Source organism: Pteropus medius, unplaced genomic scaffold (genome assembly GCF_902729225.1).
Source record: "Pteropus medius unplaced genomic scaffold, Ma_sr-lr_union100, whole genome shotgun sequence".
In the NCBI taxonomy this organism is placed as follows: domain Eukaryota; kingdom Metazoa; phylum Chordata; class Mammalia; order Chiroptera; family Pteropodidae; genus Pteropus; species Pteropus medius.
Genome location: NW_024352786.1, coordinates 7,137,343 through 7,241,914, shown reverse-complemented (window position 1 = coordinate 7,241,914; position 104,572 = coordinate 7,137,343). Strand labels below are relative to the sequence as shown.

Below are 104,572 nucleotides of genomic sequence, written 5' to 3'. Positions count from 1 at the left end.
GACTTTTTTAAAGCTATAGTTTTATATGCCATTATCAATATTTAATCCTTATCAATATTTATCATTGAAATACTTGACCAGGTAATTTGAAACATAATAAATTCATGGATTTTCTTAGCAGCATTGGCTTTCCCAAGAGGACAAACTCAGAATATCTGTGAAATATTTATATAGTCATAAATCATATGCAGAAATCAGTAGAAGTTGTTTTTATATGTTTCAATTTTTTAAAACTTGTTGTCTTGGAATAATTTTAGATTTACAAAAAGTTGCATAGAAAATATAGAGACTACCTGTATGCTCCTTACACCTAATGTTAATTAGCATTTTTACATAACCATGAAACATTTGTTAGGAAACCAACATTAGTAATTACTATTAATTAAACTCTGGACTTTATTTAGATTGCACTAGTTTTTCCACAATCATTTTCCTTTCTGATGCCAATCTAAGATACCACATTGCATTTAGTCATCATGTCTAATAAACCCATGGTCTTTGACAGTTCCTTACTCTGTTTATTTGTTCATTACCTTGACAGTTTTAAGGTGTATAGGTCAGCGTTTTGTAGAATGCCCCTCAATTTGGGTTTATCTGATGTTTTCCTCATGATTGGACTGGGGTTATGGAGTTTTAGGAAGAAAATCACAGAGGCGAAGGGTTCTTCTCATCGAATCATACAAGTAGTTGAATACTATCAAGTGGGTGTTAATTCTGAATACTTGCTTAAGGTAGTGTCTATTAGGTTTCTCCACTGTAAAGTTACTATTTTCCCTTTTCATACTTCTATTCAGAAGTTAGTCACCAACTCCAGTCTATGGAAAGTGGAGAGTGGGCAAGATTATGTTTCACCTCCTGGAAGGGGGTGTATCTATATGTACTACTTGGAATTGCTCTGTAAGAAAGATCTGCCCTATATTTAAGTATCCCTTACACACTTAGAAAGATTCCCCCGCATTTGTTTATTCAATTATGTATATCAGTGTGAACTCATGTATATTTCTTTTCTAATGTTTATTTTGTTGTTCAAATCATTCCAGCTTGGTTCTTGGGAGTTATGCCAGGTTGGCTCCTGTGTCTCTTTGACGTGCCCCATCCTTTTGATTTTTGAGCACTTCCATAATTTCTGGCAAGAAGTAGGAAAGTTGCTCTAGGCTCATCTTCTATATTCCTAGCCCCAGCCCTAAAATCAGCCTCTTCTCCAAGGAGTCCTAGTTTCAAATGGAACTTAGAAACCAAGATCTGGGTACTAGATGTGCTTGTTGCTATTGGGGTATCACTGCTTCTAGACCTTCTCAGGAAACAGAAATGTGCGTGTGAATATGTACATTTCTAGAATTATCTCTGTAAGCTGAACATGAGTTCATACTGATGTTTTCACTTGAATCCTGTACCACAGAACATATATTTAGATTTCAAGGATGGTATTTTCCCTATCCACAGAATAAATTCATTAAAAAAAAAAACGAAAAACAACCAACCCCTAAAACTAGTTAGAAATGATACTGATATTTTAAAATAATAAAACTATATTGCTTTCAAATAATGCCTGTCTCTATAAAATGTTTTGACATACTTCCTCCGGGGACAGATATGGCAGAAGAGACTGAAAATTAGGCAAAAGGATAGGAAGTTGTGATGGTCAGATAACTCATTCAAACTGGATAAAATCCGAGTGTAAATGCTGAAAGCTTGAATCTCATACAATGGATAAAATTAATGAAGCACCTGTGACATGCTAAGCAATTGGACTTGGTAATGGGGAAACCGAAAGAAGGCCAATCCTGCTTTCAGTGAGAGTAAGGTGATAATAAAATAATTTATTGAGCTCTTTCCAAGCCAGGCACTGTTCTGAGAACATGTAAATCAATCTTCACAACAACCATATGAGGAGGATACTGATATTCCAAGTCTTTAACTGCACATTAGTTACTAAGATGGTGATTTCTGGAAATATGCCTGCAATGAAATGAACAGTAAATACGCAGGGTGAGTAAAATTCTTCTCCTTTGATTTCATATTCTGTTTAATGACCAGGCAAGATTTTTGAACCACAAGCACATGTAGGAAAAGTTATCGAGTTAGATTTATTTTCCTCTCCCAAATAATAGGTAACATTTATAGAAAATGGCCACCCTATATTTAAGTATCCCTTACACACTTAGGAATGATGCCTTAACATTTTTTTCCCAGTCTGAAGTTGGTTACTTTTTAAATGACAAGTCCCAGAGGAGTTACAAAAGATAATGCCACTTTTTCATCCAATCTGAAAGAATTGTTAATTGAAGCAAATTTACACTATAGCCAACCACCCAGTTAAATGCAACATTGAGCTCCCCATTGCCCTGATGAGCACATAGTGGGCAGCATTTTATGAGCGATAATCTTGCAGATGAAAAAGGCTACATACTAAACCTAACAAGCTCAGGGGAAGCCTGCATGGCAGGCCTTACAAACTCAGAGACGAAAAATAACCCTATAGGATGGTCTGAACATAAAAATTCCTAACGAAAAGCGGGTCATGGCGAATAGTCACATCCTTAGCTTGTAGCTTCCTTGACAAAGGTCAGTCTTTAAGTGAGCCAGTTTATTGTCTTTTTGCATCTAAGATAACATAGCCTTGGAATGCCAGAGTAATCTCCTTTTCCGGACCCCTGAGAGCACACCCACTGCACCAGAGCACAAGACCACAGAATCCCTCGTTATCTCGTTCCCTGAATACCATCTCTGTGCCGTAAATGTTAACTATCCTGTACCACCAATGTAAGTGAAGAATGTGTCGCTCTGTTTTACTATTCATCCAATCTGAGATTTCCCCACTTTGCTTTCTCAGGCCTCCCAAATCTACCACTAATGAATTTCATGTCAGCATTACCTCCTCTAATTCTAATGTAAAAATGAGCTGTAAAACCGCCATTCTTCAGAGCATTTTCTCAATCCTTTTGAGATTTTGCTTCTGGCAATTGTCAGTTTGGTTCGAACTCTTATAAGACTTTTACTTAGGCTGGATGCTCTTTAATCAACATTCTAAGCCACAAAGTATGGGCTTCCACTTTCTGCATGATTCCTTCCCCAAATTAGCATTCATAAAAATTCTGACAGAGACTTAACTTGGACACAATCGGGAGGGTCTGTGGAAAGAGCAAGAGCTTATGAGAGGAGTTGTATACTCTATCATCTGAGAACCCTATAGGAAGAACTCCTTATACCAGAGCTCTATGGTTGTAGCAGCCCCTCTCAACTTCCGCTTCCCTTCGAGGAGTTCCTTCGGTATCTTGGTCCAACCTAGTGTATGCATGTGGCTCACCATGTCTGCAGGTGCCAGATTGCAATCCTTTCTTATTCCCAAATAAAATCTTTTAGTGACAGAATACCTAGTTCTGTTTTCCAGATGACAGCTTGTTAATAAAAAGTCAAAGCGAGAGGCAAAAAGTGTTCGAGATCACAGAATCAATCAGGAACACAGATTAAAGCAGAAACCCAAATTTTGTCCCAATTTCACAGTGGATTTTTATGAGAAAAGGAAGGGAAACAATGATATATGAATAGAAGAAAGGACCTTTTATTGGTCTTAACAAGTTAAGTTACTCTTTAGCTACACGGGAGTACCTCATTTTATTGCACTTCGGTTTCTTGCTCTTCACAGATTTGCACTTTCATTAGCATCCAGGCAAGACCCTCCACTAGCAAAAAAGATTAGGACTAGCTGAAGGCTCAAATAATGGTTAGTATTTTTTAGCAATAAAGTATTTTTTAATTAAGGTGCGTACATTGTTTTTCAGTGTCAATGCTGTTGACATTACACTACAGTATAATGGAAACATAATTTATTTGCACTAGGACACTACAAAATTCCTGTTATCCGCCTTATTCTAATACTTGATACTCAAGGGGTGTGCAACTGTATCTCTGAAGTATGGCAGCATATGACTGGTTACCGCTTTTAAAGAATGTCTATAACGTCAGTCCTCATGGTCAGGATACCTGCTTTCCTGTTAGCTTTACAAAGTCATTTGTAAGAGAGTGTCGCTTGGTCCACTCCAAAGGTTAATTTGCCCAGTTCAAACACTGCAAAGGTCCAAGGAGCAAGTCATGCAAGCAGCTCTGGAATAGCTGCTCTAGTTCTGTTTTACAACGACTCCACTTAAGTCAATTTCTCACAGGTTCTACCTATGAAAGCCAGAGTTGAAAATCCTGCAGTTGCCTCTAGACTTGAAAATCCTGCAGTTGCCTCTAGTTTACTTTGGCCCAAATCCCTCATACAAACAAAACTTTTAAAATAAATTATTACAAGTCCTACAAAGTAACTCGCACTAGGCAAATGACTACACGTGTAACAGAATGACACATACAACACCCCGAACCTTTGAGCCAGACGAGAAGATGAAACGTTTGGGGCGGGAATGAGCGAGCCTCAGCTCACCGCAGGTGAACTTATGTCGCCCGGGCTTCCTACCTGGGGCCGCCCTTGTCGAGGTGGCAGCTGGCCTTTCCCGAGGGCTGGACCATCTCGCCAGGCGACGTCGCTCCGCCCTCCCGGGCGCTCCGGGACCCTCAAGCTCTTGGGGCAGAAAGGAGTCTTCCCGGGGCGGAGAAAGGGGCGGGCGCTGCGGCCCCGGCTCCAGGAAGCGGAGGCGCCCGGGGCGTCGGGGTTGCGCTCGGCGGCGATGAGCTCGGCGCTGGGGCTCCGCGGGTCTGGCCCTGCAGGTAGGGGGGAACCGAGGGCGCGGGCTCCACCGCCTTGCTGGGCGGCCCCAGAAATTTGCAGGTCCTGGAGGGAAGCGCTTAAGCGCGGTGGGGGCAGCGTAGCTTTTGGTACCGGGAAACAATGCGGGGACCTAGCTGACGTCTGCTTGCGATCCCGGCTCTGGGCGGGCCCCGCCGCCGCCTTTGTCCTCTGCAGGTGATCTCTTCCCTAGTGTTGGGCCACTTTAATGTTCACTGGCTGCCCCTGCCGGCCTTGTTCCCCCCCCCCACACACACACACACAACTGTCCCCGCCCCCGCGCGCCTAGTCATGAAAAGTTGAGTTTTGCAAGTTGGATCTGGTTTTGTTTCCTCACTTTTAAGTAAAAAGTTAAGGAAGTAGTTGCATGCCATAATAATGGGAACATGACCGGCCGGCCCCTGGTGTGCCTGGACTTCACCTGGATACAAAGCCAGGCCGCTGCGGGTATGCAGCCCAGCATCGCTCTCCCGTATCCAGGATACCTACAACTGTGGGTTCGAGTTAAAGCCACAGCAACTTTTCTCTACAAAATAATCAGCTGATGAACGTGTGCTTTTAGAACATTCTTCCCTGTCACTTATTTCATTATATTACCGACAAGATTGAGAAATTCCGAGCCTGGCCATAAGTTTTTGTTTGTTTGTTTGAAGGTTAAAGTGCTAGCAGTCCCGGCAGAGTTGCCTTTATTTCAGAGCTTTTTATTCTTTGCTGCACAAACAAGTCTTGCCCCAGAGGCAAGTTGTAGGAGTCACTCGGTCGTTCAGGGCAGTGCAGGGCCCTCTGGCTATTTCCATTTTGGAACTAGTGGTGGGGGTTGGGAAGCCGGGCAGGGATCCTGGATGCCGGACCACTGGGCAGGGCACCTCACCCCCTCCCCCCATTCTTTTGATTACCTTCCTTTTTCTACCTGCTCACTTTCTTTTCTTTCTCCACCCCACCCCTTTTCCAGCATGTTCTAGGCAGACGTGGGTTACTCACTATAGGATTGTTAAACAGACTGTTGATAGGAAGTATGGGTAAATTTGCTTAGACACTGCAGTGAATAAAGACCATGACAGTAGAAGCTAGCGAAGCTTGAAGAAATGAACACTTAGTTTAGAAAGGTAGCTGTTCTCTCTCTGGTAGGAGAGAGTTTAGCATGTCGACAGTAAAGAGACTGGATTCCACAGATAGACCTGACTTTGAATCTCAGCTCCACTGCGCTGAACTTGGACAAGCCTGGTGCACTTACACTGGCCTGAGGGCTATGGAGCTGAGTGAGAGAAAGTATCTAAAGTGCCAGGCCATTAACAAACAGGAGCAGGTAGAATTATTTGGAGATATAGCAAATTAAGATGAGAAAAAAGGAGCGATTTGTTCTGTAAAAATGAAACGACTTTAAGGAGCAAAGAGGTTAAGAGTCGGGTTTAATGATGGACCCATTTTCGATAAATATATTGCAAATGAATAGGAATTTATAAATCTGTAATATACGGTATCTCCTTCATTAAAGTTTATTTTCTCTATGTCAACAAAGCCATTCACCCTCTTGGCCAGTCTGTACTCATGCAGTATAGTGATATTTGCTCAAGCGCACCCTTCCTTCTACTTGGTACATACAGCTTAGAGTGACCATCAGAGTCACGATGTATTATTTTCTTTGGAACTCGGGTAAAATTGCTCCGGGACAGTACTGGAATTTAGGACTCCCTACCTCACCCTCACCCCCAGGATGGGTTTTGTCAGTGAGGAGAGGAGAGGTTGGAACAATCAAGTGTCAGGGAGACACTCTCTAAGGAGAGGCGGGAACACTACCCTCTTGCTAGGAGGTGACCTGTAGGAAGGGTCCATACCTTAAGGTCCATTGTGCTTCCTCAAAGACTCAACCAAGAGGTGCGTCTTGCCATACTGTTAGTTTTTGCTTATTCATTACTTCTTCTCTCCCCTTGAGGCTGTTAAGTTTGTCGGGTAAAAACAGATTCATGGGTACATGGGCCCTTATTGTATAAGATGCTAGATTCATCATGCTGTCCAATACAGAAGCCACTGGCCACAAGTGGTTCTTTGAATTTAAATTAACTAAAATTAAATTTAAAAGTTCCTAACCTGCATTGGCACCTTTCAGGTGCTCAAGAGCCACATGTGGCCAGTGGCTACCACATGGGACAGCGCAGGTATAGAACAATTCCATCACCACAGAAAGTCTGAATGCGCAGCTCTGTTTGAGGGAGTAGAGAGGGATTCAGTGAAAGGTTGTCCAGAGGGTGGGGAAGTCTGATCGGGTTGGGAGGAGAGGGTCCCCATTATGGGGTTATAAGTGCAAATGTGTCTTTCAGGAGATCCAAAATCTAAGCCTTTGCCCTACTCCTCCTCTTCCTCCACCCAAACTTTGACCTCTTCCTGGTCCTGTGGTCATCCACTATTAACCACACCCTGTGTTTCAGTTCTCCTGTCTGACTTTGTTCCTTCTTTGTTTCAGAGACTATTCGCAAAAAAACATTTTCTATAAAACAAAGCGATTTCATATCTCATTTGAGTTCCTTAATCACAAAACTATTACTCTAGGCATATTTTGCAATGAATGTGTTTGTGTAATATGTCTTCATTTCTTTTTATAATATTCATTGCTATTTTGCAGATAAGAGTTGGGGGTGAGAAAGCATTGAGCTATGAATTTGTAGTTCACTTGTTTATTATTAAAGTTTCCCCTCCCTTTTCCCTTACCTTTCTTTTCATATTTAAACTTTTAAACTAACCAAAACAGAAGAGTCTTAAAATATGAGAGTCAAAAGCACATGGGAGTTACTGCTGTTTCACTATCAGTCAAAAAGTAAATTAACAAAAATCAACTTTTTTTTTAATAGGTGAGGAACAAAACATGACAGAAACAGATGCCTTCTATAAGAGGTAAAAATTTGCTTTTTTCTAATAAAGGCCTCCTCCTGTGGTGGTCATGATCAGACTACAGAAATCAAAGCAAGGACCCTGGGAGCTGGAAAGTAGAACTGAGTATGTCAGGTTTTAGCATTTGGAGAGCTAATTTGTAGATATGCAGGTTAGTTTCTGCCTCTGGTTGTAAAAGGACCTAGAATGGTTTTCGGAACCTGGGCCAGGCCACTGCCCTTGGTTGCTGGATCCTGAAAACCTGGGGGACAGACACCCATGCAGATTGATTTCGGGTGGGCACTGATGATGGCTGCTGTTTACTAATTGGTATGGAAATACTTCAGGACTTTCCTTACTACTGTGACTATGAGGCTTTCCCAGTGCACACCAGTGGCATGTCAGTCTGGCAGAAGAGGAAACAGCAGACCTCTGCCTACACTACGCATTGACCTTTGGCTTGAGGGAGCTCATTATTTAATATGACTTAAAGTGATTGTTTTTTAAACTTCTCATTAGCAGTGAAATGTTTGATCCGGCAGAAAAGTACAAAATGGATCACAGGAGGAGAGGAATTGCTTTAATCTTCAATCACGAGAGGTTCTTTTGGCACTTAACACTGCCAGAAAGACGGGGCACCAGCGCAGACAGAGACAACCTTAAGCGCAGGTAGTAGTTTTATCTACATGTCAAGGTGATGAGATATTTAAGTGATAACTACTAATTAAAACTTGTCTGCACTGATGAAATAATAGCAAGAGTATGTGAGGATGAGCATCAGTTGGGCACAACCTCCCTTAAGAAGTTGCCTAAGTTTTCTTCCTATCCATGTTCTATTAAATGGCAACAGTCTTTGCATTGTTACCAAAAAGAAAAGAAAAGAAAAAGTTGACCATTGAACAACTTAGAGTTTAGGGGTACTAATCCCCACACAGTCAAAACTCCACATGTAACCTTTGATGCCCAAAAAACTTAAATTGTCCCCCAGTGTCCACTGGGGATTGGTTCCAGGACCGCACCCCCACCCCAGATACCAAAATTCATGGATGCTCAAGTCCCTTGTATAAGATGGCATAGATCAGTACACACAGTTGGCCCTCTGCTTCCGTGGACTTCCAACCACTGATTGAAAATAGTACAGGTATTATTGAAAAAAATCCACATATAAGTGGATCGTCACAGTTCAAACCCACATTGTTCAGGAGTCACCTGTATTTGCATAATAGACAATATTCTAACTTGAATCAGTCATCATTACAAGTAAATCCTTTCCTACCATAGGTGATCAGGGAAAACTATCATTGTCATATTTGTTTTTTCTTTCTTCCTAAAATCAATTTATATGTCATAAAATGTGTATAGATTCCTCAAATAAGTAGGGTATGTGACAACTTTGAATAGCTCATAAGCTAATGTCCAATTTAATCTATCACCAGATTTTCAGATCTAGGATTTGAAGTGAAATGCTTTAACGATCTTAAAGCAGAAGAACTACTGCTCAAAATTCATGAGGGTAAGTAGTTTTCAGATTCATCTGCCTCTGATGGGATCGAGTACTTTAATTATCCTATCTGTAAAGACAGGTCCAAATAAAATTAACTGTGTTGTAAAAAGTCTTATCAATTAATTTGGCATGGTTTATAGATTTTCGTTATGCCTCTCTGCTTATATGTTACCCACTAGATTTAGACCCCTTTGCAAAGTATTATGTCTCCAAAGTTTATATTTAGCATACCACTAGTTACAATCTATTGCTCTAGAAATTAATGAAATGACCTTTTTACTTGGCAATGAAATATCTAAAATGCAAACACTACAGATGCTGGGCAGTCATTTTTTTAATTGACTCCTGTTCCCAAGATTTTTACTGGCTTTGAGATTCTGTTGACTTATATACATTATCTCTCTTAATGTCCATATTACTGTGCAGCAGATATTTTAACAACTTATGTTTATCATACTCATCACTGCATGCCAGTCATGGATTTTCAAGTCATTTGCCAACAGACTATTATAATGTTTATATAATATAAACTTCAGAGTTTTGTTGTTGTTGTTATAATCGACATATAACATTATTGTCAGCTGGACATGATTCGATATTTTTGTACATTGCAAAATAATGACCACAATAAGTCTAGTTACCTTCACCATACCTAGTTATAACATTTTTTTTCTTGTGATGAGGACTTTTTCTAAAAAAATCCTAGGAAAGGATTTACTCTTTTAGCAACTTTCAAATATACAATACATTATTATTGACTGTAGCCACCGTGCTGTACATTAGATCTCCTGACTTATTTATTTTATAATGAAGTTTGTGCCTTTTGACCCCCTTCACCTAATTTTGCCCATCCTTCCCTCCCCTCAGGCAACCACCAATCTATGTCTATGAGCTTGGTTTTTTGTTTGGTTGGTTTTTTTAGATTCCACATATAAGTGAGACCATATTGTATTTGTCTTTCTCTGACTTATTTCACTTAGGATAATGCCCTCAAGTTTCATCCGTGTTGTCGCAAATGGCAAGATTTCATTCGTTTTTATAGCTGAATAATATTCCATTGTGTGTGTGTGTGTGTGTGTGTGTGTGTGTGTGTGACACAATTTCTTTTATTCATCCATCAATGGACACTTAGGTTGTTTACATTATCTAGGCTGTTGTAAATACTACTGCCTGAACATGGGGGTGCATATATCTTTTTGAGTTTGTTTACATATCTAGGCTGTTGTAAATAATACTGCCTGAACATGGGGGTGCATATATCTTTTTGAGTTTGTTTTTGTTTTCTTCAGATAAATACCCAGACATGGATTTGCTGGATTATATAGTAGTTTTTGTTTTCGTTTTTACTTTTTTTTGAGGAACCTCCACACCAGAGCTCTTCTTTAAACTGTAAATCATTTTAATTTTAACTGGCTGCTTACCAGGTTTTCTACTTTGTTTGCTCAAAAGCTTCATAGGACATCAATCTCGTCTTAATACTCTTTTGGAACCTCTCAGTGCTGTAGACATACTGAAGGCGCTGCACTCATTGGAGTGCAGCGGCACATAGGGAGTTGTTAAGTAGTAGTTTCTGGGTCTCTCAGTCTGCCAGGAAGCTCTCTGCTGTATTCAGAAAACTTTATTGCTAAAATGACTTGGATCTTAAAGTGGGTCCCCCATTGTAATCCCTTTACGTTTTACATGTCATCGTTCTGTGTTGTAGAGAAACTAATTGAAATCTGTTCAAATTCTATTACTTTGACCTTTAATAACTTTGATTTTTAAAAATCTGATACAGAATGGTATAAATTGTTTGGTTAAAAACTAATGTATGTTGTGTTTCATTACATTTTACATTTACTATAAAAATAACAAATTTTCTCCCTCAATCATATGTATGTGACTTTATTCTTGTATTAGTAAATTGAATTTTTACATGTAAATAAGCATCTCGTTTTCATTTCTATATGAACTTTTGGGGGACTTTACAGCATCGAATTCTAGCCACGTAGATGCCGATTGCTTTTTATGTGTTTTCCTGAGTCATGGTGAAGACAATCACATTTATGCATATGATGCCAAAATTGAAATTCAGACATTGACTGGCTTGTTTAAAGGAGACAAGTGTCAGAGCCTGGTTGGAAAACCCAAGATATTTATCATTCAGGTAAGACCGATGATGTTATAATCTCAATTATAAAGCCCAGAGTGTATACATGTAAATATAAAGAACTAAAGGCGATTTCAGAAGTAACTTTCTCCAGTAACTAGAAAGGTCCTTTTCGAATTCTAGCTACTCAGAGTTGCAATTTGAATTATTAGTAGTAATTCTTTCTTAACATAAAGAATAAAAAAATAAAGATTCTTGGTATCTTTACTACTTGGATTGATATTTGAAATGACTCAGAATAACCAGTGTGTTACCCGATGGCCCAGCCCAGTGTCAAGGTAGAGCCACCAGAGAAAGTATGTGCTTTCTGGAGAATGCAGTGCAAAGCAGCCTACTCAGACTGGGTCGGGTTCTCCTGGAGCTGGAGAGCATGCGAGCCAGTGGGAAGGATGCAGCCATAGAGGTCTAGTCCTAGCTTGCTTCATCCTTCCACATTCTCTTTTAAACCAAGATGCTGTTTCCCCTGTGCCATATTGGCATTAGGGATAAAAATATTTGGAGGCCTAAATAATGTCATCTGGTATGTTAATAAGGATTTTGAACAAAAAAGAGAATTCCAGATATTCCAGTGCTGTGGTCTGTGTTTCCACGAACGGCATGGAGGACATGACCACATTCTACCTCCCGCCATAGAGCCTTAAGGGGAGGGAGTGTGGGGTCTATCAGAAGTTAAGGGTGATTTCCTGGTTTCTTGTTTGGATAACTGCATTGGCCTAGCTGTAGGACGTGCAGTGGGGGTACAGCTCTAGGACCTAAGAGAGGCAGCCTCAGTGGGAGAAATAAACGTAGGAGTAATGAGATGAATGGTAATGAGAGCCATGGGGCAGATGGGTTTACTCACGTCAAGTATAGACTGAAAACTGAGTGTTACACAGAACTGAGGGACATGTGTGAAGACTGAGCATGAGATGCTGAGGAGGGTGGCCCAGAGAAGGAGAAAAATGACAGATGATTGCTTCATGGGAAAGGGAAGAGAGAATTGAAATAACTAATGAGCCACAAAGGAATAAAATACTTGGTCAAGTTATTTTATTTCTCTGTGTCTCAGATTCTTCATCTATGAGTTGGGGATAGCACAGCACTGCCTCATTGGGTGGTTGCAAGGACAAAATGACTTGGCCTCACAAATGAAAAACATTTAGAACAGTGCCTCGCACATGGCAAGCCCTCAGTTTAGGGCTGCCTCTTATTCTTACCACAGTTGATTTGGCAACCGATGACATGAAGTTCCAGGTGTCCTACATTATATTAAGAAGACAGTGAAAAATAAGGTCTGAAAACAAGCTCGACAATTCTACGTAAGATTAAAATCTCCCTGTAAAAATAGGATATTAGGGGCCTTCTAGTTATCTAACTTTGAAAGCACTCATGACTTTTTTTGTTCCTTTTAAAGCTTATTAATTCTTTAACCATTTCTTAACTGAAGGATGCATTTATAATGGTAAAACCTAATCTGTTAGGTCACTGAATAAATTTACTAGGATAGCCGGAATAAAGTCCACAGACTGGGTGGCTTAAACAACAGAAATTTATTTTCTTACAGTTCTGAAGAAATCTGGGGTCAAGGTGTTAATAGGGTTGATTTCTACTCAAACTTCTCTTTGGGTTGTAGATGCCTGTTTTACCCCTCTATCTCCTCATGGTCTTTCCTCTGTCTGAGTCGTGATCTCTTATAAAGACACCAGTCATAGTGGATTAAGGCTCACCCATATGACCTTATTGTATCCTAATTATTTCTTTAAAGACCATATGTCCAAATACAGTCGAATTTGAGGCAGTGGGGGTTAGAACTTCAACATATAAATTTTGGGAGGATGGGGACAGAATTGAGCCCCTAATAGACGTTTAAGAGTATAAATTAATGTTAGCTTTTGTGTGTCAGAATTAGTGGATAAGAATTTGAGACCTCACTTTCAAGTGGGAGCAAAAGGAAGAAGGCACATTAATAGCTGTCTTCTCAGGTCAGGTGGTGTCATTTTGACCCTAAACAGTTTCGGGCAGCAAGCAGGCAAGCAAAACCCAATCTGGAAACATATCTGATTAAATGGAAACACTTAGGCAAATACTGTAGCTTTTAAAAGGGGTGACTCTTGGTGCTGTGGTGTGGTTAATCCAGAAGGAGTTTTTAAGCCGCAGCAGTTTTCTCTATATTATGTACCTTTCAATCAGCATAATTTAGAGTATAGTTGAAGATACCAATTTTTCAAAAACATTAACTAAAAGAAAATGTAAGTAAGGAAAAAACTGTCAGCTTCAGTCTGCTCTAAACCTAAATGTTTTGTTTTTGAAGTGCCTATAAAGTGACTTCTGTTGATGTTGACATGAAGGGGTACTGAATTATATTTCCTCTGTAAACATTAAGCATTGGGAAGAAAAGAGTAAGTAAGTGAAGGGAGTGGTGTTTCTCTTTGTCTCGTAGGCATGTCGGGGAAACCAGCATGATGTGCCAGTCAGACCTTTTGATGCAGTGGATCATCATACAGACCAGCTGGGTGCCAATGTCACCCAAGTAGATGCAGCCTCAGTTTACACACTGCCTGCTGGAGCAGATTTCCTCATGTGTTACTCTGTTGCAGAAGGTGAGTGCTTAATACAAACATAGAATTGCCTTTCTTGGCTAATTTCCATTCCACCTTGGCTTGAGTTGGATCAAGTCTTTCTACTGGGATACGGTGATTTGGTCCTGAAGTTCACAGGCTTAGGATGGATTTCTTTGATCACATAGTACAGTGATACATGAAAGTATAAAATGCCTTATAGAAAAATCATCCCTGAGAACTAAAGTCTAAAGCTACAAGTCTAATCATATCGAATATTAGCACCTGCTATCAATTACTGATGGTATCATTGTGTTCATATTCATGAGCTTTGTTGAAAAATATTTGATAATGATTATTCTTTATCAGTAAATGATTTTGTTTTTTTAAGGTTTTCCCGTTTTAAAAAAATTAATTTATTTTTATGGTGACATTGGTTAACGAAATCTGACAAATGTTCTTTTTAATATCTTGTCTTTAAAAATCGCCTGGTGACTCTTGGGAACTTTTTGGTAATGAAGGAAATTACGCAGAATTAACCCTATTTTTATAGAACTATATAGAATTAATCCCTTTTCCCACATGAGAATAGTCAACAGAGAAAAAAAATTTTAAACTGTATCATGGACACATCTTAGTCTTCTCCAAGAATTTTTGAGAATTTATACTTCTGTAATGGTGATTTTTAGTCACAGTTACTGAAACCCAGAAACTTTCAGTGCCCTTTTTCTCCCTGTCTTTTTTAGGTTATTATTCTCATCGGGAAACTGTGAATGGCTCATGGTACATTCAAGATTTGTGTGAGATGCTGGGAACATTTGGCTCCTCCTTAGAGTTCACAGAACTCCTCACCCTGGTGAACAGGAAGGTTTCTCGACGCCGTGTAGACTTCTGCAAAGACCCAAGTGCAATTGGAAAGAAGCAGGTCCCTTGCTTTGCCTCCATGCTAACGAAAAAGCTGTATTTCGTTCCAAAATCTAATTGAAAGGGCTGTTTTATATAGTTGTATTCAAAATAGATTCCCCTTTCTTATATAAATAACACTAGGTTGAAGCTTAATAGTAGAGCAATTTGAAATGTTTTAAGGTTTAACTTTTTAAAAAGAAAATAGTTCATTTTGGACACAGTGAGAGGGTTTGCTCTATGTAGAAACAAAATCCTCAGGGAATTACTATAAAAATCCACAAGCATTTATAATACTTGATTTTTATAAGTTGCAAATATCTGGGTGACTTAACTTGTATTTTGTTTATTTTTTAATAAAGGGTTATAATGTTTTTAAAGGTTTTTGAAACCCAAGATTTAGTTGTTTTCCTTTAATTTTGAAATTCATGTTTTGCAAATTTTGCTAATTCAAATTTTCCTGTGTGTAATTTATACACAAATGTTTTTATTTATGTACACGAATTAATATACACGAATTGTTTTAGTTGGTCATGCAAATTAATCTACATATGAATTATCACTTTTTGTATAAGACTTCAAAAAAATCAGCCTTTAAGAACTATTATATGGCATTCTGAGGAAGAAATATAAAATTGTTAATTCTTAGTCAGTATAGCCTGAACACTTGCAAAATTTGATTCTGTCAATATCTTCCATGTTAAGTTACCGTACATCATCATTCTCACTCACAGACCATGATGTTGATAGGATAGATATTACCTTTAAGGTTCGATTCTTAATGATATATAAATTTGAATAATATTGTTTTGTTAATAACCTGCCAGAGGCTAAAGATGGTTAAATGTTTAGGCTTTTGGTAACTGAAACTTGTGAGTTGCTACTTCAAAAGCTATAGTTTACATATATTGTTTCAGTTGCAGTTCAAAAAGTATGCTAACTATGTGCTGTAGTTAGTGAGACATTTGTACCTTTTCTTGTGGTCATGACAGGGGCTTCACTGGCAGTTGAATGTTTTACTTTAAGTCCTTACCACAGGCGTCGCCATCACTGCCTCTGCTTCCAAGAGCTAATGATGACAAAAACACTCCTTAGCGTTTTTGATGAACTGATGAACACTGGCTTGGCCTTCTAGGTAAAGATTATACAATTCTGGTTACTTAAGAGAAATCAGCTGGTGTTAATAAAAAGCTCTAAGACTTTTTTTCCTCAAATGTGATCGGTCAAAGGGTTTATTTGAATAAAATCCTCTTGTTCAGATGCAGTGACATTGGTACCTACATATCTGGGCACCAAATTGCCATCAAATCTGAGGCTGTGGAAACAATGGGGACACAATTGAGTCCTGTACGAAACAGTTGTCTTAGAATAAGACAGTCCTTTTGTAATAAAAGTAACGTGTAATGTGCTCGGATTCCTTTAATTTTCTTTCCAATCCCTCCGGACTTACAACTTGGAATGTGAGTAGAAAGATCATATACTGTTTATGTTTTTAAATAACTGACCTATAAAGTTTTAACATAAATGACATGTGTCATATAGAGAAACTACATTTTAAATATTAAAAAGGTCAGAGTATCTATTATCATAGCTATATCATCCTCTCAGTACTCAGAAATCAGTCACCAATGTGACTTACACACAGCTCTTTCTTTGAAGAAAAAGAATTATACTTCTTATTTTACTTAGTAAAGTGGGAAGAAAGAAATCAAAGGAAGCTATCTTTACTAAGAATTAATTCATTTGTCACATGACTAGTTTTCTGAAGCCCTAAAAACATAAGTATTCTTTGATAACTGTCTTTCATTTCACATTCTTGTTCAGGGGTCAGCAAAATTTTTCCATAAAGAGCCAGAGAATAATTATGTTAGGCTTTGCAAGCCTGACTATTGCAACTAGTCGACTCTGCTGCTACAGTGGACAAACAGCCACAGGCAATACATAAATGAGCATTGTTATGTTTCGATAAAACTGTTTACAAAAATAGGTACAGGTATTAGTTTGCCAATTCTGTCCTAGTTCACCCCATCTTCCTGGATTTTCCTTTAGACTGTTTGCAAGAATTCAGAAGCTATCCTGTCCACTTTCCTAGTCTAGATTCTTTCCCCAGCTCTATGCCTGAAAATACCATGGACCTTTTCCCAGTCTTTCTTGGGTACCTAGTATGGGCCAGGCATTCTTGGCACTGGGATGGATATATCAGTGAACAAAGCAAACAATCCCTGTTCTGAAATTTACATTTGGGTGACATTTGTAGAGTATCTGCCTTAGGTTAGTACTTTATTTATCTCACTTTATTCTCATTATTTATCTCATTATATTCTCATTAAGGTCAATGGTATTGTTAGGTAGTTAGGCAGCCATGAGCATAAGGGAGCAAAGGCCCAGCTCTGTGACCACAGAAACGACAACACTGATGGCCCAACCCAAAAGGCTACCCCTAAGGCCTCCCAGGGAAAACACCTCGCTTTAAAAATAATACCCCTATATCCTGGAGTACAAGGAAATTAATGACCATACCATAACAACCAATCTAGGCCAGCCACAAAAGCTTGTGTGGGAGGGAGTACTCCGACCTTTTCACCTCAGCTTCCTCATATCATCATCATAATGTCATATATATGCCCAGAAGTTCATGAATCTAATTACAACAGACAATTCTGGGAAGGTAATGCACATTTGACAACAGGTTATTTAACAGCCAACTGTCAATCAAAATGACCTCTCACATCAATCAGCTAGCACCACCCTTGTAACCACCCATCATGGCCTAGCTATAAGACAGACCTCTCTACCTCTAGAGGGCTACAGCCCTCTCTAGTGTAGCCTGTTTCTCTCTTGAAACATACTTCAATAAATCTTACTTTTCTTAAACTTCACTGATTTGTAATTTTTACTGTGTCAGTACAAAGGACCAAAGCCCCCCAGTACCATTGGGGCAACGACGGTTAGATTGCCCCCAACTTTTAGATTGCTCCCAATCTAACAGTATTATAATTGTTTTGATGACGGGTCAAGGTTAAATGCCCAGCATCTCCAGCTAGTAAGTGGAAGAACCTGCCTGACACCAAAGCCCACACACTTTCTATCCCACACTGGATTTATTCTAATGTTTTTCTATGTTAAACCCAGAATCCCACTTCCATTACCTGACTTCATCCTCCCAGTTCCACTTTGTTTCAAGAAATCTACTTTACACTGTATGTCCTCTGCTTTGGTTAGAGAAATATCCCACCCATACACCCAAGACCCGCTTTGGGACTCCTCTCACCATGTTACATTTTACCTCCTCTCTAAATTCCACCCGAAAGGCAAGGCCTACCTTTTAGAACTGGGAATAGAGTTTCTTAAAGGCAGAAGGCATCCTAGGGCTTACTACTATATCGTGCTTTATATTTGGTCTTCATCCTCACAGCCCCCAGAACCTTTGGAATTTCTTAAGTACAGAGAGTGATAAAAGGTGTCTTTTGTTATGTTAATGAGATGACTTTTGGACCAATTGTGGGGGCTGGTTGCCAGGAGAACCAACTGTGTGATTAGAGATTTGAAACTCAGTCTCATCCCTTTCAGCACTCCCAAGGGGAGAGGGGCTGGAGGTTAAGTTCAACCACCAATGGCCAATGACTTAAGTCAATCATGGCTTTGTAATGGAGCCTCCATAGAAACCCAGGAGGACCGCTAGTTCGCTTTTTGAGAGAGGTTCCACGTTGGAGAGCCAAAACTTCCATGGGCCACCACGCTGGGCCTCAGACTTCACGAGGGCAGAGCTCCTTTGCTGGCACCTCGTCCTATGTATCTCTTCATCTGGCTCTTGATTCCTTTGTAATACATCAGTAATTCAGTGAATAATTGGGTTTTCCCGAGTTCTGAGAACTGCTCTAGCAAGTTAATCTAATCTGGGGAATGGTTCACAGGAAACTGATTTATAGCTAGTTGGTCAGAAACACAGGTGACAACCTGGGCTTGTACCTGATATCCAAAGTGGAAAGCAGTCTTGTGGGACTCAGCCCTTTCTTTACCTGTGGAATCGCATTCTATCTCCAGGTAGATAGTGTCAGAATTGAGTTGAATTTTCAGACACTCTGCATACTTCTGAGAATTGCTTTTTGATGTGGGGAAGTTATAGCCACACACACACACACACACACACACACACACACACACACACTGAAATTGAGTCTGAAAACCCTTTTCACTTGTCATAATACTTAGCCTGGTGATATTCATTATAAAAACATATTAGTACATATTCTTAGCTTAGTTATAAAACACCAATATATTGCTATTTCAGAATCTCCGTGTTTCAGAGACACTGATACAAATAGCAAGTGATCATTGTGTGTTGCTCTGGTTAAGGTGTAGGAAGTCTGAATCTGATTTGACTGCAAGATATACCCTGAAAATCATTGGAATATTTTTATTTTTTTGTTTTAAGCAAATCTTTGATATCTAGGTGTTATCATTACCCTTGTCAAACACAGAAACAGTAGAATCTTAGATAATATATTAAATACCATTAGTTGTAAATTTACAAAAATTTATGACTTACTATGTGTAGATGCTTAAATCTTCTAACTATGTCCACTCAGGCAGATTAACTTCTCTAAGCCTTATTATTAAATTGGGATTAAAATATAGCTACCTCAGAGGATTATAGGACTACAGATAACATATATGTAAAGTGCGTAGAACAGTATTTGACAACATACGATAAATAATATCTATCTCCATAAAGATTAGTTAAGATGAAACATCGCATGACATTTTATAATAATTTTGGCTATATTTAATGATAAAATCTTCCAATTACTATGTATTTAAAAAGAAATTAGACTTATTGTGGTTATTAGACTTATTGTGGTAATCAATTCATAAGATATAGTCATATGATATTGAATGACTATGTTGTACACCTGAAACTAATATACTATTGTATGTCGACAATAAAAAAATCTTTTAAAATAAATTAATGACAAGATGATTCTAAATGAAGTCTAACAAGAGTGAATGCCAAGCACACTGACCATTTCACCTCTGCTCAGGGAATGAGCATAGGACGGGCTGACGAGGATTCTTAGCATTAAGTGCCAACTGTAGCAGAAGCCACTCTGATTTTGATGGATGCATCCAAGCTTCTTCCAACATTAAACCTCAACAAGTCGTGAAACTCCACAAACCAAAAATCTTAAGAACTTCCCAGAATATCTGTGTTTTGCAAGCATATTTTTTTATTAACAAAAGAGATTGAAACAGTCAAATTCAAATGAACTATGAGACTCAAAAAGTTCCAGTTTCTAATTTGCAAAATCAATACCTAATGGAAAAATTCAATGACATTTAAAAATGTAAGATTAATTCTCTTCATTGAGTTCTTCTATGTGCGCTGGCAAATAGAGAGAGCGGCGTACCTGGCTCAGGGATTCTTTAGCCTGTCAACGAGAGAAAGAAAAGTCCCTGAGCAGAGAGCACTGGGAACATACCAGTATGGCTGCCAGAGAGGACATATTTCCTTAGGTCGATATGTACACTAAACTACTAGTGATAAATGCCGATGATATTTTATTTATATGGATCCTTTGTTAAAAGTGAGTTTAAGGTTTCTAATACATCCTTATATTTCTTGTTATGTTAATTTTCCCCTTTGGTAAGGGTTTTCCCAGTTGGTATTTAAAAAAAAAAAAACAACACATCTCTGTGACCTGTCAGCTTCCCTTTTTTCCTTGACTTTATTATCTTAAGAAAATACTACATCGAGTGCTACTTTAAGTCTTAAAGCCCAGGCTATAAACTTGTTGGAAGAACATTCCTTAGCCTTCTCGAATTGGATCATTCAAATGAAAGAGTATCCACTAAATTTTTTTTAAAAAGCATCATTATATTTTTTCTAAGTAGTGACTACAGAAAATTTAAAAAAAAAAAAATTAAGGCTCTTTAACTCTAATTTTTGAGTTACAAATTAAATTTAGCAGTATTTTCTCTTCAAGTTTGAGGAATGGGTAGTTTAGAAGGTACAGATAACAAAAGATATAATAATTCCTGGCTACTAGGTGAGCATGCATTGAGCAAGAGAAGATATTTTTACCAAAACTTTTTAATAAAATTACTAAGAAAAATTAAAAATCTAATTAGTTACGTGTTGAAAAGTCATCACCGGAACAATCTAGTGAGTCCACTGGGAGGCCAAAGGTAAAAGCTGCCTAAGAAATGGATTGTGAAAAAGTGCTTCACACCATAGGCTCCAGACAAACTTGTGGGTTCATACCCTGGTTTCCCACTTTCTAACATTGTATACGTAGACAAGTAGACAAGTTACATTAAACACCTCCATTTTCTCATTTGAAAGATGGAGAAGATTAAAGAAAGACTACCATATCGATTTTTCTATTTTTAAGGAAAAGAAACTTGCAAATTAACCTTCCTAAAATACTAATTTCTTTTATGTCTTTAATAGTTACAAATCAGAAAATGAGCTTGATATTGAATTATTTTCTTTAAAAACATGTACTTGCTTAGAAATAGATTTCTATTGAAAACTATTATTTTACTATCTCAAAGTCATTTAAGACAGTTTGGAATGCACAGTTAAAGCTATCTGCGTGTTGAATACAGAAGACAATAAACCTATAGGATATGGAATTAGTATCAGACAAGTCAACTCTTTCACTGAACAAAACCACAAACATGGAAGATTTAACCTGTGAGGATAAGTCACCAATTGTATTTCCCTGAACTAAGTTCTGGCTCCAAAAAAGACCACCTGTAAGATGCTGCGTTTGCGATAACGTACCTTAGCAAGATCTTCTTTTAATTTGTTGTATTGCACCACATCGAAATGCTGTTGCTTTGATTTCTTATGAAAGTAGTGAAGAAATTGCCTAGTCTTAATAGCTGAGTAAGTATAATCCTAAAAAAGGGGGAAAAAAAGAACATGTTTTAAATGAACATAATGCCTCCACAAGAACGAGCCTTAGCAACACCAAAGCAAGGGAAAGCAGACAAGTGAAATATTTGCAGTGGCCGTCAGAGCAAGCATAAGGCAACACAAGCAAAACATTTTGTCTCAGTTGAGATCAGCTGCTCATTTCAAAAGCAAGTGAGCTAGGAAAAGAAATCACACATACTGGCACAGAAGGGAGAAAAGAGGAAATGGAGATTTTTGACAAAATAATGTATGAGATAAAGCTAAAGTTACTGGGTGTTTTACAATACAAATTCAATTTATTTATAAATGAGGGCCCAAAAAACACAAACTTGATGTGTTTATCTCAGTGCCTCTAATTTGTGAACTGTACTATTTGTCTCTCTATAGAAGTTATGAATAGTTTCTGTGCTGTACACAAATCTCCATCCTTATGAAAAACAACAATAAAACTTATCAGCTTATAAAAACCCAGATAGCAGTAGTTCAGTAAATAAAAAGGCTTTATTGCTCATTATTTGACTTGGATAAGGAATTATTTGCAGAAGACATTCTAACTAATCATTTTCCTAACAAACTACTCACCTGTCGAGTGACTATGAAGTATGCAAAAAAGACCATGGAGTTTGCAAATGTGATGAAGTATGTCACTGGTTCCATGATATCCCAGGAGTACACCCACCACGTGAACCAAGCCAGTGCCCCACCCTGAATGGACAGCAAGGCTAAGCCAGCCCACAGGAGTCCATTGGTTTGGGCTTCTGAGCGGGCTTCGATTCTGGCTTTCATCTGAGAAAAAAAAATGACAGTTCAGTTTACAAGAAGAAAAGAAACAAGAGTAATGCACATCTGCATTAGTTTAAAGAGGTCTGATTTATAGGAAAAAAAACCGGAATGTATAAAACATGTACATTAATGAGTGATCACCTATTTCCAAATCAGTTCATTAGTAAATGGTTTTTTTTAAGTTGTAGAAAAATTTTTTGTGGAAAGAAATTTTTAAATAGTATGAAAGGGTATACAATGAAGCACTCAGAAATCATCCTCTGAAATCCACCTAAAATTACATGCCTAGTTTCTTCAACTCAGCAATTTCACTTCAGGGAACTCATCCTATAGGTACTCTTGCCACATGATCCATGATAGATTCATTTTTAACAGCAAAAAAACCCAAATTATCCACATATCCCTCAAGCTGCTAAGCAGCTATAATGTAGAAGCTCTCCGTGTACCAATATGGAAAACTTTCCAGGATACAGGCAGACCACAGAGATGTTGCAGATTCAGTTCTAGACCACTGCAATAAAGCGAATATTGTAATAAAGAGTCACACAAATTGTTTGGTTTCCCAGTGCATATAAAAGTTGTTTACACTATGCTGTAGTATATCAAGTGCATCGTATAGCTTTATGTCTAAAAAAAACGATGTACATATCTTAATTAAAAAATACTTTATTTATTGCCAAAAAATGCTAACAATCCTCTAAGCCTTCAGCAAGTCATAAGCTTTTTGCTGGTGGAGGGTCTTACCTTCAAATTTGCAAAAGATGCAATATCTGCGAAGTACAATAAAGCGAAGAGAAATAAAATGAGGTGCACCTGTATACTGTTAGTGAAAAAAGGCGAGAATAATGTGTAATAGACTGTGCTCTTTTCTAATAAAGAGAAGAAAATAATGTTTGTATTTGTACATAAAGAAAATCTGAAATGGTTCACAGGTGTGGGGATATGGTACTAGGAGGATTGTGGGAGGAAAATTTTCCATTGGCCACCTTTTTAGTTTCTTAAATCTTATACAAGTAAAAACATCATCAACTTTTTAAAAAGTAAAGAAAAAAATGTAGGTACCCAACTCAACAAATAATATAAAAAAGTCCCTCTCTCTGTCATCCCCTAGGTATCCTAGGAAGCAATCAATATTAAAAATTTCTTTTATCTCCAGAAACTTTCTATTCATATACAAAGATACACATACATGCACTCATATTTAAAAATCACAAGTGGGATCACAAATTTAAAATATGTAGTTTTTTCCCTTAAATTAGAACAAAGAGACTCCTGCCCCACCCCACCCCCAAAAGTTACTTTTTTCTCTACCATTGATTAACTTCAGATGTTAGGAAGGTTTCTCTAACTTTCTAGCTGTAGTTCTATTAAGCAGAGCTGGGGCCATAGGCCTATTCACTAAAAAGGAAACTGGTAGTACTGCACTTGGTACACCCCAGCTCGTGTTATACTCATTTAGAGACATTACAGCCCGTCCATGGAAATGAAGCAGAGCACAGAGGTTCAGATGGTAGCTGCAGAGTCAGACCACCAGAGTTCAAGTTTTGGCTCTACCACATGTTATCTATGTTTCTTTACTGTCTCAGTTTCCCCATCTGAAGAAAGGGAAAGATAACAGTACCAAACTCACAGCTTATTGTAAGGATTAAAGAAAATAAGCATATGCAGAGCATTCAGAAAAATGCTCACATGGAGAGCGCTCAATAAATATAGGGTGTTATTTTCAAACAGACTCAACGGTTATTTTCAAACCTCTTCAAGGGGCTGCAGCTGTCCCTTCAGGTGGTCGATTTTCTCCAGTAACTGGTGCTCCCTCTTTTTCTGAAACTCTTCTAAATGCAAGGCTGTAAACAGTCTATGAACCAAGGATTTCATGTTTTCCGTCTCAGTAGTGTGCTCACTATTCAGTTTTTCTGACAAAAGACACAAGGGAAACATAAGGAGTCATTACATTTTTTTTCTCTAGAGTCTGTAAGTCCAGGGAACCAAATCTGAGTCCCCGGGGCTGGCCACTGTGGCTGATCCCCTGAGCCCTCTCAATTCCTAGGGCGGCATTTTGTATTGGCCTTTCTTCCGGTCTCAGGTTATTCCATTAGTCCCCCTCATACACAAACAATCTGGAATGATGAATTATGAGACAGTAGGTTTAAAACTCATTATGTTTTTGTTTGTCTTTTTTCTTTATAATATGACTTTTACTGTTTCTTTAAAAATCTTCATACAGGAAGTATAAGGGGGATAACTATCTGTCAGAATGCAGGTGAATACCTCACCTTAGTTTGTAACATATTAATTTATGGGCTCAATTTTCTACCTGAATGCAATCCAATATCCTTCCTGATGTCCGCCAACCATCATTTAGACAGAAAATGAACAAGGAAACAGCGGCCTTAAAAGATACATTAAATCAGATTGACTTAATTGATATTTTTAGAACATTTCACCCCAAAGCAGCAAAATATATATTCTTTTCAAGCGCACATGAAACATTTTCTAGAATAGATTACATGTTAGGCCACAAGACAAGTCTCAATACTGAAATCATATCAAACATCTTCCCTGACTGTAATGGTATGCAACTAGAAGTCAATTACAAGAAGAAAACTGAAAAACACCCAAACACATGGAGGCTCAATAACATGCTACTAAACAATGAATAGGTTAACAACAAGGTCAAGAAAGAAATCAAAAGATACCTTAAGACAAATGAAAATGAAAACACAACAACCGCAAAACCTATGGGACATAGCCAAAGCAGTTCTAAGAGGGAAATTCATAGCAATACAGGCCTACCTTAAGAAACGAGGAAAATCTCAAATAAACAATCTAATCTTACACCTAAAGGAATGCGAAAAAGAAGACAATCAAAGCCCAAAGTGAGTAGAAGGGAGAAAAAATCTGAAAAGAAATAAACAAAATAGTTTTTTAAAAAAACACAAAGATCAATGAAACCAAGAGCTGGTTCTTTAAAAAAATCAACAAAATTGATAAACCTTTCACCAGATTCATTAAGAAAAACAGAGAGAGGGCCCAAATAACTAAAATCAAAAGTGAAACAAAAAAAGTGACAATTGACACTACAGAAATACAAAGAGTTATAAAAAATACTACAAACAATTACATGCCAATAAATTGGACAACCTGGAAGAAATGGATAAATTCTAATAAACATATAATCCTCCAAGACAATAAGAAAATCTGAACAGGTCAATAACTACTGATCAAATTGAATCAGTAATCAAAAAACTACCAGTAAAGAAAATACTGAACCAGGTAAATTTTACTAAACATTCAAGAAGAATTAACACCTATCCTTCTCAAACTATTCCAAAAAATTGAAGAGGAGGGAAGGCTATCAAGCTCATTTATCCTGATATCAAAACCATACAAAGACACTACAAAAATAAAATGAAATTATAAGGCCAATATCCCCAATGAACGTAAATGCAAAAATCCTCAACAAAATATTAACAACTTGAATTCAGCAATACATTAAAAAAATCATACATCATGATCGAGTGGGATTTATTCCTGGGATACAAGGCTGGTTAAATATCCACAAATCAATTAACATGATACATCACACAAACGAAATGAAAGATAAAAATCATAAGACCATATCAACAGATGTAGAAAAAGCATTTAACAAAATTCATCTTCATGATAAAAACCCTAAGCAAAGTGGCGATAGAGGGAATGTATCTCAACATAATAAAGGCCATATATGACCAACCCAGAGCTAATATCATACTCAATGGGGAAAAGCTAAAAGTGTTTACCTTAAGATCAGGAACAAGACAAGGATGACCATTTTCACCACTTGTATTCAACATAGTATTGGAATTACTAGCCACAGCAATCAAGCAAGAAAAAGTAATAAAAGGCATCCAAATTGGAAAGGAAGAAGTAAAATTGTCATTACTTGCAGATGACATGATACAGTATGGAGAGAATCCTAAGGACTCCATCAAAAAACTAAATAATAAATTTAGTATAAGAGGAGGATATAAAATTAATATTCAGAAATAGGTTGCATTTATATACACCAATAACCAACTATCAGAAAGAAAAATTAAGAAAACAATTCTATTTGCAATTTCATCAAAAACAATAAAATACCTAGGAATACATTTAACAAAGGTAAAAGACCTATACTCAGAAAATCATTTAAGTCATTGAAGAAAGAAATTGAAGAAGACACAAATAAATGGAAGCATATACCATGCTAATTGATAGAATTAGCATCGTTAAAATGTCCATACTACCCAACACGATCTACAGATTCAATGCAATCTCTATCAAAATACCTATGGCATTTTTCAGAGACCTAGAAAAAATAATCTTAAAATTTGTATGGAACCACAAGACCCTGAATAGTCAAAACAATCTTGACAAAGAACAAAGTTGGAGGTATTCCACTACCTGACATGAAACTATACTAAAAGGCTATAGTAATCAAAACAGCATGATAGTGGCATAAAAACAGATATATAGATCAATAGAATAGAATAGAGAACCCAAAATAAACCCATGACTATATGGTCAATTAACCTATCACAAAGGAGGCAAGATACAATGGGGTAAAGAGACAATTACAATGGGGTAAAGATATTCTATTCAATACATGGTGTTGGGGAACCTGTACAGATACATGAAACTATACCACTAGCAAAAGAATAAAACCAGACCACTTTCTTACTCCACATACAAGAATAAACTCAAAATTAAGTAAAGATTTTAACATAATACCTGAAACCATAAAACTCCTAGAAGAAAATAAACACAATAAACTCTTTGACATTTCTCTTAGTAATATTTTTTTGGATATGACTCCTTGGGCAAGGGAAACAAAAGAAAAAATAAACAAATGAAACTACATTAAACTAAAAAGTTTTTACATAGCAAAGGAAACCATGAACAAAATGAAATGACAACCCAAATGGAAGAAGATATTCAGGAATGATATATTCAGTAAGGGGTTAATATCCCTAACACCAAGAAACAAACAATCTGGTTAAAAAACAAGCAAAGGACCTGAATAGACATTTCTCCAAAGAGGACATACAGTTGCCCAATAGACATATAAAAAGATGCTCAACACCACTAATCATCAGAGAAATGCAAATTAAAACCACAATTAAAATCACCTTATACTTGTCATGATGGCTATCATAAACAAATCAACAAACAGTAAATGTTAGCAAGAATATAGAGAAAAGAGAATCCTTGTGCACTGTTGGTGGGACTGCAAATTGGTGCAGCCACTATAAAAAAAAAAAACAGTATGGAGGTTCCTCAAAAAATAGAACTACCATATGATACAGCAATTCCAATTCTGGGTATTTTTCTGAAGAAATCCAAAACACTAATTCAAAAAGATATATGCATCCGTATTTTCACTGCAGCATTATTTACAATAGCCAAGATACGGTAGCAACCTAAGTGTCCATTGATAGACAACTAGATAAAGAAGTGGTACATATATACAATGGAATATTACTCAGCCATAAATACAAATGAAATCTTACCATTTGTGACAACATGGATGGACCTGGAGGGTATTATGCTAAGTGAAATAAGTCAGAGAGAGAAAGACAAATACCATATGATTTCACTCATGTGTGGAATCTTAAAACCAAACAAAAAAGAAACAAACTCATAGATAGAGAGGACAAACTGATGGTTGCCAGATGGGAGAGGGGTTGTGGGGAATGGGTGAAAAAGGTGAAGAGACTAAGAAGTACAAATCGGTAGTTACAAAATAGTCACAGAGATGTAAAATACATAGGGAATATAGTCAATAATATTGTAATAACTATGTATGGTGTTAGGTGGGTACTAGACTCACAGGGGCATCACTTTGTAAGTTATATAAATATCTAACTACTATGCTATACACCTGAAACTAATATAATGTCGAATGTCAAGTATAATTTTAAAAAATTTTAAATATTATGTTTACAAAAAAAGGGAAGACATTGTGTTTGTTTTCAGATGACATGATTATCCATATAGAAAATCTGAAAGAATCAACAACAACACCACCAAAAATCCCTCTTGGAACTAATAAGCAATTATAACAAAGTTGCGGGATACAAGATTAATATATAAAAATCAATCTCTTACATACTAGCAATAAACAAGTGGAATTTGAAATTAAAAACACATCACTATTTACATTTTCACCTAAAAACTGAAATACTTAGGTATAAATCTAACAAAATATATACAATCTGTATATGAGGAAAACTACACAAGTCTGAATAAGATATCAAAGAACTAAATATATGAAGAGATATTCCATGTTCATGGATAGAAAGACTCAATATTGTCAAGGTATCAGTTCTTCCCAAATTTATCTATAGATTCAACACAATTCCAATCAAAATTTCATGCAAGTTATTTTGTGCGTATCAACAAAGTGATTCCAGGATTTATATGAACAATCAAAAGATCCATAGCCAACTCAGTATTAAAGAAGAAAGTAAAAGGATTGACACTACCCAACCTTAGGGCTTCTTAAAAGCTACGGTAGTGAAGACAGTATGGTATTGGCAAAAATACTGTTGAATAGATCAAGGGAACAGAATAGAGAACCTAGAAATAGACCCACATAAATATAGTTAACTTATCTTTGATAAAGGAGCAAAGGTAATCAATGGAGCAAAGACAGTCTTTTCAACAAATGGTGCTGGAAGAACTGGACATTCATATGCAAAATAACAAATCTATATTCAGACTTTACACCCTTCAAAAAAATTAACTCAAAGTGAAATATAAAATACAATAAAACTCCTAGAAGATAACATGGGAGAAAACCTAGATGACATTTAGATAAAATAAAAGGTACAGTCCTTGGACTTCATTAAAATTAAAAACATCATAAAAAATAAATTTATTTTAAAAAATTTCATAATAAAAACGCATAAATAAAAAAAAAAATTAAAAACCTGCATTCCGAAAGACAATGCCAAGGGAATGAGAAGACAAGCCACACATTAGGAGAAAGTTTTGCAAAAGAGATCTGATAATGAATTGTTATCCAAAACATACAAAGAAATCATACAAACAACAATAAGAAAATGAACATCCTGCTTAAAAATGGGCCAAAGACTTGAACAGACACTTCACCAAAGAAGATATACATGGTAAGTAAGCATTTGAAATCATGTCAATAGACAATTCAAAATTAAAACGATAATGAGATATGACTACACTAGCTATTAGGATGGACATAATCCAAAACACTGATGAGAATGTGGAGCAATAGTAACTATCATTCACTGCTTCTGTGAATGCAAAATGGCACAGCCACTTTGGAAGAAAGGTGGCCAGTTTCTTACAAAACTAAACATACTCTTACCTTACGATCCAGCAATCATGCTCCTTGGTATTTACCCAAACGAACTGAAAACTATGTCCACCCAAAAACTTGCACACAGATATTTATAACCACTTTATTCATAATTGTAAAAACTTGGAAACATCCAAGAAGCCCCTCAGTTGGTGAATGAATAAAAAAACTGTGATGCATCCAGACAATAGAATATTATTCAGCACTAAAAAGAAATGTGCTATCAAGCCATGAAAAGACTTGGAGAAAACTTAAATGCATACTACTAAGTTAAGGAGGCCAATCTGAAAAGGCTGCATATTGTATGGTTCCAACTGTAAAAGGTTCTGGAAAGGCAAAACTATGGAGACAGAAAAAGATCAGTGGTTGCCATGGGTTGGGGGAGGGGGAGAAATGAATAGGCAGAATACTGAGGATTTTTGGTCAGTGAAATGATTCTGTATGATGCTACAGGATGGACAAATGTCATTACACATTTGTCAAAACCTATAAAATGTGCAACACCAAGAGGGAGCCCTAATGTCAACAACGGACTTCAAGTGATGATGATGTGTCAGCGTAGGTGCATAGATTAACAAAGGGACCACCCTGGGGCTTGACAGTGGGGGAAGCGGTGGGGAGGGGAGCAAAGAGTATATAGGAACTCTGTACTATCTGTTCAATCTTGCTATGAACCTAGAATTACTCTAAAAAATAAAGTCTAATTAAAAAAGAGTTAAGAACTGTACAACAATACACACTTGTGTTCATGATTTCCAGGCCCACTTCTTAACCCAATAATGTCAGATTAAGCATTCAAGTTCCTAAAGTGAAGTATTAAAAGTTTAAAAAGAATATACAAAACTAAAAGCCCTCCTAGGCAACTTCTAATGATCATTTATTTACACCCCTGCTAGAAAAGCTTAATGCCCCATAGCTAAAGGGAAACACAAAGAGAATTGCATAGCTGTGTTTCTTACCTTTCTTGGGACACCGTACATCATATGTTACTTTATTAATGACAACTTTAAAATCATTCATTAGCAAAATTTCCATCAAGGTTGAACCTGCAATCTCACTGCCATCTGAAAGAAAGTAATGCAAAAATATGTCCTTTTTTTAGAACAGTAAGAACCATTTTCCAACATATAGAGAACCACTAACCCAGGTCATTACAATATGGTAGTGGACATCTGCCATTTGGGGGGCTCCCCATACCCAATGCTGTTCCCACTGGGAGGTGTCCTCCCTTGTTCTACTATCCATTCCAATGGACCAAGCAGAGCAGGCAGGTGCTTCCTCTCCCTCCCTCTGTCAGCTGGACTGGGATCCAGACTGATGTCCCTGGTAAGACGACCGCATCTTCAGACAGTCATGCAAAGATTCAGGGCAGGTGGGAACTCTTCACAGCAAGGCCAGAGCAGCTGAGGGGGCACTTGTGGGGTGGGGGTGTCACAGCAGAGCTCATGAGGCTGTTCCGGGGCCAACTGGGTCTCTGAGGTGTCCTCCCCCGGTTCCTGCCCTCTTCTGAGCCTGGCTTTCCATCAGTCACAATCTCAAGAGTCTGCTAACACACCCCTTGCCGGAGTCCGTTTCTGTTGCTTACAGCCAAGCCTACTGGTATGTAGAGGCACACAGGTAGGAACATTTTCAAAAGCCTGCCTTGCTCTTGTTTTTAATTTTTAGAGGTGTTTGATTTGTTAGTTGAAACTTGGTGGCCAAACAGCACTACAAACTACCACACACACAGGACCCCTTGCTTTTCTAGCTTGGGAAACATGAAAAGAGGCAAAGCTGAGAAAGGTGGAGGTGGCAGGGAAAGTAACAGACATAATTAAACCTAAGGAGTAAATGTGCATTTCCGTGGTTTATTTTAGGAAGTGGGGGTGGGGTGAGAAGTAGGAGAGATTCTAACAGCAATTAAAATTTCATAAAAACACTTCAGAAAAAAACCTCTCTTGGAAAATTTTAACCTCAGCGCGCTTTGCACAGCTTCTCATATAGCCTAGTTTGTGTTATTACACTTTTGAACTAAAGTTAATGTAGCCCAGGTGTTAAGAAAGCAAACTCACCGAACGAGATGCAAACAACTGGCTCTGGGTATGAGTTTCTCTATCATTACTCCTTCAGAATGGTCCCCTTATAACTACATGTTATGAAGTCCAGGATGAGAATGTTCTCCTGGCCTGCCATTTGCTTGGCTATATTCAACCAGAGCTATTTCAGCTATATTAATATGTGCGATGGCAGAAATACTGCTGGTAAAATCAGGAAGCCCCTGGTTGCCTGCCTCCTGTCTGGCTCTTTGTAGTTCTTTTGTTCCAGAGGCAGTCAGTCAAGTCTGCACCTGAGTCTGTTTCTAGAATTTGGCTGTTTGGGTTCCTGTTCATCAGTTGGGGTGAAATCATTTTCCCTGGAACTGCCAAATAATTCAACCCACACTATGGGCAAAACTGTGACAAGCTTAGAATACGCCTTTCATGCCCAAATTAAATGCAGGCAAATTCCACCCACAGAGCCTCATTTTAAAAAGATCAGCAACACACTAATCATTTTATCTGACTTAGCAAGTGTCATTTAAAAATTTACCTTTAAATGACTTCAAACCAGGTCCTTAAAATATTACTATAAAAACAACTACATATGATTTCTCAGTTGAAGTACTACATTATCCTTCATACTAATGGAAGAACAGCAAAAGATTGACGTGAAACACTTTGGAGAAGAGCTAATGATATCGTGTTGAATTTTTCACCTATCCTTGGGCAAGTATTCATTTAAATCCCAATAAAGTGTTTTCACTTGGTCTAAAAGCTCTCTTTCTCTAACATTTCAAGTGTTTTTATTTGTTTGTTTATGTTTCGAAGTCACTCAATTTTTAGAAATAAGCAGGGTACACATCCATCATTGCTTTAACCTCTCTTATTTCATTCATTTAACAAGTATGTATTGAGTACACACTACTTACCAGGCAAATACTGTGCTTAAGGTTTGCATCCACCTGCTCCTAGAAGCTTAGGATGGCAGGCCCTGGGGAAGGCCCACGGGTGTTCAGTGCTCCTGTGACTCGGGGGAATGTGTCTAGTTCATTAGAACTAGATGGAGTATTAGGCCATTGTGGCCACAGGACTAAAACCCTATTCCCTGACTGGTTTTATCAGGAAGAAAGCTCCCCTTCCAGTTAAATATAAAGCCCTCACAATAACCTACGAGGCTTTCCCCAATCTGCCACTTACCTCTACTTCCACCCAGCTCCCTTTTTTGCAGCCAGAGAGTTGGCTCCCACCTCAGGGCCTCTGCCTGGAGAGGTCTTCTGCCCTCTACAGAGCTCTCTCACCTCTTCCAGGTCATCACTCAAATGTGACCTTAGGGAGCAAGCACCTCCCCCCACAACTCACACATTCTCCCCACCTCATTCTGCTTTATTTTTCTCCGTAACACTTATTATCTAATATTTTATATATTTTATTTCTTTACCTTGTTTCTTTCTCCTTCTAAAATGTACGCTCCATAAGAGCTTGAGTTTTTATCTCTGCTGTTCTTTGCTCTACCCCTAGCAACTAGAACAGTACCTGGCATATGTTAGGCATTCAATAAATATTTGTTGAGTAAATAAATTCTTTAATCTCCATTTTTCCAACTTCCATATCTACCCTTTATTAGTTCTGAACTTGAATAGAGAAGAACGTCTATTTCCTTTTCAAAATTGCAACAGTATTCAACTTTTAAATAAGTATTTTAATCATCTAATAGTACCATAAAATAATAATGCAAATTTATTCATTTACCTATCCATTGTAGGCTCTGTAGGTTGAGCTTGGGTAAACAATCATTTATTCTATTTTAGGAACAGTAGGTCTAAGACCATTTCAGATGACAAGGACATAAAAGCTATATTTTAAATTTATAATGTCTAAATGATTAACCACATGTGCTCGTATTAATAAATATACACATATTCTTCCTGAGGAGAACTAATTCTGTCAAAAAACATACTAGACTGTAATTGCCTCATAACAAAGATAAATGCACTGTTTGTGTATTTTAATTACTCACTGGCTATTTTAATCATTGAAACTGCATTTCATTTTATTATTCAAATTTTGCTGAAAATTACAAATTAATGCCTGTGTCATTAAGATTTTTTCATAGAAAAGTTTTCAGGCTAAGTTTATGAAATAAAACTGCAACTTAATGGACTAATAAAATTTATTCCATTAATATTTATTCACTAGTTAATATTTTTATATTACTGATTATAAAAATGAAGTACTCAGTAAAGACAAACCATTTATTATATAAAGCATTAAAGAATCAACTTCTTTCCAAAAAAGTAAATAACTAAAGATTCAGAAAAAGAAAAAGACAGAGCCGAACAAAATATACATATATACCTGCTGTGAAGATGGCTGCTGTTTTGACACCTTTATCTTCATTTTGTAGGTCCTGAAGGAATGAACCAACTGTTGATGACATTGGTTTGACTACAAACTGACAGCGCTCTTTTCTGGATGGCAAAGTAAGTGTTATCAAAGGAAGGCCATGTCGGTAACTAATAGTTATTTCTGTTAAGAAAAAGAATATAATGTAGAAATGGATAAATTTTACTTTATAAAAATAACTTTAAAATACAAAAATTCTAAAAGAAGTGCTTAAACGTGAAATTCATAAATCTGTAATCATTTGCATGGCTCTTACAGTGCCTTCGCCATACTACGGTTTACTTATTTCCTTATCATTCTATGCTGTTTTGTTATAGCATGTACCACACTTTATTATAATTATCTTAGACTCTTCTTAGGTCAAGAGTTAAGCTCTTGAGGGCAAAAACTGCTTCTAATTCATCTATAATTCCTCTGACTGCTGGGTAGGAGATTGCCAAAAGACATCAGAGATATTATAGGAACAGAAAGGGAGGAATTGAACAGAGCCAGGTATAGGGTGGCATGGGGTGGGAGAAACACAAGAAAAGTCTGTTTTGCTCAAAACTCATATTTCTCACCTTGTTAGGAAGAATGGAAATAAATTAGCATAGGAACCAAACAAAGAAGTGCTAAGAAAGCTTACCATCAGGTGGCACCACTGTACTATAAAGATGTGATTGACAGTATTTCAGATTTCCACACAGCTTCACACACAAAACCTGCAAGAAAGATTATTTTTTCTTTCAGAAAAAGGGATAAAGTTAAAATAAGTATCTTTACCTGAAGATTCCTTTTAACCTTATATAGCAACAAGCACAATGAAAAATTCAGGTTCCCGTAGGCATCCAGGTAAGCCCTCAGAGAAGCTCACTAAATCTTTCCGGCTGCTGAGGTGACACCAGGACAGTGTTCTCAAGCTGAGGTGTGAGAACTCCTGAAAATCCTAGAGGTCCGTGAGAATTTTTAAATTGGGTCCTTCCTTTTAGGTGATCATCTAAAATAAATGGATATAGTATATTCTGGATATTTGCCTCTCAAAGTACGGGCCCTGAACTGGAAGCATCAGCATGCCCTAGGAGTTGATTAGAAATGCAGAATCACAGACCAAGCCCGGAAGGACTGAGCTTGAATATGTATTTTAACAAGATCCCCAGGTGATCCTCACGCATGTTAGACTTTGATAAACACTGCTCTATTAGACTGTGTTGACCAGTATGGTAGTCACTGGCCACAGGTGGCCATTTAAATTTAAATTTAAATTAATTAAAATTAAATAACACTAAAAATTCAGTTTCTCAGAGTCACCTTTGACACATTTCAAAAGCTCCACAGCTCCCTGTGCTGAGTGCTACTATATTAGACGGCACAGGAAGAGAACATTTCCATCACTGCAGAAAGTTCTGCTAGATGGTTTCTGGTTTCTCTAGGGCATTTTGCTTGTGTTTTTCTACTTTTCATGAAAAGGTCTGTTTTAGTCTTCCTTTTCTACCACTTTAGAAACCGCAGATTGAGCGGTTTAAGTGTTTAACACGCAAACAGACTTCATTATAACTTTTCTAACAAAGTCTCAAGGTTTTCATTATCTTCGCCCTTGCCCTGTGCCCGACAAGGGTATTCACATGGTCTAGGGATCCACTGCTAGGTCCAGAACATCTGAACGGTTGCCTGTCTACGGAGCATGTTTTCAGAGTTTGCACTGGTGTCTGTAACTACAGTTGTACTGGCTGCTTAATACCAAAGGCCAAATGACATCATGGTGCAGTCGGTGTGTGAACAGAGACAGAACTGGGGTGGCAGAAGGAAAGGGCGCTGAAGAGCCGGTTCGCAGGCATCTGCGAACTTGTGCCGGAGGAATTAGTACCAGAGTCACACCACGGTAGCTGTTTCATACTGATCCAGCTTTTTAAATGCATCACTTTGCAGTAATTTATTAACAAAAAACTTGCCAGTAATTATGCAATGAAGAATTCTTTTATATATTGCATTTTTTAAGTTTTCATTTATGTGAGGGTACATTATTAAATTTAAGTAATAAATAGTTAAAAATGCTTTCACTGCTAGAAAAAATAAAATGACATAGACTCGATGTTTCATTATGCTCAAAATCGAAACAATCTCATTAATAAGTAAAACATTCAAATGCGTATTTCTGGTGTTAAGCATAACCTAGGTAATTAGTTTCCAAAAAACATCACCTGTCACATTAACTTCAGACTGTCATTTGAATTTTATTTTAAAAATATAATTCACTACTAAGATGAGAAAAAACCTATTTCTTAAAATAGATACAACTCTCAATAAATAAATATATGTCATAGAGTTCTCCAAGTTTGATAATGGATATTACGATATTGTCTATTACTTTTTGTAAAGTTACATATAACTGAAAAAAAATGGATCCATTTGAAAATTAATTCTCTACCAATATATGTCTTTTACAATATTTAATGATATAAATGATTCTCCATGTGTACAGGCTAAATAGAAAAATGTAGGAGGTAAAAGTTAAAGTCCCTCCTTTTACTTCTCTACAATTCCACAACTTTCCCCAGAGGTAATCACTGTTGGTGACAAAGACCCTCTCCTTGACCAAACTTTGGTCAGGCTCCTATAAGCCTCAGTAAGCCCCATCCTTGGGCATGTTCTCCAACAGACCAGTTTTAGCAAGAATCTTGTCAAGTTGGTTTAGCCAGAATCCCCCCCTGACACAGAGAAGAGGCATGAGAACTACACAAATTGACTAAATATTAAACCAAGTTGTATTCAGAGCCTGCAATGTGCTGCCAGACCACGGGGAATCTACAGAACAAAGGAAGATTCCTGCTGAGATTGCTAACAAACTGTTTACCCATCCCTTAACGTAGCATACCCATATCATGAAAGGAAAACAGGAAAACAAAATCTTGAAGCTGTACCCTACACAATACAAACCCAACCTTTCGTTCCCCATGGCCAGACCACAGGGAACTTGCAGAACAAAGGCTGACATGTGTTTAATGCTGCATACCCATACCATAAAAAAACAAAACAAAACAGGAACTTTAAGCTGTCATTCATAGAAACTACAAACCACATATAAAGTGGAGTCTCATTCTCTGGCTCTGAGAGATCATGTCTATGTGTTACTGCTTCTCTAATAAACTTTACTTCTGTCTCTAACTCTGGCTTGTGCTTGAATTCTTTCCTGCATGAAGTCAAGGACCCTCTCTCTTGGGAATAGGGCTTGAGTCCCCACTCAGGGAGATTCATCCCATCCTGCATCACCACCATCGGTACCTGATCAAATTCTTCATCCTCTACCATACTCCAGGTATCATTTGATCACCCTCGTCTGCCTTCAGCAAGAATCCTGTTAGCAAAGAATTCCCCTACCCTCTTAGTCATTTTCCATCCACCAAATACTCCCACTGTTTCTCAGATATAAATCCCCACTTTTTCTTGTTGCATTTGGAGTTGAGCCCAATCTCTCTCACCCACTGCAAAACTGCACTATTGTGGTCCCCTGAATAAAGTCTACCCTCCTCTTCTTCAACAAATGTCATCAATAACTTTTCCTTTAACAATGGTTTGGTGTGTCTCCTTCCAGACTTTCTCTAAATATTACTATCTTTATATATGAGTTAAATTCTATGCTAGAGTCTGTAGAAAGCTAAAGACAGTTGATGCATCAGGCTCCTCAATACTGACAATAATAATAATAACTCCTCATCATAAAGTACTTATCATTTAATGGGAACTTTCTGCTCTACTACAGAGGAATCACTTTAAGAGGCATCCACTAGACATGAGGAAATGCAGAGAGAAGGCAGAGTGGCCAGATAAAACTCTCAGGGCTTTCTCAAGTGTTTGCATGACTAACAATCGCCTGGGGGGCTTCCTTAAAACGCAGACTCATGGACTCCACCCCTCAGAGATTTTGGACCTACTAAATCTGAGGTAGGGGTGTGAGAATTTGCATTTTTAATAAGCCCCAAGGTTATATGAAATTGCAGATAAAGGGTAGCTGGGCTCTTGTGAACCCTCCTTGGCTTTCACAGCACTTAAATGTCTGCATATGATCATTTTTAATTCCAGATTTTAGTGCTGAGTCAAGGGTTACTGCCTCAAATGATACTCAGTATCAGGTCAAAAAGATGACTAAGGCTTCTTTCATCACGTATCTTTCCTAAATACAATTTTAATCACTCTGCACCCTTGCATAAAATCCCTTAGCCTTCATCAGCTTATATGAAGTAGAAAGAATAAAGAGCCTACACTTGAAAAGAAGGGGATTCTAAATTCAATTCAGCCACTTAGTAGCTCAGAGATTGAAAATAAGTCATAGGACAGACCACTCTCTGCTTCCGTTTTCTCAAGAATTAGGTGGCAATAACATTTATGTTGTAAGGTAACATAAAGCTTAAACAGAACAAAGTGCTAAACTCAAGCGCACTTCTGTAGCTTTATCACTTACTGTTCCCTGAAGCAGGAACTTGAGCCCCAGGCAAATGAGATTGGTGCCATTAAAGTGATTTCTTTATCCACTTCTGCCTAACAAATCCTGTCATCCCCTCAAGGTCCGGCTCAAAAGCCATTTCCTCTTCCTGTGGGTCATGATGGTCTACTGGAAAGAGCACAGGCTTTGCTTTCAGAACCAAGATGGACTCCCAGCTATACCGGCTACTGTGATCTCTGACGGGCAGATGGTTCAGGAAGAAATGAGTTGTGAGAAAAAGAAGGGAACAAGTTTGGTGTGTAGGGGGAGGGCGGGGGTAGGAAGGAACCGGGGCTCTAGTTAGAAGACTACAGAAGAGGAAATATCAATATGGGAGAGATCTGTTTGAGCTTCAGAGTAAAAGGGAGATGGCCATTGGGAGAAAGATGTATAACAACCACACACTGGGGTCTGTTAACAAGATCAGGCTGCTTCCAGAGCTATGTCACAATTCAGATTAAATATCTTTATTATTATTAATAAAACAAAGATGCAATTTCCATTCAAGATTAAGAGAACCCTGAGCTCCATGTTCAAAAACAACATATGTACTTCCATGTACCAAAAACAAAAGAGAAAGCGGCACGGTGGCATGAGAGGACCCCAAGGTCTCCCCTTGAGGTTGCACCAAGTCGGAAAGCTATAATTCAATATAGGATTCCCTACTCGACACAAAAAATAGGTCTGAGACATCACGCAGAGACATCTGAAGGTGTAACTGCACACAGATTTCACTTCCTTAAGATAACCTTTTCTCTGATTCAAGCTGGCTTTGCCTAATTTACTGGCACTGTGACCGGTCTTTTCTGCTGGTATCCTTCCACGTTTGTATGTCTACTCCCTTAATCATTAAGCCTTAGGACATATGGATCTGGCCAGTGTCAAATCTTTTAAGAATAAAGCAGCAGGTCTATGGATCATGAGAACAATAAGTTTTAATGTAGGGAGGAGGCAAGAAAATAAAAATGTTAATCAAGCTACATTCAGAGACTGCAATATGCTGATCAGCCCTGCAGCCAGGCCAGCAGTTTTGAACAAAGGAAGATTTCTGCTGGGATTGCTAACAACTCATTTCCCCTCGCCTGTGGAAGGGGAAACAGGAACAACAGAGTCTTTAAGTGGAGCCCCACACAAATAAATTCATTCATTCCCTATGGCTAAAACCCTGAGGAATCTATGGATTAAAGGCTGGGACCGGCCAGCAAGCCTTTCAGGCTACAGACTTTTCCCCTTCCCCTTCCTCACTGTATGTCCATATCAAAGGAAATGGGTAAACAAAGTCTTTAAACTGTAAATCGCAGGAACTAAAAAATGATATGTAAATTGAATTCTCTGAACACTGGGGGTCCCTCTCACTCTCTGCCTCTGAGAGGAGCCCATGCTCTGTGGAGTGTTACCCCTTTTCTAAATTTACTTTTGACCCTAACTTTGGCGTGTGTGTTGAATTCTTTCTACATTCTCCGCTAAAGGACCCTCTTCTCTCAGTGCAGGGCTTGGTGTCCCTCCACCTCGGAGAAATTTATCCTCTCCTACATCAGTTTCATGAGAACAATAAGTTTCAGTTAAACTAAGGAAAACGTCTTGGCCTCAGGTGTGGTTCAGCCCCAGACCCATCACAGAGGAACAGCTCAACTGACCAGTCAGGAGGACACCATAGCTGATTCCAGAACCAGACATGACCATCAATTACCCCAGCCCCATCCAGTCAGCAGCACCCATGACCCAACTCCCTTAGTTTCCATGATTAATAAATTTTCCCCTCAAGACACCTGGGAAGCCAAGCCTTTGAGCTCACCAGAGTCTCTGCGACGTGGCAATTCTCTAAAATAAACCTCTACTTTCTTTGCTGCAAAACGTCTCTCACTGGATGACTTAGATGCTCACAGGCAGATGTACCTCTTTGCTCTGGTAACGAAGGTGGGCAAGGATGCAGGATGGGAAAGGACAAGGACAGAGACAGCAGCTGCACACAGCCCTGTGCTTGCCCCAGCCCTAGCTGACAGGATAGCAATGAAGGGCTGGGGTGCAAAAATATCATCGAGCTCCAAAGCCCCCCAGCATCAGAGGAAGAGCAGAACCCAGGACATGGGAACTCACTCCCTGGCTCTTGCTTTCTCTCACTCATATAATCTTCCTTATATTCCCTTCTTCATTCCAAAGCATAAAAGAAACTGCAAAAGCTCATCCTGGGAAGCAGTTTTCTCAGCCTGTTGAGCTCTTGCTTCTAGGCGTGTTCCTTGTTTGGCTCAAATAAACTCTAATAAACTCTTAGAAAATTTTTTCTACATGTTCGGACATTCTTAAGTCAAGACTAAATAAATTCTAAAATACATTCTTTAATACGTGTTCATTTATATAACTGTATGAGAGTCCTGATTTTTTACCTGTCTCTAAAAATTATCTTTTAACAGTCCAGAACAGAAGTAACAGAGTTTGTCTCTTTTGGAGTAGGAGAGATCAAAAGTAGCCCAGGGCAAAATCAAGCCAAGCCTTCCAGTGATCGGATGACTTGCTCTGTGACATCTCCAACATCACTGCAACATCTCAGGACAAGGACCTTAAGGTGTAATTTAAGAACTGATTCTGGGCTTGGCTCACAGAAGCCCAGTTGGAGATAATATAAAATTACTAGCTAAAATGGGTAAGTATAGAATGGAGGATAAACTGCTATTAATAGTCTGCAATCCAAAATTCTAATATATGAGAAATATAATGCTCAGGAAGAACCAACAGATGTATTTTTAAGGTTAATTCCACTTGTGGAAGATAAAAATCAGAGAGTCATCCAAATCTGAATTTAACATTGATTATATTTAGGGTCTTCAAAGAGAGTAAAGAGAGAATTTGCTTCTAGGAAATGAACAAGAAATTATCATACTAAAACTGGCAGAAATGAAACAAAAATAAGTTACTGCGATCAACTAATTAAGAGTCCTAGAGAAAAAAAAAATCTACGTAATAAATTCTCCCACCTTAATGAAAAAAAAAATTGGATGAGTTCAATAGAAAAAAAAATTAATTTTTTTAGACGATATTTCACCCAGGTGCAGCACAGAAAAATATAGAACCTTTCAGAATACAAAAAACAACTAATTCTCATACAGTGCTGTCAAGAATGTAAAATGATACAACCATCAGGAAAACGTTTGGCAGATTCTTATAGAGTTAAACATACAGCTTCCATGTGACCCAGCAATCCTGCTCATAGTGATTTACCCTAGAGAAATGAAAACACATTCACACAACCTGCATAAATGTTATTTCGTTTCCTCCCACTCCCTGGGAGAAGGAAGGGACTTGGTCTAGTTCATCGCTGTATCTATAGCACCTGGAATAATACCTGACATATAATACAGGGGCTCAAAAAATATATATTAAATAAATGTATGAATATCTTCAAGGTGTTAAAAGAAAGTAACTATCAACCTGTTGGAGGAGGCGATACCTGCCGGAGGAAATTGGATGCTTAGACAACTTTGTTAGAGGAAGGAGAATTTATTGCTGGCAGAATGTGTAAGGCTTTAAACAGCACAAAAGCACAAATTGGTCCCGGTTAGATTTCTTACAGCTTGTATACCTCTGCGGTGCCCATGCAAGGGGCGCATGATTCCTTTGTCTGAGGTTCTATGTACACTTTGTGACTCAGGATGGGGAGGAGGAGTTTTGGTGGGGAATGTAAGGGGGAATTCCCACACCACCTGTCCTATCTATTTACAGATTGTTTGTCTAGTAGGTGTTTCCAGAAGGCCATTTAAAGATCTATAGGGTGTGGTTAATCTATAACTGGCCGAGTCGGTCATTTCTGCGAGCCCTTCCCTTCACATTTCTCAGATGCCTCCTCTCCTCTCTTAAACCTAGAACTCAGGAAAATTACTTTAGGTTGAAGGAAATGAAGAGATTTTCAGATATACAGAGATCATAGCTTCTTTATCACAGATCTTAGTTAAGGAACTTTTTCAGAAAGGAAACTAAACCCAGATGGAAGCAGAATGCAAAAAACACTGTTATGGGCTGAATTGTGTCCCCTCAACCCCGAATTCACACGTTGAAGTCCTAATTCCCAGTACCTCAGGACTTGACTGTATTTTAAAGAGGTAATTAAGATAAATGAGATACAGCCATTATGGAAAACAGTCGGGAGGTTTCTCAAAAAATTAAAAACGGATATACCTTTTGACTCAGCAATTGCACTTCCAGGTATTTATCCAAAGAAAACCAAAACAATAATTTGTAAAGATCTATGCACCCTTATGTTCACTGCAGCTCTATTCCCAATAGCCAAGATATGGAAGCAACCTAAATGCCCATCAACAGAAGATTGGATAAAGAAGTTATGGTTCATATATACAATGGAATATTACTCAGACATTAAAAAAAAATGAAGTCCTACCATTTGCAATGACATGGATGGACCTAGAGGTTATTATGTTGAGTGAAATAAGTCAGAGAAAGATAAATACCATATGATTTCACTTACATGCAGAATCTAAAGAACAAAAAAGAACAAACTAATTAAAAACAGACTTACAAATATAGAGGACAACCTGGTGACAGCCAGAGGGGAGGGAGATTGGGGAGCTGGGAGAAAGGCGTAAAGGTTAAAGAAGTACAAATTAATAGTTGATAGATGGCCATGAGGATGAGGAGCACAGCATATGGAATGCAGTGAGCAGTAATATAACGGCTAGGTGGAGAGCCAGAGGAGAGAGAGAGCAATTAGAGGAACTGTTTTATAAACTATGTAAATGTCTAACCAATGTGCTGTATACTCGAAATCATAAAATAAAATTTTAAAAAAAGATAAAATGAGGTCATGAGTATGAGCCCTAATCCAATATGGCTGGTGACCCTATAAAAAGAGGAGATTTGAACAGACGTGTATGTGCCTTCACAGAGAAAGACCGTGTGAGGACACGATGAGAAGACGACCATCTCCAAGCCAAGGAGAGAGGCCTCAGAAGAAACCAACACTGCAGAAACCTTTACCTCCAATCTCTCTCTGGCTTCCAGAATTTTAAGAAAATAAATCTGTTTAAGCCACCTAGTCTGAGGTACTTTGGTATGGAAGCCCCAGGAAACTAATACGAACACCAAAGCTGTAAAATATGTCCATAAAAAAACTACTTATTTTAAACATGTTTTTTTTATATGTTAAAATGAGTGGGAAAATGCTAACCAATATTTGGTATGTTATATTCAATGGATTCCTAGAACATGTGAATAGCTTTGTCATGTTCAGGAGGAGGACAAAGATGATGAAAACCTTAAGACTTTGCTAGAAAAGTTATAATAATAATTAAATATGTGTTTATGTTAAACAGTTAAAGGAAACCACACAATCTGCTGTTTCTCAAGAGGTAAAAAAGAAAGAATAGAATAAACTCTTTCATGGAAAGTAGAAAAAAAAGAAGCAAAACTTAAAAGAAATAAAGATGAGGAAAAGAAAATGTAAAAGTCATTGCGGAAACTTGGAGAATAGAGAAAATAAGCATTCACAATCCCGCCAATCTGATTTTTTTTATGCTAGCCTTTCTATAGCCTTTCTACGTTTGTATAATCATATAAGCTATTGAGAGCTGATCACTAATGTTTTATAAGATTTACTTACTTCATTAAAAACTTCTCATAAAATAATTTAAATAGCTCTATAACTACTTATCTTACGGGTATACCAGAATTAACCACCTATTGTTAGACATTTCCATTTTATACATTACTTCTACATTTTTTTCCTTGTTAGAAAGGAATGCATGATCATTTTAGAAAATCCATAAATCAAAGACTTGCAAAAGAAAATGAAAGTCACCAATAATGCCATCGTCTAAAATTATTACAGTTAATGATGATGTATACCTTCCAGTTTATTTTCTATGAATTGTGAACACAACTGAATAATTTTTTACCATTACAGCTAAACTGATTCTAAACATCTTTGTACATAAATCTTTGATTTTTTTTTCTTTTGGGTAGGCAGCAGAATGACTGGATCATAAAATAGTAATAATTTTAGAATCCTGAAAACATATTTTCAAACTTCTTTGGGGAATATTTTCTTTGCTTTGTGTTGTTTTACTCAATACAACCCCAGAATCATAGTAGTCTGAGCCCCAACAAGCTAATCTTGTTGTTTCAGAGTCAAACTACAAGGTACATTTGGGCATCTCTGGAGCAACAAGCTTCCTGTGGGAGGCTCACTCCCAGACAGGCCACAGGTATCTCAGCTCAGTACTTCCTCAATTGAGCTCTTTCTTGTTCCTCCACAGACCTGTGCCTCTGATGAATTCACACCACTAATTACCAGTCATTAAAACTAGAGGCCTGAGAGTTACACTAAACAACTAATATTCCATAAAATCAACTGGTAGACCAGTAATTACAACTGAACTGTCACTGAGACCTACTGATTCTATTTCACACTGAGCTAGCTCTCAAATCCAACCTGTCTCCTCTAGCTCCACCTCCTCCATCCTAGCTCAGATCCTCACCATCTTATCTAGATCACTGTAGTAGCTTCCTAACTGGCTTCTCCCACCAATCCATTCCAGATTAAGATCTATTCCAATCTTCTAAAATCACATAAGGTGAAACTATTTCTAGATTTAAGACCTCTATTTGCTCTCCTTTGCAAAGAAAATCAATTCCAAACAAAATCTTCCATGAGCTGATTCCTCATTTTATCATCTCTAGCACCACCTCTATATTCCAGAGATGTGGAAGGTATTTCAGTTCCTTGAATATGGCACACTGATGAATGCTTCCTTGCCTTTGCACTCATTCCCACCTTTGCCTGGAAAGCCCTGCCCAATGTACCTATGTTGCATGGCTAACTCTTACTCATAACTCTCTCATCGTTCCACAATAACACCTACCGAATTACAGGTACTAGCTCTCTTTTGATGACTCTTCTGACTTCTAGATTTATATTTTAAATCTGCCTAATGAAAATTGCATTTTATAGCACACACTAGGCAGTTATTTATCTTAATTAATACTTGTAGTCTCTCTCTGGTACTACGTGAATCATCATTGCTAAAATAAATTTTTTTTTGATCTGGGTGATCCAAGAAGAGTAGTTAATTCACATGATCAAAACAGAACAGAACAAAAACAGAAGTAATGCATACATCAGTGGCTAGCAACCAACAATAATTTCCACATACTGAGTGTAGTGTCTCAGCCGTCTTTCTCTCAGCCAGGTCACATGAACACCCCTTCTGAGCACTTGGCATTTAAGTCAGTCATCCTCTCATTCTCTGGACTGACCTCAGCAGGACTCCTGAAATTATATTCTTTTAAATATATATTTCTTTCATTCTTCCTTCCTTTAGTCTCTCCCTCCTTCTCTCCTACTTTCCTTTCTTCAATTCAATAAGAAAATGCTTTTGAGAGTAAATAATGAAGGATCACAATCTAGAGAGAAGATAGTAGACTAATATGCTTGTCCTTACAAAATATTTGAGTATACTGGCTTAAAAATACATTATTTATAATTAATAAATGAGAAGTCAGAAGAGTTCACCAAAAGAGAATAACTATATATAGCAGTGTGATTTTTTTTTTTTTTTTTAGCAGAGAAGCAAAAAGAAATCATGAAAGCTTGGAGCTCAGTGTGACGTTCTACACAAAATCATGATGCACCACAGGATGGAAAACTAATGAACCCAAGAACAAGCTTCAAAGCAAAACATTATCTAACCAAGAGTTTACTTCCTTGGTTCACACATTCCACAGAACTCTGTATTAAGTGGTACATTAAAGAGGGTTTAAAATGATTGAGTTTTTATTCATTTTTTTATGCTTATATTTTACCCATTTTCTTCAACACTTCTGCATTCTCATTTCTTCTGTGTTAAATTTTGCTCACTATAGCTTTGAACAGTGTTCTCAATGAGAGCCTATGTGTGGGTAGTAAACTCTCAGTCTATGTTAATAAATTCTACAACTTCTGTCCTTTTCACTGTTGAGTTTAATCTGTTCACATCTGTTATTTCACATAAATTTGGATATCTGCCATCTTATTTTGTGCTTTCTATTTATCCCAATTTTCCTTTCCTTCTTTCTTCTTTTTGTCTTCTGATAACTTAATAGTTTGTTGTCGTTGTTTTTTTTCCATGCTCTTTTTCTCTCTCCACTGGTTTGGAAATACATGTGTATTTGTTTCTCTATCCTTTAACGTTTGCCTTGTACATTCTGAGACATTCTTACTTGGCTGAGAGTGTAAGCCATGATAAGAGTCTTAGACTTCATCGACAACAATTAAGGAATTATTTCTGCCTTATTTTTTAGAACCCCCAAATTATCATCATGACTACTGTTTTATATAGTAATTGTTTCTTAGAGACATCTGTAAAATTTCTGTTTTGCTCTCCATTTTTTCTTACATCCTGTTTTCTTATGTATTCAATTTTATTCTTCCAGAGAAGAACTTTCAATAAGGCTCTTTTCGTCTCTCAGACTTTATTTTGTTGAAACGATAGTTTATTGGATATAGAATTCCAGGTTGATTGCTATTTCCAATTAAAACCTTGAAGATATTCCTTTGCCTTCTGGCCTCTATTTAGCACATCTTTTGTAAATTTAAGTTTTTCTGTAAATTTAAAGATTTTCTTCTATCTTTCTGCTTCTGGGGTTCTGCAGTTTTATCACAGTATGTCGGGTATAGATTTAATTTAATTTTTCCTGTTTAGAACTCATAAAACTTCTATATTCTAAGGATTTATTTGAGAAGGGCGCTCATAGAAGGGGAGAGGAGTGGCCTGAATCCCAGTGTGACTGGAGGGCATCCATGCAGAGGGGCAGCTGGCATGGGGTCTTAGAGCCTGCACATAGCGAGGAGGGTGACCACACAGTGGAGGGAGTTGGTGTGGGTGGCAGAGCCTGGATGGGATGAAGAGGCCATCTGCATGGAGGGTAGGGCTCAGAACAAGGTGTTCGAGCCCAAACTGGGTGAGGAAGGCATCTATGTAGGGGAAGTAGTGGTAACAGAGATGACAGACCGCCACACATAGGAAAACTGATTAAATCAGCAAATACATTAAAAACAATAGAAGCCAAATTTATCCTGTTAAAGGAGGGAGCTACAATATAGCCTGAGAGGAAACAAGAATGAACTCTGTAGTATTATAATGGAAGTACTAGTATGAATTCATAGCTTTTAAAATGTAAAAATATAAGCAAATATAAATAAGTAAAACAAAATAAATATAAAACTTTTCGAAGATGCAAACGTTTAATGTATATGTGTGTATATTTTTAATTTTACATATTTGTATTTTTATACCTCTGTATGTGTATGTACATATATATGTATATCCTCTTTCTGAAGGAGACAGAGAGCAGTAACACTCCCAACAATGAGCATATCTAGTGTCCAGGTCTTGCTTCTAAATACCATTCTTATCCAAAAGGAACCAGGGCTCCTCGGAGAAATGGCTAATTCCAGGACTGAGGAACAGGAAGGACAAGATGAGCCTGAAGCAGCATCTCGTTGTACCAGAAAGCAAGGAAGTGCTCAATGAAGGATGGGAAGCATATCAAAAGGATGCAGAAGTAAGCCTGAAGAGAATCTCAATGGTCAAAGCTGGAACAACTTGAACATTAAAATAAATAATAATACTAACAGATCTGTTGAAAATACTAACAGATCTGTTGAAAAAACAGGAAACCGTGAGTTCATCCTGATACAATTAAATAAATACCTAAATTTAAAGTTTGATAAAGAACAAAATATTTACAGTTTTAATATATCTTCACACAAAAGCAATACCAAAGGAAAAATAGTAACTTCAAAGGGAAGAAGTCTGGTAGACACCACCTTAATTAAATGATTATGTAATTAATGTTATCATTAATGGGGCAAAGCAAAATCATACAATGAGAGAATACATGCAACATATATGTGATATTCCTGATAATGATGTATAATCTGAATCAAGCTGTAATGAAACGCAAACAAATCCAAACACTGATATTCTACAAAATAACTGTAATATTCAAAGGAATGAAATCACTGAAAGTCAAGAAAAGAATGTGATTGTTTCAGATTGAAAGAGACATGACAACTATTTAACTGTGATTCGGAACTTTTTGTAACCAAGAACATTATCAGGGAATAGGCAAAATTTGAATGGTGTCTAGGAATTAGATGGTAGTAATGTAGCAATGTTAATTTTCCGATTTTGATGGTCATTTGGTGGTTAAGTTGGAGAATGTTCTTATGTCTGCGGGGGAATGCCATCATTTCAATAACTTATCCTCAAATAGTTCAGAAACAAAACTTTCTTCCTACTGCATTTACAATTCTTCTGTAAGTTTGTGACTGTTTCAAGCTAAAATAATAGGTTTAGCCAAACACTAAAATGACCATTTATAGAGAAGTTAATGGGGGCTAAGGAAGCGGGGGGAAGGCGGTGTCAAACATTACATAAAACTTTTTTCACATGCAATAGGAAAACATAGTTATTTAGGGAGTTGAAAAAAATTTTTAAATAAGAAAAACACAAACTCATGTGTCCTTCACAAATTCTTGTTTAGAAACTCCAAGAATGCTGGCATTCCTCTGATTTGTTAAGTAAAGTTTAAAAGAAAAACTACCATACTTATCCTATGACAACCCTTTCTTAGAGACACATTATTAAAAGACTATTCTGAAAATCTTACACAAACCCACCAAACATGCAGAGCTGAATTATTTCGAGACTGACTCACCCAAACTCAGCTCCTCCTTTCAATTTGCATCCCATCTATGCCCCATCTTGAGAAGTCTGTCAGATATTAATACAGTTAGGGGATTTACATTTTCCAGAACAGCATCAGTTATTTGTAAAATAAAGTTACCTATTCAGTCAAATAAGAATAATACTGCTTCTCTTGGATATTAATAAATGATAAATTATTATCAGCTTTAAAGCCTTGTAGAGACTATACTCCCACTACATGTCATTTAACTAAAAATACATCAGAGAATGTGATTGAAACATTTTTTAAAATTTTTTATCCCTATAAAATAGTTAGAGTAGCCTTTTGAGAGCCAACTTTACATTCTAGATGCATTAATAAAATGTCAAGTACCAAGAAAGAGAAAGTATGACCTAAAAAGAAATCCAGCTCAGCCGAAAATGAAAAAGCAGCAGCATTACCTCAAAAAGGAAACAATTTCTTGACATGGGGTGAAGAAGATGATATTGACGTATAATGGACAACAGCAGGAACTAGCATAATTTGCATAATGACCATAAATCAGAAAGTAACAGTTTTAAATCTCCTGGTTGAAAAGCAACAGTTATACACTGATACAGAAAAATAAAGAAAAACAGAGTACTTCTAATTACAAGCCTTTATAGGACAACTTTAATTGCTCTGTTACAAAAGCACTCCATGTGACACTAGTCTCAGTATGAGGCTTTCAACAATAATATGGTGCTACAATTTGTCCTTTCAACTCCATTATTGCTCTGTTCAGGGATTGCTCAATTGTATTCCACAGATATCATTAGATCATATAATTTACTTTAAAAAGATTAAGACACAAGCTAGAAATCAGATAAGGTAAAGCAACAGACTTGAGCCCTAACAACCTTTGGCTGTTCAATCAAATTCCCGTTGAAAGGAAGAATTTTTATCACATATCAAAAATATTCAAAATAATGCGGCTCAAGATCTGAAAACAATTCCAAAAATGTAGTTGTAATATTTTGCAGTCAATACAATTATTATTTACTTTTCTAAAGACAATATTTATTTTAGATACGTATGGTCTAATGTATATATAAACACATTAGAATATGTATACACACATTTATTTAAATTTGTGTATATATTTATAGTTATGACTTTTCTATATTGCAGAAGTACTGAAGATCTTAGCATGACAAAGGTGGCAGTTTCATTTTGGGAAACAAATAGTCACTGTATAAAGGGTACACATCTGGATTTCTTTAGCAAGCACACATTTCGAGCTATTACACATTGTTTTGGTAGTCATGGAAGTGACTGCTCCCCTCAGTAACGGAAGCTATACTGCTGTCCACAAAAGAAACGTCCAAACCTGCAGAGAGTTTTTAAAAGTTTATTTGAGCCAAACTTACGACATATGCCAGGGGAGCAAGATGTCAAATGCCCCCGAAAGTAACAGTCTTGTCACTTCTTTTATGTAGCATGGAAGTGGGAGAAGCAAGGACAGTTAAGCAAGAATTACAAGATAGTTAAGATTATGTGCTCTCTTGAGGGTGGTTATGGCTTATTTCAAAGGTGTGTTAACCTAGATGCACAGAAGCAATGGACAGGGCTTGTGTGAGACAAGATAAACCTTTTACTAAAGAACTTATGTGCCTGGGATATGACTACCCACCATGACCTGCCCGGTTAGGAATTTAGATCACCCTGTGAGGTTACTTTCCACAGAATGCCTTTTTTCATCCACATAGCAGACCCCTTTTCCCTGGAGATTTGGATGTGCAGAAAATCATAAATAAAACTGCAGTATAAAATGCCTGAAAATATAGTCATTGAGTCAACAATTAATTCAACTATTATTTGCTGAGCACCTATTAAGTGCTGAGTAACCAGACTCTTGCAAACTTCTGCCACCAATGCAGCCATCCTTCTGTTTTCTAATTGTTAAAGGGAAGAAGTCTTTCTGTGTACCCCCTAAAGCCAACATATTTCTCCTGAGCTCTAGACTGCATATTCTCCTGCCACAATTGTAAACCTCACTTTCCTGACTATTTTCTTCAATCTGATCTTTCCTATCAGCCGGTAAACATGCTCAAGCCTCTCCTACCTTCTTTCCATCCCCGCCTCCTTCTCTATTCTTAGCTATGTGGACAAAAAGGGATTCTATGGAAATAACCTCACAGGATGATCTGATCATAAATTGATAACATGGTGGGTGATCATACCCCAGGCCTATAATTTCTTTAGTAAAAGGTTATCTTTGCCTTTAACGAGCCCTGTCTATTGTTCCTGTGCATCTAGGTTAACACACCTTTGAAATAAGCCGAAACCACTCTCAAGAGAGCATATAATCTTGTTAACTATCCTGTACTTTCTCTCACTTCCATGCTGCATAAAAGAAGCTACAACACTCTTATTCTTGGGAGCACTTGAGATCTTGCTCCTTGGAACATGTTGTCAGTTTGGCTCGAATTCTTTTTAAAATTCTCTACAAGTTTGGACGTTTCTTACATCAACAATGCTGGTAATAGTTTGTTTCTTGATCTGGGTTCTAATAATATGGATATGTTCACTTTGTGAAAATTCATTAAACTTATGGACAATGCACTCCCAATAAGTATGTAATTCTTCAAGTTTTTCAACTAAATCTGAACTGGACTCAAATTGAGTTTTAAATTCCCCTTTGTGAGACTTCTTTACAATGGGCTTAGGACAAGAATAATGAGAGTAAGTATAATAGAGAGCTCCAGAAAAAGAAATAATTAGGAAGGAAAACTTTACATGGGAGGTTCTTTTCAGTAAGAACTCATGCCAATTTTTCTCTTCTAATCTAAGCCAACTATTGTCAAGAATTATCTCAAAGGAAGAGAACCGAGACTTCGGATGTCTAGCCAGATGTCTTCCAGAGAACCACATGGGGTAGCACAGCTGGCAACTCTGCTCAAGTCCTGCAAACCAATGAATAAAATGCTTTAAATTTATTACACCGCAGGCATATTTAATGACATAATTACAGTTTCTTTTAAAAATTCCTTGTAAAATATTATGTTCTACTCAAATACATGCAAAATAAAAGACTTCAACTGAAAGCCAGATGATTTAAAGTGGACTTCAACAGGTGTTTCTTCACTCTGCCATTTCCAATGAGTTTATAATTATATATTTCAATTTCAACTCTTTCTGAAAATACACTGTATGTATTCTTAGCTTATGTCTGCCTCTTACCTCTGCTTTTTAACCTTACACCTTACTGCCCACATCACTGGTTCAGTCATTATTTTGGAGTATCAGCCTCATGGCCTGACATTCACTTGGCCACCACACCTCGACACGTAAGACATTGCAGATCAAAATTGGCCATAATAAAGACTCGAAGGGGGAAAAAAATAAAAACTAAAAAAATCATCGCTACTCTCTCACCTCTGAAAATAACTATATAGCAGAACATATCTATGGTAAGATGCTCTTTTTGGTCTATTGGCATCCAAAAATTTTTTTTAGGGGGAAAGAAAGGAAACTGACATGAAGATCTAATTAAACATAGAAAACATTTTTTTTAAAAAGTGTTTCACTGAAATCACAATATGCAACCAATGTCAATTAACTCAACACATGGATGACAGAGTGACTAGGAGTCTAGGACCATATTTAGGAGTCACAGTAAGAAGAGATTGCTGTCTGCGCCTTTAAGAAGTCAGCCCTCTGGCTGTGAAGACAATAGAACCTCAGAAGAAAAAAAAAGTGTAATTGGTTGCTAAGGAGGATCAGGCAGATTACATGTTCAAATGTCATTCAGAGGAGAAAAAAATTTATTAACTCTGTTGGAGGCCACTGTGTTGGGCCTTGAAGACAGAAATGTAAAGGAAGAAAGCATGGGGGCCGGTATCTGGGCAGATCAGCAGAGCCAAGAGAAGGGAAGCAGGCATTTGTACAAGGACGGACTGTAGAACAGAACTCTGATGGCTCTGATGCAGGAAAGGATGAAATAAAGGAGTAAAGAAAAACAGTAGTTTTTAACAATAAAAACTATTTTCAGTACGGTAAAAGCTCATTAGATTTCTTTCATTTGAATTTAGCAAGATTCAGTTAAAGTTATTTAAATGTGATGTAAGATTAAAGGGCTTGTAAAGGAAAGAATGGAAAAAAACAAAACAAAGACAAATTCTCTCAGAAACTACTAATCTAAGGAGAGAGAGCACAGGGAAGCAGGCTCCCCCAGGTTTTTATCTTGTTGGTTCTCTCATACCTGACTCTAGCTATGTGCTCTTGGGCAAATCCCATAAGCTCTTCCAGTGTCTGTTCAAGCATATAATTAAGAAGTTGAATTAGATAAGTGGCTCCAAATGTTTTTTTAAATGTGAAACCCTTGAGTGTCCAAATATATTTCTCCACAGGAAGAATGAATAAAAGACACATGAGAAGCTGCTCTGGAAGACCACAGCCCCAGTGACCACCCTGTAACTCCCCTTACCCATTCCACCTCTTCCCCTCCCTGTGAAAGGTAATCCCAAGGATATCTTCCAAACCTCCAGCGCCCTCTGGAAGACCAGTTATAAATTCCTGGACATGATTCCAAAACCTTGCCAAGTTTACGATTGAGGGGGAGAGGTGAGGAGGGGTTCCTCTTATTAAATACAATTATGATCAATAGTAATGAGAGGAAACATACTAAATAATACAAACATACCTTAGACATTTTAATTTTAAAACTAATAAATGTTTATTAATAGGCTAATATTTTATTTTAAGGTTTAAATCTTATTTTTGAGAGGAAACCCATTGATTGGTATTCTGCAAACACCGTATCCATAAGGTGTCACTTAACATCTCCCAGTTTGTTTCTTTAGAGAAAGACCTTGAAGACACTTGAGAAGCAATCTGGTTTCATAATTTTTCTAGATTTTCATGACTTTTGTTCCTGGACTTGTACTGTTGGCTTGCTCATATCCAATTCAACAAATTTGAGTAACTCATTTATCAAATTATCTACAGCATTTCACTTAATTTTCATAGATAACTCCTATTCACATTTCTATGGTTTATACACTATTTAAAGTATGTAATTAGAACAAATATAACTAATATAAATGTGCTTTGGAACTAACACTTGAATCCTGGAAATCGATAATTAGATGGACATGAACGGCCTCAAGAATTCAGCATGCTTGTATGTTTTACAGGTGGAAGGAAGAAGTTTAAGTGGAATTTGGTCAAAAGAAACTTGACTAAATGGATGATAGAGAACATTTTTCCTGTACATAATTCTATGTAACTTAAGCATTTTAGAGGCCGCTGTTTATACGTAACTTTGTGTTGGACATTATTTCATTAATCGAATTTCTAAAGTACTGGGTTTTCAAGATTCTCTACTTATCAACACTTTATTAACTTAGTAAACATCATTGTATACACTTAAAAACAATTACATGTAAAAGTCTGTGGTAGGCAGCTTCCAAAATGGCCCCTAATAATCCACACTTCCTAGTATTCACAGCCTTGTGTAACACCCCCCACACTGAATTAGGGCTCACCTGTGTGGCTAACATACCAGGGAAGTTAGAGTGTGTGACTTTAGAGGCTCGGTCATAAAAGGCATTGTAGCTTCAGGTTGGCCTCTTGGGTCACTCTCTCGATATTCTCCCACGTGAAAAGGAACTAAGCCACCAGCCGGCAACCAGCCACATGCACCCGTGGATAACTGCAGCTCTAGCCAGCATCTGCAGCCTCATAAGAGACAGGGAGCTAGAACCGCCTAGCCAAGCTGCTCCTCAATTCCTACCCCACAGAAACTGTGGAAATTAACACATTCTTATTGTTATTTTAAGTTGGAAAGTTTTACGGGGATTTGTTATTCAATAATTCAGACTTCTCGCTGTTTTAGGTTAGGCTTCTCCAATTTAAAAAAGCAAGAATTTAGTTAATTCATACTCTAAAGCCAGGGGTCAGCAAACTATGATCCATGAGCTAAGAATGTTTTTTACATTTTTAAAAGGTTAAAAGTGTGCTGACCTCTGCTCTAAACGAACTCCAATAATAGAACGAGGTGTTGCTTCAACTTTGTCCATTGATGACATTTATTTAAGGTCAGAAGAGTGGAAGACTTAGGGGAGGCTTCTCTCCCCAAAGGCTGAGATTCAGATGCCTTTGCAGAGGGTGTGGCTATTGGTTACATGAGAAACATGCACCTGCTGGTGGCACAGAAACTGGAGGTCAGCCCCAGCCGGAGCTGGGCTGTAGAAGGGGCCTACTGTTTGTCAGGGGTGTGAGATAGTCTGGAGGCCAGCTCTCTCGGTGGGAAGAATGCAAGCTAGGATACAGCTGGAGTTATTTCAGAAACAGCCAGCAGGAGGAGAGAGAAAGGCCTGAGAGTGTTGCTTAACTTGAGGTGTGAGGACCACTGGGTTTTTGTGCTGGAGAAAGGAGAACCAGAAGCGGGAAGGGAAGTACTTTCTGCTGCTAACACCTGTCGTATATCCCCAGTTCCTCTACTGACAAAGCCTAACACTGCACCAGCGGGAAAAATGGAAATGTTGACAGGGTCCATTTCCAATAACACAGAGCAAAGAAGAGTAGATCTGGAGCTGAGATGTAATAAATTAATAACTGACACTATGCTTCTTTTTATCTCATCTATTTTGTCCTGTACTTTTAAAGAAAAGTACGTAAGCATGTGTTGTGTTCAAATGATGATATTCAATATCTGTCACTACGTTTAGTAAACATACCACAGACACTCAATTTAATTCTACTATGTAACTTATTTTCTGAATAAAAAAGACCTGTAGTGAGTTGAAGGAGTTTCACATTCCTATCTAGTTATCCAATATTGGAAAAAAACAAAAAAGGGAGTGTGATAGATGAAAAACAAATTCCTAAGTCCCAAAGTATAAAAGACTGGGTAATAGTCATAAACTAGAAATGTGTATTCATCTTAAAAAATCACAAATCAAGTGCCTGTGTATAGTGTGGTGGTAAACACTATATCAGAGTTTTACAGACTGGATGTGCACTCAGTTACTTACTTAGCAGGAATTATTTATACAACATGCTTCCTGTAAAAGAACATCTTCTATGGCAAATTATACCACCTTAGTCGCCACTGTGATGCTACTGACCACTACCGAGATTGAATATTTAGGCAGGAAAGAAAGAAGAGAACAAGTTATTACATAACAAATTAAAATAAATTTTATATGCTCTGAAATCTGTGAAATGGTGAAGCTTAGTAACTCTTTGAATAGAAATTTAGCTCATTGAACAGGAAAGGCAGTTCATATAATGCAGCTGAAAATTATATCTTCCGACTGAAAATAGTCTTGAAGAAGAAAGTTTTAGAAGATTCTTTTTTAATCTGATAAAAAAGAAGCATGTTCCTCAAATCGAATTTCTAGTAAAGTTTCAACTGGAGAAAAGGTCTACCTTAAGTTCTTAAAAGTTCTCAAGAGGAGAGACTGGATTTTAATTTAGAGAGATCAAGAAGGAAACTAGATCCAAGTTTCTCTGAGACTCTACCAAATAGGACCCACGAATAATTTTCTAGCAACGAGTTCCAAACTGTTGCTCCAAGTATTTCCTTTGTTGGCTCTATGCCTTTGCCTTGAGTTTCCTCTGCCGTGAATGCCCTCTTCCTAGACTGTATTCTATTACAATTCTACCCATGAAAACCAAACAAGGTGCAAAGGTCAGAGCCAGACTGCTTGTAGGACCCAGGCCAAAGTTCTTAACCCTCCTGAACCTCACCTTCCCACTCCCTCTCCCTCAAGAAAACTCCAATTTAGCAGAAGAGTAGAAATTATTTTCCCTCTCATACCAGCCCCTCCAGATTCTTCCCCATCTCAGTAAATGGTCCCGCCATCCACTCGGCTGCTCCATTAAAATCAAGGCGTCGTTTCATTTCTTCACTCCTCTTTCTTTTCACACATCCAATCCCTCAGCAAGTGCTACCAGCTCTACTTCCAAACAAACTTCAAACTACTTCCACTGTCGCCTAACTTGTTTCCTGGCTTCTACTCCTGCCGTCTACAACCTTCCCCATATGATAGCCAAAGTGATATTCTAAAAGGATAAAGCAGACCTTGTTACTCCCCTTCTAAATCTCCATAGCCTACCACTGCACTTGTAATAAATTTAAATTTCTCCCATCTGGCCTCTGCCTACATCTCCGACTTCGTCTTCTACTTTTCTTTCCTTCACTCTATCTTCTCTAGGCACTTGGGTCTCCTCTCTGTTCCTAAAATACATCATTTCATTCCTGCTGGGGGACTCTGCATTTGCCACTTCCTCTGCATGGAATACCTTTCCACGGAGTCTTTGTACCACTGACTCTTGTCGTCAAAGGCTGCCTCCTCAAGCGGGCCTTCTCCATCACCCTAGAAAACACCGTTCCTGCCACATGACTGTCCCATACCACTCCCTGTTTTAACTTTTTTCTAGTTCTTATCTCAATCTGCAATTAAATCAGTTATCTGTGTGTTCCCTTCTTTACTGGCCTCTTGCTACTGAAGTTTCAAGAGAGCAAGAATTTTAACTCTTGTGTCTTCTTGTGTTCACCACTTTATCTTCAGAACCAGGGATCATGCCTGGCATACGGATCTCATAAAATATCTGTTGAATGAATGATTGTATAAACAACTACCATACAATGTAACAGCTGTTCTAGTGAAGTTATAGAGGAACACTATGGGAGTACAAGGAGGAAGAGTAGGGGAGGAAAAAGCTTTACTCAACCTTCTTCGGGCCCCTGATTGGATCTAAAAATTAACAAAAACAAATGAACAGGAGAAAAGCACACAAATTTCATTCAATTTTTTCATGTACACAGGAGCCTTCACAAGAAAATGAAGACCCAAAGAAGTGACCAGATCAGGAAGTTTTCATGCCTTTTAGACAAAGAAACAAATAAGTTTGTGAAGAATTGACAAGACAAAGGGGTTTGGGCTCTGGGTGGTAAACAGTGAAAGAGTAACTAGGAAGGCATGAGTTAGTTTAACAAGGTTTGTATGGATTTCTTGCCTCCAAATTCCCAATCTCTGGTGATAAGAATGTGCTCCCTCCTGTACAGGGAAGGTATCTTTCATTTGGAAGTTTTACGACCTGTTGTAGAGAAAAAAGAGAATAAGGGGAGGTCAGCTTGACCTTCCTGCTTTTGCCATTTAAAAGAATTCCTTCAGTTAAAGATATTTAATATGCCAAGGTGCCATATCTTGGGGTAGCATGTCCTAAACCTGTCAACCAAAGGTTGTTGCCACCAATTCAGTGCCAACAGGAGCCCCCAGTTTGGGGTGCAGTGAAGGAGGAGAGACTTTTTTCAGTGCAAACAGCTCAAATGTGATGCAGCTTGGCTGTGGAACAGCTCAGTTGAGGCAGCTCTGCCTTGAGGCAGCTCCATACCAGTGATGCAATTTGGGCCCTCTCCCACTAGACAGCTCCATTCCATGCTGGTCCACTGCAGTCTGCTCCCCTGAGATAGTTCCACTCTGCTCTGCTCCATCTAGGGAGGCTTCAGTGTTACAGCTGCAGCTGGGGAAAAGTAGTTTTCAGTGGAATGAGAAAGTGTACTCCCATGAAGCAGAGATGAAACTGGCTTATATATACAATAGTACCCATACCCAGTCCCTAACTGGTCTGTTCTCATGCAAATGAAGACTCTAACTCTTCAGGGTTTGGTCCAAAAAGCACTGTCCTGATTGGCTGGTGCAGATGCTAATGAGGATATAGCACCAACTGGATGGGAAAGTCTCAGTCCTATTGGTTAAAATATGATTCTAGGAGCTCTCTCAAAAGGGTAAGCAAAGTGCACAGGCTGACAGTTCAGCCTGTGGCTTTTATCTTACATGCAGTGTGCCTGTGAGGCCTCTGCAAACAATGGCTGCTAGACTCCAGTTATGAATTTGGGTCCCATTAACTACAAAGAGTCGTCCTTGGCAGGTATTTTCTTTCTCAGGGTCTACAAATCCCATCAAAAGCTACTCATTTCCTAAATCACTTCACAGATTCCACTTGAGGAGGCAAAGCCTGGACTCCTTCATTCTGCTAAATCATGCAGAACTTCACTTTACACTTAAATAATTACTGAGATGAATTTAACTCTTCCTCAACACCTTTAGCTTTGTTAGTTATGTCTAAATATTTCAAAAAAATTAAACTTCTTTTGTCATTCCTTCCAAAATGTTCACAGATACATTAAACAGTGTCATCTTCCATCGGTCACAGAAAAACTTGAAGAATTAAGATTTAAGTATAAACTTAGTATCTTCCAAAGAAAATTTTAAAACTCTCAAAAAGCTAAATTTGGAAATAATGGTAATAATGGTCAAGAGATTACAATTGAAAGGTGAGGTGCATCTTGAGCTATGTTAATTTTATTAGAAATTAAAAAAAAAAAAAATGAGCCCTCCAGCAAAAGTATATAATAGAATCATTCATCCATTACTTCAATATGTAATATTAGCAGCATTATTTTTCACATATTAATCCTTACAGTTCTTCCTTCTTTTGTCATCTTTACCCTTTAATGTTTAACAAATATCCCCAAATAAAAAATGTTTTGTGGTGGAGGAAAAAAAATCAGCCTGTTTTAATCATGACATAATAAAATACAGCAAATGCACCTCAACTTGTTTCGTACAATCTTGCAACTATGAATGTGACACAGGCTTCCTCAAAATAGAAACACAACTAATTAACAGCAAATTCCCAACACGTCTGCCGGCTTCCGTTTAACTTTATATTAAAAGCCAGCTTTAACTTCCAATAGCTATAAACACAGCATCTGCCTGCCCTTTTTCACTTTAGTTGCTTCTTTTAAACCCAAACTTTAGCTTACAAAATGAAAATGAATTAAGCAAAGCACTCAGATACCACATTCAGAGCCTCGTTAAGTCTGAGTACCTGAACTAATAACTACACATCTGTTTGGTAAATAATGCAATGTCATTAACATGTATTATAGTCATAACTTCTTAAAGAAAATATCAGGTATTAAGATCATTTGTATTAGTCCAAAGCTTATATTAGTTTAAAAAAATGAGGTGACCATTTCATGATAGCAGCTAGTTATGGCATAAGCATTTTTCCAGAGAAATTTAATATCTACTTCGCCTTTCTATTTCAGAGGTCTTTCATTCATGCTCCACATATCTTTATCCCAAACTATCTAAAAGGTTTTCATACATGAAGGAGGAAAGGTTGAATTTCTGAAACAGACTGAGCTGAAATGATAACAGCTTGAGCATCAATCCTGATTCTTAGACAAAATGTATAACTTTGATGAGCCACCTAACCTCTTCAGGTCTCAATTTACTTACCTGAAGATGGAAAGGAACAAAGTGATTTCTAACATTACTAGAATCTTTGAAATTCTGTCCTTGTAAAAAATCCCAAATAATTACAATACTACAAATAGTTACAGAAAACGCAAGTGTAAATAAATAAAACCATCACTTACTAAAAAAAAGATGTAGAGTTCTTACAAGAAAATTGAGATGCTGGCGGGAGTAAAGAACAAATAACGCTGGAGGCCTACTTACGAATTTAAAAGTTATTCTGATTTTGTCTCTGAAGTAAACTGCAGAATAATCAAACTGCCACTAACTGCATCTCTTAGGCAAGTCATCAATCCTTACACATTTGTGAAATCAGGCACAGGGCCTGGCACGTAGCATGTTTTCAAAAAATATTTGTTGAATGAATAAATGAGCGAATAAATACGTGCTTCTGCTCCCTACCTTAAGAGCCAAAGTTTCATAAGTTAAAATAAAAAAAGTATTTGAAAACTACTTCAAAATTTATATAGAGGAGACACAAGTCAAATAGTTGTCCTATCTAGAGTAATTTTCCAATGGTCAGACTCTCTCTGGCCTTTGTGGCTGACCAGGGCTGACAGACCCAAGCTGGGCCAATCAACTCCTCCTGGGAATCAGAAAACCTGAACAGGTAGGAAGGGACTAAGGCTGCTGAATCGTTTTACAGTGGCGCCCTAGAGAGAGAGAAGAATCCCTGCTCTGGCTCCTGTCCCTCCAGAAGACAGGCATTCAGCTATTCTGTCTACAAGCTACGAAAATGTTCTTCCCATAGGTTTCTTGTTGTTTGAGATGGTCACAGTCAGAGTCCATTATTTTGAACAAAATGAATTTTAATTAATACAAAAAAGGCACAGGACAATGCAGATATACTGCATTGCTTTAACTGTATTACAGTTGAAAAAGGAGCTACCACCTATTGAAAATCTATACAGCAGCACTTTGCCTGTGTTACATGACTTACTTCTCAAGCAAACCCCATGAGGCAGGTGTTCTTCCTATTTCCCTAATGAGGCTCCAAGGGTTAAGGAACTCACAGGGCCCAAGTCACAGGGTCCAAGTTCACATGCAGGACGTCTGACTTCAAAGTCACCAGGCCACATTGCCTTTAATACTATTATTTTTATTTTTAAAACTCTTGGCTTACAAAGGGCTTTTCATAAGTCTGAGTATTCAGAATTATAATTATTTATCTGTGATGCAACTGATATTACTTATGTAATAGAGCCATGATTTCTGAAAATTAAATTTACTAAATCTCTTCTATAAAGCCTTTGTACTCTTCTTAAAACTAGCTTATTCTTGGAGAAGAAAACTGTGATGAGAATTTTTTCTTGTAAATTTTCTCTGCTAGAAAAAATATTCAAATTGTACATACTTTCTGTAAAATTTCTAGGGAGAATTTGAGATAAGAGAAAGCGATAAAATTAGTCAAGAAAATGAGGTAGGAGAGAATCCAGTGCTAAGTGTAAACAGCGTGAGAAGTCACTATTGGCAACAGTCTGACATCTAAGTTTCATTTGGGCTATTATCTCAGAATGTACGACACTGTCTAATAGGAACCCTAATTTAGGACACTCATTTATTTGTAGCTGAAGCAATAATAGAAAAAGGTTAAAACTCAGTTTCTTCTAAGCTTTAATTCTGAGGCCAATGCACTCTGGAAAAATCATGAAGGAAATGACTAGAGCAGAACGTAACGAAGATTTTTCTGACTATATCCAATGGAAAAATGGCAATCCATTCAGAATGAAGTGCCTTATCTCACCCTGCATCCTCTCTTACTTTCTCCCCAAACCATTTGCTGAGCACTTATTATATTTACTATATATTGTACCAGACCTCGGAAATATACTGGTAAACAAAATATAATTCCTGCTCTATGAGACAGATAAGTAAATAAACAATTTAATACCGAGCGATAAGAGCTATGATGGATTAAGTTTAGGGTGCTGTGAGTCCACCCATAGAGACATATATATAATTTAATCTTGGAGTAATTGAAGCGCACTTTAACAAATTAAAGAATGGGTTTTAAAATGCCTCAAATGATTCTCAATTTTAAGTGATAATGGCATTTCTATTAAAAATGAAACACCCTAGAAGTCACACAGCTACTTTTCAAAATCCTAAAGTTCCTTTAAGATCTTTCCTAGTAGGTTTTCTTTAACTGTTAAAACTTTTTGCCAATAAATAATTTGGTTATTTTACATGTTTCATCCCAAATTTCAGAAACCTTGGCTTTTGTATTCCTTATTACATTGTCTTTTAACATAAACAAACCTGTATTATTACGTTTTACCACCTAGTGTGAGAAGGGAGGGGGAACATGCAGAATAGACTTTTGTCTCCCAAGCCTTTAAGGTGTTTACGATGAGCACATATTTCTTCTGTAACTAAGAAACGCATTTATTTATTAATAAATAAATAAAATTCACACATTGTGCTATGTTCATCTTTCCTAAGAATCCACTACAGAGGTGCAAATCATTCCATTGTGATTTAACTCTGGTAGTAAAATTATAATCTTGTGACTTGGCATTAAACGGACACAAGTATAAAATGATAATGCTCTATTTTATGTACTCTGCCCCTTATTTTATTATAGTAATTATTGGAAAATCTCGAGAGATAAAATTTGCTTTATTTCTACTGTGTGCAGCTGCTACATAGAACATTATGATCTTTTCTCTCAGGGTATTACACTTCAGTACTGCCAATTTAAACTTACGTACTTTTTCTTCTAAGCAATTTAAAGTGCTATAAAGCTTTCATTCCAGCTATCTTGCAACATTTATGCATGATATATTAGAAATAACAATAGTAATCACCATCTTTCCTTAAATATGTAGGATTAAGATGGAAAATGAGTAAATAAACAATGTGTACCACCCAGATTCTAAGAGGAGCCTTCATGGAACAGTTTGAGAATCAAAAAACACTTTCTAGTGCCTTAATCTTTCCTCTTCATCCCATTCTTTCTTTCTAACCAATGCAGTCTGTTAATAATTATGGAGGGGAAAAATTCAGCCAAACCGGTAAGATTTACTAGGGCCCACTTCCAGAGGAATGCTGAAGTTCTGGCTCCTTGAGCAATTTAGTCTCTCAGAGCTTCAGTCTCATCACCTACAAAGAGGGGATCAAGGTGTCGCTTTACTACCTAGAGTTGCTTGAAGGCACGGAGTAAGAGGGTTTGTGAATTCTCAAGCATCATAAAAACAATGTGTTCTTAATATAATAAATGCTCTTTACTCTTAATTAACTTCCAACCTCCTTATATACATAACAACAACAAAAAAGACATAATTATTGCCATCAAATCACTGGTGTACAGAATCAGTTATGATAACAATCTAATGTTAATTTATGTGTGCGAGATCACACTTGGCATTTGGGAGGCTCTCAAGAAACATTCCTCCTTTACCCCATCTCTTGTTACATCTAGCAAGTTATTTGGAGTTTCTTCATAAATAGTTCTTTAGGGCACATGAACAATAAATTATAGCAGTGAAGGGGACCAATTGAAATCCCTCTGGAATGTAACTTTGAATAAAAAGGCTAAAAAAGGAGGATAATTATGATGCAATAATTTATAATTAGCACTGTCCAGTGATAAACTGTTTCCTGCCCACAATGTGCAAGAAAGAACTCAGTAGGAGATATGAGGCCTTACTTTTTTAAATAATTTTTTTTCAAATACAGTTGACATACAATATTATATTAGTTTCAGGTATACAACAGTGTGATTAAGCATTTATATAACTTATGAAGTGATTATCCTAATAAGTCTAGTGCCCATCTGACACCACGCGTAGTTATTACAATAATACTGACTCTATTCCTTATGCTACACTTTATATTCCCTTTTTTATAACTGGCAATTTGTTCATCTTAATCCCTTCATCTTTTTCACTCATCTCCCTAACCTCCCTCCCATCTTGTGATCATCAAAATGTTCTCTGCATCTATGAGTTTGTTTCTGTTTTGTTTTGCTCATTCTGTTTTTTAGATTTTACATGTGAGATCATACAGTATTTGTCTTTGTCTTGCTGAAGTGATTAGCATAATTCTCTCTAAGTTCATCCTTGTTGTTGCAAATTGTAAGATTTCACTATTTTTTATGGCTGAGTAATATTCCATTACATATACCTACCACTTCTTTATCCATTCATCAACCAATGGACACTTAGGTTGCTTCCATATCATGGCTATTGTAAATAATGTTGCAATGAACATAGGGGTGCATATGTCTTTCTGAAATAGTGTTTTGGATTTTTTTTTTTCCAGATAAATACTCAGAAGTGGAAATCTTGGGTCATATGGTAGTTTTGTTTTTAAATTTTTTTTAGGAACCTCCATACTGCTTTCCATAGCGGCTGCACCAATTTACAATCTCATCAACAGGGCACGAGGGGCACGAGGGTTCCCTTTTCTCTACATCCTCACCAACACTTATTGTTTGTTGACTTAGTGATACTAGGCATTCTGATAGCTGTGAGGTAACCTCTCACTGTGGTTTTAATTTGCATTTCCCTGATGATTAGTGTTGAGCATCTTTTCATATGTCTATTGACCATTCGTATGTCCTCTTTGGAGAAATGTTTATTCAGGTCCTCTGTCCATTTTTTAATTGGATTGTTTTTCTTGGTTTTAAGTTGCCTCAGTTCCTTACATAGTTTGGGTATTAAACCCTTATTGTATGTATTATTGGCGAGTAGCTTCTCCCACTTGGTAGGTTGTCTTTTCATTTTGTTGATGGAGTTTCCTTTGCTGTGTAAAAACGCTTTAGTTTGATGTAGTCCAATGTATTTACTTTTTCTTTTGTTTCCCTTGACCAAGAAGACATCCAAATAATATTACTAAAAGTAAGGTCAAAGAGTTTATTGGCTGTTTTCCTCTAGGACTTTTATGGTTTCAGGTCTTACATTTAAGTCTTTAAACAATTTTGAATTTATTCTGGTATATGATATATGAAAGCGATCCAGTTTCATTCTTTTGCATGTGTCTGTCCAGTTTTCCCAACAGCATTTATTTAAGAGACTGTCTCTGCCCCCATTGTATATTCTTGCCTCCTTCGTCATAGATTAATTGACCATATAGGTTTGGGTTTATTTCTGGGTTCTCTATTCTGTTCCATTGATCTATATGTCTGTTTTTATGCCAGTACCATGCTGTTTCGATTACTATAATCTTGTGCTAAAGTTTGATATCAGGTAGTGTGATACCTCCAGCTTTGTTCTTTTTTCTCAGGATTGCTTTGATTATTCAGGGTCTTTTGCGGTTCCATATAAATTGTAGGATTATTTGTTCTAGTTCTGTGAACAATGCCATTAGTACTTTGATAGGGATTGCATTGAATTTGTTGATTGCTTTGGGTAGTATGGACATTTTAATGATGCTAATTATTCCTATCAATGAGCATGGCATATGCTTCCATTTATTTGTATCTTCATTTTTTTTTTCTATAAAAATAATATAATTTTCCAAGTACGGGTCTTTTACCTCCTTGGTTAAATTTATTCCTAGGTATTTCTTTCGATGCAATTGTAAATGAGATTGTTTTCTTAATTTCTCTTTCTGATAGTTGATTATTGGTGTATAAAAATACAACTGATTTCTGAATATTTATTTTATATCCTCCTACTTTACTAAATTCGTTTATCAGTTCTTATAGTATTTTGGTGGATTTTTTAGGGTTATTTATATATAGTATCATGTCATCTGCAAATAATGAGTTTTACTCCTTTCTTCCCAATTTGGATGCCTTTTATTTCTTTTTCTTGTCTGATTGCTATGGTTAGGACTTCTAATACTATGTTGAATAAAAATAGTGAAAGTGAACATCCTTGTCTGTTCCTGATCTTGAGGAAAATGCTTTTAGCTTTTCATCATTGAGTACAATGTTAGTTCTAGGTTTGTCATATAGAGCCTTTATTATGTTGAGGTATGTTCCCTCTATCCCCACTTCGCTTTAAGTTTTTATCATAAATGGATGCTGGATTTTGTCAAATGCTTTTTCTGCATCTACTAATATAATCATATGATTTTTTTTATCCTTCATTTTATTTATGTGGTATATCACTTTAATTGATTTGTGGATGGTGAACCAGCCTTGCATCCCAGGAATAAATCCCACTTGATCATGGTATATGATCTTCTAAATGTATTGTTGAATTCAGTTTGCTAATATTATGTTGAGGATTTTTGCACCTATATTCATCAGGGATATTGGCCTGCGTGAGCCTCAGTCTTGATCTGTTGCTGGGGTTGGTGAGCCAGAAGTTGTTGCTCTGTAAACCTCTGATGCAGGGCTCCGGAATTTAAATTCACATTGGTGTTAGAGGTTATCAAGGCCTCTGTCTGGGATTTGTCAGAATCTGTGCACAAAAAGTGAAGGAACAGAACGCTTGGTAGTTGACCATGAAGTTACCCAGTAGTGACTCTAACACTGACCTCAGGGACATTGTGTCAATCCCTAAGGGCCTCAGAAACTATATGATGAAAAATGAAGTATGAAGTATCTAAAGGCAAAGGTAAACTAGGCAGGCAGGGATGGACATCCAAACTTCACTCAACAGCTATGTGATCTAGGTACATTAACTTCTCACAACCTCAGGTGTTCTCATCTATACAATGGAAATAACCTCACAGGAGAGTACCTACCTCACAGGTTGACACGAGCATGAAAGATGAGTAGGTGTTGTTCGGGGTTGTCATATTAACTGGTTGGTGCTACAAAGATGGTGAATAAAGCCAGAGATGCTAAACATTCTATGATGTACAAAATAGAACATAAAAAAATGCCCTACCAAAATGTCAACAGTAAAAATGATGAGCTAATGAATAAACACTTAGAATGATCTAATAATGCCAGACAACAGCTCGGTTTTGCAAACATCTGTGCCAGAAAGTTGAGGCAAATTTGGACTATTAATTTGCATATGTCACTATTTTTATAAAACTGAGTTGAGATAGGTACATCAAAATGCTAATAACTAGTGTTACGAAGCAGAGAGATTACAACAATATGGTTGGGACAAAGAAGGAAATCAAGAGAGGTACAAAGAGTGGTGATATTTTACTAGAAAACTGTATTTGTACAATCGAATATATATTTGCCAAATGAATAGAATACGTTCAGTTATGAATCAAAAGAACAAAGTTAAAGATCATGTTCCAAATACTAGAAATGCAAAAATCACAAACTGTGCCTAAAAAAATGAGGTATCATTTGCAATTTTATGACATGCCCTTGCTTTCTTGGAAGAGAACAAATCTACAAAAAGTATATTGTACACATTTGTACTTTTGACTTTGGTACATGTTTTTAAGAACAATTATGTGCAAACATGATTGCGCACAGAGAAAAGACTGGGAAGAAAAATAACAAAATATTAGTATGGTTATTTCTTAGTGGTGGAATTATTAGAGGTTTTAGTTTTTTTCTTTACTGAAATTTTAGTGGCTTAAATGAAAGACATAGGTCTCCCACTCCTTCAAGAAAATCTACAAGTCAGCAAAAGAGCCTAAGTCAGACACGTTTAAGGTGAGTGTCAGATCCAAATGAAAGCAAAATAAGGCTGGGTTTGATGAAAGGAAGGCCAATAAAATTTAGCCGTGTCATTTCCTCATACTTGGTTATTCTGTTGGGTAACAAATGGTTCAGCAGTGGACAATATAGCCCCATTGTGTATTTTCTACTAGAGGTAAGGTATTATAAAGAACTTATCTGTTAAGATAGTCAAAATCCAGAGAAGCAAAAGGTACATTAGTTATGATAGTGTACATAATAAAGACCTAAAAGTTTGTTCTACTAATTAAAACAGTAAAAATAACATGTAAAATTCTCTAGCCTGAGGTAGTTACAACTTAAGCAAAGCTGGTTACTGGGAAAGGAAGTAAGTTAATTAAAAAGGCAATTTAGAAATATCACTAAAGGGGAAAAACAGACATCAAAAAGTACATTCGTTAATTATTAATTCCACAAATGTTTGCTGAGAGCTGAAAGGCACTATGGATCTATTGCTCATCATTTTACATGTATCCTCTCTGAACTTAAATTTTTGGTCTATGTCCTCTCTGTGGTAATTATTTTCATAAGTTGCTACACACCACATTGGAGGTACTTGTTTTCCTTGTCCCAAGTGGGCATGATGTACACAGGTGATGACACCTGCCACTCACTGATAGCCAGAACTGATATGACTGATAGATGTCCTTAGTCCTCTCCCTCAGCACTACATATAGTGAGTGATCCTTGAAAGAAAAAGATAGCCTTTCACAAATAAAGGAAGATTCTTCTTTGAGAAGTATACTTGTCCTAAAACCGCCTTCTTTAAGTATGTCTTTGTTTTAATTTGTCAAGACTTAGCAAATAAGCTACATCTATGACAGTCATATCTCCACTGTGCCTTATGAACTCCGAGATTTCTTTCAGGTGAGAGAGATGGCACCTGCCCAACTATACAGAGTAGAAAGAGAGTCTGGGGGGTCTAATAGCTTCTTAAACAGATTTACTCCATATTTCTGGAGATATCTGTTCCATCAAATCCTAAAGTTGAATGGTACAAATTAGTTGTTTCTTGGCTTTTCCCACCACTACCAACAGTCAGCTTCTGGACTGTGTATCAGTTAGGGTTCAACCAAAGAAGCAAACCACTATGAATGTGTGTGTGACTACAGAGATCTGTTACAGAGATTTGGCTTTGTGCATCTATGGGAACTAGTTAAATGGTTTCTATGAGGCTGTCATTTTCATGTCTGATACTGGAGCTGAAGTTCACGGGGCAGGTAGGCCGGAAAGGAAAATGGATGCAAAGTTGGGGAGCGAAAAAACAAGTTAAAAACCTCAAGAATAACTAGGAGCCCATAAGGATGGATTAAAATTTGTGTCAGTTTCTGCTGCCTCTGACCTTGATGACACGGGGATTCTGCAGAAATTGGAGCCCTTCCTCACAGAGCTAAACACACACACCTAGTCCAGGAGTCAGAGACTCTGAGGAAGATCCAGAGGAAGGTAGAGCAGCTGCAGGCCCAGCTGCTGCTTCATGTCAACCAGGTGTCATCAGATCAGCAACAAAGTGTGTTAGGGCAGAGAACCTGTCTGTTGAGTTTCATAGCCGTATAGATGGAGCGGGGGTTACTGGAGGAGCTGTACTCAAAGGCCTGGACATGATTCAGATGACATGATTCTGGACTTTGAGTTGATGCTGTAATGGGATGAGACTTTTGGGGCCTTGGGTCGGGGTCATCATATTTTTGAATGTTAGAGGGATGTAAATTTTAAATTTGGTCTTCTAATACAAGAGATACTTGATTATGGTGGTGGATACACAAACCTACATATGTGATAAAACCGTACAAACTTGTATAGAACTAAACACACATACACACAAATGAGTACAAGTAGAACTGGGAAATATGAATAAGACTAATGGATTATAGCAATGTTAATATCAACATCCCGGTTGTGCTATTAAACTAGTTTTGCAAAATATTACCTTTGGGGAGAAATGGGTAAAGTATACACCAGATCTCTCTGTATTATTTCTTACAAACTATCTGTGACTCTGCAATTATCTCAATATTTCCACTAAAAAGAAAAAGCAATGGCTATCTGTGATCCCGTTCCTGGCACTTTCACTTGTGTATAACCCCTTCCCTTGAGTGTGAGCAGGACCCAGTAATTTGCTTCTAACAAATGAAATATGGCAAAAGTAATGGGATGTCACTTCTGTGATTAAGTTTCAGAAGACTGTGGCTTCTGTCTGTTGGACTGGCTTGTGTGCTTTGATGAAGCAAGCTGCCACGTTGGCGAGGCCCATGTGGCAAGAGATTGAGGGTAAACACCAGCCAATAGCTAGTGAGAAATGAAGCCCAAAGCCCATTCCTCTGAGAGGAACTGAATCTTGCCAAAAATCACTAAGTGAGCTTGGATGCCTTGAGGCATGGCTACAGCTACAGCCAACACCATGCCTTCAGCCTGGAAAGACTGAAGTGTGCCTGGATTCCTGATCCATGGAAACTGCATGGTTTTAAGCCACTAAATTTTTAAGTATTTTGTTATGGAACAATAGATAACTAATATGGGCTTATTATTTGTCCCTCTGTTTTCTAGCTCCAATATTTTGTTGCTGATGTCTCTTCCCAATTTCTTGATCCTTATGGGCTTCAACTTTCTATTCATGTATTCTTGTTTTGTTAAGTTTTCAGGAAGGAAACCATACGTATTTGTTGAACCTTCCATCTTTTACTGGAAGTCACCCTTAAATCTTGTTATAGACTGAATGTTTGTGTCCCATCTTCCCACCCCCAATTCATATACTGAAGCACTAACCCCAACGTAATGTTATTAGGAGGTGGAGCATTTGGGACGTTTCGATGAGGTCATTAGGGTAGAGCCCCTATGATGGGATTAGTGCCCTAATAAGAAGAGGAAGAGACGAGTGAGGATATGGTGAGTCAGAAAGTGGGCTCTCACCAGGAACCAAATCTGCCCGCTCCTTGATCTTGGACTTCTCAGCTTCCAGAACTGTGAGAAATGAATGTCTGTTGTTTAAGATACCCAGTTTATAGTATTTTGTTACATCAGCCAAAAATAAATAAATAAATAAAATAAAGAAATAAATAACAAAGCACAAGACCAACAAATTAATAAGAAAAAAATTAATGAGTAGTCTCTTTTAAATGATAGTAATTTTATTCTAAAAATTTCACATAATGAGTCTAGTCAAGGAGATCAGGAGAAAGTCTATGTTACAAAATGCACCCTTTTCATTTTAATCACTTGATCAATGCAGCATAATCATAGGGCTTTATTTTCTTCTTGCAGTTTTAGCTAGCAGTGGAATTTAAAATGCCCCAGTTTGCCATCTGCTTCATTTTCACCAGCATGAGTGATACCAATAAAAAGAAATAACCTTCAAACCATCAGCCCTTTTGTAACAGAGACAAAAAGAAATACATGCCTAGACTGTGGATTCTATTTGAATCACAGTGAGGTTTGGGCTTAATTTCCAGAAATCCTCACTCATAGGATATATGAACAACTAAATTACTCTTTTTGCTTCTCTATTAAGTTGCTCCTTTTTTAAAAAGAGAGAGATAATGTAAGAATAATGCGAGCATCTTTGGTACATATGGGGCAGTAAAACGTCCCCGATTTCTCAGTGCTCCTGGAAAAAGTCCTGGCCTCCCGAGACATGGAAACATAGAAGATATGGATATAAAGGATGTCTGCTTTCACTTTCTCTAAATGCGTTTTACTCTTCACATACTCTGAGGATTAGATCTACGGCCATTTGTCTAGCTTATTGCTCCTATCAGAAAGAGATGATAACAATTTCCTTATCTCCACAGGAGGGCCAACAGTTACAGCCTAGGCTAAGTGCCAGGAAGTCTGCAGAGCTGTCTCCACATAACTGTGGCTATGTTCTAGGTAGTTACAGAAATTCGGAGCTTGGAGACATCTCCTTGTCATAAAAACCTGAGACAGGGATGTTTATCTGGCCCTCAGAGAGATGCATTTGCCTTCCAGAAGGTTAGGGTAAGAGTCCAGGATCCTTTCCATCCTATCTCAAAGGAGCAAAGGTTCTTCTCCCTTCTTTGGGGAAGAGGGGGGTACGACTGCCTCTCTTCTGTATATAAATGGAGAAAATATATTGTTCTCTGTCTCTTGTCTTTGGGTAAAACTTGACACCTACATGGGTTGCCTGTGGGTCCAGGTATGGGGACCAAAGCTGCAATGGTGCTCTAGTTGTTGTCTGGTTGTATCAATAAAGAACTCTTTTCCTGACCCAGATGCCTCATCTTTCTACAGTATTCATGTATACACACATACGCTGTGTATGTTTATGTATATAGGCCTATCTCGTTTTACCACTCTTCATTTTACTGCACTTCACAGATGCTGTTTTTACAAATTCCAGGCAAGAACCGCCACTGGCAAAAAGATCACAACTCACTTTAATGCAGAACCAAACCCATAATATCACCAGAGTATGCCTGTATATCCATCGCATAACTGCACAAGTAGACTAACATCTCAAACCCTTAACAGTTCTTGACAGAACAACAGGGAACAGCAGACATAAGAGCAGAGACGCAAGTTAGAAAGGGAATACCAATTAGGAAGCAAGTGACACTCCTCAATATATTTTAGATTAGGCTTCCAGAAAAAGCCTTCTCAGAGGTAGAGATACATACGGGAGCATGAGATTAAAAGGTATAATAAAAACATCTCAAAACTTCCCATGTTCCCCTAAGAAGGGACCGTGGGCCTCTCAATTCTAGTCCATCCTAACTAGATCTTGTTCTCAAAGCTAAGTTCAGGAATCAGGATTTGTCTCAGCCCCCTCGCAGAGCTATTCCTATCCCTACCTGATAGGGAGCCAGGGATGTCAATGAACCTAACACCGTGTTTCAGCCCCCAAAGAGCTGATCACTTATAAATGAGTGTAGGCTTCCTCAAGCATCTGACAGATGATTGTGTTAGACTGATCTCTAAAATAGCTTGTAATCTAGGAATCTACCATTTCACTACAATAGCACAAAAAAGCAGAGAGTTGAAAATACAGGATACTCACAGCCTCTGGATGAGGGTCAGGATTTATCACAGACATCGAAAGGAAAAGAACATGCCAGAGGAGGTGCAAAGGCTCACAGACTCTAAGTCACCTAATTTTACCCCTTCTTTTTCAGATGAGGGCCCCAGGGCCCCAAAAGGTGAACGAACTGCTAAGGTGGCAGAGGTAGTAGCATAACTAGATCTAGAACCAAGATCTCTTGAATCACAATAAAGCACCTTTGCTATTTAATCATTAAAAATTTGCATTTCCTGTAGTGGAAATGGGTTGTTCATCATAATCTAGATAATACGTGCCTAAGTCCTTGTCCAACAAGTATCTCCAAGATATCGCCAAACCAGGAAAACACTGCTCTGCATATGACATACATTTCCAATTGTAAATTATGTTAACATGATTTTAATAAGAGATATAATTTTGGCCAGCACAGCACAGCCTAGGGCCAGACCCAGCCCATGAACTGACAAAGTCAGAATTTTGAATCCCAAGACCACTCCAGGATCCAGCAGAGCAGAACATGCTGAGGCAGAGCCACCTCCAAGGACCCTCTAGACCCTAAACACTGCCACAGCACAAGACCTTAGATACTCTAAAAACACATGCTTTGGGGCTAAAAACACTTAACTTCTGAAAAAAAGAGTAAAGGCTGCAAAGTTGTTTCCTACAGTTCAGATGTTTTCTATAACTTCCAAGATTTTCCTGTCACAGAAGATATAGAGCCAGGAGGTTGAAGAGGATCTAACAAAGCTAGGAGGGATGATGGGGTTTTGAATGAAACTACGTAAAATAAGTTTCACCTGATTTGACATTCAATCCTAAGCAAAGCTCAGCACTTAAGTAAGGCTTCAAATTCCACTGTAAGACATGATATCCAATTCTCTTCTTGGACCAGAGAACTTAACTAAATATCCATCATTAAGAGTATCTTCTACCTTCTCCACTTCCACATTTTTTCCCCAAATGAAGTGATAGCTGTTTTGTTTTGTTTTATTTGGTGTTTTTTGAAAAACATGTTACGTGTCAAGGACATTCAATGATTTTCCATCCCAAAGTTAAAATTCAAGCATTCTTCAGAGGTGATAAATGCCCAGCCTATTTATTCTGACACAATCTTTGGCTGATATGGACGAGCTGACTGACTATATTCTAAAGAGCTGAATATATAATCATCTATTGAAATATTTTCACAATTATTTCTTTTGATGCCAATCCAGAAAACAATAAAATTAACCATTTGGCTGTGGAAAGAAAACTGCATATATGTATTGTAAAAGTAGAAAGAATTCAGTGAGAAAAGTGTCAGTTTGAAGTTCTCAAAACAAATCTCCTTTTTAATCGGGCCTCACTGGCAGAATGGAAAATTAAAGTCCCAGATCATAATCAAAAGAGAAATTATCCAGTTCTCCAGAGATTTAAACTTGCTCTAGAAGATTCTCTTTCACAGTTGCTGCAGTAGCAGAGTCCTCCTCCACCACCCATCTTTGTCCCAGTCTGGGACACACCTGCCCTTCTAGTCTCCCCTTCCATTCTCACTTCAGGCTGAACTGCTCTGTCTTCATGAGGCACTCCCTTCATGGGGATGCGAGGGAGCTGCCTTTCCTTCCCTCTCTTTAATGCCAGTGTCTAGTCACCTGACAATAAGGCCCACCGTGCCTCTTACAGTTCTCCTGGAAAGCTTAGGAATGTCTTGCAAATAAGACCCCAGGTAGACTGCTGTGACATTCCTGAAGAACACATGGACCCCACTGTAACCCTCACGACAGAACCACATGTTTCAACAACCTGAACAGAATCTACGAAGCAATTTTTAGGCAGATATTTACTGAGTGTGCAAAATCCACACAGATTGAATATCCTGTGGTCAGTACTGTTTTAGAAATTCTCACAGAGAACCGATGAATTTAGAAGTGGCAGCCCACTAAGCAGCGGATGCCATTAAATACAAACGGAAGAAGTAAGGCTCTTCCCTCGGGCTTTTCTCACCTAGTGAGACTGAGCCACACATGGCCAAAAATTTTGTCTGAGAACAAGTAAAGCTGACAAGTAATTCTGAAGGGCTGACATTAACCTTGGATTGACTGACTATACCATTTAAAAGGCAGAGAGGCAGCACCAGGGAAATTTACACAGACTCAAATTCTATCTCCCTGATTTCATATCTCTGATATAGTGCCAGAGAATAACTGAGGTAAATAATCCAGAATAAGTATTTACTGTACTTTATTAATGAAGATGGCAAATTAAAGTTCAAAATGACTAAAACTTCTAATGTGGCATTATTAGCTTACTTTATGCCTAGATCTAAAGGAGGAAATATAAGCGTATATTGCATTGACAACTTCAAAATAATCAAGTTTTCTCAACAGTAGAGCCAGTTTTCAAGTAAGTTTTTTTTCCATCTTTCTGAATAAGAACATTTATTTTAGTGTCCTACATAAATTCTACTAAAAATAATCATTTTATACTTTGGGCACTTTCCTGCTGATAATTACACATACAGGCAGAGAAAGAAAAGGGACACACTTACTTCTCAGAATGCCCAGAAGTGACCTCAAATAATCATTTGGTCTCTTGTTCTTAAATGTGCTTGAAAGGCAGGAGGACGGATGCACCAAGTGGGGTTTGAAGTTCCCACGGTGGCTTTACCCAATTCTGTGTGATAATTGGAAATAAAGGGCATTGGGTATCTTTCTCAAGTTTTCTTTTTAACAAAAGACGGAACAATAGTGTTTCTCATTACTCTAATGATTTCCTGCACACTGTCCCCAATCTTTAAGGAAAAAAACTCCCATTTTCTCTTAATTATGTTGGAAAATACTGATTGACGCGAAATAAGATTTCTGAAATACTACTGGGTATTATCCAGGCTGCCCTTTTTGAACGGCCCCCTCCCACGAGAAAGATGTGTGTGTTTGTATTTGCACACATATACACAACCAACTTGCTCTAGCCTTGAAGTGAGTATTGGTGCTTTCAGCATTAAAAGAAACATTAGTCAGGTTTGTACAAATAATTCAAGGAAAATTAAACCATGAGTGGAACTTTCCAAGTAAATGCCTAAAAAGGACAAAATTTGTAACAGAACTTACCTTAAAAATGTTTTTTTCCTGGCTCTCTTACTGTCATTACATCCATGTGTACATAATGATTTTTAAATTCTTTCCATGACTGATCGAGAAAAAGCATGCAGGAATTTTCTGGTGTGATGGAATGTTATATATCTTTACAGAGGTACAGGTTACACAGGTCTATGCGCATTGTCAAAACTCATAAAAGTGTGCACACAGGATTCGTGTATCTCATTGTATGTAAATTTTATATGAAAAAACTATAAACATTTAACTCTAGTGAGTAGGTTTGCAGTGGCACAGAATATTGATTTTAAAACTACTATTTCTCTATGTATTCTAGGCTTGAGCAACTGATTAAATATATTGACATAATTCAGTCAGTTTCCTTAATGTTAGAGATGTAGTTTTTAGTGTTGGATCGGAATTGTTGGTATCAAAAAATGAACCCAAGGCATATCTAATTATTACATCAAATATATAGAGGGTGTTATAAAAGAAACAAAAATAATATTTAAATATATATTATATATATACATTTTATTTTTTTCTTTTTCCTTCTTCTTCCTACTAGCTTGGTCTTCTGAGAAAGTGCTAAAATTGTTAGCCAAGGGCACACCTAGCCAGCAGATCTTGGTTTCTAAATGCTATTATCCACGAAAAGAAACATGTGTTCTTTGAGAAAAAGCTAATTCGAAGGTTAAGGCAGGTAAAATACAGAATGAGCCTGGAATACCTTGTTGTATAAACTAAGGAAGTGCACAAAGGATGATAGGGAAGACATCAAAACAATGCGAAAGTCAGACTAAAGGGGCTCCCACTGGCCAAATCCAGGACAAAGCAACACGATAAGTAATGACAGTAAGAAATTACAACCTAGTTAAATAAAACAAGAATCCGTAAGATACTATTGATATTGGCACTCAGAATTTTTAGAATTTTGTAACTGCAGATAAGGACTGGCACCTATACAGAAAAGAGTGTTGGCAGCGTTAAACTCCATCTAATTGAAAAGAGCTTCCCATAATCTGTTTTAGTACCAGACATCTAATATAAAGGAGGGAGCAACAAGAAAAAGCAATCTGAAGTAAACAAAGATTAGGTAGGAAAAAGATAATAAAACGCCTCATTAAAATCTTCAGCGATAAGAGGAGACATTACATCAACAAAGCAAGAAGAGGATGCAATTTTTTTAAAGGAGGAAGTTCAGCAAATAAAAGAGCATTCTTGGAAAATAAAGAATTAAATAGAGCAAAATGAAAACCTCAGATGAATACTTAAAAGATCAAGAAAATCTCCCAGAAAGTAAAAACAAAAGACCAAGAAATAGAAATTAAGAGAGAAAAGATTAGAACGGCAAAATAAAGGATCAACCTGTGAGGTCCAAAATCTAACTAAACAGGAGTTCTAAAAAGCTCACTTACAGAAAAAAAGAATGGAGGAAATAAATTAAACAAACAAACAAAAAATTTCCAAGAGCTAAAGAACACAAATTCCCAGATTAAAAGGGCATACCAAGTAGCCAGTATATGATGAAGACATCTGCCGCAGACCCATGTTTATGAAATTTCTGAACACCAAATTTCTTTGTAGGGCAAAGAAAAGGCCTTACGAACTTCCAAAAAACAAACAAACAAACACACAGAAGTTTTATACTGAGAACCAAGAATCAGAATGGCATTGGACTTAACGCTAGACTCTAAAATAGAGAAATGTCTCCAAAGTTGCAAGGAAATGCTCTATCTAGAGTTTAGCCTGCAGCCATTGAAACCAAACTACTCAATGCTACATCTTTAAAAAATATCTTTCATATATGTAACCCCCTCTCCCCAGTCTACAGGAAGAGATGCTCTACCAAATTGAGTGAATAAACCAAGAAAGTTCTTCAGGTATCAGGATCCAATAGGAGATCAAAGGCAGACAGGGCAGGCAGGGGCTCCAGGAAAGGCTTCCCCAAGATGATACAATTGAAAGGATTTGAAATGGGTTGCAATGCACTAGGAAGACATTTACACGACTGAAGAGAAGACGGAGATGAAATTACTGGTGTGTGTGTGTGCACACACTTGTACATAGACCAACAATTTTTAACTTCAGGCAAGCTAATCATACAGAAAAGGAGAAGTAATCACGGTTTTCTACATGACTTACCTATAAATAGAATTTATGTAGTCACAAAAAGGTAAATCCTGAATACTAAGCTAAGATTATAACTTTATAGAGAGACAAGAAGTTTGGGGCAGGAGTGAAGAGAGCTAAATCCTCATCTTTCATAGAAGGTCGACACAAAATTCCTAAAACTGAAATATCAAGTGATAGCAATAGAAGCATACTATTTAGAGCCATGAAGATAAATAAAACCTATCAGCTAAAAGAGTAATAAGTGCTTGCTTTTAGGGAGTGACTAAAGCCTGTTTTTCATAGCAAGTTGTATAACTAAATAAAAATAAAAACTAAATTTCAAAAATTCAATTGTTTTTTTTTTCTTTTTTTAAATATGGCTTTTCCAATGGGAAAAAAGCTCAATTTTTAAATTCCATAAAACAGCTAGATAAAATGGAAACATAATTAGATGTAGTTTTCACTATTCTAATCAAATAATATTTTTAAACTGGATATGAACTGAAACTATAAGCAAATAAAAGCAAAAAAAGCCAATTATATAGAGCAACAACTGTTGTAAGCACCTTGCTGTTCATAAAATACTTTCAAATGTACTCCTATTTTTATGTCTCCAAAGTCTTGTTATAGGTAAAGAAACCGAGGATCAGAAGGTTATTAACTTAATCTTAGAATTGAGAGAAAAAGAGATTTATGATATTACTAGTAGCATAATTCTAAGAGCCTTATAATCTTTTAATAATATTCTCTCCTTACAAAACAACAAAAACAAAACAGATAATTGATAAGAATTTATCTTAATTGAGGGGTACTTCTCTGAAGTTAAAGAAACAACGTAAGAAGCTTATCACCAGATAAATTGGTTAGTGGAAAATTTTTTTTTGGATCTGTATCAACTAGAGGGAAGAAACACAAGATATGCCTAACATTCTTATTTAAGATATGATAAGGCAGTTCTGAATACAGGCTGTGTCTAAGAAAGAAAGATGAGGATTCCTACATGATCAGGCAGACAGACAGAAGCCAGTCAGGTAAATAATATATACTGAGCTCCTACTATGTGCCAGGCACAATGCCAGGCACTGGGAATACAAACGAGACATAATCCCCACCCTCATCAACCTTACCGATCAGCAAAGCTAAAAGAAAACACCTGATTTCAGAAATCTACTGATTTCAGAAAGCTACAATTAAAGCTCACCCAGGAATTAATCTGGGCAACACCAGTGAAGAGGCTCAAATCAATAAGAGAGTCGGTGTCCATGTCTCAATTTCCATATCCCAGAACGGGTGATGGTGACTAAAAAGAAGGTTGTTTGTAGAACTCTGCCCAAGATGCCTAACCCTAAGGGCTTTCTCTACTGCTTTATAGTAAAGTAAGTGGGGGTAAAGCTGCGGTACCCAGCTCAGGATCTGCATCTGCAGAGAGAGGGAAAGTACTTACTGAAGCTCCAAGCACTCCCTGGGTTAGAGTGAACCAAGTGTTTTTCTGCAGACAGATCCCTTAAAAGTTATTTCTACAGGGGAGATATATGCCAGTGTGTAGATAATTGGCTAGATGAGGAAGCAAACTAGTTCTGCCCTGGCTTCTGACAAATAGGGTTCTCCAGGAACATCAACCCTATTCATTCATACAAGGCGGAACTTGTCAAGCCAGCATGGCCTTCACCTTAAAGCAAAAAAGTAGCTAAGACCTTACACTTTAGTCTCTACCTTCCAAAGAAATTCATGAGGACATCTGTAGCCGTCATTTGGAGCACTATTAAAAGAATGCCAAAATGACTACGTATGCAAAAATAACTTCAAAAGCACAATATATTCCCTTTCAAGAAGACTGGCACTTATTCTGGAAACCTCACTAGGTCTATTACTCTAATCACTATACCCTTCTGCTTTTCCACCTAAGCACTGTTGTTACTAACATTCAATGGTTTTCAAAGTGTGTTCCAAGAAGTCTGCAGAGGGGCCCCACAAACCTGGAGGGGACCGCCGGACGGAAAGGCTAGACAGTTTGGAACCCGAACGCCTTTTACCACAGGTGTCCATTTTATCTGTTTTATAGTTTGAGTTTTGTCCAAAAATAGCTCTTGAAAACAAGATTCCACTACTTAAATCTGAAAATCTTTTAATTCTAAGTTGTTTATACTTTGTTAAGATTCCTGATAGTTTACCACAATAGTCACAAGTAAAACAGGGGAGCAAACAAATTGGTAATGATAATTCTAAAAACAAATCAACTTTAAAAGAGCAGTGTTAAAATGCAACTTTAAAAGTCACTTTTTAAAAAAGAGCCAACATAAAAGTGCATTTCTTAAGCTAATCAGAATAGCAAATGTGAAATTCCAAGGAAGAAAAGTATCTGGATCAAGAGGGTAAAATTTAATGTTTTTCTTGCATTACCTGAATCAGTTCAGAGTATCATCTGTTAGAATACATAAGTCCACTTAGGAATTTAAGCAATTTTATGGGAGAATCTGAAATGTACCTGAGAATTGTTATGTAAACAATGGCACAGCTGCATTATGGAGAATGATACAAACATTACAATAGTTTATTAAGAGTTTTACTAACATAATGCACAAATCTTTAAAAACTTTACTTTTGCGTAGTTTAATATGAAACGTCAACATTTTCATTGATAACTCTTATTCAAGATTATCAATATTGTCTTATATTTTCTTGTACTACTTGCAAAGTTTTGCATATTGAGTTCTTTAAATCATATAAAATTAATTTCTGTGAATGTATGAAGTACAAACTTACACTTCCGTATTTTTCCAAATGGATAACAATTATTCCCAAATCATTGACCAAATAAACTACCCTTTTCTTACTGGGATGAAATGCTGCTTTTATAATACACTAAATTTCCATCAATACATAGTCTGTTTCTCTACTCATTCTTCTATTTCCTGATCTATTCAGATATTCTTAAATCAAAATTACACTGTCTTAATTAGGCCAAGTCCCTTCTCATTGTTCTTTTTCAAAATGTTGATGATTTATCCTTTTCCAAATGAATTTCGAAATTCATTTATCAGGTTCCATTAAAAAAATCTCATTGCACTAACATTATAAATTTATTTATCAAACATTCTTTATATCCCCTTCAATTCCCACAAAAATACGGAGTTACCAAACATGATAATTTAAGACAGGTGTTAAAAAATGAAAGCCAAGAATTGGTGGTGTGGGGTGGTATGGAAAGCTATCTTAGGGAGGCATAAAACTTGGCCTTTATTTTCTCTGATAGGCATGACAGAAAAAAAGGTCAGGATGACTTATTTTGTACTTATTACCTAACAGAAAGGCTTCAGTTTGTCAGGAGAGAAATTTTGCTATATTGAAATAAGAAATGTAACCTTTCCTAAGGGATAAAAATAGCAGATGGAATCTTCAGTTTGGGGAGGTCTGAGTAAAACAAGATTTTCTTTCACTTGGCCATTTCCAGTATCAAACTTTGCTAAAAGCCGATGATTTTAGCATTAGAGTGCAAACATCGAAAGCTCAACAGAAAACAGAAATGTCAGTTTAACTAACAGAGTAAAACACATGAGTTCAGTGACTCAAACACCAAACTCCCTCAAGTTGCAGTAACACAACTTCTTGGCGGCTGCCCAGGGAAACAGATTGAGTTACTTGACGATTTGCATCACCATAGCAAAAAATGAGAAACACACATCTATTGGCTGCAAAATTTTACCCTCACTTAGATCTGCCTTCCTTCGGCAAGAATATATTTAAAGGTGAGAAATAAATGATACATTTTTAAAGATGTATTCTTGCCAGTTCAGCCACAATTCTGCCTCACCCTATAATTAAGATGTTGAGGTGAAGAGGCCATCACAAAATTGTGATTTGTCTTCTACGACTGTAAAGATGAAGGTTAATGCTAAACTAAGTAGTTTTTAAAAACCAACTCCTTAAATGACAAACAAATTAACTTTTTAGATCTTTCACTTCGGTACAGGATGTAATTTTAAAAGTTGCTATATTTTAGATGATATTTTACAGTCACTTAGGATTTTGCTTCTAATTATTTCAAATCTACCAAACGAAATAGCTAGCAAGTCTTCATTTCTACCATGATAATTTTTTTCAGTACAGAAAGGAAGCAAAATTACTACTTACAACATCTGAGAAAAGAAATATTTATGAATTTAATTCATTTACGAAGCTTTCAACACATGCTCATATCTATTATTTTCATGTGCTCATTTCTTAGAAAAAGTTAAGATTATGATCTCAATAATTATGCGACACTTTAAAACAAAGCTTTATAGTCATTTAATCACCACTTCTTATTAAAATCTATAACTATATCTTTTAAGAGAATACTCTCTTTTCCCATAAACTTTTGTTTCAAGCTTGTTGTGAAAGTAATTTTTAAAACGTTTTATGTTTCTTTACAGGAATGTGGTTCATTATTTCTTCTCTGATCTGCTATTTTTAGTCAGGCTTTAAGCATCATTTTTATTTTGACTCAATTTATGAATGAATTTCAAGTTGACTATAATACATAAATCTCTTCTCTGAGGCAATGGTCAGGAATTTTGCACTGACCATGGTTGCCTTTGAGTGAATTTAAAAGTGAGCTCCCCCTCCTCAGACATGTTCACCCTAAATTTACATATCTACGATGTCTGCAATGTGAAGGCTACCTCTTAGATGTAGCAGCCTTGAATAAGTACAAGCCTGCAAAAGTTTTTGTGGTGGTCCTGCTTTGGTTTAAATATAAAGTTTAATCAGAGTCCTGACAACTAAACTGTGCTATGGAAGAAAAATAGAAATCAACCACCCATTTTGCGTTTCTAATCCAGAACTATGCATTTCAAAGAACAAAACAGAAGTGTCACACATGGATCCTGACTTCAGAGAACACATAGTCTCATTGGGTTAACAAGTACAAACCACTGGGAAAATCGAGGCTCTGTATGATATGATCCACAATAAAAAACAGTGGAATCAAGTGTTAAGTGACATTCTACCAACAAAAACTAAGAGTGTGAAAGGGAACGGCACTGTTAAGGAAATGTCGAGGCAGGAAGCCATTGGGCAGAAGTTAGATAGATAAGCGGGTGGAGGGAAACTGGGATATGAAAATCGGGGTCCCATCAAATGACGAGCTGCTTTTTATTTGCTACTTGTTCACTTTTACCACCCAGAAATTGAGAATTTCCTTTTTAGGATTAACCTTGGGTTTGCCCAAGTCTAGTTTATTATTTTTATGCTCCAAAAGAGAAGAGAAAACTGGGGCGGTACAGTTTACTCAAAGTATGTAGTTTACTAAAATTACTCTTGTAATTTCCTAAGTGATAAGAGCTGTAGGAACATCTCTTGTTCTAAAAATTGTCTTGGATCTCGTCCCTGGCACAGGGCCCCTAAAACCCTTGTGAATTTCTAAGTGATAAGAGCACTAGGAGCATCTCTTTCTTGTTCTCATGGGGAGACTCTGAGTGGGCTTCTGGGTGGGGGCTGGTCACCAGAATGATCAAGCCAGGATTACAAGCTTGGAATTTTCAGTTCAGCATCGCCCCCCAATTCTCCAGAGAGGGGAGAGGGGATGGAAATGGCGTTAATAACTGATGATACTACATGAGGAAGGCTCTATAAAATCCCAAAAATACCGGGTTCTGAGCGTTTCCAGGCTGGTGAACACGACCACACCTGGAGGGTGACTCACCCCGACTCCATGGGGACAGAAGCTCCTATCTCAGAACTTTCCCAGACCTCACCCTATGTCTCTCTTCATCTGGCTATCCATCTGCATCTTTATCATGTCTTTTAATAAACTGGAAAATGTAAGTGTTTCCCTTAGTTCTATGACCCGCTCTAACAAATTTAACCTGAGGTGGGGGTATTTCCCTACATAGGAAAATAGAAAATGAGTTTTTTCCTTATTACAGAGACTGAGGGAGATAACTCATGGAAAGAGCTGATGGCAGTGTCCAGCACATGCTATGTATTACCTATCATTATGTATATTAACAAAGGGAGGGCTGACTTCAATAGCTGCTGGTATAAAAAAGGAAAAACAATACTTTTGAGAGGTTTGACTTTGAAAAAATTAGCTTCTTCATTAAAAACGATTTAATGAAGTACCTAAAATCTTAACCTGGACCAGTAAACTGATCATTTTACAACTTTAGTTTTTGTTTTTGTTTTTATTTTTGCAGTTTCAGTTTTAATGAATGATAATGTTTAAAGGAATAAGGAAATGGCTTCTGAGTGACTATCTGGCTGGGTCCTTCAACTCGGGGTTGCTATGCCCCTTGAGGTACCTTGGGTGCATTACATCCCATCCCCCCTCAACTCAGCCCAAGGTTCCTCACCATCCCTGTGGTTCCCCTGCACCCATGCCTCTGTGAAAATTCCTTTATATATAAACTCTAATTATCCTTATCTGACCGAGCCATCTGTTTCCTGTTAGGACTCTGAATTATGTAATCATTTTATATTCTCACTAGCGGTCCAGGAGAGTTCCCACATAATGACATGCTTTATGCTTTGAGTCTTATCTTTGTTTTTCTTTGTCAATATGATAGGTTTAAAAAAAAAGGAAAATGATATCCGTTGCATTTCTTTCACTGTCAGTGATACCATTTTTCACGTTTCTTCGGTATTTTTAATTTCTTTTTCTGAGAATTACTTACGTCCTCTGTCCATTTCTCTACTGAGATCTTACTGTTTCTAAGTTTGAATGATCATCATATATATTTGTTATTTGGATGAAAGGAATAAACATCAGCTTAACTTAGTTTACGCAAGAATGGAAATTTACTCAAAGGTCATAGGGGCGTCTCTCAGAGAGCCGCCTATATGGAAGGATCAACTTAGCCTCAGGAATGGGCTAGAGCTAGGGGATGGAATGTCATGTTGAGCTTGGGAAGTCCTCTTGATCCATATTCTATTTCTCCTTTCTCTTTATGTTAGTCTCATTCTGCTTTATCACTAGAAAATAATTAGCACTGCTTCCTGGTCCATGTGGTGGAAAACAATCATTAGCAAACAGTTCATTAGCTTACGACTCCACTATTCAAAAGAGCATCCAGCAGAGATGGCAATCCTAGACTTGATTCCAAATTCCTAGGTCAGGCAGCCAGTTGAATGAAAGTCGCATCTTCCTAAGATGGCCGATTCTGCTGTAACCGTGTATTTAAGAGTGAGTAAGTTACCAGAAAAAGCAAGATGACTAGCAGAGACCACAAAGGTGTTTTCTAAAGCTTCAAAATCAAGTGTAAAAGTAATAGCTGCAATGGTCACTGTTGTGCCTATGAAAGACCTTTTCTAATGTCTAATAGCCTTAAATAAGCAAGAAAATTACAAGATACCTAATCCTAATTCAGTTCCAACAGTCCATTCAAATAATATAATTTCTGTCCAAGAGAGGTTAGACTTGGATATTTCCATGTTAACTGCAAGCATAACGCCAATTGTTGATTATAATGCTTAGTCACTGGCACAAATTCAGACTCCACTAATTAGACAGTGGCACTATCACACTAAATAGAATTTTAAAAATTAAATGAAACTGCCTAGATTCATCATAAAGTGAATTTCATACATGGGAAACCTGTGCTTAAGTTCAAATGGACAACGTTATAACTGTAGTGAGTGCACCTGTGTCACTTCCAGACAAAACCTCACAGCAACGTTCAAAACCCAAACCTCCACAGAAAGCATAATATCATATAAATAAAAAGCTACAACACAAACCAAGTAGTTATTATGCTATATACAATCAAAAGCTTTTTCTTAGTGGGAGAGGCAGAAAGGGATGTATAGCAGTTGACTAATTTTCATCCAGCTAATCTGAGTTTATCAATCTCCAGACTTCAGCAATCTCTGACCTTGTGATGGATACCAAAGACTGTACCTGAGACCTCACAGAACATTAAGAGATGAGAAGAACCTTAGGTCTCCCCAGCTGACCTCCCATTTTTGACCTGGACTTGATCTAGGTCCCCACTACCCCTCCTTAAGCCTACTTCATGGCTTCTCAGTAATCCACCCCTCATTTTCCTATCTACTCAGTCTAACTCCCTCATACAATTATAAGTCTCATATCTTTTTCTTCTTATTTAAATTTCTCTATCTCATCTTTCCCTTTTTTGGTTGGATTTTCTGCTCCTAGAACAGTCAGATGCTGCTTCCCTGATTTCTGATCTAGACTATAGCACTGTATTCAAAATGACCACTCCTCCACCAGTGCCCCAGCCACAGTCTGGCCTCTGTTCCCCAGCCCACTGTGGCCTGCCCAGGGTGGCCATGCTTGTGAGCACAGCTGCCACTTCCAAATATTGCAGAGATGCTACTGCATCCCTCCTGTGGTTGTCGATTTACCACCTAAAAGCTCAAAAAACTTACTCTTCTTGACTTCTCTGTGAAAACGGATCTGGGACCTTGAAATATTTTTCCTTTTCTGGTTGGCACTAAAGTTTTGTCAGTAGCGGGCACTGGACAGACCCCGAAGGAGGAAAGAGTTCTGCTTTCTGGTTCTGGGTCGTTCAACTGACTGAGCTCCCGCAGCACTGGAGGCTGCTCAGGGTTTCTCTAGCTTCCGCCTGAGTTCTTCTAGTAACTTAATAGTCCTGCCCTTTAAGAAGTAGTCTATTCACTGGTGAATAGCAGAATATTTTCAAATAGTCTCTTAACTCATCTGAATTCTGCCTATCTATTCTGCCCAATCTTAGGAGTGATATCCTTGCTCTGAAGCAACACAGAATGACAACTTTCTTTCACATGGTACCTTCTCTGATATTTGAAAACACGTATTTTGCCTCTTCTTTGCCTTCTTTTCACCAGATTAAAAAATATTCTTCCACTTTAATCATCTCCTATATAAATCCTCAACATCTTAATTGCCTTCTGGATTCACCTCCCTCCCCACCAGCTTGTCAAAGTCGCTTCTAAAGTACTGACCCAGTGACAATCCTGATACCATGTGATGGAACTATCGCTTGGTTTGATCAGGAGGCTGCACCTCCCTTCAATCAGTCAGGAGCCATACTGGTGTTCTGAAAATCCAGCGTTCTCAGGGGGCTTGTAGGTCAACTGAAACTCCTATATTCTTTGCACATAATTAACTTCCAAACTAGGATTTTACTCATCCTACACCTTTTTACTCATTGGGAAGCTCTGCCTTCTCCTAGCATTGCTCGATTGGTTTTCTTCTGCTACTCTTACGGCAATGATGCTACGTGCTTATTACCAAGGCCAGATTAATCTGCTGCAGTATGGGAAGAACATAATAAATCTCCAGAAGGAGACAATTCCATGGCACCTAGCATGATCTCTTATGTTTTGACATTGTCAGGCCAGGCACAGGCACAGTTCATAATGTCATAGTACATTCATATCAGTGATAATACCATATATTTCCAATTATATATATTTCATATTATATATATATTAATATATATGAGCCCTTTGGACAACTTTTATTAAGACTTTTACTAAAGCATTATTAATGTTTCATGAACAATTATATGTCGTATTCAAGTTCAAGGATTGTATTTATCGCAATCTGGCCATTTCATTATATAAAACAATAAGTATACTAAAGTACATGAAAAGCACTGAAAGGAAAACATTTCTAGTATCTCAAAGTCAATCAAAGTTATGTATTTCGGACTGATCAACAGTGATATCCGAGCCTGGCAAATTAAAATTAAAAAGTCTGTGTATAAGCCAAAAGGATGTAATTTTTTAAAATTTTATTTATTTTAATTGTTTCAAGTATACAGTACATTGGTTAGGCATCTATATAGTTCATAAAATGATCTCCCAATTGCTCCCTCCCTCCCTTGACCCTCCACCTAGCCAACATATTAATGCTAATTGCATTCCCTATGCCGTGCTTGCTTCCCATCCCCGTGACCATCTATCAATTACTAATTTGTACTTCTTTAACCCTTCACTCATCCCGTTCTCCCAGTCCCCCAACACCCCTTCCCTCTGTCCGTCACCAAATTGTGCACTATATTTGTGAGTCTGTTTTTGATTAGATTGTTTTTTTTGTTCCTTAGATTCTGCATGTAAGTGAAATCAGATGGTATTTATCTGTCTGACTTATTTCACTCAGCATAACAAAAGAATGTAATTAAGTAAATAATGTGATGCTTAGACACTATACAAGATCATATTAATACACCACTTTCTGAATATGGCCTGATCTACTGTAGATTGGTTTCAGTATTGTTATATACTAAGGCACTAATTTTCCTAAGATGCAGTTAGTTAGCACCTTTCAAGCACCCTAAGTTTTCCTCTTTTTTTTAAGGCCACATTTATAATGGGCTAGCTTACAAAATGCCACTAAATTCATAGACTAGCTATGCATGATATTTTTTTAAGTTTTACTTTGCTCCTTTGTCTATTAATCACCACAACTGCTCTATAGGAAATTCTTCCCTAAAACTGTATTGTCAGCATCTTCTCTCAACTATACTTCTTTTTCTTCCCTATCAGGTGTCACTGCATAAACTTGAATTCTGGCTTCAAATTCTAATTGAAGCATTAGAGTTCTCCTTCTTCCTTAGCTTAGAGTTCACAGGTGAGACTACACCCCTTCCTGTTAAGTTATACCCCGGAGGGCAGCTTATAATGAACCTAACAAGGTGTCAAATGTTCCTACTCCTGCCCAAATTGAAAATGCTGCATTTCCACCATTTATTTCCCAGGGAGAAATAATGTTTTCTTGTGTCCTAATATCTACTGCTGAGGAACACATATAAATGAAGCTCAGTGGAGCCTTGGAAATTCAGTACCCACCAAAAAGCAAAACTGTCCTGTTTCTGGCCAAAGAGACTGTAGGAGAAACAGCTAAATTCCACTAAAACCCATTCTCCCTTTGTCAAATTTTAGCTGGAATGTGGCTTCCAGCTAAGACTCTCTCAGCCGCTTTGCAGCTAAATGGGCCATCTGACATATTCAATAAAATATGCAATGGAACAGGAACACATCTCCAGGCGTAACCCCTAACACCCTGCAAGCCTAAAAAAAAAATATTCTATGCTATTTTGACTTTGGAAGCCATGTGTTGAAGATGACTGAGGAACTAATCAGCTTAGGTCCCTGAAGGAATGTGTCGAACAGAGCTACTGCTGACCTGAAAAGCTCACCTCGGAACCACTTCCCAGAAAAACATGGCTTTAAAGAATATGGAAGTTTAATTATTGTTAGGTCTTTTGTTTCAGTGACATAGCTTACTCTAACCAACAGAAATGGAAAATTTCATTTTAAAAAAGTTTTGTAAGAGTTTATTTGAGCCAAACTGGCAACATATGCCGGGGAGCAAGATCACAAATGCTCCCAGAAAATTCATTTTTTAACAAAAAGTTCGGGGAAGGAAAAAGGAGTAAAAACATATATACATTAAGTTCTAATTCCAGGTTCAGATGAAAGACGAATGATACCATGGTTTAATGACAATTCCAGAGAAATAAACCTACGGCAATAAGTGCCCATGCCAGTGCGCTGCCTCTCGAACATTCTTTAGGCAAGTCTTCACCTTTACACCCGCGTCATGTCACTTTTCCCATAACAGAACTCACTACGGGATTCTGACTCCTCCTCTGACTTCAGGAAGCAACTCATGTTCTTAGTCCAGCCTTCCCATCCTCTTCACTCATTTTACCAGGTACCATGGCCCCACAGTGAGGTACAACTCGGTTTGCGGAAATCTCTACACATTTTTATATTCTTCGTCTTGTCTTTGCATTGCGCCAGTTCCTGTTATTCCAGTTCCATGTATGATAACCATGACTTTGTGATTAGTCTTTACTAGCATGCTCACTTCTCATCCTACCGTATGTACACTGGATTGCCAGGTCCGGATTCATCTTCCAGAACAGATCTATCTATTACTATTGCCAAAATCTTGGTACAGAGTCTACAGACTAGGGGTTGGCAAACTACCACCTATGGGCCAAATCCGGCTTACTGCCATTTTTGTTAATCAAGTTTCTAGGAATATAGTCACTCCTATTTATTTATGTATTGCCTATAACTGCTTTAGGACTACAATAGTACAGGTGAGTAGTAGTGACAGAGACCACAGACTGCAAAGCCTAACATGTTTACTATCTGGAGCATCTGGTCTAGTCCAACATTCTCTCTCATAAAGACACTGGCAACTGTATTCTTATGCCTCATTCATTTACACTACTTCAAGCACCTGTACTGGCAGAATAAGAAACACTAAGACATAATATGCTGCAAAATGTAAAAGACATAAAAGACCTGCTCTTTAGGAGTTACGATGTACAGAGAAAGAGAATACTCATGGAGGAGGCAGGCATGCTGGTAAGATAGAAACACAAAAAGTCCAAATAAGGAGTAAAATGAACGAACTATAGGCAGACATAGGAAGGAAAGAACATTTCTATCTAGTAATCAGGAAAGGGTAAAAGTGGTAAAGTCAAAACTAGACGTTAACTGGGAATAAAATGGGTGGGTGACAGATGGAGATAGTACAAGGTAAACTGCTTTGCTCTATAAAACACATTACATCTATGTATTGGTTATCGTTCTATTTAGAGTTTATGCACGTGGCTTCTGAGAACCTCCCATAGCAGCCACCTCATCATGTCTCTGCTCTTCTGCTTTAAGCTCTATTCAGAGACTTCTGGTTGGGCTGGTCCTTCACTGGACTAAACGAGGCAAAAGCCAAGCCGCTTTAACAAAGAGACCTAAAAAGACATGGGACTCAAACAAGATATGTGTTTGTTTTTCTAGTGGGTAGGCAGTTGAGGGTGAATAAGATGACATTAAGGTCATCCAGGGATCCAGGGCCCTTCTATCTAGTCATTCCACCATCATCTAGAGAATTATATACCTCTGCAGGGTCCAGGCTGGCTCACCCTTTCCGCACATGCGTTCCAGCCCATGGGAGGGAGAAAGGGTAGAAGAGAGAAATCAGTTTCCTAATTAAGGGTGTAAACTACAAGTTGCACTTCCATATCATGTAGGATATCCAGAACTTGGTCACATGCTGGCTGTAAAGAAGGCTGAAGAATATAGCATTTAGGAATGATCCAATCCACTAAAGCCAGAGTGGCAATATTAATTATGCCTGAGAAATAGGCTATGAAGTAATAGGATTTCATGTATTTTTCAACATAATCCATCCCCAATCTAATTTGTTAATGTAGTGTTTCCCAAACTGTATTCCATGGACCACTATTCTAGGAAAAGTTATTAAGAATGCTGCAGAATTAAAAGAGGTCTGTGATCTACCTTTTTCTCACTCTCAGATTGTCCCAATGCCCATTAACAATGTAAAGTTCCCAAAAGTTTGTAGGAAAAGAACCCATTTAACTTGGTATGGCTTAGCTCAGAATTCTTCAAACTTATAAGAACAGATAATTTGTTTTTTCTGGAAACAATGCTCTGCAGGATGCAGTTTGTGACAGAGTTTAATTCGATAAAAATAACTCCTGTAAGATTTTAATATGATGTCTAAAACTCTAATCCAAGTCAGATCAAGGACCACGCCTCACAGTATAGAATACTTCCTGTAGCCGGATCACAGTTCTTACTAAACCCCGCAAACCCCTTTTAGACTCCACTCTCTGTGCTTATGCCCATTCTTCCCACTCACATATGTCTGCTAAACCCTTAGCCTGCTTTCAGAGCTCACGGGAAATCTCATCTCTTCTCATATTTTCAATATCTAATAATGTTCCTTCTCTGAATTTTTTTTAGTATATATAGTCTCCAATACTTGTTTGACCCTCATGAACCAACTGACAAACCACCAAAACTCCTTCACTGACATCTCAGGGCTTAGGGGCAAGGAAAATACAGGCAATTAACTTGCTTACCTTGGTTTCACTAATAACAAATAATCACACACTAGGACTTAGCTGTGAAAGACTAAAAGCGTGAGAAGTGGCATCTACGTGTCAAAGTAGACCAACCTAACCAGGATAGGGGAAAGAGAAGCCAAACTTTCAGTGAAAACATTCTTAGAAATCAAGCCAGAACCAGCTCTTGGGGTTAGGGAGAATGGTAGCAGCACAAGTAGTAGCAAAGGCTCAGGTAGCAGCTGGACCCTCCATTACCATCCTGCTTATCCATTCTGTCCCCAAAGTCCAAAAATATTGGCATAATGGCTACGGTCCCTGCATGAACCTTCTAGATTTATATAAAGTCCCTACTCATACTCAAGGACTTCAGATTTTAGGCTATGTAAGTAAATAGATAAATGGCGACCTCTGTATAGGGTAACCTACCCAATATTTGAACATTCAATAGTATTCAACACATTTTGCTGTGCACATTTAAGGGCCTCCCTTAACCATTTCCCAAGTACTGGAGAACCAATGGGTGATCATTTCACTCACGGCCACTCCATGCTCCAAAAGAGTGTGCCCCACTTCTGGATGGTAATAGAGGCATTATTACAGTAAAACACCTGTGTGTTTCCTAATATAAAACTTTATATTCCTTTTTTGAGGGTTATTTTCCAAAAAGTTAATTTTATATTTTGCCCTGCAGTTGTATCTTACAAATAAACATTTTTAGAATCGACTTTTAATGTTCTAAATAATTTAAGTTTTAATGATTAAGCTTTTAGTACTAACATGAATAACTTTTGGCAATACAAAATAGCACTTCACAAATCAAAAACCAATATGATCTGAGAATCTCATTTACAGAAGTCTTTGTCTGCAGAGACAAATGCTTCTGTTCCCACAGGTGAGCAATCATCCTAAATCAACACCACACTTTAAAATAGCCAAGAAAATACTCATCCAACAGGCTGTCCTTACAGAACTTGTTTCATTAAACTATGTTAATAATGTCTTCTAAAAATCCTGATGTGGAAGTAAAGCAATTAACCAAAACATGATATAAGACTACTGCTTTCTTTTAATAGAAAATACAGTATTCAATTATTCATGGCTCATGTCACAAAAAGTAGATAAGAATGCTTCAGGTGATTCCTTGGCTAGATTAAGAGGAGAAGAAATTGAGACGCTAAGACCTGAGGGAATACACCATTAAGGAAGTCTGTATAATATCTGGTTTTTAATCATCCATTCATTCATTCCTCTACCCAACCAGCATCTATTATTTAGCTACTGTGGCAGGGAAGAGGCAATCAGAGATAAGGAAAAATAGTTCTGACCAGAGTGCTGACAGAATCCAGGTAGGAAAATCATATGAGCACAACTAACTACAATGCGTGGTAGAATGAGGTGAGTGTTGTAAGTGCTGTGGCAGTGAGAAAGTGTATAATTAATTCTGCTGACAGAGATCTAGAGAGACCTCATAAAAACTGGGGTGGAGTGGGGTGAGGTGGGTGGGTATTGGAACTCAGCCTTGGAACAAGAACAGAATTCAAGGGGGAAACGGAAGGGAGGCATCGATGCCTGGGAACAGCATAAATAAGAGAAAGGGTGAAAACACACGACCAGCCACAAGGAGAGGTATTAGTCCAGCATGGCTGAGTGGGACGCAGAAGGCAGGAAACAGAAAATGGGACTGGAGGGACGAGGCCAGAGCATGATTTCTGGATCAACTGTACCTTGTTTTAAAGCTCGCTTACCTTGGTTTCACTAATAACAAACCCATAACAGGATATTTACAAGGTCAAAAGAAACCATACTTTCTCTTGAAAAGTGAAAATTGTTTTATTATTCATTATCTGAAACATTCCCAAAGCAGAATTGCAGAAATGAGTTATCAGACTACAAAATGTTACAAAAAAATATCCTCCAGCAAAGGCCTAGAAAGCCAATGCTATGCTGATGTGTTTGCAAAACATTTTCTAAAACAAAATTATTTTCCAGGTTTATGGTCACATTATTGTCAGTCTCTTTTATAAAAAATACATGCTTGTATTCTAGCTCCATTATTGCCAGAAAGAGCAGTAACTTATCAACACCTTTTAAAATTCCTCGAATATCCTACTCAGCCTATCAGGGAAGTACATATGCCAAAAACAAACAAGATGTTTAGCAAAAAAGACAGCCACAGATGAACGAACACACACACACACGCACACACGTTCGTGCACGCGTCAGAAAAACAACAAAGATTTGTCAAAAAGAATGATATCTTCTTTCCTCCTCCAATCAGGTTCAGGGCATCTATTATTTACTGTTATGCCTAAGAGGCTGAAAATAAGCTAATTCATCTTTAGGTCTTAGAAATGTGATTTGAGTACTGCATTCATTATAAAACCACTCCTATCACAGCCAGATAATTGAGAGTTCCCACTAGAGCTGAATATAATAGGATTACCACCTTTGCCTACAGCAGTTGTACAAACCAAACCACCTAATCAATCTAGTAACTATAAGACCCTCCTGCAGAACTCACACTTCGGGATGACCCTTACCAGTCTCCAAGACTTTGAAGATTTCCTCTCTAAAGTTTGACACAATAAAGCTTTGCACACCTGTCGGTTTCTTGACATGAGGTTTAATGTTTTGTCACTTTTGGTTTCTGTTCGCAGGCTATAAAAATTTCAATTCTAGCTCTGTCTCTTGCCTCTCTTTTCACTGTTCCGTATTTCTTGCCCTTAGATTTATTCCGAGAAATTCTCTTCAGTGGACTTTGTTTATAGTGCAGATTTCAGACATCGTTTCTCACCAATACCGTGACTTCTAGACAGAAATCTAATTACACCCCCTAAACCCCCCAAAGAGCTGCCAAAGGGAAGTCTGGACTGCAGTGCTTTTTATTCCCCTTATGATTAACCTGTAAACTAAGGTAAAAAAAATAACTTAAAATCAAATAACACCACTTATGATTTAATGAAATAGGAAAATCTCAGAATAAAGAGATTTACAGGCCTTGGTAGTTGACCCAAACTATATTTTAACTCAGGTGGGGATACCAGAGAAAGCAAAGACACAGGAAGATTTAGGGGTGGCTCCATGGTGTAGTGGTTAGCACATCCGCTTTACACGCAGAAGGTCCTGGGTTCGCGCCCCAGGTGAAACCATGGTCCAGGCCCTGGGTACATGCAGCGAGCGTGTGGGAGGAGACGCCCTGCCTTCAGAGATCCAGTTCTTAAGGGGAGACTCAACATCCATAGGTCAGAGGTGGAAGGAGGGGTGGGGGAGAAACAGTAAGATTTAGGCCAAGTGAGGATAGTAAAAAAAAAAGAGAGAAGTGTGAACGACTTCAATGCCACCATATTTGTTTCAGAGAGACAGCAAGAGAATTAATCTTATAGCAACTCCATTCAATACAATCAATATCTCTTTCTCTGGGAAAACACCAAGGAAACTGCTTGAACAAGAAAGAGATTGGTTTGCCACACTTTGACATGTAACTGCTTAGAATATACTGGTTCGCGCTCCAAAGAACTGATTTTTAAAATTTCTTAAAATCTTATTTGTCACTTTTTCCCATTAAAACATGATCACAGAAAAATGGATGATGACATGAATGGAGGGAAAAATGAAGGCAGAGAAGACGAAACCAGGATGCATGTCATAAGGTCTTTCACATGTTAGAAGATGAGTCTAAAATTTGACTCCTAAGCTTTCTGGCACAAGTACAGAGGAAGGCCACCACTGGCTGTCACTTCACTGTCTAGACAATAAAACCCGCATCTGCTCAGGAGAAACTCAACAATTCTAATACTAGACAGCAATTTCTCCCATGGGTCCTTTTAAAAGTCACCTTTTAATTGACTACCATGTTTCACAGGGCTGTTTCTTAGAAGGTATGCCAACGTGGAAAATTCAGTGAAAACATTTGGTTGGGAGATCTGATACTATGCAGTCTATGTAAACAACTCAGAGAACAGAGAGTGGTAAGTGTTCTATTTTACCACATTAATACTGTGGTAAATTAAACAGGATCAAAAAAGAAGATACTTCTAAAATATGTCTGAGATAATGCTGTTTTATTATCCATTGGTTTATAGCCTGTAGGTTAGCTCAAGATGTCTTTTATATAATGGTTTTAGGGTTCTAATGCCAAATATTTTTGCATAAGCAACATTTCACAGATGAAAACACTGGTAATGACAGAATGAAGTTTTAGTGCAAGACTTAATCTATTCTGTTATGACATGTTCATCCTATCAAGTAAATTTCAATTTCTTTTGAAAGGGAAACATTACTATGACCACTAGGTAAAACTGCCATTCTACTGACTGCCTAAGATCATAAAAGAGAGGATTTTTCAACTATTAAGGCAACCATCTGACACTGATAATATTTTATTCAATGGTATACTTATATCCCCTGGTAAAATAACAAAATGGTAATTTCAGAGGTGGAAAGCGCTTACAGGACCAATCAAACAAGTTCCTTTGTTTTGAAAAGGGGATAAAACAGGCCCAAATAGACTGAATGACTTGATTAAGTTCTCAGAGATAAGTGGGGGCAGGGCCAATTCAGCACTCAGATGTCCCAAGTGCCTAACACCAACTATTTCTATTCTACGATGTAAACACATTTAGTTTATATAACTATGACATCAACCAATATTAGCCTTAGGTTTTCTACCTCAGTTTCATAGGTACCTTAATAAACAAATGTTTATCTGCCAAGATACAAAATGATTTTCTAACTTAGAGTTGGCTGTAAAACAACACTAATACTGTTAAACTGCAATAAACAGTAAAATCTAAAACAAAACAAAAAACCCAATACCTAAGTGCTAGGTGGATGGCAATGTTTAATATTTAATAGACAAACCTGTCTGGAATTACTTTGAGACCACGGCATCAATGTCTTTTCTATAGTATAAGTAAAATCACCAACCATACAACCAATCGCTCTCCTCAGGAGACAATACAATACGCCAATTACACACACAAGGTAGGATGGCAAGAAAATGTCAAACAAGAATGACATGTTTATGACATTCAAAAGATGAAAACAATTTCAAAATTAAAATTTGGTGATGGGATTAAAATAGGTACATGCTTTGTTTCTAGAAGTTACAAAAAGCACACTCAATATTCTCTGCAAAGTATATTTTTGATTTTTTCAAGTTTTAAACATAGCTTACGTAGAGACTCAAATGCTATACTGGGGACTTGAAACTGTATCAGAGAGTTTCTCAAACTACACAGCAAAAACACTGAAATTAAGAAAGACACAGTTAGGCCAGGGCTTTCTGTTTAGAGATAATAATTAGTGATAATTGTTTAGAGGTACCATAATCACTCAAAGCTGAGTCCTTGAGTATGGAGAGACCAGCCAGAGCCACAGATTGCCTTGACGACCGCTCAGCCAGTGCGGACAAGTAGAGATGCTGCCACTAGAACGTGACCATGGATACCAGGCCAGCCTTGACCAAAAGTAATACAATATGCTCCTTCTTTCTTATGCTTCTGTAAAATGTGTTCTTTAAAACGCAATTCTGCTATACTAAACATATCCATTTCGACAAACTTTTTTCCTCCCATAAAACATTGCTGGACAATTATTCATCTACCACATGAAGGATGAGAATTATATATTTTTCAAAGTTACTAGATTCCTATAAGGCACACTCATAATTTCAGAAAAGGCCAAATATAATTAGGAATACCCACGTGAGACACAATAAATGACAAGTCCTTGCAAGCTGGTCTTCTCCCTGCTGTTTCTTCCCTCTGCTGTTTGCATAGGCTCGAGGGTGTCTGAATGTTTGTGGCAAAAATATGTAGAAATAATACTTGTCTTTAGCCATAGGACTTTTCATATCAAGTGGGGCAACCACAAAACAGTGAGACTTGAGAATGAAAAATATCCCTACAGACAGCTAATTCGATTTGCAGGATATAGTTTAGTAGTCCTAGCTAAAACTCCTCGGCAGCCAAGATATTTCTGTCCATTTCTTTGTGGTATAATTTCAAGGAGGCATATAAAGAAGCAAATTCACAGGCTTGTCTTCAGTCCTTTAGGGGTCTTTTATCAGACAAATAAAATAATGGAAGCATTTCCACTTCTAAAGTTCAGCAAACTGACTTAATTGCATGGGCAGTCAAGACTTAAAATCTGCAAATTCAAAACAGTCATATGTAAGGCTTCATAAAATGATTATCTGTTCCCCTACGATTAGGCATAATAAGCCCCACTGTATCATTTTCTACCTTTTCTAAAAGAGCATCCACATTCCTTCTAGGGCATGCAAAGGCACTACCCTAGATAACATCAGGTGGTAAATCTGGAGCAAAGGACTTAGAGATGCTCACTTGAGAAAGGGCAGCCCAGTCCTGGGATCCATAAAACTTCTACTCAAAATGTTAAATGGAGTTAATTAAAAAAAAACAAAACTGAATCATTCATTTATGTTTAAATGGTGTATGGTGAAGGGGGTTCCCTGTATTGAGTTGTTTTCTGTCTAGTGCTACACTTATAATAAAAGTACAGTTTACAAAGTGGAAAAAGTGCCTATCTTTCCAATTACTCTATTAAATCTACCATTTTACATTTTAGGAGTTTGCCCTTTCTCCTAGGTATTAGTAACATAATGTCCTTACTCATTCTCTTAACATTCAGGGAAGGCATTTAGAAAATGCATTTAAATATTTTCTGCATTAATCCAAACTGAAGCCCTGAGATAGCTGGAGGAAAAAATAAACAGGAAGTGAAAGTGACAAGATAATGGCATTGCTTACTTTCTACTTTTCTTTAAAACTGCACAGCTAAAAGATAAAAAATATTTTTCTCTTTACAATCCGAAACTAAATCTAGTGGGGAGCTGGGTTGGGGGCAAACTAAAACTCAGAAACGACGCCTTTCGGAACCACACACCTGCAACGCTCTTTTTAAAAAGTTGTCTTTCCTAGCAGCTGAGAATGTGCTCCTGGGCTCCTGTCAAGCTCCAGCGCAGTCCCAGTCACACGCAGCACTTTCCCCTGCACATCCACGCTCCTCCTTCCTTCAAGCAACGGTTCCACGAAGACCACTGTACCCTGTGTCAGGCCAACTGTTACTCAAGCACACGGTCATGATTCACCCGGCTCTAAACTCCCTGGGCGACGCGGCCGGGCGCGGAGAAACCGCCTTCCGGAGTATTTTGCTGCTCCCCGGCCGCAGCCCCGGGGTCCCCGCACCCCAACCTAGCCCGGGTGATGGCCAGCGGGTCTCCCCGCCCCTGGCCTCTCCCGTCATCGGCTCCAGCCCCATGTCTGCGGCCTGGCGACCACTGTCGGGTCCTCCCGCGAGCAGAAAAGAAGTGAACTTCAAGTCCATTCGGCTTCCCTTCCGCCGAAGTGTCCCCTGCAAACTTTTCCAGCTGCCGTCCCTGGCGCCGGGGCCCCCGCTCGCGCACCGGCTGTCTTACCTGGGGCATCGGCGGCCGCGCTCGGCCCAAGATGCTGGGGGTCGGCATCCGCCGCGGGCGCCACGGCCCGGGGCCCTTCAAGAGCATCATTGTGCGGCGAGGGGTCCCGCACCGTCCGCAGGCCTGGTCAGCGCGGGGGCTGCGGCGCGCTCGCCCTGGGCGCCCCGACTGGCTCGGCGCCGCCCGCCGCCCGCCTCCCCGCTGGGCGGGCTGGCGGAGGGTGTGTCCCCTTTCCACTTCTCGTCTGTGCACACACTCCAGCGCGAGGCTGTTTTCCTTCCTCCGACCAAAAAAAAAAAAAAGACAGAGAATGAGAGAAGGAGGGTGAGCGAAGCGCCCTCCGCCCCTCAGATTTCGAGGGCGGCGCGCTGCCCCGCGGCCTCCCCACTGGCGGATGCCCCTCTGGGTTGAGCGACAGCGGGCCACCGGCACCTGGAGGGCTCCAGAGTCGGACCTCGCCGTTGATTCCGGGCACTTGGTGCTCTAAGAGCAGCCTTCTCCATTCCACCCCACGGGGCAGGGGCGTAGGGGAAGCGGAAAGGGGCCTCAGGGATCTCTATGGAAGTTGGGCTCCCGGTCAGGGCGAAAAAGAGGGGGAGAAGCGGGTCGGCAGAGGCGCCCGCTCCAAGTTGGCTCCGAGGTTGTGCTAGGGCTGCGGTGGCCGGGCCTCTTGCTCGTAAGCTGGGGGTCCACCAGCTCCAGGCCCGGCTCCGCAGGAGGTCGGCTACTCACCAGATGGTGGCCCACCTGGAGCTCCTGGGGATAATCTCTCCACAGCCGCACTGGCTTCTCTTTTGAAGCACGCTTTTCATTGAAGAGGCTAAGGAAGTGGAATTTAATCTTCCCAACAACTGGAAAAATCCAGTGGGTTTTTTTGGTATATTTTTTGTTTATAAAAACGAACAAACCATTTAAGAGCAACCTAATCCAACCTTTCATGCAACCTACAATAGAGTTGTTAGGTAGAACACAGGATGCCCGGTTAAATTTGAATTTCAGATAACTAATAATTTTTTTAGTGTATGTCCCAATTATTGCATGAGATCACACTTATTATTTTTTAAAAATATGAAATATTTGGAATAAACGTACTAAATTATTTGTTGTTTAACTGTAGTTCAAATTTAACCGGGCATCCCGTATTTTTACTAAATCTGCAAGAGGCTTGAGTTAATGAAGCAAAGCTGGCAATGCAACAAGTTGCAAATCTCTCCTGATGATCTTTCCTTACTGAAAAAAAGATGGAGGTTTCTATATAGCAAAAACTTAGTCACCATCAAAGTGAGAATGTGGTTAACTAGCATCTGCATTTCAAAATACAATTGCCCTTGACAGAGTGATGTTAAACATTAAGTCTACATGAGAAGGTAATTTACATGAGTCCATTCCTTATATTACCTACCTAGTGCTCCAAATGAAAGGAGTATGAGTACAGATATTTTTTTGAGATATTGATTTCATTTCCTTTGAATATATACCCAGCAGTGGGATTGCTGGATCTATGGTAGATATACTTTTAATATTTCAAAGAACCTCTACAGTGTTTTCCACATGGCTGCAGCAATTTGCAGTCCCACCAACAGTGCACAAGGGTTCCCTTTCCTCTAAATAGCCAAGGTAAGGACACAGCCTAAGTATCTATTGAAAGATTAATAGATAAGGAAAATATGACATGTAACCATATGTTTATTATGTTATATATGCTCTATTACGTATTATACGTTATTCTATGTATGCATACATCATGGAATATTATTCAGCCATAAAAAGAAAGAAGTCCTGCCATTTGTGACAATATGGATGAACCCAGAGGACATTACACTAAGTGAAATAAGACAGAGAAAGATAAATATTATATGATCTCACTTTTATGTGGAATCTAAAAAAGTCAGACTCAATAGAACCAGAGAGTATGATGGTGGTTGCCAGGGGTTGGAAGGAGGAGAAAATGGGGAAAGATTGGTCAAAAGGTATAAACTTTCAGTTATAAGATGAATAAGTTCTGGGGAATCTAAGGTAGAGCATGATGGCTATAGTTAAGACTGTAATATATGCTTGAAATTTGCTAAAAGAGTAGATCTTAATTGTACTTTCCAGACCAAAAAAAAAAAGTAACTATGTGAGGTGATGTATGTGCTAATTAACTTAATTGTGGTAATCATTCATAACGTATACATATATCAAGCCATCACATTGTACACTTTAAATATATACACGTTTTATTTCTCAAGGGGGAAGAAAGCTGTTTTATTACCAGGGAAATGAAGAAGAGAAAATGTCCATTTTGGAGCACAGAATCTGCCCCTACACATCACTGAGATACTTTTTTTTTAATGACATTTTTTGGTTACATTACGTTTAATTGCCTTTTCATAGTACAACAGTTTAATAACATTTTCTTATAGAGAGAATAGAAAAGATAACTGTCTTTTCTGTGGCATGTTGATTTGTTTTATATCACTGATAGTTTAGAAAAGTGTCTCTAAGCTTTATAACTCATTATTGGTAATGGTACGTCAGTTCTTATGATTGCTTCATATATGAGTCGTAATATTTGAAAGAATATTCTATAGACTAGCTTCTGAGCCCATTCATTTCAAATGTCATTTCTTTTTCACTAGCCACATACTTCTGGTAACCTGGCACTGTAAGACACACTCCTTCCTCAGTACAACCTCCAGCCCTGTAATTTTGGATCACAGCACTGGGTAAGTGTCTAGTAGGTGATAGGAGTATTCTTGGAAGCCATTACTACATAAGCATAGTTAGCAATAATTTAATACGTGAAAATGATAGTAAGCCACATAAATGTATCTCCAACTTAATATACTCTTTGCTGGATCTTGAAAATGGCCATGGCTACCTACCTGACACATGGGAGTATGTTGCAGAGGGGAGGTTGCAGAAGAGAGACCGTGGTCTTAATTGATTCCACTTAAAATATCTTACGCTTAGAAATATTACAAAAACATAACATAAAGTGAACACATTGCTAGGGACACCCCTCCATGTGCCTTGGAAGAGGCTTGTGCAAGTGGAGAGCCCCGAAGCTTCAGCTAAATCAACTTTGCTGACACCTAAGTCCTCAATAAATGTTATTTTTATTACTTTAAATCATTCCATAGCACTTAGTCCCTGCCCATTTTGTAGTGCATATCGCATTTTGTTTCTTTGCACTCACGTCTGGCTCTCTAGCTAGATTATAAATGCAGGGCAGGTGCTTGGCTTTATTAATCTTTGTATTGGAGTGCCAAGCATAGTACCTGCTTTAAATTAGAGACTCAGTCAACAATTACTAAATGAAATTATGCTAATTTAAGTTGCAAGAACAATTTAAAACAAATGTGACTGAGAAAAAGTCCAGAAGCTCTGGATACAGATAGACAATGTGCGAAGACAGGAAGTGCTAGTGTCAAGTGCTCTAGGACAAGGATCAGAGAGCTCAGGACCCAAGAGAAATGCAAAATAAGTACAAGAAAGGCTTTCAAAACAACTAGTGTGATTTCATTTGTAAAAGATGTCCAGAAAAGGCAAATCTGTAGAGATATAAAGTAGACTAGTAGTTGCCTGGGGCTGGAGGTGGAATTAGGAGTTCAGCAAATGTGACGGAAATGTCCTCAGTTGGATTGTGCTGATTATTGCATAAGTCTGTAAATTTGCTAAAAAATCATTTGATTGGACACTTTAAATTAGTGAAATTTATGGTATGCAAATTATACCTCAATAAAGCTGTTTAAATTTTTCCCTGAAAAGGAAGCAGATTCAAATGTGCAAAGGCTGTATATGAGTACAAATGTACATATTTCAAATGTATAATATGCAAGTAGTATTTATGAACTAGTTCATGTTGGGTAATTATTCGGTTGTACCAGGGTTTTCACACATTGTGGTAAAGTTTGTCGAGCATCAAAAAGACCTATGTGGGCCACTGTGTGAGCGTTCTCAGTAAGTGCTTTCCATATTCAGTGGCCAGAGGTTCCCTCACAGCAGTTTGCTAACGCTCAAGTTACTGACCCTCAAGTTACTAGAAGTATGAGACTAGTGAAAAAGAAATGATGTTTGAAATTAATGGACTCAGAAGATAGTCTGTGGAATATTCTTCCAAATATTACAGCTCATATATAAAAAACATTTGATGGAAGTTTTCTCAAATTTAAAAATAATCATAAAGATTGACATGACTTGTTGGGTAGCTAGTCAGACATGAGTGACGGGAACAAAGGAATAGAGGCTCAGCCTAAAGATGTCCCAGAGAACACCCTATTGGTAGTCAAAGAATCCCTCCTGCATCCCCAGAGACACAGGACAGGAAGGCCATAATCTATAGCTGGTTTAATCTGGCCACAGACACCTGCTCAGAAGGTACTACCCTAATCTGTCCATAATCTAATGCTCATTATACTCTCATTATACTACTATGTTTATACCTGGAAGTTCATAAATCTACTTATAACAGATTGAATTATGGGTAAGTACACGTGTAGTAGGCAAAGTGTTATATAGCAGCCAACTGTCAATCAAGGTAACCTCACGTACAGTCATCCAGGACCTCCCATTATGGCCCAAATAAAAACAGATCTTCTCACTTCTACGTTGTTACAGCTCTCCTGGCTGAAAACCCGCTCCTCCCTTGGGGTGTACTCTGTCTTATCTTTTCACCTCTCAAATTCCATAGGCTGCAGCCTTCTTTAGCATGGCTCATCTCTTTCTAAAATGTACTTTCAATAAATCTTATTTTTTCTAAATCTTGACAACCTGTAATTCTTGGCTGCATCGGCGGGGAAGAATCAAGAGACAACACCCAGCACCACCGTCCTCTGCTCACATGCCGCTGGGGCAATGTGGGATTTCACATCACCTCAAGCGGAAACATTACCAACAGCAAGTTGAAAGTCAAGAGACACTTTTCTATGATATAAAACAAATCAATCATGCTAGGGAGAAGACAATTAT

At 37.8% G+C, this 104,572-nt stretch overlaps 2 protein-coding genes across 4 annotated transcripts; one reads left to right on the top strand and one right to left on the bottom strand.

Moving 5' to 3' along the window:
* The first annotated feature begins 4,560 nt into the window (after nucleotides 1-4,560).
* Nucleotides 4,561-16,092, top strand: CASP6 (caspase 6). 3 transcript variants are annotated; one of them, XM_039848835.1, is made up of 7 exons: nucleotides 4,561-4,707; nucleotides 7,573-7,615; nucleotides 8,114-8,260; nucleotides 9,028-9,104; nucleotides 11,066-11,241; nucleotides 13,664-13,823; nucleotides 14,528-16,092. In XM_039848835.1, the coding sequence occupies exons 1-7, from the start codon at nucleotides 4,668-4,670 to the stop codon at nucleotides 14,764-14,766; spliced, it is 882 nt and encodes a 293-aa protein (XP_039704769.1). In that variant the 5' UTR covers nucleotides 4,561-4,667; the 3' UTR covers nucleotides 14,767-16,092. The 3 variants fall into 3 exon arrangements, with proteins under 3 accessions (XP_039704769.1, XP_039704770.1, XP_039704768.1); XM_039848834.1 differs by having other exon boundaries at nucleotides 4,562-4,707; nucleotides 8,111-8,260; XM_039848836.1 differs by lacking the exon at nucleotides 8,114-8,260.
* A 3,798-nt stretch (nucleotides 16,093-19,890) lies between these two features.
* On the bottom strand, nucleotides 19,891-99,826 carry MCUB (mitochondrial calcium uniporter dominant negative subunit beta). Its single transcript, XM_039848837.1, has 8 exons — nucleotides 99,620-99,826; nucleotides 34,790-34,865; nucleotides 34,117-34,287; nucleotides 30,703-30,807; nucleotides 24,142-24,302; nucleotides 22,189-22,392; nucleotides 21,472-21,588; nucleotides 19,891-20,113 (listed from the first exon to the last, which is right to left on the bottom strand). Exons 1-8 carry the CDS (start codon nucleotides 99,707-99,709, stop codon nucleotides 20,036-20,038), a joined length of 1,002 nt encoding a protein of 333 aa, XP_039704771.1. The 5' UTR covers nucleotides 99,710-99,826; the 3' UTR covers nucleotides 19,891-20,035.
* Nucleotides 99,827-104,572: the final 4,746 nt, after the last annotated feature.

Bases quoted from the DNA above. Each gene is read 5' to 3' on its own strand.
- CASP6 (XM_039848834.1), top strand. From the start codon at position 4,668: ATGAGCTCGGCGCTGGGGCTCCGCGGGTCTGGCCCTGCAG. The intron at 4,708-7,572 runs GTAGGGGGGAAC...TTTTTTTAATAG, and splicing joins CCGCGGGTCTGGCCCTGCAG to GTGAGGAACAAAACATGACA. The intron at 8,261-9,027 runs GTAGTAGTTTTA...ATCTATCACCAG, and splicing joins AGAGACAACCTTAAGCGCAG to ATTTTCAGATCTAGGATTTG.
- MCUB (XM_039848837.1), bottom strand. From the start codon at position 99,709: ATGATGCTCTTGAAGGGCCCCGGGCCGTGGCGCCCGCGGCGGATGCCG. The intron at 24,303-30,702 runs GTAAGAAACACA...GTCTTTTGTCAG, and splicing joins TGTACGGTGTCCCAAGAAAG to AAAAACTGAATAGTGAGCAC. The intron at 20,114-21,471 runs GTACGTTATCGC...TCTCGTTGACAG, and splicing joins TAAAAGAAGATCTTGCTAAG to GCTAAAGAATCCCTGAGCCA.